A 138,853-nucleotide genomic window follows, 5' to 3' on the forward strand; every position below is an offset into this window, starting at 1 on the left:
TTATTGTTATTAAATTGTATATACCATTTGTTATAAAATATTTTTAAATTTTGAAAGTTATAATTTTTGAAACTACTAATGTATATTATGGATTCAAAGAATTTTCACTCCCAATTCTGACTTAAATAGTCCAGATTTCTAAATCCATATCTTCTTTTGGGAGAAGAGGATACTGGAGATTGAACACAGGGGCCCTCCATCACTGAGCCATATTCCCAGCCCTGTTTTGTATTTTATTTAGAGACAGGATCTCACTGAATTTCTTAGCACTTCACCTGTTACTGACACTGGCTTTCTACTTGCAATTCCCCTTCCTCAGCCTCCCAAGCCACTGGGTTTACAGGCATATGCCACTGCTCCTGGCTCTAAATCCATATCTTTAAGATTTTTCTGTCCCTTCCTTTCTTCAGTCATTAGAGATAAATGAGCAAATACTTTCAATGTTGAGAGAGACCTGCTGCAGTTACAATAAAGGCAGGTGGCATGTGGCAACCAACATTTCCCTAGAAAGTTGCCCAGTTTTTGGCTGGAGGACTCAGGTGAAGGATACTGGGGCAACCAGGGCTGCAGAAGACAAAGGGGGAGTCACCACTATGAGGCTGCAGCTTCACAGATAAATTGCTACATCTTGCATTCAGTTAACTGTTTCTAAGGGCATTTCACCCTGGATTCAGAATTACCACCTTATAGTTCTTTCCTTTAGTGGTTTAAAAATGTTAGCCCACTTATTTCTGGCTTTCATATTTTTCATGAGAAATGCTGTTATTTAAATTGTTTTTCAACACAGATTATGTGTCATTTTTCTCTGGATACTCAATTTTTTTTTGTTTTGTTTTTTGCTTTGTCTTTAGGTTTCAGAAGTTTGATGATGATGTGTTTTGGTGTGAATTTCTTTGGATTTATCTGTCTTGGGTTTGCTTGGTTTCTTGAATATATAACTTATGTCTTTTCTAAATATGAGAAATTTCCATCCATTATCTTTGATTATTTTTTCAACTCTGTCCCTTTTTACTTCTTGTAGTATTCTGATTATCAACCTGATTCTTTGGCTGGAGAAAGCAGGCTTTGTTGATGTTTTGTTTTGTATGTGCCCTTGGTGTTTCTGGTTTGCTGGCTTCATCAGCTCCATGTTTGGGATAAATGAGGCAAAAAGAAAACCAGAAATTCATCACTATGTGATTCCTCATGCCCCGAAGTTCCTAAGTGGTCTGCTTTCTTCTCTCTACTTTTCAGAATCTCCTTATATATACATATATACTAAGTGGAAGAAATAAAGAATAGTATGGCCATCTTGCCAGAAATGGACATCTCTAAAAATGGAAATTTTACAAATGAAAACTATAAGCCCCAGAGACAGAAGATGGTGGAATATAAGAAACTGCATTCCAAGCTGTACTGTGGCATGGGACCAAAGCAGAGGGTGTACAGATTCTCAGTGAGGTGTGTGAAAGAGGGATTTCACTAAAATTTAATATTGGACACTCAAAGCAGCTTAGGGGACTCAGAAATTTAGGTACAATAAACAAAGAAGAAAGAATATATTGGAGCTGGCCCACTGACCCCACTGCAGATTCATCACAGAGGAGGGGGAACATAGTCTTGGTATGGAGAAACCTGAAGTAAAAAAAAAAAAAAAAAAAAAAAAAGAAAATTGCTGCCTAATCTTAGCTGATCCAGAGGCTGCACCACATGGAGATGCTTGAAATGCATGCTTTTGACCCAGGAGATCAGAAAAGCAAAGCAAAAAAGACACACAGCCACAGTATCCCAACAGGTACCTATTGACACAGTGTGTACTGTACTATGCAGGGAGATTCCAGTCAGAAGGGCAAGGGGGAGCTGACTGGCTTCTCCCTTGTGTCTGGTGGATCAAATGACCAGCTAAAATGTACCAGGAGTCTGAGCAGTTGGGGGTGAATATACTCCAGGACTGAGCCGGGGAAGACTCTTGGGCAGCAGTGACTGAAGGATCAATCCCCCTTCCCCATTATTGCATTTCTTGGGAGGTTCCTGAGAATCAAACCTGCATCAGAGATCTGCTACTATCTAGCCATATGGGCAGGTCAATCTAGTTCTCTCCAAAGAAGGCACCATCAAACAAAGCCCCTGGGGTCCAATTCCATGTGAGCTCTATCTGCTGAAACTCCCCTCACAGAATGCTGCAGAAGTGGTGTCCTGGGCAATTGTCATCAGAAAAACAATAATCATTCCTCTGGATGCACCAGACTGTTCTGAATAAACAAATCACCAACTGACAATACATTTTAACCCATCCTATCTCATACTGTTGAGAAGGAAAACCAAGCCTTATATTAAATTGCAGCTCAGAGAGCAACAAGAAAATAGGAAGAGGTTAACAACCTCCACTGTTTACTCTATCAGTATACTCAAGAAGAAATGGAAAGAAAGATTGTTGGATATAGAGACCACCCAGCTGGTCGACTATTTTGACCACCTTAGTGGAAGGTTTCTTCATTCTTTATCCTTTTTTTATTATTTTATTATTTCTCTCTCTGTGTGTGTGTGTGTGTGTGTGTGTGTGTGTGTGAATGCTGATTAGGGACATATATACATTCATACACTTATGTTTTTTCTCTCATTTTTCGCATTCTTTAAATGTAATTATCTTTTCATAGCATTGGTTTTTGAAGATTTGGGTTTTTTAGATTGTATATTTTGGTTTGGTTTATATTATTTTCATTTGACTATGTCTCTTGTTTCTCTTTCTCTTCTATTTTCTGCTAGTGGTCAAATTTTATTGTTCTAACACTCTCTTTCCCAATACCTTGCTTCTTCTCATTTTCCCCCCTCCTTTCATATAAATGTCACCTGTTACATCTCTTCTGCATCATCTCTGTTCATTTTTTGAAATGGTAAAGTCTTTTCCAACGTCCTAATACATTTCCTCTTTCCCCTAAATAACTGTATTTTTAACATATTTCTGAACTAATCAGTTTACATAGCTATTGTCCCCACCATTAATGATAATATGATTATTACTGTTGTGGATAATATTGTTGACACTTGCTGTCTGCTTTAAAGCCAGATCTAGTTCATGATTATTGTTTTTCTGTTGACAATTGCTGAACCCACCGTTCCTCTTTATTGGTGACAATTAATATTGATGTCAACATAGTAGGAACTAGGTATTTACTTTAACATTCTGAATTGTTCATTGTTTGCAACTGTTGTTACTATTGTTTTGCCTTATTCTGTGAGGTGCTGACAACCTACAGGGACACAACAGTTCACAAATTTGAGACTCTGCTTCTGAACTTAACATTCCCTAACATTATTTCAACTCAAAAAGTGGGGAGACAAAAGCCTCAAACCAACAACAAAGACCAAAGGAGGAACAATCAGAGAGGGAACTTGGGTCCCACCATTGGCATCTACATATACATCAAAAACAGAGAAGTCCCACAACTTAGTAAGATAATCACACACAAAACGACACACTTAAAAAAGATGGAGGGGGATCCACCTCTACTGATACACAAGTCCAAGACCTCTGAAAACATGAGAAAACAGGCAATCTACCCCCTGCCAAAAAAAAATCCAGAATTTCCAACAAAGGATCCCAATGATAGGCAAGGTGGATGAAAATCCAGAGAAAGTTTATTAAAAACTGATTATTACAATGTTAAATGAACTAAAAGAAGATCTAAGGAAGGAATTAAGAGAGCAATTATAGGAGATGAAAGACCACTTTAATAAAGAAATACAAATAGTAAAAAGAAACCAAGCAGAACTCCTATAAATGAAAGACATAGTCACTCAAATTTAAAATTCACTTGAAGGCATCACTAACATATTAGATTGCATAGAAAATAAAGCCTTAGCCCTTGAAGACAGAACTTCAAGCACTGAAGACAGGATATGTGATCTTAAGAACACAGAAGACAACAAAGGAGAAAAAAATTATAGAGCATGACCGGAATATACAAGAATTCTGGGACCGCTTTAAAAGACCAAACCCAAGAATCATTGGGATAGAAGAGAATGTGGAGACACAAACTAAAGGCATAAAGAAAATTTTCAATGATATATTTATAGAAAACTTTTCCCATATTAGAAACAAGATAAACATCCACATATAGGAGGTTTATAGGACCCCAAAAAGACCTAGGCAAATAAGAAACTCGCCTAGACATATAATGAAAATGCCCAACATAGAAAATAAGAAAAGAATATTAAAAGCTTCAAGAGAGAAACATCACGTCACATTTAGAGGCAAACCAATAAGGCTCAATTCTGATTTCTCAGTTCAGATCTTAAAATCAAGAAGAGCCTGGAATGAGATACACCAAGCCATAAAAAATACAACTGCCAACCAAAGTTATACCCAGCAAAGTTCAGTATCAAATTTGAGGGGGAAATAAAATTTTCCATAACAAGAATAAACTAAAAAAATTCATGAGCACCAAGCCAGCACTACAAAGAATATTCAAAAATAAACTGCACACAGAGAAACTGAAAAACAATTCCCCAAACTCCCAAACAAAGGAAGTTCAATAGAATAATTCATTAAATGAGAATCAAGATAGGTTACATATAGCAAAAAACCAAATTGGCAGGAAATCACAAACATATATCTATACTAACATTCAATGTTAATGTTCTCAAATCCCCAATTAAAAGACACAGGTTACTAAATGTATCAAAAAAAAAAAATCCATACGGGGTAAAAATGGGAGTTCATATCCCACTTGAATCAAAGTGTGAAATATGATATAGCAAGAACTATGTAATGTTTTGAACAACCAAAAATAAAAATTAAAAAAAAATCCACCAATATTCTGTTTATAAGAGACTTATCGTATAGGCAAAGGCACCGATAGGCTGAAGGTAAAAGGATGCAAAAAATATTCAATAAATATAGTCCAAGAAAACAAGTTAGAGTAGCTATTCTTATATCCAACAAAGCAGATTCTAAGCCTAAATTAATCAGAAGAGATGAAGAAAGTCACTACATCCTAGTAAAAGGGAATAATCCAATATGACTATAAAGATATAATAATAGTAAACATTTATGCACCAAATGTCAACACACCCAATTTTGTGGAAAAAATACTCCATGACATTAAATTCCACATAGACACCAACACAATAATATTGGGTGATTTCAATACAACCTTATCACTAATAGTCAAGTCATGAAAACATAAAATCAATAAAGATATCTCTGACCTAAACAACAGTATAAATCAAATGGGCCTAATGGACATCTTCAGAATATTCCACCCCGAAACAGATGAATTTATCTTCTTCTCAACTGTGCACAGAACTTTTTTTCCAAAAGAGACAATGTTCTAGGCCATAAAACAAATCTTAGCAAATACTAAAAAAAAAAAACCAAACAACAAAAAAACAGTGTAATCCTAGGTATCCTATCAGATCAATAGAATGAAGCTAGAAATCAACAGCAAGAAAAAGAATGAAACCATATAAACACAAGGAAATTGAACAATACTATTTTAAATGAAGAACAGATCAAAGAATAAATGAGAATAGAAATCAAGAGATTCTTATAAACAAACGAGGATGGTAAACAACATAGCAAAATCTCTGGGACAGTATGAGAGCAGTTCTAAGAGGTAAATTTATAGCAGTGTGTGCCCCTACATTAAATAACTCTCTAGTTCCCAAGCAAATACACTTATGCTGCATCTCAAGGCCTATGAAAAAGAAAAACAAACTAACTCCCAAACTAGTAGAAAACAGGAAATAATTAACATCAAAGTAAAAATCAATAAAGTTGAGGCTAAGAAAATAATACACAGGATTAATGTAATGAAGAGTTGGTTCTTTGAAAAGATAAATAAGATTGATAAACCCTTAGCCAAACTAACCAAAAGAAAGAGCTAGAAGAAGGAAATACACAAGATCAGAGATGAAAAAGGAGATATCACCACGGATACTTCTGAAATCCAGAGGATTATCAGAACCTATTTTTAAAATCTACACTCCAATAAGCTGAAAAATCTGGAAGACATTGACAAATTAAGAGTCACATATGTCCTACCCAAATTGAATCAGGAAGATATAGAAAACCTAAAAAGACCAATATTAAGTAATGAAATTGAAACAGCGATTAAAAGTCTTCCAAAAAAGAAAAGCCCAGGACCTGATGGAGTCTCAGTTGAGTTCTATCAGACGTTTACAGAAGAATTAACACCAGTCTTTCTCAAATTATTCTATGAAATTGAAATAGAGGAAGCATCCTCAAATAAATTTTATGAATCCAATATAACTCTGATACCAAAACCAGACAAAGATGCTGTTTTAGTCAGCTTTTTTGCTGCTGTGACTGAAAGATCCAACCAGAACAGGATGCTGCTGCCCGGCTGCAGCAAAATAACCGGGGGTGACAAGGAACTTATGTAGATTGATACAGCAGGAGCTCGAGCCATTTATTGTAGGACCGCAGGGGTATATATACATTCCACACAGCTTATCTTAATTAACATAAACTAGATACAGCAGTCAATCAATAAGGAATCTCCACATTTAATGGCTCGCTGGCGTTACTTCACAAACCACTCCCTCTGCAAAATGCCAGGCGCCATCTTGACTTGTTTACAGACTCTAACAAAAGGAAGTTTCAGAGATCTCAGTCTACAAACCGCCATCTCCATTCCTCATGGCTTCAGGTGAGGCAGAACAACATGGCAAAAGAGTATGGCGGAGGGAAATGGCTCACATAAAGATCAGAAAGCAGAGAGAGAGACTCTATTTGCTAGATACAAATATATACCCCAAAGCCCCACTCCCAATGCCACACCTTCTCCAGCCACACCCTACCTACCTTCTGTTTCCACTCAATTCATCCCATCACGTGATTAATTTGCTGATTGGGCTAGGCGCTAGTAACCCAATCAGTTCTTCTCTTTACCTTAATAATTTCTTCTCTTAACCTTCTTGCATTGTCTTACACAATTGTCACATTGTCTTACACAATTCTGGGGGACACCTTATATCCAAACCATAACAGATGCATCAAGGAAAGAACACTGAAAACCAATTTCCCTGATGAACATAGATGAAAACACCTTAATTAAATATTAGCAAACTGTATTAAAAAACATATCAAAAAGATAATTCATCATGATGAAGTGGATTTATTCCAGGGATGCAAGATTGGTTCAACATATGCAAATCAATGAATGCAATTCTTCACTTAAATAGAATTAAGGACAAAAACCACATGATCATCTCAATAGATGTAGAAGAGGGCTTTGATAAAATCCAATACCAATTGATGTTAAAAACACTGGATTGAAGGAATTTACCTCAACATTGTAAAGGCCATTATGACAAACCCAAAGCCAACATCATACTAAATGGAGAAAAATTAAAAACATTTTCTCTGAAATTAGAACAAAACAAGACTGTCTACTCTCACCACTTCTATTCAATATAGTCATCAAAACATTATCCAAAGCAATCAGGGAAGAAAAGGAAATTAAAGGGATACAAGTACATAAAGAAGTCAAACTATGTTTGCAGACGATATGATCCTATATCTAGAATACCCAAAAAACTCCACCAAAAGACCTCTAGAGCTTATAAATGAGTTTAGCAAAGTAGCAGGATATAATATCAACACTCATAAATCAATAGCTTTTCTATATTCCAACAGTAATCCAGCCAGGGAAGAAGTTAGGAAAACCATCCCATTCACAGTAACCTAAAACAACAACTCAACCACAACAACAACATCAAATACTTGGGAATCAATCTAGCAAAAGAGATAAAGGACCTCTACAATTAAAACTATAGAAAACTTAAGAAAGAGATTAAAAAGACCTTAGAAGATGGAAAGATATCCTATATTCTTGGATAGGCAGAATCAATATTATCAAAATGGCGATACTACAACCAAAAATCAATATGCAGATTCAATGCAATCCCCATCAAAATACCAATGATATTCTTCACAGAATTAGAAAATGCAATTCTTAAATTAATTTGGAAGAATAAGAGACTGCAAAAAGACAAAACAACACTAAGCAAGAAAAGCAAAGCAAGAGGTACCATAATACCTGTTCTAAAATTATAGTATAGAGCTTCAGTAACAAAACAACATGGTATTGGCATCAAAATAGACACAGAAACCAAAGGTCAGAATAGAAGACACAGAAACAATCCACATCGCTATAGCAATCTAATATTTGACAATGGTGCCAATAAAATATTTTGGAGAGAAGACAGTCTTTTAAACAGTGGTGCTGGTAAAACTGGATAGATGAATGTATAAAAATGAAATCAGACCCCTCTCTCTCACCCTGAATAAAACTTAAATTTTAAATGAATCAAAGACTTAGGAATTAGACTAGAGACCTTACAACTGCTAGAAGAAAACATAAGTTCAACACTCTGTCTAGCTCTGACTTCCTTAACAAGACTCTCAAAGCACAAGAAATAAAACCAAGAATCAATTAATAAGTGGGATACCTTCAAAATAAAAAGCTTCTACACAGCAAAGGAAATGATTAAGACCGTGGAGAGGAAGCCTACAGAATGGGAGAAGATCTTGGCCATTTACTCCTCTGAGAGGGGGTTAATATTCATAATATACAAAGAACACAAAAAACTTAACATCAAAACACACACACACACACACACACACACATACACACACATGAATAACCCAATTTAAAAAAATGGGGAAAAATGACTAAACAGAAACTTCTCCAAAGAAGAAACACAAATGGCTAACAAATATAGGAAAAAATGTTCAACATTTCTAGCAATCATGGAAATGGAAATCAAACAACACTAAAATTTCATCTCATTCCAGCCAGAATGGCAATAATCAAGAATACGAACATCAATAAATGTTGGCAAGGTTGTGGGGGGAAAAGGTATACCTGTACATTGCTGGTGAAACTATAGACTAGTACAATCACTCTGCAAATCAGTATGAAAATTACTCAAAAACTAGACATGAAACCATACGAGCCAGCTCTATTTCATTCCTTGGTTTCCCCCCAAAAGATATAATATCAGCATACTATAGTGAAATGCCATATCAACTTTTATAGCAGCAAAATTCAAAATAGCTAAATCATGGAATCAACCCAGATGTCCATCAATAGAAGAATGGATTAAGAATTGTGAAATAACACACACACACACACACACACACACACACACACACACAGAGTTATACTAGTCCAGCCATAGAAAAGAATGAAATTAAGGCATTTGCTGGTAAATGGATGGAAAAAGACAACATCATGTTAAGTGAAATTAACCAAACTCAGAAACTCAGAAACTCGAATGTTTTCTCTCACATGTGGAAGCTGGAGTAAAATAAAGGAAAAGGGTAGGAGAGGATAGGATAATATAAAGAGCCAATAAAAGATAAATTAATAGATGAGCAAAATAAAGCCCAGTAGTATAGAGGAAGAAGAATGGAAGAGGGGAGTGAGGGTGGGAGGGAAAAGGGAGGGTTATGAAATGAAATCATTTCCCATGCTTGTATGAGTTTGTTGGAATGAATCCAGTTACTACTGTAACTATAAAGCTCTAATAAAAAAATAAAATTATAATCCATGAAATATAATTTCTATGAATATATCAAAGTGGAGATGACAAATTAGTCAGTAAACTAGAAGATAGCTTAATAGAAATGATTAACACTAAAGAAGCAATGTGGGAAAAAAGATTGAAAAAATAATTAACTGAATCTCAGAAACTTGTGGGACAAAAACAAAATGTCTAACATGAATTTATTAGAGCTGAGACAGAAAAGAAAAAAAGGGGCAGCAAAATATATTTGAAGAAATGACACAAAACTCCCCAAATTTGAAGTAAGACATAAATTTTTAGAATCAAGAAGTTTGATGGACTCCAAATGATAAATCTGGAGAAACAGAGCCTAAGCACATCACAGTCAAACTACTGAAAACCAAAGAGGAAAACTTTACACCAGAGTATAATGACAGAAGTAACATAGTTCAGATGATTACAGACTTTGGTAGAATCAGAAACCATGGTGACCATAATACAGTGGAGTAATATGCTAAAAGAAAAAAAAATTCAACCCCAAATTCTTGATCCAGTGAAAAAAAATTTTTTTTGAGAAATCAAGCCAGATTAAAGACATTCCACATTAAAAAGAAAGAAAGAAAAGAAAAGAAAAGAAAAAAGAAAGCCTAAGAGGATTTATCCCCATGGCCCTATGGTACAAGAAATGCTAAAAGAATTTCTTCAAATTGAAAGGAAATTATACCAGATGGAAGCCTGGTTCTTCAGAAGAAGAAAGAGGATGAAAAAGGCTAAGTATGTGGGTTAAGGTAGAAAACTATTTTTTCTCATAATTTCTTTAAAGTATATACAAATTTAAGAATCAAAAACGAGAACATTTTCTTAATGGGTTTAAAACATGTGTAACACAGGGTACACACATGCCTGTAATACCAGCAACTAGGAAGGCTGAGGCAGGAGAATAACAAATTCAAAGCCTGCCTAGGCACTTTAGTGATAGTCTGTCTCACACACAATAAACAATTAAAAGGACTGGGGATATAGCTCAGTGGCAGAGTACCCCTAAGTTCCATCCCCAGTACTACAAAACAAAGCAAAAGTATGTAGAAGTCATACTTAGAACAGCCATAACATAAAGAATGGAGAGAATGGGGATAAATAGACTTAAATCGCTGGAAGATGCTATGTTAACATTTGTGAAAAATTTAAGCATGTATATATGTGATACCTAAAGCAATTATTAAAATTTAGGAAGAGGTATGGTTGAAAAGCTAACATAAATTAAAATGAAAATCTAAAAACTATTTAAATTATTTGAAAAAACCTAGGAAAGGAAGAACAGAGAAAGAGAAAAACTGAGATGACAAATGGAAAAATTAATAAAGTGGTAGCCATGAATCCAACCATATCAATAACTATAGTAACTGTAAATAGACCAAAGATTCCAATGGAAAAAATGATAATCAGTACAAGCTAAATAGCAGAACTAACCATCAACTAATTATAAGAAATGTTCTTTAAATATGAAGCTGTACTTTAAATATAAAGTTAAGGTTACATACACACAAACACATAACACTAATGGAATCAGGTGTCAAAAAATTGAATCTCAAATATATGTCAATTTATTTTCAATGAAATTGCAATAGCAGTTCAATGGGGAAGGAAAATCCACAAACACTGATGGACAAACTGGATATCCACATGGAAACAACAACAGCAAAAGAACATCTACTTTTGCTTCATAAAATACATAAAATTAAATAAAATGCACGAGGGACCTAAAAATAAGCCTAAAGCTCTAAAACTACTAGAAAATAAAATAGAAAAAAAAAACTTTGCCAATTTGAGGTAGGCAGAAATTTGTCAGAACACAAACGTATTAGAAAAAAATAAGAGAAAAAATTTTGTGAATTGGACTTCATCAAAATAAAATATTTGCTTTTTGGAAGACACTGTTGAAGAAAGTGAAAGGCAAGCCACGGAGTAGGAGAAAATATTCTCTACCATATATCTGATATATGACTGACTGGTATTCAGAATAAATACTCAACAATGAGAAGACAACTCAATAACATCTCACAAAAGTTATCTTAAGTAAATGATAAGATGCTTAATTATCATCAGAGAAATGCAAATAAAACCATGACAAGATACCACAACAAATATTATAAATGGTGCAATGAAAAAGACTGGCAATAGCAAGTATTGTCATGGTGGAAAATTAACTGGGACTTTTAAACATTGGAGACAGGAATGGAGAATGGTACAGCCATTTTGGAAAATACAGAATTTTCTTTAAAATGCAGTCATTTGCTATCATATAGTCTATTCATCCTATTCCAAGGTACAAACACAAGAAAAATGAAAACATATGTCCACATAAAATCTTTTACAAAAACATTTATAGCAGTTTTATTCATAATAACCCCAAGTTGAGGAAAACCCTAATGTCCATCAATCAGTGAATAAATAAACAAAACATAATATAACCATACAAAGACTTTACTACTCACAATACCACTGAACTATAGTGAACAATATTCAGCAGAAGAAATAAATTACTGATGCACAAAACAATAGGAATGGATTTGAAAATAATTAGGCTGAGTGAAAGAAACCAGACACAAAAGAGTATTGATGTATAATTCCATTTATATAAAATGCAAACTATACCATAGTAATAAAAAGCATATCCGTGGTTGGCTGGGGCTATGGACAGATAGAAAAATTGACTATAAAAGAAAGGAGGAATCTTGGGGGTCCTGAAAACATTCTATTGTATTTTTTATTCAAGTGGTGATTTTTCATATATATACAATTGTCATAACTCTTTGAATTGTATATTTTAAATATATGTAGTTTGTTATACATAAATTACTTATCAATGAAATTTATGAGAAAAAAAATAGAAAGGCCTTTTTCATACACATCTTCTTAGCTGAAATTCATTTTTCACTGAGTAGTAGCTTTAATCCAGAGGTTCTGGTTCTGCCTTCTGAAATCATGCCTACAAAAGCACAAAGAAAAATATTTATTCCATTACAAGAGTCCCTCAAATATCAGAAAAGAGCCAGTTATTTACTGAGTCTTTTCTTGTCCAAATTATATACTGTTCCTCTCTAATCTCCTAGCCTGTTTCATTAGATAGTCTTAAGTCCTAAGTTCCTTAACCTTCCTATTTTCTCATCTTTGAACATGCTTTAGTTTGTCATCATTCCTTGTAAAATGAATTATCCAAAACTGAATGCAATACTCTAATGTTATTTGCTAAGTCTTATTCAACGGAAATAGTGTGGTTTGTAGAAAGAGCAGGGGACCAGCCAGGTGCAGTGACATGTGCATATAATTTCAGCAGATACGCTGAGGTAGGAGGATCACAGTTCAAGGCAATTAAGGGAGACCCTGCCTCAAAAATGAAAAAGGAAAAAATTGTGTAGTAGCTCAGTAATAAAATGCCCTGGGTTCATTCCCCAGTTCCCATCAGACAGACCGACCAGGTATAGCAATTTGAGTTCTCTGTCTCTGCCTTTGACTAGTTTTTTTTTTTTTTTTTTTTTTTTTTTTTTTAACAAAGCAATCATTGTAGATTTCTCAGAATTATGAAATAGTTGAAATTATTTGTTTTAACTAAGATTATTTTATTCATTTTTCTCATACAGAAATGGAAGTATAAATAAGAAACATCTGAGAAACTTTCTCAATTAGGAAACAAAATCAACTGAGATATGTTGTTTATAAGTGACTGAGGCTTAAAAATTCTTTTTGTGACTTGAAAAGAATTATTTAGCTTTGTATTAAATTTGCTTGGAGTGATATACATTTTTCCATTTGCATGTGGATCAATACCACTAACTTTTGCTGTTAGAGATTTTTCCAGTTATGAGAGTGCTTAAGACTATAAGAACAGACACTACATGCTTGGTCTTGGCCAAAAGGCTGAGAAATGTTCCAATCATGTGCTTTAGACCATGCAGATTTGTGACTTGCTATGCAGCATCTGTGAGTTAGAAAAATTCAAAACATATGGGAGCTCAGATGTTAGACTGGGAGAAATAAAATATTTAAAAATTTCAGAGCTATTTAGAGTATGCTATGCTATATATATTTTTATGTGATTTGTGTATATGAATGTATTGGGAAGGATGCCACTTGGAAGTTAAATCAAAAGGAAAAAATATATTTTATACTTTAGTTCTACTCCAGATAACAATAGATGTTACAAATAAAGTGTGAATTTGTTCAGAGCCAGAGATTTTAAAAATATACTTTTTCTAATTGCAACATTTAAACAACAACAAAAATCAATGTCCACATCTGTTCAAGGGAAATGTCATAATTTGTAGAAGGAGCTGGGGATCAGGTCTAGGGAAGTTTATATACAGAGTCACTATATTAGATATCAAATATTTATGTCTAGGATATTTCCCAATTTGGGGAATATTTCAGTTAAATCTTAAAAATGGTATTTTAACATTGGGAAAAATGTTTAAACTCACTAAGTGAGTTATCCTATAGGCTATAAGCCAAAACTTCCCCCAAATAGCTTGTGATACAAAGCATTCTGCTGGAAAAAGAGGTTTCCTATTAGTTACCTGCTCATTCCTATATGTGTTGAGTCAACAGAAAGTGTCGACACAGGTTGTGGAATTTTTCAGGACTTCTTTTTAGAGATACTGCTGTAATTTTTTTTTCCAGGACAGCATGTTTTAAATGTACTGTTAAGTAAGAAACATAAAAAATACCTAAATAAAGTTCCTACTATTCAATGACACCTTATAATTTGATACTTACTCATGAGTATCTGAAATTTTTCTAATAATACATATTAAATTATTTCATTAATGTATTAATAACTCTCTTTCTTGTTTTCTGGACTTACAGGGATTTTATTTCAGATCAAGTCTCCTTGTATTTTTTAAAATTCTAAACCTTCACTTTTGGGGATGTGTTCCTAGCTCGAACACTTTCACCTGGACTTACTTTAGCCCACACTGTTCTAGGTACTAATGGAAGGACAATATTCCTTCTGCTTGAATATATAATACATTCTCTACCAGTTGTCTACTGCATTCTTCCCTCATAACACACACATATACAATATATATAATCTCTCATTCATTCACTCAGGCATGCACACACATACAGCATTCATGTGAATTCTCAGGCATGTGAATTTTCCCACATCAGTAAATGAGCAAATGCTTATAAACAGTTGAATGATATCTCATTTTTTTTGTGACAGTGGTGTTTCCTAGGCTGCTAATCTGATATACACAACATAAGATAACAATATAGAGAACTCTTTCCCCACCAAAGACAAATTATTACTCTGAGACCATTTTGTTGGAATCCTAGTTTCTCTGACACATCCCATTGACAAGAGGACAGACCCTCTTGTCTCCTAGCTAACAACTGGGGGAATGGACTTGATGAACTGTCACCTTTAATAATATGCCCTATTAACCATTGAAAATAACATATGCCTTTCATAAGCTAGGTTCACCTTCCAAAGATGATTTCATATCCTAGTTGTTGTCTACAATTCTAGAGCTGTATGTTAGCTTTTCATAGTTGTGACCTACATACCTAACAAGAAAAACTCAGAAGAGGACAGATTTATTGTGGTTCATGGTCTCAGAGGATTCAGTCCATGGTTGGCCACCTTCATTTCTCTGGGCCTGAATTACAGAATACTATGGTGGAAGGGCATGACAAAGGATATCTGCTTAGCTCATCTCATGGCAATTAGGAAATAAGGAGAGGGGCTAGGGACAAGATTAATCCTTCCAGGGCACACCCCTAGTGACTTACTTCCTTCAAGTAGGCTCTACATCCTAGTATCCAGTTGTCAATGGATTGATTAATCAACAGATGAGGTCATGATTCAGTCATTGCCCCGAAACCCACCTCTGAATCTATTTGCATTGGGAAGATGCTTTCATACATGAGCTTTTGGGAGACATTCCAGATCCATACTATAAGAAGCTATCCTTTAACCTTGGTGATACTTCATCTGCCTGTTTGAGCTATGTGCTTTCTAAGGGTAGTGGATCTCTCCTAAGCAAGATGCTTGACTTTGGAAGCCTTAAGGGTAGGCCCAGGTAATGTCTGTAAGCATGGCTTAAATGCTTCTGCTCCACTGCTTCACATTCAGCTCTTTGCTTCCTGGATGTCAGTGCCTCTTCCTTAGGTTGCCTACAACTTTTAGGTGCCTAACTTAAGCACTGAGATGTTTTTATTCCTTCTAAAATTTCCCTCAAGAAAGATATCTCATGTTCTTAGGACTGGCAGGAGCCATGAACAGCCATAATTTTTAAAGTAAATATTCAAATTTAGCCCCTTTCCTTCTCTGGTGATAATCAATAGTGGAGGCTGTTGTGAGAAAACCGATGTGTCTATTTTCTTTGGCTTTAGACTCAGGGCAGATATGGACACAACACTCTCAACATTGTTTCAAGGATCATCCAAAAATGTTAAAATAAATGCTATTATATGTACTGTGCTTTCTCAATGCTTTGACAAAATTAAACAGAAGATAACCCATGGTTAAAAGCATTATAAGTCAACATAGATCACAAATGAATAATGATCTGCCAGTTGCAATAGTATCTCTCACTATCCTCTGCCCCTTCCTGGAAAGGATTCTAGGCAAATGTATTATTCCTGCTTCTTCGTGACATTTCTCATTTTTTATTCTATTCACATCTTAATCTGTCCAATATCATAACTGGTTATTTATAACACAAAAGATCTCTTAATATAATCTCTAGAAATTATCTTATTTCTAAACAATATGTGGACAATATTAAATAACCCTTGATCATATTATTTCAAGATCTTGCTAATTATTTTTTTGCCTTAAGATAAAGACAGAACAAAAATGCTGGTGTAAAAAATCTGATTCCTGACATTTAAATATCTTTAAAATGTTTTTTAGTGGCTTTTGAAAGTTTTTTCAAGTAATCTTTTTACAGGTATAATGTGTTCCATGTTTCATTTTGACAATCTTATATAAGATCAGAAGATTCTGAATGTCAGAATCTTGTAAGAGTCAGCTGAGGTCTATTCCATTCAGGTTCTAACCACCTGAAGGAATGTGTTAATTCTTATTTATCTAAGGACTTTAAAATGGTAATGAAAGAATTTATTAAGAATGGCTAAACCTAGTGTATTCTGCAATGAGAAGTGTGTACATACTATACAGACTTCAATACAACTAGCCATAGAAGACATTCACTGGTTACCACTCTCCACTTACCCCTCCTGAAGGAACTGGTATTATTTTTAACTAGAAAATGATTTTATTTCCCAAGTTTGACCTTTATCTCCTGGGATATATGTTTCTTACTTCAGGATTTTGTGTTACCACATTTTGGACTCTATTTATATAATCAAGTACAAAGAACAATGATTTAATACTAACTGAATCTTTATCAACTGACTTATAATACATTTTTTGCTGTCTGGGAACCCTGTCTGGAAGTCCTATTAGAACAAACATGCTTGGCTTTGAAGAAGAGAGATATTTTAAATTCATTTTGCAGGAGTAATAAATTTGTTTTATCTGAAAAACATTTCTCTAAAGTAATTGTTTCACCTTTTGGTGATGCTCATAACTCAAAAGTTAAGAAATGTCAAATTTTCTTTTTTAATACTTTTATTAGTGCATTATAGTTATACATAATAGTTGGGTTCATTGTGACATATTCATGCATGTACAAAGTTTAATTTGGTCCATTTTAGTCCTCATGACTCTTTTTTCCATTCCTCCCCTTATACCCTTCCCTCTTTTCTAGTAGTCTTCCTTATATTTATTTATTTTTAATTGGTGCTTTATAGATATACATAAAGGTGAAATTAATTGCAGTATATTTATACATGCATATAGTGTAATTTTGTCAAATTAATTCCACATATCTTCTCCCTTCCCTATCTTTATAGCTCCCCCGCAGTCTCCTTTTTCTATTCCACTGGTCTTCCCTCTATTCTATGAGATCCGATTACTCTACCATCTTCATTTCCCTCTTACTTTGCTATAGATTCCACATATTAGACAAATTATTTGACCCTTGATTTTCAGAGTATGGTTTATTTCACTTAGCATGATTCTCTCCATTTCCATCCATTTACCAGCAAATGCCATAATTTCATTTTTCTTTATGGCTGAGTAAAACTCCTTTGTGTACATAACCCCATTTTCTTAATCCATTCACCAATTGAAGGGAATCTGGGATGGTTCTATAACTTGGCCGTTTTAAATTGTGTTGCTGTAAAAATTGATGTGTCTGTATCACTATAGTATGCTGATTTTAGTTCTGTTGGATAGATATTGAGGAGTTGAATATCTGGGTCATATGGTGGTGCCATTCCTAGTTTTTTTTTTTTTTAACAATCTTCTTAATTTTTTGATAATTTTGTTTTATTTATTTTTATGACTTTTATGTGGTACTGAGGATCAAGCCCTGTGCCTCATCCTTGCTAAGCAAGTGCTCTACCACTGAGTTACAACCCCAGCCCCCATTCCTAGTTGGTTTTTTTTTTTTTTTTTTTTTTTTTTTTTTTTTTTTTAGGAATCTCCATATTGTTTTCCAGAGTGGTTGTACTAATTTGCAGTCCCACCTGCAGTGTATGCATGTACCATTTTCCCCAAATCTTTGTGTTCTTGATAATTGCCTTTCTGACTGGAGTAGATGAAATTTCAATGTAGTTTTTATTTGTATTTCTGTGATTGCTAGAGATGTTGAACGTTTTTTCATGTTTACTGGCCATCTATATTTCTTCTTTAGAGAAATGTGTATTTAGTTCTTTAGCTCTTTTATTGATTGGGTTATTTGGTTTATGGTATTAAGCTTTTTGAGTTCTTTCTATATTCTGGATATTGATCCCCTGTGAGAGCAATAGCTGGCAAAGATTTTCTCCTGTTCTATAGGCTGTCTCTTCACACTCTCTTTTCCTTTGTTGTGCTGAAGCTTTTCAATTTGATGCTTTCCCACTTGTTGATTCTTGGTTTTACTTCTTGAGCTTTAGGAGTCTTTTTAAGGAAGTCACATCTGTGCCATGTATTGACCCTATGTTTTCATCTAAATATTCAAAGTTTCTAGTCTAATTCCTAAGTCTTTGATTGACTTTGATTTGACTTTTGTGCAGGGTGAGAAATAGGGAACTAGTTTCATTCTTCTACATATTGGATATCCAGTTTTCTTTCCTTGATGTGTCTTTGTTAAAAAAGGCTGTCTTTTCTCCAACATATATTTTTATCACCTTTGTCAAGTATCAGATAATTGAAATTATATGTATTTGTCTCTCTGTCTTCTGTTCCACTGGTCTTCATGTCTTTTTGATGCCAATACCATGCTATTTTTGTTACTATGGCTCTAATATAATTTGAGATCAGGTATTTTTAAAAAATATTTATTTTTTAGTCTTAGGTGGACACAATATCCTCATTCTGTCCTTACGTGGTGCCAAGAATCAAACCCAGTGCCTCACGCATGCTAGGCGAGTACACCACCACTTGAGCCACATCTCCAGCCCCAGGAGATCAGGTATTTTAATGTCTACATCATTGCCTTTCTTGCTCAAGCTTACTTTGACTATTGAGGGTCTTTCATTCTTCTGAATGAATTTTATAATTTTTTTCTGGTTCTGTAAAGAATATTATTGGTATTTTGATGGGGATTGCACTGAATCTGTATAATGCTTCTTTTAGTATGGCCATTATCATAATATTAATTCTGCCATCCAAGAACATGAGAGGTCTTTCCATCTTCTAAGATCTTCAGTTTCTCTCTTCAGTGTTCTATGGTTTTCATTGTAAAGGTATTTCACTTCCTTGGTTAGATTAATTCACACATATTTTAAATTTCTGATGTTATTGTGAATGGGATAGTTTTCCTGATCCTTTTTCAGCAGAATCACTATTGGAGTGAAGGAAAGTTATTGCTTAATGAATGTTGATCTTGTATCTGCTACTTTGCTGAATTTATAAGCTCTAGAAAGTGTTCTTGTGAAGTCTTTTGGGTCTCCTAGATGTAGAATCATGTCATCAACAAAAATAGATTAATTTGACTTCTTCTTTTCCTATTTGCATGACTTTAACTTTCTTCTCTTGCCGGATTGCTCTGGCTAGAGTTTCAAGAAGTATATTGAATAGGAGTGGTGAGAATGGACAGCCTTGTCTTGTTCCTGATTTTAGAGGAAATGCTTTCAGTTTTTCTCCATCCAATAAGATGTTGGCTTTGGGTTTGTCATATATATATAACCTTTATAATATTGAGGAAAGTTTCTTCTAGCCTTAGTTTCTCCAGTGTTTTTAAATACGAATGGGTACTGGATTTTGTCAAAGATCTTTTCTGTAACTATTGAGATGATCATATGATTTTTTCCTTAATTCCATTTATGTGGGATGAATTATTTTATTGATTTGCATATGTTTAATTAACCTTTCATCCCTGGGATGATACTCACTTGATCATGATGTATCATCTTCTTAATGTGTTTGTAAATGCTAGTATTTTATTAAGGATTTTTGCATTTATGCTCATCAGGGATATTGGTCTATAATATTCTTTCCTCGATGTGTCTGTCTGTTTTGGTATCACAGTTACACTGGCTTCATAGAATGTATTTGAAAGTGTTCCCTCCCTTTCAGTTTCATGGAATAATATGAGGAAGACTGGTATTAGTTCTTCTTTAAAGGTCTGGTAGAACTCAGCTGAGAATCCATCCAGTCATTTTTTTTTCGGGGGGGGGGGGTTAATTGATGTTTCAATTTCATTGCTTGATATTAGTCAGTTTAGGTTTTCTCTATCTTCCTGGTTTCATCTGGCCAGATCATAGGTGTATAGAAATTTGTCAATAGCTTCTAGATTTATAAATTTTCAAAATAGTTTCTAATGATCCTCTGGATTTCAGAAGTGTCTATGGGGTTATCTCCTTTTTCATCTCTAATATTGTAAATTTGGGTCTTCTTTCTCTTTCAAATTATTTGGCTAATGGTTTATCAATCTTGTTTATCTTTTCAAAGAACCAGCTCTTTGTTGCATCAATCCTGTATATTGTTTTTCTTTTTTATCCTCAGAACCAATTTTTTTTAAAAATTTTGGTTCTCATCTTAATTATTTCCTGTCTTCTGCTGATTTGGGCATTAGTTTGTCCTTTATTTTCTAAAGCCTTGTTGTGTAGTATTAGATTATTTACTTGGGATATCTTTATTTTTTTAATGTAGAGATTCAAAATGCTATAAACTCTCCTCTTATAATATCTCATTACAGGCCCTCCTTAATTTTAAGATTTGATTTGAGAAGTCAGAAGTAAGCCTTATTGGTTTGCCTCTAAATGCAATCTGACATTTTTTCTCACAGCTTTTAATATTCTTTTCTTATATTCTGTATTAGGCATTTTGATTATAATGTGTCTTGAAGAAAATACTTTTTGATTTTGTCTTTTTGGGGTTCTTTTTACACAGGAGGAGTAAATATTTTTCCTGAAGAAAAAAATTAAAATGAGATTTCCTGAAATATAGGTATGAGGTCTTGTGCAACACCATTAAACATTCTCTTTAATAGCTGAAAGTTAGGAAGTTATTTTCTAATCAATACAGTCTGTTATTTATTTATTTATTTATTTTTTTGGTTACATAGCTGCTTATTGAATTTTTCCCTAAAGACCAATTATCCCTGGATTTGTGCTTCATTCCGTCATCCTTTTGCTTTTTGAGCATCTACTAAATGCATAGGTAGCATTGGACTCTTCCACATAGAATTGTGTATAACTCCCTAAACTTCTTTTTCCTTCCAAGAATTCCATCCTCAAAAGAACTACCATTATTTCCCTTATTCTTTAATTTTCTCAGGTATTAGTGGTACAGTTTTCAGTTTCTTCTCAAATGATTGCTTAACCTTTTCTTATCCAAGTCTGATAATATATAAAGCAACACATTTTGGCTCTCACCCACAAAAATAGTTCTATGTCTTCAACATTTCATAGTTCCTGCTTCTCTAGAGTCACCAATTTTAATGTTTCCATATCAACTCCTTCTAAATAGTTGGAATTTAAAAGAAGATTACAGAGAAACATTTGATGATGTTGGATATATGTTCTAGAAATCATGGCATCAATTGCATTAGCCAAAAACTGTCTTTCTCAGTGTCATTAACACCTATTATTTGTCTTTTAAACTCCTCTAGTCTAGCAATTAAAGAAATGCAAATTAAATTTACACTGAGATTTTATCTCACTCCAGTCAGAATGGCAATTATCAAGAATACAAGTAAGAATCTTTTCTCCAACGTATGTTTTTGGTGCCTTTGTCTAGTATGAAATAACTGTATTTATGTGGGTTGGTCTCTGTGTCTTCTATTCTGTATCATTGATCTATATGCCCATTTAGGGGCCAATACTATACCATTTTTGTTACTATAGCTTTGTAGTATAGTTTAAGGTCTGGTATTTTGATGCCTTCTGCTTCACTCTTTGCTAAGGATTGCTTTGGTTATTCTGGTAAATGGACTAAAGAACTGAACAGACACTTCTCAGCAGAAGATATGTAATTGATCAACAAATATATAAAAAAAGTGTTCCACATCTCTAGAAATTAGAAAAATGCAAATTAAAACTAAGATTTCATCTCACACCAGTCAGAATGGCTGTTATCAAGAATACAATCAACAATAAGTGTTGGCTAGAATGTGGGGGAAAAGGCACACTCATACATTGCTGGTGTGACTGCAAATTTTTGGTGCAACCAATCTGGAAAGCAGTATGAAGATTCCTTGGAACACTTGGAATGGAACCACCATTTGACCCAGCTATCCCACTCCTCAGTCTATACCCAAAGGACTTAAAAACAGCATATTATAGTAATGCAGCCACATCAATGTTTATAGCAGCTCAATTCACAATAGCTAAACTGTGGAAGCAAACTAGATGCCCTTCAGCAGATGAATGGATATCCAGAAACTGTGGTATATATATACACAATGAAATATTACTCAGCATTAAAAGAGAATAAAATTATGGCATTTGCAGGTAAATAGATGGAGCTGGAGAATATAATGCTAAGTGAAATTATCCAATCCCCAAAAAACAGAGACTGAATGTTCTTTCTGATAAGTGGCTGCTGATTCATAAGCGGGGGAGCGGGGGGTATGGGAGAAATGGAGGAACTGTGATTGGGCAAAGGGGACAGAGGCGAATGGAGGGGGCATGGGGGCAGGAAAGATGATGAAATGAGATGGACCTCATTATGCTAGGTAAATGTGTTACTGCACACATGGTGTGATGCTGCATCATGTACAACCAGAGAAATAAAAAGTTGTGCTGCAATTATGCATAATTAATCAAAATGCATTCTGCTGTTATATATACCTAATTAGAATAAATAAATAAATAAATTAAAAAAGAATACAGTGACAATAAATGTTGGCAAGCAAGTGGGGAAAAAGATATAATCATAAATTGCTGGTGGGAATGACAATTGGTATAACCACTGTGGAAGCAGTATGGAGAATTCTTAGAAAACTTGTAATGGAACTACCATTTTACCCAGTTATCCCACTCCTCAGCATACACCCAAAGGACTTAAAATCAGCACACTACAGTGATACAGCCACATCAATGTTTATAGCAGCTCAATTCACAATAGCTAAGCTGTGGAACCAAACTAGGTGCCCTTCAGCAGATGAATGGATAAACAAAATGTGGTACACATACACAATGGAATATTACTCAGCCATAAAGAATGAAATAGTGTCACTTTCTGGTAAATGGATGGAACTGGAGACTGTCATATTAAATGAGATAAGCCAATTCCAAAAAAACAAAGGCCTAATGTTCTCTCTGATATGAGGATGCAGACTCACAATGTGGGGAGGAAGGAGGATTGGAGTGGAGGTTCACCAGATTGGACGGTGGGGAGGTGAGAGTAAGGGAGTGTGGATGAGAATGGCAAAGACAGAATGAATCAGATATAACTTTCCTATGTTCATATATGAATACACGACCAGTGTAACTCCACATCATGTACAACCCAAAAATGGGAAGTTATACTCTATGTATGTATGTCAAAAATACATCGTACTGTCATATATAACTAAAAAGAACAAATACAAAATTTAAAAAATAAACTAGTCTTTCTGGAAATTATATATTGCCCTCCATTTTTATTTAAAATGGGGTCCTCCCTTAACCCTAGTCCACATGGATCTACTTTGTTGATCCATGATGATCCCACCTCCCCTTGCATTGATCTAAACATAAGAGCTTAACCTATAAAACTCTTGAGAATAAAACCCTGGATAAATCTTTTTAATTTTGGATTTCACAACAACTTCATGAATATAACACTAAAATCAGGGCAACAATAGAAAAACAGATAAATTTGACTTTATCAGAATTAAGAACTTTAATGCACCAAAGTATACTATCATAAAAGTATCATAAAAGACAATCTATTGAATAGGAGAAAAGATTGCAAATACATACACACACACACACACACACACACACACACACACACATTTACAGGTTCGCTGAGGGCAGACTTTACAGTGCACTGCAGTGATGGACCCCACCCCACTGTCTGGCAGAGGTCCCTCCCAACTGGCAACACATCTCTATCCCACCAGGAGCCCCCACAACCCTCACACCCAGCAGTCCACTCCCCACCTAGTGGAACTCATGGCCTGATGATTCCTCTTGTATGAGGAACTTAGAATATCCAAGCTCAAAGACATGCAAAGTAGAGTAGAGGTTGCTAGGAGTTGGAGGGGAGGAAAGGAAAAAGGAGTTCTTGTTTAATGAGTACTAAGTTCTTGTGGAGGATGATAAAAAACTTTAGGTATAGATAATGGTGATGGTTATACATCAGTATGAATGTATTCAAAGTCACTGAATTATACACTAATGAATAGTAGAAATTATAAATACTATGCATATTTTACCACAATTTAAAAAGAAGGAAAGGAGGGAGGGAGGGAGGGAGAGAAGATGGGAGGAAGGAAGGAAGGAAAGAAGGGAAAAGAAAGCTCTTTAGGTGGAAGCTGAAGCAGAAGGAGCCCTGTGTTCTTGACCATAAGAGTCTAGAATAGTCGGACTCTCTGTCTTGCTAAGCTGCAAGGCAGAAGGAGGAATCAGTCTTGGTTAAAATACCAGACTCTTGCCTTTCCTGCTGAACTTTCATAGATTTTTTTTTTTTCCTTGAACAGACCGATTTTTTTTTTCTGTTTGCTCCTATGACCATTTTCAGAGGACATGGCTAGTTGTTTCTATAATTTTCACCAGTTTCACTGGGGAATGAATTAGCAGAGCTCCTCACTCAGAAGTTGATATGGATGACTTTTTATTTCAAATGTTAAGTTATGCTATTTAATTTGGAGAATAGTTATAGCATTGACTGTAAAATTAAATCTTTAGGATTAAAATGTTCTCTTGAGAAATGTGGCAGCATGGCTAAAAAACAAGACAATATCCCCAAAATGGGATTTTTAGTAATCAATGTCCTGATGTTTCCTTTTAAAAACTAAACCTTTCATACTTGTATGAAGTTATTTTAGGGGAAAGGCAAGGCTCTGTAGCATTCCTAGTACATTCTTGAATAAATGATTGGATTTGTTTATGAACATGGTACCATTTGCTACTGTGTGCTTTCTTACTGTGTGTTTCTCTGTACTGGCCTGTTGCTGAATCCCTTAATTTATCACAGATGCTGTTTTAGTTTGGGTTGCTACAACAAAATACCATAGACTAGGTGGCTTAAATAATTTATTTCTCACAGTTCTGAAGACTGAAAAGTGCAAGATGACTGTACAGGCAGATCTGGTGTCTGCTGAGGGTTTCCTTTCTGACTCTCTTTACATTCTCATAAGGGGGGAAAAGAACAAGTTGGGTCTCTGGCCTCTTGTTTTATAAAGGCAATAATGTTATTCATGAATGCTCTACCTCTTGAACTAATTGTCTCCGAAAGGTTCAAATACCATCACATTGGGGATTAAATTTCAACATATGAATTTTAACAGATTGGAGGATTCACAAGCATTCAGTTCCTAACATATGTATCTTATTTTGCTAAGGCAGTTTCTTATATATAGGTCCAGTACCTTTGAGAGAAATGGTAATTCAGCTTTTCTAGTATGAATAGTTTATGAGGTCATTAGATTATTAGTTATTTTGCCCAAAATACTTAGTTTATTAGTTTATCATTATTAAAATATTTGGTTTACCAAAGTCCTGGAATGATTTTATGTTCCAGGGAAGATGAAAAAATATTATTGAGCATTTATCATATGCTAGGACTGTTATCACTATTATTTTATTTATCCCTTGCAAGAATATTTTTGAATTAGGAATCATTAGTGTCATTGGGGATAATGAACTAAGACTTAAAGTCTGTGTTTTTCCAAGGCTACATAGCTAATAAACAGAGATGCAGAGAGAGGAACCAACAGGAATCAAGCAGATAGTAGCATATGAACTCTATATGTGAGATGTGGGGGGTGTCAAAGAAAGGATAAATATCCCTGAAAGAAAGACATCATTGATTAGTTGCTATTTTTCCATCTACAAAAGTTTTCAGCAAAAGCAACCCCTGTCAATCTTCAGACAACAATTTTGTTAAGGAAATTTAAAAGGTTAACTTATAGTTTGTTCACATTTATGAGTACACACACTGTTTCTGTACACCCTTGATGGTTAAACATTTTTCAGTGTCATTGCACTTTCAAAAATATTTATTTTTGAAATTTAATTTTATCTCTAAAATAAGTTCATCAAGGTCTTATTGCCCTCATGGGTGTCATTATGGTGTTTTGATAAATAATATATATATAAATATATAATAATAATAAATATAATAAATAAATAAAGCACTTTTTAGGTAATAATAAAATGGAGGTCCCAGAGCTGAGGCCTAACTTCCATGAGAAAGGCAGCTTGGAGTGTGTTTGGGAGTGGGGTGCTGTTGGGGCAGTGGGAGAAGCAGGCTGTTCGGGAACAGCTATCACTTGGGAGACTCTTAACACCTAAAATCAAGATATTTATTTAATAAGAGTTGACACAGTACACTGTGAATAATGTATTCAAAGTCAATCATAAATACTGAACAAACCAGTCGCAGAGGAAAAGGAGAAGTCGAGTCCCAGCGATCCATTGCTTGGAGCTCGGCTAAGACCCCTTGAGGGGGGTCCTGCGAGGGGCTAGAGAATCGGCGCTCCGCCTCGAGCTGCGGGCGGGGAGGTGAGGACTGGGAGCGCAGGCAGGAAAGGTGGGGACCGGCTTGGAGGCCCGCAGGGAGGTAGGGACCCAGCCCTGGCGGGGCGCGGTGTTGGCCAGCGGTCCCCAAGCTTCAGGCCCGCGTCTGGGCCGGCGTTAGGCTCCTCAGCGCGTTCCTGTCAGAAGAAGACGGGGCCACCTGACTCGCGCACGTTAAGGGACCCGCCCGCCACGGGGCTGGTCGTGTGGTGGTGTTTTGTCCCGTTAGCTGTGGCCCCCCCTTGGGTGTGTGTCGGGGGTTTCTCTCCTGAGGTAGAGTTGGGCGGGCCTCCGCATCTGTTTAGGCGCCTCGTCTTACGGCGGCGGGAAGGAGACCGCGGTGGAGTGCGTGGCCCCAGAGCTCCGAGCGTGGGCCGCGCGGGCGCCGTGAGGCTCCTGCGCGGCCGGGGGAGTTCTAGTGGGCGATCTGGGATCTAGCGCCCCGCGGGCCACCACGTGGGAGGGGAGCCTGGGGCTGCGACTGTGGTGCTTTTCGCTGTCTGAGACCTGGAGACTGCGGGAATGTGTCCCCTTACTGTGTCAAATTCCCTGCAGTTGCTGAATGTTGGTCTCGGTTTCTTCACTAACGATTTCTAGCAAATCATTAATTTATTTGTATATGAGTTTCTGCACTTTTGAAATTGTATTTTTAACATTAAAAATGATAAAGTCATAGGTACGAAAATTTTATCAATAAGGATTATAAAAGATAAAAAGTGCTATAATATTATCATTGTAATTAGAGAAGGCAGCCTCAGCCTCCAAAGCCGCTGGGATTACAGGTGCCAGAGTGCCCGGCTATAATAGTTTAAATTTGTAGTTTTATTGTCTTATTTGTAGTTTTATTGTCTTTTTTTGCAGCTTATTTTACTCAAGCTGGGCGTGGTGGCGCACACTAGCAATCCCAGCAGCTAGGGAGGCTTAGGAGAATCTAGTTCAAAGCCAGCTTCAGCAACTTAGTGAGGCCCTAAGCAACTCTTCAGTGAGACCCTGTCTCTAAATATAAAGTATAAAAAAGGGCTGGAGAGGCTGGGGTTGTGGCTCAGTGGTAGAGCGCTTGCCTTGCATGTGTGAGGCAATGGGTTCCATTCTCAGCACCACATAAAAATAAATAAAATAAAGGTATTATGCCCACTCACAACTAAAAAAATAAATAAAATAATAAGGGAGCTGGGGATGTGACTCAGTGATCAAGCACCCCTGAGTTCAATCCCTGATACCAAAAAAAAAAAAAAAAAGAAGAAGAAGAAGAAGAAAAGAAACACAAGCATATAAATGATGTTAGCCTTCAGATTTTCTTAAATTCTGAGGTATTATTTTAAAGTCAATAAACATTTGTTATTTTTTTGGACAGTATAAAAATGACAAGCATTTTTATTTATTCTTTTTCATATAATTGTTTTCAAGTTTTAACATTGGTTATCTAATAACGATGTTAACAGATTGTCCGAGATATATAAAACCATATTAATTTATTTTTTTTACTATATCTTTTTGTTGATGACTGAGTGATTAGTAAATTGAGAAAAATAAAGAGGCCAGTTAAACATATTAGAGGACAGAAAACCCAGCAACTAAAACAGTGAAAAACTCCACAACGTTCTAGATCAGTAAGAACAGTCTTAAGGCCATTTGCAGGTTTAGCCCTCTTATCAGTGGTATTTCTCCAGAGATGGACTTGGAAATATTCCTTTCTTCCCCACATCAGTCCTACTTGTATCTTTTTTCCATATCAGGGAATTCTCAAAATTGGTAATGAGGATTTCTCCTCAAGATGGTACTCATATAATTTCTTTGATTTTAATTTCTATCCTGAGGATGAATTTGTAATGTATTAACTATCACAGAGTAAGTGAAAAATAATTCACGTTTATGATTTGTGCATCTTATTTCATGTTTTGACCTATAGAATGTTCTGTCTTGTTTCAGAATTTAGAGAAAAAATTGGAAGGTAGATTTAGTGTGCACAGGGAAGTAATTGGAATAAGAAAGAAGCAATGTGAACCTGTAGAAATGGTGCTTTGGTTTCCTTTCACATTTGAGTCTTTTTTCAGCCCTACATTATTCCTGGTGGCCAGAGGTGAACATTTTTAACCTTTACATCTCTGAATATCTTAAAGCAAAAAAAAAGGATTTTACACCATGAGTGTAAAAATATGTATGTGTTAAATTTGTTTTGTAAAAGTTCAAACACATGAAAAATCAACCATTATTATGAACCCACACATACACGTTACATAGTTTTAGCAGTTACCAACTTGTCATAGTTTTAGCAGTTACCAACAGTTACCAACTTGTCACTCAGTACATTTCTACCATTCCCCCTTTATTTTGAAGCAAATTCCTGCATAGGTACATAGTTGTATTAGAGGTACACACATTCACAATAAATTGTAATATCTTAACTCAAAAATAATACTATAAACAAAGTATTAACCCAAAAGGAGCAGTTAATTTTGTGTCATTGAAGAGGACAAATTTAGAGAAGTCTTTGAAGAAGAAATGACATTTAACCTATACTTTGAAGAATGGACAAGAATTTGCCAGGAAGAAAATATTTTAAATATTGGTGCAGTATGAAGAAAGGGGTACAAAATGTGAAAATATATGAATGAGTAGAGAACACAGTATGTTGATATTGAAATGCTTTGAAAGTCACAGAAGCTGCAACTATAAGACTCATCTGTGGTTATATTTTAAAGGACGTTCTGAGAAATTAATGATTATAGTTTACTTATCCATAAATATTTTCTCCATCTTTGTAAATAAAATATAAACTACCTTTTCTATATCTTGTAGATTTATGACAAAGTCCAGTTTTCAAAGATGTCAAAACTAAATGACTGCTTGTTTTCTGTGGATAGTTTGTTTTTTGAAAATCCAGATGAAATTGAAAAGTAAGTCTATCTCAAGGGTTAATAATATAGTATATTATTTTAGAGTTTAAAAAAATTAGGGAGTTTATTTTTTTTCTGATAAATACACAAATAAAAATGGCAGATCAACAGAATGATTGTATATTTAGAAACATGGAATTCAGATTCACTGGTAAGTAAGGTTCAGCATCTTAAATGTTATAGTTTTAAAAATTTAATTAATTCCTGCCAGTTTTATGTTCATTTGCTTTACATTTCTAATTTGTCAAGTTGTTCTTGACTAAGGTAAAGACTGGAAATAATGGTCAAAGAGTAGCTGAGAACAAAAAGTGATGACACGTTTTGAAAACAGAATGAGCATGTACCAAAGACTAACTGTCATAAGCGTATTTAGCACAGACAGTGTGTAGGGATGGAAATAAAGATGTGAGACCATGTAGATTGCTCTCAATTCTGAATTTTATATGTATTTGTTATAATAACCTATTTTAATGAACCCCCTTATTGCTTTCACTCCTTCATTCTAATAGTAATTCAAATATTGATTGAATGCTGAAAGGATATAAAAAGAAAGAAATTAACTTCTAAAAGTTAAAATCTAATTGAGTTTAGACACACATATGGGAAGTCATTAATAAATAATCTGACTATGTAAATCATGATCCAGACTTGAATACTTTTTTTAACCACATATTTCAATATTCTGTATTTAAACTCATTACATAGTATGATATAACATATCCATGACTCATATTCGGGCTTTTTTTTTTGGACACAGAATCAGTATTTGAAATATTCTATGGTTAGTTATAAAGGAAATACTTTTAAATATTAAAAACTTATGATGGTGGTGGTGGCAATGATGATGAAGGACAATAGTTTGTTCTTGTTTGAGAATTGTGGTTAGCTCCTTTTAAGAGTATGAGAAAGTAGAAATATGTCACTTGGGGATTATTTTTAATTAATTTTTTATTTATATATGACAGCAGAATGCATTATAATTCTTATTACACATATACAGCACAATTTTTCATATCTCTGGTTGTATACAAAGTGTATTCACACCAATTTGTGTCTTTATACATGTACTTTGGATAATAATGTCTATCACATTCCACTATCATTTCTAACCCCATGCCCTGTCCCTTCCCTTCCCACCCCTCTGCCCTATCTAGAGTTGTCTATTCTTCCCATGCTCCCTCTCCCTACCCCACTACCAGCCTCTTTATATCAGAGAAAACATTCGGCATTTGGTTTTTTGGGATTGGCTAACTTCACTTAGCATTGTCTTCTCTAACTCCATCCATTTACCTGCAAATGCCATTATTTTATTCTCTTTTATTGCTGAGTAATATTCCATTGTGTATATATGTACAGACTGGAAAACTTTTGAGAGTAAAAAAGTACATCCTGCTGGAGCAGCAGGAGTAAATCAGGACTGTAAGTCAGTGTATTAGGATTACGGTTAGGCAAATTTTGGAACATATGATTGTTCTAACAATAAAACATTAAAAATGTATGAAAAATGATTAATATTCATGCAATAAAATTTCAGATTTGGAAGAAAGTAACCTTTAGCCAGATGATCAGGTCAGGCTTTATGGTAGTGGGGATAGGCTTCAGGAGTCTTTGAAATATCTGATAATTCTTTGGACATAGAGGAAGTAGGCATTGAAGGCCCACTGTTAAAGGGAAAAAAAAAAGGAATGAAGATGGGACAAGTTACAGTACTTGAGCGGATAGTATATAGAAGTTTTTTAGAGTAGATGGTTCATAAAGGAGACAAATGGTGCATAGAGTTCTAAAGTTGAGCATAGATTGTTGTGGGTGTTAAATGCTGTATAATTCTCTATGTGTTAAAATCTGTGAAATTAAATCAACAAACATTTCCTGAACAGCACACCTAATTATATAAAGCACTGTGCTAAGTACTGCTTATATAAATGGAAATAAAAGCAAAGCCCTTAGATATTTACAATCTAGAGACAGTATCAGACTAATTAGCTATTTCTATCTATTATCTGTATACATACATATACACACACACAATACAATAAGTATGAGAAATATTGTGGATTCAGTGGATAAAAAGAGGGGGAGAAAATCTTTGAGAACCTATGGAAATTTCTTGGAAAAGGTAGAATTTGAAGTGGGTTTTAAATGAACTTAAACTCTAGTGCCTAGAAAAGCACCTGGCATGTGCTAAATAGTTGTTGAATGGATTAATGAATGAATAATAGTAGAATTTCTATAGGTGGATATGGGTATGAGGCTGAGTACAAGGTCAGGAAGAGTATAGAGTTTATCTTTTTAAATTATTTTTTTAGGGGGGAAGGTGGCACTGGTGATTGAACTATTTAGTTACATCCCCAGTCCTTTTTAATTTTATTTTGTAAGACAGAGTCTTGCTAAGTTGCTATGGCTGGCCTCAAACTTGGAATCTTCCTGCCTCAGTCTCCTGAGTCACTGGGATTACAGGTGTGTACCCAGGCCCAGCAATAAAGGATGTATCTTTGAATAAAGATGAGGAGGCACAGAATGTGTTATCTGTTTGGTATTGTACTAGCTTTCCATCACTGTGACAAAATACTTAAACAAAGCAAAAGTTTATTTTATCTCGTAGTTTTGAGGAATTTGGTCCATGATCATTTGGTTTGTTGCTTTTGGGCCTGTTGTGAGGCAATACATCATGGTGGGAGCACCTGGTGGAAAAAGCCCTCACCTCATGGCAGCTGGGAATCAAAGAGAGGTGAAAGGGTCAGAGTCACACTCTCTCTCAAGGGCATCCCTCTGGTGAGATAAATTCCTCCCCCCTGGGCTCCATCTCTTAAGTGTTTCACTACCTACCAATAGTGTCACAAGCTGGTAAGCTAGCCTTTTAACATATGGGCCTTTGGAGGACACTCATCCAAACCTTAACAGGTATATAACAAGTAGTTCAGTTTACCCTAAACCTAAAGATATGTGTAGGAGAATTAAAACTGTAAGGTACTCTAAGTCCCTTGGGAAGTTTGTCATTATCTGAAAGCCACTGAAGAATTTTGAATAGAGTACTATGATGAAAATGATTCTAAATTAATGTAAGAATGTGTAAGGTGTATTAGAGAGAAAGCCTGGAGGCAGTGAATTCAGTTAAGACACTATTGTTCTTAATCAGATGTAAGTTGATTAGGATCTTAATTATAATAGTGACAATGGAAATACAAAGAAAATGATGAATTTCAGAAGCATTAAAAGGAGTATGTATTTATATACTGTGAATAAAAAAAAAGATTATGCTATGGTTTGGATTGGTGACTGGGAGAATGATGGCACCTCTAGAAAAAAAGAGAGAAATAATAAAGAAGATTTAATTTTATGAGGAGACTGAATAGTAGAGCTAGATGTATACTTCTTATATCCCATTATTCTCTTTCTTGGATTTTCTGGAATGGTCTCTATATAGAAAAAAGTTAACATAACAGGCCTAATGGCTATCCTTGCAAAACCTGTTTGCAAGGTTGACCTTTGGTTGGAATCTGAGAACAGATTTCAGGAAGGTTCCCACCATTAACTGGTAACAGTGGTTCACTGCATAAACTGTTTATACAAATAATGTGGTTTATGCGAACACCTGCTTTTTCTTCTGGGATTCTGAATTTATATGTCAGACAGGGAATGCTTGGGGGTGATTAGTCCCCAGTAAACCCTGACCATTGAGTTCCAAATGAACTTTCCTCATTGGTAACATTTCATGCATGTTGTCACAATTGGTTATTTAATGTGACCCTTGTGTGGAGAGGACTCTTGGAAACTTGTGCCTGGTTTCCCTAGGATTTTGCCCAATTGCTAGGAGTAGGACTCAGCTAGGAAATCGTTGAACTGGATGTGATCTTAGGAACCCTCTGTCATAGTCCTAAATTTCAAATGCTCTGGCATTTGCTCAGTCTCTCAGACATTGTCAAATAATGTTGTGGATTTTTTATTTGAAAAATATAGTCATAGTAGCTATGTGCTAGGTACTAAGAGGGACAGAAAATTCAAAGATTAAATCTTTTACTTGGGAGAACTTAGTACAATAAATGAAAATAAATTAATCTTAAAATGCTTGGGATTCAGTGTAGGCAGTATATATGTTTTTTTCCCTCAAGTTTTTCCTGTCACCTAGCACTTACTTTTTGTCTTAATGAAAGCAAGTCAACTTTGATTGGTAAAGGTATGTTAAAGCAGTATCAGTTAATAAGGTCACAGCTGAAATGTATGGACAGGTAAAGATGCCAACAGGGTGGCAAAAATCTCATCAATTACCATTGGCTTATAAAGAAATTTCCAGTTTCAACCAATTTCTTAGAGATTTTGTGGTTGCATATGGTTCTGAACCAAGTATTTGGGTTAGGACATTAATTTTCACTCAAGTTGTAGGAATACTCAAGAATACTAATAATGGAGTGATTTACCCAGTAAAGACCCAGGATTATAGGAAAGATATATCATAAGTAATTTGTTACATGTAATAGTTAAAGTGCAGAGTTTGAGAATGATTTAGTACTTTTTAAAAAGTTGGAATAGATTTAAAATTCCTATCACTGGCATTTCAATTAGAGAAAATGAAGTGGAACTATTGCCATTCCTATTTAGGTAGCATATCTTACATGCAGTATTATTAAGTTTTTAAAATATTTTTATAGTGTATGGACACAATACCTTTATTTTATTTTTATATGGTGCTGAGGATTGAATCCAGTGCCTCACACGTGCTAGGCAAGTGCTCTACCAACTGAGTTCCAATCCCAACTCCAGTCCCCCGTATTATTAATTCTGTGACACACAAGGGAAAAAAGGTTGAGAACATTGCTGTATAGGGATAAATCATAGTGGTAACAAAAATTGAGTAAAGTTTAATAATAAATACATGTTTCTGATTGTAGATCTTTTTAAGCATATATTCATATTTTTTTATATTTTATATAGCTATCCAGACAATGAAAAATCATTGGATTGGTTTCTCCCTCCTCCTCCATTGATTTCAGAAATTCCAGAAACTCAGGAATTAGAGGAGGAAATAGAAAGTCATAAATTGCAAGGTAAGTTATCATATATTTGTTGTGAAACCAAATGCATGCAGTTAATGTCAATGTAAAAAACCTAGTAACACATGAAAATATTAATTCCTTTATTTTAATGGAAAAAAATGAGTCAAAGACTTCTCTTATTCAAAATAATGCTCACCAAACCTTATGATCTAACACATTTACCTTCTCCATATATACATACACATATGTGTGCATAGTACATAATATCCTATCACATACTTGTTCTGACTATTGTTCAGTGAATATTTGTTTCTCTTTAACCATTAAAATTCCTGTCACTGCTCTTCAGTTTTGCTCTTTTCTAATTGGTAAGATCTTCTGGGAGACAGATCTTTATGTGAAAGAACAAGATAACAGAAGATTATACATGTTGAGACCATTTTTTTAAATCTTGAGGAATGCTTAAACAATATATGTTATCTAATATGATGTTACTGGTAAAATTTTAATCTTAAATTGGTAATTTCATGCATAAATATTTTAATATTAAGCTTATAAGTTACATGATTTATATATAAATAGATATATGTATACTCTTGAATGTATCAAATACTATACTTCATGTATGGTATACATCTGGTATAATATTTATAAATAGATGGTAAAGCAAATTTAAGCTCTAATAAGACTTCTGAACTTCCTCTAAACATCCCATAGATTTTGGAAAAAAAAAAAAAAAACTCTAAAGAAATGTTTAAAATTCTATCACTCTGATGAAGATATTTCTTTATCTTGATTTTAGAAGTAGGATTACAAAGTTAAAAAAAGCATTGTGTCCTATATTTTAATACTGGATCATATTCATTAAGATTTTATATGATTGACCATTATATTTCTGTGTGTAAATTATTTATATAAAATTTTACATCCTCATAATTACTTGTATAAGTATGCCATTTGTAGTAGCCAAAATAGTTAAATATTAAAATTATTACTACTTTTGTCATCAGGATTTAAACCTATTTTATAACATAGATGCTGTATAAATTTTGAATTTAATCTTAATAATTCTGAAGTAATTTCAAAGTTGCTTTCAGAAACAACCTGGTATTTCAAAGCCATATTTGGTATTAGAGATTATCTTGTTATTATACTAATACTTTTCTTGACTTTCATATTTAACAAAAAAAAATTTAACTAGTAAACTTTTAAAAATTAATTAAATTTTTCATTATTATATTGAAAATGTGTTTTAATGAATAATATATAATAACCAATATATTCCTCTTTTGTAGGTCAGGAAAATAATCCAAAAATGTTAATGTCAAATTTAAAGATTACTAATGAAGACCTAAATTATATTTCACCAACACAAAAATTCCAGTTTCCCTCTTATAAATATGAATATGATTATCTAAATTTAAGAGTAGCAGGTATTAATGACTCATCACTTGTTGCTGGCAAGCTGACATATGGTTCTTCTCAGAAATATACGAACCACATGGGCACCAAGATAGCACCTGAGGATACTGTTCCTGATGATGCAAAATTAGGTAACGTTATAGAGGAAAAGGGAGAGAGCACACCAGCATTTCGAAAAAGGTAATTAATTAAATGTAATAAATAACATTCAGTGAATAAAGTGGAATATTAATGTGTTCATCCAAAAATATTAAACATGATAGATTCTGAATGAGAAAAACAGTAATAACAAAGTATTATACATTAAACATTCTGTTATATTTGGGATTCTAGATTTTTACCTTTAAGGACCTTACAATTTAGTGGGAAGCATAGATACATAACTAAAAATAATTGACTAAATACTTCATGGTATGACAGTTATTTTCATGAAGTAAGTATATTGTTAGAGCAGTGATTGTTAAACTTTTTATCATAAGTACCCCATTGCATTTAAAAAGTATTGAAGATTCCCAAAGAGTTTTTATTAAGGTAGGTTATATATATCAGTATTTAATCATATTAGAAATTAAAATCAACAAATTAAAAAGTACTTATTTACTAATTCATCTTAAACTCATACTAAACCTACTACCGATTAATCTAATTAATGAATTTTCAGTTAAAAAGACTTTTCCTACATGAAATGTAGGAAATAATGTGTTAAAAATACATTAGAGGAACATATTAAAAATAATGTATTGTATACTAATGGTCCCTGACATAGTGATGGTTTGACATAGGAATTTTTGACCTTATGGTGGTTTGAAAGCAATGTGCATTCAGTTGAAACTGTACTTCAAATTTTGGATTCTGATCTTTTTCCATGTTAGCAATATATAGTACCATACTTTCTCACTGAAACTATGCGGGCAACAGCAGAGAGCCATAGCTCTCTGTCAGCCACTCAGTAACCAGGGTAAACAACAGATAATCTACAGTGTACTGTGTTACTAAGCTGCAATGTTCAGTAAGTTAGATATAGTAAGTGCATTTTTGATTTATGATTTTCAGCTTATGATAAGTTTATTGGTACATAATCCCACTTTAAGTCCAGGAGCATCTATGTATATAATAGAATACTATTGAGCCATAAAAAAAATCTAGGAGGGGCTGGGATTGTGGCTTAGTGGTAGAGTGTTTGCCTCGTATGTGTGAGGCCCTGAGTTCAATTCTCAGCACCACATATAAATAAAATAAAGGTACATTTATAACTAAAATAAATATATATATTTTAAAAACCTAGGAAATTTTGTCATTTGTGGCAACACGAATGAATGTAGAAGACATTATGTTAAGTAAACTAAGCCAGGCACAGAGAATCAAATAACACGATCTCCCTTGTATGTGGAATCTAAAGAAGTCAAACATAGGGCTGGGTATGTAGGTCAGGAGGAGAGCACTTGCCTAGCATATGTGAAGTTCTGGGTTTGATCCCCAGTACTGCAAAAAAGAAAAGAGGTTGGTTGAACTCTGAAATGGGGAGTAGAATTGCAGTTATCAGAGTCTGGGGGAGATGTGAAGGAGGAATGCGGAGGTATTGATGAACAAAGTTGCATTTATATAGAAGTTCTGGTGTTCTGTTGTGTAGTAGCTGCAGTTAATAGTAATGTATTGTATAATCCAAAATAGCTAGAAGAGAATGGTCTCATTCCAAAGAAATGATAAATGTTTGAGGTGACAGATTTAATGATTACCTTGATTTGGTTACTACAAACTGTATATTTGTATCAAAATATCACTTTGTACCCCATAATTATATATAATTACCAGTTATCTATTATATTAAAAAATTAAGTTCTATTTTCTAAAACAAAAAAATAGTTTAGTGAGAAAAGTGGCATTGTTTTATATTTTTGCAGTATAGTTGGATTCTCATTTATGTCTTTTAAGTCTGTTGTGATGTCTTGTGACTTGGCTTAGTAATATTGTGAAAATAATTTTGATTTAATGGACTCCCTGAAAGAGTCCCAGACTGTTCTTTGAAAACAGGTGTCCTGGAACATTTAACATGAGGACATGATCTACCCCAATCAGGGAAAGCTTTCTTGAGTAAGTGGTGTTTACACTTAACCTTAAAGAAAAATAGAAGTAAACTAGGTGAAAATAAAGAGGGAGAGTGTTAATAGGTAGAAATAATAGAATGTACAGAAGTCCTGAGGTAGCACAGAGTTAAGCAATTCTTTGCAAAAAGTTCCTTTAGTTTGAAGTAAGAGAATGCTGAGAGGTAAGGTATAAAGGAACTAAGCCATTCAGAATCTTTTAGACCATGATCAACATCTTGTACTTTAAGGCCATGTTTCTTAAATTATGGCCCCTAGACACACTGTATTGAGGCACCTAGAATGGTTTTTAAAATTTTAGATTTCTGGATCCTACCTTAGACCTATTAAATCATAGTTTTAGTAAAGATGAGAATGGGATCTAGAAACTAATTTTAAACAAATTTTCCAGATGATCATATTGTATACTAAAGTTTGAGAATCATTTTCCTAAAAGTCCATGCAAAGGAGTGAAATTAGATTTTCTTTTCCTTTAAAATTGATTTTGGCCCCAGTATGGTGGACAAACAAGAAGGGAGTTAGAATATATTGTAAAGAGTCAATTAAAAGGTTATTATATTGGTGTAGGTGGGAGAGAAGTCTTGACCTAGGACTTTGATAGCAGAAATGAAGAGAGTCCAAAGTTATTTAGGAGGTAGAATCCCATGGGACTTAAATGATTACTATATGTGAGCACTTAAACCTACATTTCTAATTTGAACCAGAATAATGAAGAATGGTGGGCCCTTAAGTAATATAAAAAAAAACTTTAAAAAAGATTAGATTTAGGGGAATGTGAAAATAGATTTGGACATGTTGATTTTAGGTACTTATAAATTATGCAGACAGACAATTGAATATATAGGTTCAAGATTCAGAAGAGATCTAGTTTATAGTTTTTGTTCTCTCTATGACATAGATGAGGTTATCTGTCATTTTGAGAGAATAAGTAGGGCATTATGAAAGATTGGGAAGAATAGGAAAAATTTTGGAGATTAGGAAAGCAATCTAATTAGACTAATGCTGAGCACTATAAATGATGCTGGATATTATAAAAAGAACAGTTGGGGTAACTATGATTTCTTATATCAGATTTAATAAGTTATAATTCAGATAACATGAAATTCACCCTTTTGAATGCACAAACTCATTGGTGTTTAGAATACTTATATAGTTGTACAGCCATCACTATTATTTAATTTTAAGACATATTCATTACCCCCCACCCAAAGAAACTTAATATTAATAAAGTCCTACAAAATTATTCCTGTTAAAGAATGCCAACCAGGAAAGCAGGGTGCCCAGACTCCTTACCTCTCTAAGTGCCTGAAAAACTCAGGTGTTTCTACAACCCAGTCTCTATAGGTTCATTTGCCAGAATGACTTAAATCTCAGGAAAACACATTTCTTGCATTTACTGGTTTATTATAAAGGATACAACTCCAAATATAGAAATTTATAGGGCTGACTATTGGGGATGAGGTGGAGTAAGCCTCTGTGAGTGTGCCACCCTGTCAGCACCTTGATGTGTTCACCAACTCAAAAGCTCTCTGAGCACCATTGTTCGTTTTAACAGAGGTCCCATTATATGAGCTTGATTGATGAAATGATTTGTCAGTGGCAATGAACTTAATCTCCAGCCCATCCTGAAGGTCAAAGGGGAAAGAGTAGGGAGACCAAAAGTTTCAACCAGCTAAGCACATGGTTGAATGGGAGAGAGAGAAGAGAAAAAAGGGAGAGAGAGAAAGGAGATCAGAGTCCTTCTGGGGCACACCTCCAATGACTAGAACACCTCCCACTGAGCTAAAAGTCTCCATTATGTCCCAGTAGCTGGGGATTTGACCTTTAACACTTGGGCTTTTGACCCAAACTACAGCATTTCTGACCCAAACTACAGCATTTCTGAACTCTTTATTTTACTCCATGGACTAATATATGCTATTTTTATGCTAATCCTACAATGGAGCTTTGTAGTTTAAATTAAGAAGTGTGAGTCTTCCAATTTTGATCTTTTTTTTTTCAAGATTGTTTTGGCTATTCTGTGTTCTTTGCATTTTCATATGAATTTTAGTATAAGAAGCCAGCAGTTATTTTGATAGAGATTGTGTTGAATCTGTAGATCAACTTGAAGAATCTTACCATCTAACAATTTAAAATCTTCCAATCTAGGAACATGAGTTGTCCTTCCATTTTTAAAAGTTTTCTTTAATTCTCTCAATTATGTTTTAGTTTTTCAGTGGATAGTTTTATACTTATGTTGTTAAATTCTTAAGTATTTTATTTTTTTGCTGTTATTTTACATGGACTCTTTTTTTTTCCTTAATTTTTTTCTTCAGATTTTCCATTGCTAGTTTATGAAAATATAATTGTTTTTTGTATATTGACATTATATCCTGCAAGCTTGTTACTGATGACTCTGAATTTTAATACTAATCATCTGCTCCAAAGTTGTACTTTTTACCCATTCATATTCCACTGCCTTGCTGTAATTATTTTAAAAAATCATTCAGGAGTGAGGTTTTGTGATGTAAGTATGATAAAAATAATAAAGTGGATAAAAGTTGTCAGAATCAAAATGGAGTCACTTTTGTCAAACCCTAACAAAAAGGGAATAGAGAGGTCATAAAGAAGGGGATCTCTCACACAATGGCCTATGATAAAAACTGTTATGAGTACTCTGAAAACCACAACCTTGCATAAAGGCATTAAGGTACCACATCCTTACACAAAGAATACTTTTGCAATGACATTTGCCCAACAATTTGTCAGCCTTGAACTGACACTGCTCTTCTTATTAATCCTTGCTGAGGAAAGTTGTTTCAGTGCAACTTATTAACCTTATTTTACCTTTCAAAAGCCTTGCCATTCTTTGCCTCTCTGGTATGCATATGGTTTGCCATTACTCCAAGTAAATTCATTTCTTTGTAGAGCCTCTTGCTCTGTTTTTTTTTTTTACTATTTTAAAGTTTTATTTTATTTTTGACTGACACAATTGTTGTAGATATTTATGGGATACCATGTGATATTCTGATACATATATACAACTGTGTAATGATCAAATTAGGGTAATTAGCATATCCATCACTTTAAACATTTAATCATTTCTTTGTGATGAGAGAAATTAAAAATTAAAATCCTCTCTTCTAGCTATTTTGAAATAGGTGATATATTATCATTAACTATAATCACCCTATTATGCAATAACACATCAGAACTTGTTCCTCCTACCTGTATGTAACATTGTATCCATTGACCAATCTCTTCCCATCCTACTCCTATACCCTCCCCAGCCTTTAATAACCAATATTCTATTCTCAATTTCTATGAGATGAATGTTTTTATTTCACATGAGCTCATGCTGCATTTGTCTTTCTGTTCCTGGCTTATTTCTTTTAACACATTGTCTTCCAGGTTCATCCATGTTGAAATTGACAGCATATCATTATTTTTTATAGATGAATGAGTCCATTTTCTCATCCTCTGGAAATGCAGTCTGTCTTCTTTATCCATTGCTCCATTGAATAAATGTGAAATGCTTCATGAATTTGTGTGTCACCTATTCTTCTCTGTACCATTCCAATTTTAGTATGCATGTGTTCCTCTGCGAATATTAACATCCCAGACCAAGGGGTTGCAGTCTTTCCCTCTGCAGATGTCTGGCATTCTCCCTTGAATGTGTATTCTTTGTTTCACCTCCAAAGACATCTAACCCTGGGCCTTTCTCTTCAGTATTTCTCCAGTGTTTAAGCTCCATATTGCAGAAAGCTCAGTCCTTATCCCTGGTGCCAGTACAATAACGAGGACATGGTTTTGAGAAAAAGGAAAAAGGTTTATCGCTTTGCTAGCAAAGGAGAAACACAGGGGACTCCTGTCCCAAAAGCTGTGATTCTTGCTCTGTTTTTTTAAATTAGTATTTTTGGGTTTATTTTTGTTTGTTTGTTTTTGTATCAGGGATTGAACCCAGGGGTGCTTAACCACTGAGCCACATTCCCGGCCCTTTTTATTTTTTTTATATAGGTACAGAATATTGCTAAGTTGCTTAGGGCCTTGCTAAGTTGCTAAGGCTGGCTTTGAACTTGTGATCCTCCTTCCTCAAGCTCCCAAGTGGCTGGGATTACAGACATGTGCCACTGTGCCCAGCTTCTGTTGTTATTTTTATATTAACAGGAGAAGCAGAGTTTAGAATATTGGTAAGAAAGTGGCCATGGAATTTAAGTCCACAAAATGTAGACAAGAAAAGAAAAAGGGAAGATAGCTTAGGAAAAAATAGGTTAATTACAGTTAACTTGTTCTTTGAACTCACTGGTTCTTTGAGCAAATAAACTAACAGAATAAAAGTTTGAAGTTAGAAAATAATATATCGGAATCATTATTCATCAGATTATTGAGAGGAAGGGCAGTTTGGGATAATGACAGACTCTGGTGAGACAGTAGATGACTGAGGTTATGTGAAGGAGAATGCCTTTGGAAATGAATTTTCTGAGGAATTGAGAGATAAGGATTTTGAATGGGTTGTCTCCATGAATGTTGCAGTAGCACAGAATATTGGCAAAATTCTGAAAGCAAGAGGAAAGTATTCTAAAGTGACCAGAAGGTTGATAAGTGATATATGCTATTAGGAAGTGGCATAGATGAATAGAGTAGATTACTATTGTGAGAGTGGGAAAATGGTCTAGATTTGGAATAGAGAGGAAAACACTCTCAATCTTCAAGTACATTGAATGAAGAGAATTAGGAGTTTCCACTTAGGGGTTTTCTTAAGAAGCAACAGTTTTCTAGGGCAGAGCCACATTGTTTGTTTGTTTGTTTGTTTGTTTTTAAGGCCAGGGATAATAAATAATCAATGAGGAAGTCAGGGACCTAAGGGAGTTTATTAAGTGGGAGTTCCAGAGGATTTAGGAAGATTCTGAGGTCCAGAGAATTTTGGTAACTAGAATGTAGATAATGTCTTTACAGTTTGTAAAACTTATTTCAAACTCTTACTAACTTTAAAGTCACACAGCTACAAAGCAGAGGAGCTTTAAACTTAAACCTAGGTCTGTCTGATTCTAACCAATATCACAGCATATTGCAGGGAATCATACTATAGCTTGAATATCCTTGTTCCCAGTACAATATGTTTTATCTAAGATTATCTGCTTTTGAATTTTCCATCTTCAAAGATAAAACATTAGAGGATGCTAAAATACATTTTTCAAGTTTTTTCAAAGACTTGTTCTGATACAAAAGCATATCATTGTGACAAAGTAATTTACAAATTATTTCATGTTTGCATAGTGTTTAAGTATTATTTCTTATAGAATTCTGTAAGTCTGATACCTTATATCATCCCCCATTACTTATTCTATAAGATGTAAGTGTTATATTGGAAACCTTAATGATTACTACATCTCTTGAGGCTATTTTGAACAAATTATTGTGGTAGATTTTCTTTTGATCAAATATAATACAGTCATAAAGATGATGTCTCCTTGTTTTTCAGAACTTTGCCAAGAAGTATTTTTTACATTAGGGTTATTATTAGATAGTGTTTGGGATGATTTGATCTGCTAATACACTTAGTTTACTTCTTTTCCTATTTGGGGGGATGATGTAGGCTAGGGTATACAACCTTGAATTGACTGGCAAGTAAAACTGAATGAACTGATACTTTCTGTGAAACTAAATGTTATTGATAACAACTTTTAATTCATGACAAGAATGTTGATTTATTCCTATAAATTTAATACATGTGTTAATATATTGTTATATTGAATCACTTTAGTAAAATATAACTACTATTAGGTGAATTACTTTTTTGTGACTATATTGTGTGGCCTTTTTCCCTCCCTTTAGCACTTTTCTGACTTATTCGGTAGTCATTAATTATCTTGTTGTATACAGCTTATCCCCAAACTTAGTGGCTTAAAAACAACAATAAATGCTTTTCTCATTGTTTCTGTAAGTTAGGAACTTAGGAACAATTTAATTGGATGTTTTGGCCTGGGGTCTCTCATGAGAATGCAAAAGAGATTGGGAACCTCTGACAGGGCTATAATCAGAATTTTGGCACAGTCTGTGGTCATCTGACACTTGACAGGGGATCTGCTTTCATGGTGGATCATTCACCTTGACTGACACGTTGGTGCAGGCTCTTGACAGGAAGCTTCAGTACCTATCCACATGGGCCTTCTTCATAAGGTTGTTTGAGAGTTCTTAGGATATGGTGTTATTGATAGAGTTCCTTCACAGAGTTGAGTCATCTAAGAGACTATGTGAAAGGGACAATGTCTGATGTCTTTGTCTTTTTGACCTAGCTTTGGAAGTCACACACTTGGACGTGCAGTACTCTACTAGTTACAAAGGCCAGTTCTGATTAAATGATTCAATTTGTTGCAGACTGCAAGAGTGTGAAAAAAAAAGGAGGCAAGGATCATTGAGGCCATCTTAGACATTGGCTACCACAAATGGATTTATCTGAGTTTTAGGAAAATGAAAAGATGTATATCCATAGTAAATTTTAAAAGTCACATTTTAGGAGATTGATTGAATTTTTTATTTTTATGGGCATGTTTAAAGAGACAATTTAATGCTATCTTTAATATTCTAAGCAACTGTTACAGGTAAAAAACATGTGGTTCTTTTTCAGATTATTTAAAATATGTGACAATATGCATGGAGGTACTTATTCTAATAACAGTGCAAACTTGGACTCCGTAGTTAACTCAGTGAAAATTATTGAAACAGAAATGAACAAGGAGAAATCATGGAACTGTAGCAATAATAAGCAAAAACCTCAATCAAACATGTTTATAGCAAATGAAGCTTTTTCATCTTCTGAAATTGGAGATGACATACTTAAAGTACCATCATATTCACTTGCATCCCAACCTCATAATATTCAAGGTGATTTCTTGCTTTTTCATTTGGTTTTATAAAAATACAAATTAATCTGCATTTTGTAGCATAGAGAAAATACAAAATTATAAGTGGGTTATCTATGTGCAATTTCTACCTTTCTTTATTATGTTGCATTATTTTTTAGCTGTGTTCTAATATTTTTGCCTATGTTCTCAAGAAAAAAGTTGTGTAAGTTTTATTGAAGCAATTTTTTTGTAGAAAAAGTTTAAAAATATTCATCTATGATTTTTTTAGGGGTAACCAGAAGTGGTATAGGTTCCTTGAAGGCTGTCACAGAAATTCGTATCCTTTAAATTATTTTACAACATATTTGATATTGTGAAATCACATTATTAAAATATTGTTTCATTATGTTCCTGTGCATTTGTTTTGGTTACAAAGAAAAAACGAAAAGTGTATCTTTTGAATCATGTAAGAGATACATGTGTATGATAGTGCTATTCCAAGTGTTGTCTGTGTTCTGGTGCCAGCTTGAATTGTATGTACCAATAGAAGACAAGATAAATACAGAAATCAGATTTGTATTTGGCAGAACTCTGGTCAGCTTTACTTACACATAGATACAGATAATATCTTATGTTTTGGATAAGATCAACCATAGTGGATTAAACTAAGTAGGGGAAATGGAAAGAAATGGACTTTTTGTTAATTGGGTACATTTTTACAAATCTAACATTTTTGAAAGAACCTAGTTTATACATATAATCCAACTTACATGTTTGGCCATTTCTAGTGCAAATATTTTGGGTGTATTCTGATGATAATATCTTCTTTGCCTCTTAATACCCTGTGCATGTCAATTTTATTACAACTTACCAGCTGTTTATATGACTATTTCCTCAAGACCTAAGAACTCCTTGAAAGCAAGGGTTGTGCTTTATCTACTTTCCCATCTCCAGATACATTTAAAGGCAGGTAAAGTAAAGCACATAAGTAAGAAACCTTGTAGGCAGAAAAGTAGCCATGAGCAAGGGGGAGGGTAAAAAATTGTTTGGAAATAACAAGCATTCCAGTTTGATTAAAGATATAAAAGAAATAGGAAATAATCCTGGATAGGTATTTTAGGATTAGATCATTTAATGCCATAAATACCAACATAAAGAATATTTTATGTTTTTGTTTTTAAACTCCTCCTTAACTCTATTGTCATATAATTAACGGGTAAAAACTGTATATATTTGAAGTATGCAATGATGTTTTATTATTATTTTACAGTCTGAAAATGATTACCATAATCAATATTTCTATCACCTTATGTATTTGCCTTTTGGTATATGTGGTGAGAATACTTAGAATCTGTTCTCTTAGCATTTTGTTTTTATTTTTTTAATTAAAAAAAATTTTTTTGAGATAAAGTCTTGCTATGTTACCCATGCTGGTCTTGAACCTCTAGGCTGAAGCAGTCCTCCTGCCTCAGCCTTTCAAGTATCTGGGACTATAGCTACATGCCATCATGATCTTGTTTTGTTTTTTAATATTTATTTTTTAGTTGAAGTTGAACACAATACCTTTACTTTATTTATTTATTTTTATGTGGTGCTGAGGATTGAACCCAGGGCCTCACACGTGCTAGGTGAGCACTCTACTGCTGAGCCACAATCCTAGCCCCATGCCCTTGTTTTTATTTTTAATAAATTTATTAAACAATGAGGAGAAACCATGTAAGATTTTTGAGCAGTCAAGCGAACTCATCTAAACTATGCTTTATGGAATTAGTGACTCACAGCTGAGGAGTGTTGTAGAATTCACAAAAGTTATGGTTTGGTTAGCAAAACAAAAAGTGAATTCCAGATATTGGGAAATCTAGGCAATAGTGACTCTAGTCCCAAGTACTCAGAGGATCATTTGAGGCAATTCTGAAGTATGGTTAGAAAATATTTTCCTGAACACTTATGAAAAGTTGTATCCAATGCAGATAACTAAATTGGGTTAAAATGGGGGAAGGCCTACATGATATTAAACTTCAGTCTTTAGCACTGCTCTTCAGCACCATGTCTCAATCCTGCTGCACTTCTCTCTTGTGATCTAAATAAAATGGAACATAGGAAATAGATTAGTAAAAAGCATGTTTAAAGATAGTTAAACAATCAACTATTTGTATAACTGGGCTTTTCATAGTATGGCAGTACCTTCTTAAGACTTTTAGAGATTTTGATGCTATATATTAGCTTAAGTGGTTCTGTAGTTTAGGTATCTTTGTTGGTTAAGACTACTATGTATACTTCTGTTCATTGATTTATTGTCAAAAAATTTCATTTGCTATAAAACTGAAGTACTATGGGTTATTGTTTCTGAATGTATACAGTAGAAGACTGAAGGCTATTCCTGATAATTTGAGTTTGTGGATTACTTGGACACAATATATTTGCTGATTCTTTTCCAATATTTTCCAATATTTGAATACTCAGGACAGTAAATTTTGTCAGATTGATCCTGTCACAGTACTCTTGTCATTTTCAGTTCTAGAGACAGTTTTCCCCTTTATAACATATAATCATAATGCCACTACTTAGTTTGTTAAAAATTTTTTTGAGTGTTGATAATGATGATAAATGATGTTAGTGATTGAGTTTTTTCATGAGCTGGGAAACTGATTCTGCACTACTCTGAATCAAAGATTAATTTTTGTTAATATAAATTGATGTGTAACTATCTAATGAGAGAAAAACAGCATGATACCTACTTCTGGGCTTGTTATGAATAAATATTTTAGAAGAAAAGACATATCTTGAAGGAAAAATGAGATTCCTTCAAAATCTGATGGATTGACAAACTCAAAATTTCATTTTTATTTTGGAATAAATATTCTGACATGCATAACAGAAAGTAAAATGAAAATTTCTAAATTAATGGCTTGACTTAATGCAATCATATATTAACTGAGTTACTGTGTGTCAGGCATTGTTCTAGGTATTTGGGATATATCAGTTAAGAAAATAGATAGTAAATCCTTGTCTTTGGAGAGTTAACCTTGGGATAAGGGTGGGGAAGAAGATAGATCTGAACAATTATAATAGTATATAAATAAGTTATATAGTATTTTAAAAGGCAATGAGTACTATGGAAAAAGAAAAATGTAGAGCAGGGTAAAGGAGGGTTTAATTGGGACTGCTGGATTTGAGGATTCAGGATGTAGAATTAAATAGAATAGTTAGGATAGGGCTTCATGAGAAGGTACAATTTAAGCAATTAAAGGATGTGAAATAGCCAAAGAAATTTGGAAGGAAGAATAATCTAGGCAGGGGGAAGGCTTCATGGAAGGTATATGACTGATGTTTTCAAAGAATGGCAGTATAGGTGGAGGAGAGGAATGGGAGTGGGGACCAGTAGTAGAACATGGAATCTGAGAAATAAAGGCTAAATCAGGTGCAGGAAGAAGCAGTAGTAGGGTGACAAGACTACATAGCTGTCTACATCAAGAGAAAGAGGGGTTTTTAGCTATAGTCCCAGATACTTGAAAGGCTGAGGCAGGAGGACTGCTTCAGCCTAGAGGTTCAAGACCAGCATGGGTAACATAGCAAGACTTTATCTCAAAAAAATTTTTTTTAATTAAAAAAATAAAAACAAAATGCTAAGAGAACAGATTCTAAGTATTCTCACCACATATACCAAAAGGCAAATACATAAGGTGATAGAAATATTGATTATGGTAATCATTTTCAGACTGTAAAATAATAATAAAACATCATTGCATACTTCAAATATATACAGTTTTTACCCGTTAATTATATGACAATAGAGTTAAGGAGGAGTTTAAATGTAGTTAACTAATAGTGATTCAGAATAAGAAGAGTGCTGTAAAATCTCTTTCAAGCTTGCAATAGATTCTTACCTTGGAGAGATGTTTATTCTTTAATCTATTAATTTTAAAAATGTTTTCATGGGCTGGGCGCAGTGGCACATGCCTGTAATCCCAGCAATTTAGGAGGCTGAGGCAGGAGGATCATGAGTTCAAAGCCAGCCTCAGCAAAAGTGAGGAGCTAAGTAACTCAGTGAGACCCTGTCTCTAAATAAAATACAAAAATAGGGATGGGGATGTGGTTCAGTGGTCAAGTGACCCTGAGTTCAATCCCTAGTACCAAAAAGAAAAAAACTTTTTCAGGGGATGATTTAAAGAATTATTTAAATTCTTCCTGAGGAGCCAGTATGCTGATAATTCAGTTATAATTATCAGAAACAAAAGGTTTCATTTCAGGGTTAGGTGACCAGAAATAAGACATTATCTAATGAAGCACAATCAACAATCAATAATTAGTGAAATTTGAAATATCAAAGAAGTAAAAATAAAGTAGCCTCATCAAAGTGTATTGTGGAAAAGATAAACTAGAAGCAAAGTTCTGATAGACTTAATCTCTGTATATTTGCATCTCTTCCATCATATTTAACTTTCAAGTTATAAGCCTTATGTAATCTCTTATTTCCTTATGGGGACTTCATAAGTTCTTTGTAAAACAGAGTGGGAGTGGAGACTCTAATAAAAACTGTTAATTTCTTTCTTAAGAAAATAGAAATGTGAAAGCCTCATTATTAAATGCTGTCGGAGTCAATATCAGTTTAACTAAAGTTTAAAATCAAATCAGATGTAACCTGTTTTTAAATTTCTGAAATATTTGACTCCTTAATGTTATTCAAAGCAGCAAAATTTAGAAGTATTTTCAAAGAATTCCCGTATTTCAACTATATACAGTCCAAAGCCTTTGATGATGTAAGTATCTTATGATTATTTACCTATCTTCCTTTTCTCACCAGGTTATATGCTCTCTAAGGAGAGAGACTAGATCACATTTTGGTTCCCAGTGCCACATTCAGTGACTAGTACATTATAGAAGCTCAGAAAATGTTTGTTAGATACGTATATACAATTCTCACAGGTAGATTAATTTGTATTTGTTAGATTTATGAAAATTTCTCTAGAAGATAAAGGAATGATTTTCTTCTATGTCTAGCACATCACTTTGACAAATAAAAGAGATTAAATATTAATAGTATTATTTTTTGATGGTGGAGGTTCTGGAGCAAGGTTACAGTTTTAATAATTGAATGTTTGTATTATTATTTTGTATTATTATTCCTTAGAGTCTTCCTAAGACATATTTTCTAACAAGTTGAGAATGTGTGTGAAAAATTTGATGTTACATAATTGATTAAATTTTATTTTTTAGCTTCTTTATACAGATAGAAATTTTGTAATTTGTGCTCCAACTGGTTCTGGAAAAACTGTAATGTTCGAACTAGCTATAACAAGATTATTAATGGAAGTACCATTGCCATGGTTAAACATTAAAATTGTTTACAGTAAGTATATATTGTAAGAATAGTGATTAATTATAATAAAAGCTCAGTAAAGCAAAAATGAAGTAAATTCAGCTCAGTCATAGGCATTATTATTTGGTTTCCCATACATTTTTAAAGAAACTGATTTTATTTATTTATTTGTGTTGCTGGCGGTCAAACTCAGGGCTGTATATATGCCAGGCAAGCATTCTATCACTGAGCTATGCTCCCAGCTCTAATAAATTCTCCTTCTGGGTTTTTTTTTTTTTTTTTTTTTTTTGGTGGTGCTGGGTATTGAACCCGAAGTCTTGTACTGCTAAACAAACACTACCATTGACCTGTACATCCAGCCCTCATATGTTTTTAATAGATATATTACAATTGGTTTTGTCTGTTCCATTAAATTCAAAACACATTTTTTCAGAGTTAAAAATAAAAAGTAATATTTGAATTGAGGATTTTAACTTCACATGCTTGTTTTTTAAAGTTCAGTTAAAATGAACAAAATAAACATTTATAATTCTAGAAATTTACATAGACACCTCTGCTCTCCTGTTCTGGGTGTGTATTTTTTAAAATTTCCTCAAAGTAGTATATATACATGGTTTAAAAACCCAAATATTACAAAAAGCCTTATAATGAAAAGCACTAATGTTCTGTACTCAGCCCCACCCCCACCCACCCCCCCCCCCCCACCGCCACCTCTCTCTCCGCTCTTGGCTATAAGTTCCTGAGTAATTATTTCTATTTATCTTTAGTTCTTTTTGGTGATTACCTTTTTATCTCTAAATGATATACCTAAATTACTAACTTTTAATTTGTCAATATTAGTACCTAGATATATACTTTTGTCCTAATTTTCTTAACTAAAATTTGCGAAAATAATTTTAAAATTGCATTTATATTAAAAAATGTATCATTATAGTGGCACCAATAAAAGCCCTATGTAGTCAGCGTTTTGATGACTGGAAAGAAAAATTTGGACCAATTGGATTGAATTGTAAAGAACTCACTGGAGATACAGTTATAGATGACCTATTTGAGATTCAACATGCCCATATTATTATGACAACTCCAGTAGGTATTATTTATCCTTTATTATTTATTTGGTTTATTAGAAAAAATCTGTTTCTTTTCATAAGAAGTTCAAAGAAAATACAAAGTAGAAGCATGTATTTGCAAAGTAAAAAAGTAATAGTATTCAAGGTACAAAAAAAATTACCTACAAAAACATAAGTAAAAGACAAATGGCCAATAGGAAAAATGGACAAAGAATATCCAATTTGTTATTGTTGATAATTTATAATCATATTTATTCCTCTTATTTTTTTGCCCAAGTATTATGTATTATAGAGGGAGTACCTTGGTAGAGTTTAAAAGTATGTAATCAGACAGTGAATTTAAATGTTGTGTGGTTAAATTTAATAAAAGAATTGAAGGCTTAGTTTTAAAACACTGACCAAACTATCAAAATTCAAATTTTTAATCTTTAAATCTTTTTCAGAATACTTTTAATGTATCAATCAAACCTTTACCTGTCATTTGTATTATGTCATGGTAAAATTTTTGTTAATGTCCTAAACAGTACTTATTATAATTCCTTATCACATTAAACTACTTGCACTTTTTCTGTAGGAGAAATGGGATAGCTTGACTAGGAAATGGAGAGACAACTCTTTGGTTCAACTGGTGCGACTATTTCTCATTGATGAGGTAGTGAACACATTATTCACTTTCAGAGATAACATAAGATGTTTAGAAAGAAGACAACTTCAATGTTTGTTTAATTACTTCTAGGGGAAATTGCTGGAAAGTTCCCATTTTCTCAAGGAAAAATGTTAATTTCATTGTACATTTTAGTTTTTTAAGTAGATTGTAGTCTTACAGCTAATGATTCTTTCTTGATTTCTTGTATAGGTACATGTTGTAAAAGATGAATATCGTGGTCCAACTCTTGAAGTTGTAGTCAGCAGAATGAAAACTGTACAGTCTTTATCTCAGCCTTTAGAAAATACTAGCACTTTTATCCCAATGAGATTTGTAGCTGTATCTGCAACAATTCCAAATGCTGAGGATGTAAGTTAGAATTTCAATATACAATCAGGGTTTTTGTTTTATGACTGGTGAAATTTTTAGTTATTTTGATCTTAGAGAATAGTGAGGGTTGTTTTTTTTTTTTACCAGTCACTTGATAAAGTATGTTGTAGAAATTTATGGTTAGATTTCTCAGATATAAAAATTTGGTCTTCAAGTTTAATATTTTTAATAGAAGGCTGTTTTTAGCTAGTATCTAAAAGTCTTAATTTTATGGATTTCATCCACCTGTCATAACTTGACTAATAACATGGTCATTATAGCCAGCTGTCTCTAATTGTATAGAAAAGTATAGTAGACATAAAAATAATTGCTGAGATGATTATCACTCTCCCCCCAATTCTATATGCCTAGCATTGCAGTAAGCCAAAATGATTGATGCAAAAGTGAGAACATATGGAAATTGTCCTTGAGGAGGATCTCATGGTTAATGGTAGAAGGACATGGGAAGAAATAGTTACATTGAATATTATACTTCCTATAATGAATATACAACCTAATTTGTGTGTGGAGGGGTACTAGAGCTTGAACTCCCGGGGTTCTACCACTGAACTACATTTTAACATGCTGAAATTTGTGTATCCTTTTAAAATTTATTATTTGAGACAGGATCTCCATAGGTTGCTGAGGCTGTCCTTGAATTTGTAGTTCTATTACTTCAGCCCCCTGAATGGCTGGGATTACAGGTGTGTACCACTGTGTCCGGCCTTTTTCTTTAATTTTTAGGCAAACTTCTTGAGAAATGATACAGTTTCACTCTACTTTCTTACTCTTGTTTACTTGTCAGCCTACTATAATGTAGCTTTTTTTCTCCAACACTTCTTAGAAAAAATACCTCCTGTATTTGCTCTTCCAATGGAAAATTTTGTCTTTATCCTTAAATTGACACAGTTAATAATTTTCTTATTCATGAAAAGAAAACTTGTTTTGTTCATACTCAAGATTATGCTAAGTGAAGCTAGCCAATTCCTAAAAAACAAATGCCAAATGTCTTCTTTGATATAATGAGAGCAACCAAGAACAGAGCAGGGAGGAAGAACAGGAGGAAAAGATTAACATTAAGCAGAGTCATGAAGTGGGAGGGAAAGGGAGAGAAAAGGGAAATTGCTTGGAAATGGAAGGAGACCCTCATTGTTATACAAAATTACATATAAGAGTTTGTGAGGGGAATGGGAAAAAAATAAGGAGAGAAATGAATTACAGTAGATGGGGTAGAGAGAGAAGATGGGAGGGGAGGGGAGGGGGGATAGTAGAGGATAGGAAAGGTAGCAGAATACAACAGTTACTATTATGGTATTATGTAAAAATGTGGATGTGTAACCGATGTGATTCTGAAATCTTTGTAATGTTTTGAATAACCAATAAAAAAATAAAATTAAATTAAAAAAAAAAGAAATTAGGTATGAAGAGATAAAGTTACTTTCCTTAAATAAAACAAGATGTGAAAATAAAAAAAAAATTTAAAGTTTATAAAAACAATAAAACTAATACCCAGACTTTTGTCCTTTCAAATGTTTACATGTGCATCAGTCTGTTTTCCATTGTTATAACAAAATACCTGAGGCTTGGTAATATGTTTTTTTAAGGAGGTTTATTTAGTTTATAGTTTTGGAGTCTGAAAGTCCAAGATTGGGTGACCTCATCTGTTCATCCTGGTGAGGACCCTACTGGCTACCTCATAACATGGTGGACAGAATCATGGCAGGAGTATGCCTGACAGGGAAAGATCCCATGTAATCCAGAGAGATTCTAGAGTCAGACTCACTTTTTTTTTAATGACCCACTCTCATGAGAACTTGCTTACTTTGGGAGATCAGCATTAATTCCTTCCAAGAACATTGTCCGCAGTAACCTAACCACCTTTTACTAGGTCCCACCTCTTAAAAGATTCCATCACCTCAGTACTATTACTACACTGGGGAACAGGCATTCCAACAAAGGAAATTTTGAGACACACTCTCTAACCATATTCAGACTACAGTAACATGAAATTATAATATTATAGTTTTTTGATCTACATTTTCATTTTACCTACAAATATTTCCATGTTATTAGTCTTTACTACTGTTTTGTATTGGGGGTATAATTTATTTATCTAACATCATAATAATGGAAGATTAAATTATTTCCATTTTTCTATTATAAATAATCCTGCAATTTGAAAACATCCATAATTATTTTTAGGATGATTTTGGAGTTAAATAATTGAGTCAAAGAATACAGAACTTTTAAGGATACACTGCCTTCCGTGTTACATTCATTTATTTTAGCTGCCATTTCTCTGAATCCTGCCGGCTGTCATTTTCCTATATCCTAACAGTGTGTAATATAATAATAAAATTGTTATTTTTATTTAATTTTGAATATTAACTATTTCTCAAATTTATTATTTAATATATCTTATTTTAAGTTTTTTTCTTCTTCGATTTTTACTGTAGTAAATATTTAAAATATATTTATCAACAACTTTTAAACTTTTGTTTTTTGTTACTTGCCAGGTCATGCCCTTTATTCTTTTTTCACACCGGGAAACATTTACTTATTGATTTGTAAGCAATAATTATATAAATATAAATACCCTCCAATTCTTGAAACTTTCTTCTATTTTGTGGTATTTACCAATTCTGATTGCTATTTCTCTGTCCGTTTCTTCTGGTCCTCTTCCTCAATTTCCCCATATGTTAAAGTCTTTACCCTTGATCCTCTGCTCCTCTCAGAATGTAAATTCTTGTGTGATCTTATTCCTACTCATGATAGCCTTGAGAATATTTCAGTATTCCTTCCTGTGTAACAAGAAACTTTCTCCTGTCAAAGCAGTGGTCAATTTCATAGCAGGGCATGGAGCCTGATTACTAACCAGATTACGCAAAGATAAGGATAGCTTAACACAGCTCTGTAAACTAACTACTGATTCTTGCATTGAGCCTGAAATATGCTTTTGGCTCTGCTTTCTCTCAAGTGTTTATGTTTTGATTAAAAATTGTCAACTCTTGCCAAAGCAATTTTAATTTTACTTTAGACTCTCATGAAGGAAAATAAAATAACTAATTAGAAAATTACCTGCCAGCGCAGTAGCGCATGCCTATAATCCCAGTGGCTCCGGAGGCTGAGGCAGGAGTATCCAGAGTTCAATGCCAGCCTCAGCAAAATCAAGGAGTTAAGCAACTCTGTAAGACCCTGTCTCTAAATAAAATACAAAATAGGGCTTGGGACATGACTCAGTAGTTGAGTGACTCTGAGTTCAATCCCTGGTTACCTCCCACCAAAAAAAAAAAAAAAGAAAGAAAGAAAGAAAGAAAGAAATACTGCTATTAGCAATATTTATCAATAGCATTTACCAGTTTATCAACAGAGTAATATCAATGGAATATGTAATACTGAAAAAGACTATCTAATTCAGTACTTTTATACCTTGACTTTAAAGTAATCTAAAATTGGGGGTTTTAGGCCATAAAACTTGACTAGAAAAAATGCTTAATGTACGTTTTTTTGTTTTTTTCAAGATTGCAGAATGGATTTCAGATGGTGAAAGACCTGCTGTATGTCTGAAAATGGATGAAAGCCATAGACCTGTGAAACTTAGGAAAGTGGTCCTGGGATTTCCCTGTAGTAGTAACCAAACTGAATTTAAGTTTGATTTAACCCTCAACTACAAAATTGCCAGTGTTATACAAACATACTCTGATCAGAAGCCCACACTTGTGGTATGGATTGTTGGTCGATTATCTTTTAGTGTGATGTTCACTTTTAACATGATTAATATAGAAATTATTAATGTATTTTCAGTTTTGTGCAACTAGGAAAGGTGTGCAACAGGCTGCTTCTGTTCTTGTGAAAGATGCTAAATTTATTATGACTGTGGAACAGAAACAAAGGTAAATTTTTTTGGTTTTTTTCCTTGGAAGTAGAAGGACTTTTAGGATCACTTAGATGAAATGAGAAAAGTGGGTTTATCCCTTACCTTGATCAAGTTACTTGACAAAGCCTCAGGTTTCTCATCTGTATCATAAGAATAATAGTAATTTTGAGGATTGAGATAACAACTCTTTAGTGTAGATGTGATTGTATCTTTCTTTCATAACTGAATTTCTTGAAAGATAAAGCTATCCATATTGCTGTCTTTATTTTTTCATCCACTTTGAATCCAGTATCTTTTGTTATCTTTCACTAAAAACCTTGCCAAGTAATTTCTCATGAATCTCTAACATATTTGATCACATCTACCTTATTTTACCACACTGGATTCTGCTCTTCCATGATCATCTTCTACCAGTTTTCTTCCTGCTTTACAGGACACTGATTCTCAATCAATTCAATTCTCAGTCAATTCAATCACTTTACCTCTTAACATTCCTGCGTTAACATAGGATCTTTGGGGGGACATCTTATATCTAAACCATAATACTACCCAATTCTTAAATTTTGACATTGTAGAGGGGTCTGCTTGAGGCTCATTCTTTCCCCCCAATCTTTATCATTTATTATTTTTATTTCGACAGCATATATACATAAGTACAAAATATCTACTGATAGAATCCTCTTTGATAATTTCATTTGATTTACAAAAATGGGATAGCAAAATAACTTAGGTCATTAATACTGTATAAAAATAAAACTGGTTAAACAATTGTAGAAATCAACATTTTACAGTGTTACATACATTCATCTGTTTGGAAAGAACATCTCTTTCTACCCAAAGTGATGAGTACTATGCCAAATCTGTCTGCAAACCAGCAAAGCTAATTTGTTTCTGTAGTTATAACTACCATATATGATTCTCAAAAGATGCATGATATGGAGCTTAAAACTCCATATCATGTCAGTTTCCCATCAAAAATCTTTATAATAGCTCTGTCTTGTTATTAATATAAAATCCTAAATCCTTAATATGGTTTGCAGTACTCTATATAATGTGATGCCTAACTATTTTCAGACTCATCTTGACCATGTTTTTTTCTATACTCATATCTAGCCATATAAGACTCTCTATTCTGTGAATATATTAAACTGCTATAGCCAGGGCTGTCAGGCATCATGTTTTCTTTTCTTGGTATTGTTTTACCTAACTCCTATTTATTCTTTAGGTCATATCATTAATATCAGTTTTCTATAATCTTCAATTTCCCTTTATTCACTTTTATAAGTACCCTGTACTTTTTTCATAGCACTTATTATAATTGTAATAAATATCCTTTTATTCAATTGTTATTAAAACATTTGTTTAACTTAGATTATAACCTTCTTGAGGAAAGGGGGACTTTATGTTCATCTTATTTACCCCTGAATCTTGGCAGGTCTTAGTGAGTACTAGCACTTGATTACTACTTAATGAATATTGGCTTCTTCTTATTTTTTTTTTAGAGAAAGAGAGAGAAGTTTTTAATATTTATTTTTTAGTTTTTGGCGGATACAACATCTTTGTTTGTATGTGGTGCTGAGGATCGAACCCGGGCCGCACGCATGCCAGGCGAGCATGCTACCGCTTGAGCCACATCCCCAGCCCCAAGCTTCTTATTATTAATTTTGGCTTTTGGGTCAGATCAGCTTCCAAATTACCAGTCTGTCCCTTTGCCACTACATTGCATCCTTTCTATTTTTCCCTAATTCCTGCACAGATTATTAATTTTGTTTCAGGTAATCGTTTTCTTAAACAGGCGCATATGCAGTATCTAAATTCCTTTATCATTCCCCACTTTTGCCTAGTTACTCAAGGAAAATTTCTCTTTCAACTCTTGTTTTTCTTCATTCTTTGTCCCTCATTTTTTTTTCTTTCTTTATCTCTTTTTAAATTCTTGTGGTTTTTTTGTCAATAAAATACTGGTATTAGAACTAGCATGAAGGTAGAAACGCAGATTTGAATAACAGTACCACTTTTTCTAGTTGTTAGAAATTAGGCATATTCTCTACTATCCCCCCTCAGGATAAGAAAGGTAGCAGAATACAACAGTTACTAATATGGCATTATGTAAAAATGTGCATGTGTAACTGATGTGATTCTGCAGTCTGTATTGGGGTAAAAATGGGAGTTCATAACCCACTTGAATCTAATGTATGAAATATGATATGTCAAGAGCTTTGTAATGTTTTGAACAACCAATAAAAAAATAAAAATAAAAATAAAAGAAAAAGAAGAAAAAAAATTTTAAAAATGAAAAAATAAATGCCACAGACTCAAATTAAAACTTTAAGGAAGCAAATAGATCCACAAACAGACCACTGAAAACAGTCTACCTGAGTTAGTAATAAGGAAGTCCTCTCTGATTTAACCCCTATTAAAAAAAAAAAAAACTAACCTGAAGCAACTTGATGTTAACCCATCAGTGCTCTTTCCCCCATATTATTCCATTTCCTTGTTCCCATTTCACAAACGCACTGCTCTGCTCTTGCCCAGTTGGAGCTTCTGTTTTATTTTGTAGACTGAAGCCTGCCTTGATGTATGAATTACAAATAAAAGTCAATAAGATCTATAAAAAAAAGAAATTAGGCATATTACTTCCTAGATTCAATTTATTCCTTCCTTCCTTCTTTTTCTTTCTTCTTCTTGTTTTTTTTTTTTTTCCTATTGGTGCTGTGAATCAAACCCAGGGCCTCATTTTATGCTAGGCAAATGCACTACCACCAATCTAAATCCTCAGCCTATCAGCTTCAATTTCTTAATTTAAGTTTCAACGTATGGGAATCAATTTTCTTATCATTTTACTCTGATAATTAAATTAAGCAACATTTCTGTAATACCTGTGTATTATAGAAAAAATAGTTTAGGTTTAATAGTATATTGCCCTTTCCACTTGACTTCTCTTCATTCCATTGTGAATTCTTTTGAAAAAATCACAAGTATTATAAAATAATGTTTCTTACTTTCATGTCTGCAACAAGGAAATGGAAAAACACCAGTTTGGGAGATTTTAGACATGTTCAAGAATCAAACCTACCAAACTCCAGAATCTTTGAAAGCACAAGAATTGCTTTTTAAATTATTAAGAAACTTTATTAACTTCTGTTTTAATGTTTTCCTGGTTTTCTTTACATGACATATCTCAGAGCACAATAAAAAACATTTTTTTTATTTCAGTCTTTTTGGTTTACTTATTGGTAATATAGCAGAATTTTAAAACTTGTTATTTCTTACAAATATATTTTAGGCAAATTATGAATATAGACTTTCATATTCTGATCCATGAACATAATAAATATTTATAATGTTTTCCCCCCCTGTGGGTTTGAAAGGGAACTGTAGTGTTTTAGCTAATAAATTAGGGACTTCTAAATATGAATGTTATGTAGTCTATTCTGTTTAAAGATAGTTTTCAGATAATATTATGAAAACTCTTTTATATTTGTAAGTTTCAAAATAATTAAGAAACTTTTAGAATTTTCTGATGTTAATAGGAATAACTCAATAATTTTATGATATTTTAAAATAGGTTACAGAAGTATGCATATTCCATAAGAGATTCAAAACTGAGAGGTAGGTTTAGAGATAATTTTTGAATAACATTTTCAAATATAGACAAAATGAGTCAATTGATGAAATATTAACAGTAACTGACAGGTGTCATATTTTTATTATAGATATCCTAATACATGGTGTTGCTTATCATCATGCTGGCATGGAGCTGTCAGATAGAAAAGTAGTTGAAAGAGCTTTTACTACTGGAGATCTACCAGTTCTTTGTAAGTAGAATGTATTTCTTACCCATATTATAAATTATTTTGAAAAATTATTTTTAAGAGAAAAAGGTAAAATCTTAAATTTGCTTCTGCTTTTCTTTTAAGAAGCTAAAATTAAGTAACTACCTATGTTTGTGCATGCTGTGGTAAATTCTTAGCAATGTTTTTAGTTTTTTATCATGTTATTGAATGAAGTACAATTTGAGAAGTAAAAGTTTAATAATTTTTTGGTTTTAGCATGTGTTATTAGTTTAGATTAAAATTTTATTATTTTATTCCTCTTTGAAATTTTTTTGTGAATGAGTCTTATTGCATTTATAGCGATGTCTTTTATAAGAAAATGTCTTCCTGGAGTGAAAAAAATTGTAAGGCTTGAGATTAATAATCCTTAATCTGATGCAGTTACTACCAGTACTTTAGCTATGGGAGTAAACTTGCCTGCTCACCTAGTAGTTATAAAATCTACAATGCATTATGCTGGAGGGATGTTTGAAGAATACAGTGAAACAGATATTCTACAAATGATCGGTAGAGCTGGTCGTCCTCAAGTAAGTAACAGTAATTTTACTTTTCATAACTTGTATTAGAGACATGGCAAAATAAAAACTGTTTTGTGTAATTTTTAGTAGCTTTTCATAATTAAAGTTGAAAGTTATGTAACTCAGAAAATCTACTTTAATGAAGGAATAGAATTAAAACAACCCTCACTAACTGGGATATATCAGACCTCTCCTCAAACTCCCATGGTCTCTCAATTTCCATTGGTTAATGAAGGGATAGAATTATGAATGAATATACTGTTGAAGGATTTTTGGTTTTGAGTTTTGGGAGTTCTGTTTTGTTTTATTCTTAATCTAGGGATGTTTTTAGCATTTGGGATGAGTAAGTTTTTCATTGTATAGGGTTGTCATGTGCATTATAGAACATTCCTGGGTTCTAACACTAAATTCCAGTAGTGTCCCCAGGCATTGTAACAATTAAAAGTCAGCTTATATACATTTCAGAACTTACCCTATTCTGACAAATACTTGATTGAAGAAGTCATTCATATAGGTTACTAAGGCAACATTCAGGAAGAATATCTTATCAAAGAATGTCAAAATATTAAGTTATACATATTTATAATTATGTAGGATAAATTAGATTATGTGTAAACTACATCAAATCTTAAAACTTTTACCTAGCTGGGCACGGTGGCGCACACCTGTAAACCCAGCAGCTCGGGAGGCTGAGGCAGGAGGATCCAGCCTCAACAAAAGCAAGGTGCTAAGCAACTCAGTGAGACTCTGTCTCTAAATAAAGTACAAAATAGGACTGGGAATATGGCTCAGTGGTTAAGTGCCCCTGAGTTTAATCCTTGGTACCCCGCCACAAAAAACAAAAAAAAACAAACTTTTACCTAGTTACTGAAGTTTACTTTGATTTTAACATTGATTTAAAATTTTGTTACACTGAAACTAAAGTGGCATTTACATTCATACTCTTGGAAGGTTTTAAAATTAAATTTAACATTTAAATTCAGAAGCATTTTTTAGGCCTTTTAACTTGTTATTTAAGACAAAAGGGTAAGAAACTCTTTAATATAAAATTTAAAGTCTTGAAGTATTAAAAGGACTGGTGCAGGTCTGAGGCTTTGGCTCAGTGGTAGAGTGCTTGCCTAACATGGGTGCAGCACTGGGTTCGATCCTCAGCACTGCATAAAGAAATAAAAGCATTCTTGTCCATCTACAACTACAAAAAAGAGAGAGAGAGACAGAGAGAGAAAATAAAAGGACTGTTGCCACAATATGTCCTTCTTTACTGAATTTACCTATGTGATGTTTGTTTATTTCTAGTTTGACTCTACAGCTACAGCAGTTATTATGACTCGGTTAAATACAAGAGAGAAGTACATTCAAATGTTAGCTTGTAGTGACACTGTAGAAAGCAGGTAATACAGAAAAATTCCAAAAAAGATAATAATACTAATACAAGTATTTTCTTTTAATATATTAAAAGGAAATTTTTAGTTTTAAGGCTATTTTTCAGAAAATTTTTAATAATTTAATTAGAATGTTTGTGTTATTTTAAGAAATTTAATAGTTTTTTTAAAAAAGATAATAGAATAATTTTACTAAGTGATGTTTATTAGCATATGGTAACATGTATCCTTGTTATAAAAGGCCTACCTTATAGTAAGTTCTTACTAATTATCATTATAATTTACATACTAAATTATATACATTTATAATTACTAATTTGTAGTAAGTGGAAATATTTTTATATCTTTAAAATTTTAATTAATAATAATAATAAGAGAGATAATCTGGGACTTTTTAGTAGAGTATTTGATATATTTTTTCTTGGGGAAAATAGAATATTTTCTCCCCCCACCACCACACGTATACACTTTCTTAAGTAATAGTTTGCCTTCTAGACCAATGAAGTAAAGAGAAATGTAAAAATGTTTAAGAGTTGAACTGACTTAAGGTTTTCTTACAGTTTTTGAAATTAAATTGTCTTTCATGAATTATTAATGTAGCAATGAGTATATTATATATTATAAAAGTTTAAAAAGTAAGAGTTATAGTACTGAAATAAATATTAGTAATGCAGAGGTGTTTTTTTCCCCCATTAGTTTGCACAGACATCTTATTGAACATTTAAATGCAGAGATAGTATTGCATACCATCACAGATGTGAATATTGCTTTGGAATGGATACGATCAACTTTGCTTTATATCAGAGCCTTGAAAAACCCATCTCATTATGGTTTGTTACTTTGACCTAGAAAAGTAGTACTTTTTAAAATCCTGCTGTGACTCTGTTTAGATTAATAAGTTACTGAATAGATTCCAGAAACTAAAAGGTAATAAAAGGTAACAGCATCATAAATATGTTTAGAAGCAAAAGTAGAAAAAAGTGAGAAAACTTTTATCTGTTTTACTTCTAGTCTTTTAATAACCTTTGAAATCAATGCCTTTAAAAACAGATATAGTAGAAAAAATTCAATTCTAGTAGAAATAGCAAAAATGCCTAAAGTAATTTAAAATAAGTTACAGTTTTTTTTTCTGTACTTAGTGTTTAGCTATTTTCTTATTCTGAATTTGTGACTGGTTTTCAATTTTCATAGCTACAGCAGTGTTTGAGAATGCCATATTCCTTCTATTTCTTCAGCCTTACCTTAAGGGTGTATAGTTGTATATTTTTTAAAATATTATGTGTGAATAACGATGTGCTTTAATTTGCATTTTTCCTTCTCATGATCACTTTATTTTTGTAGTTATTTTTTAATTTACATACATATATATTGCAGTTCCTTTTTATATTGAGTTATTACTAATATACGATAAAATGTACAAATCTTTAATATCAATGTCAGTGAAATTTTACATGTGTACACACACACACACACAAAACCACTGCCCAGATCAAGATACAAAGAATTTCCCAGAGGTTCCCTCATGCTGATTTGGTTAGTATCTATACACCCAGAAGTAAATACTGTTCTTTCACCATAGGTTAGTTAGTTTTGTCTATTCTTGAACTTCATATCAATGTAGGCATATGTGTGTATACATATGTATGGTATTTACTCTTTTTAGCTCTAGTTTCTTTTGTTCAACATATTGTTTATGAAATTTATTCATATTATTGAATTTTTAGTAGTAATTTGCACTTTGTTGTTATTAAATATCCAGTTGTATGAATATACCACAATTTAAGCATCCATTTTCTTTTTGAAGGACATGTGGGTCATTTTCAATTTTTTACTATAATGAATAAAACTACTATGAATATTCTTCTACAAGTCTTTTGATGGATAAGACATTCATTTTTCTCAAGTATATACTTGGGAGTAAATCAGGTAGACTTATTAACCATGTTTAGCTTTAGTAGATACCCTCAAATACAGTAATTTTCCAAAGCAGTTGAGTTAATTTACACTTTCAGCAACAATGTGTAAGAATTCTAAGTCTAGCAAGGTAAAGCGATCTGTAGTTCCAGCTACATGAGAGGCTAATGTATGAGTATCACTTGAGCCTTGCACAAGTTCAGGGCCAGCTGGGGCAACATAGTGATATCCCATTCACCTGAAAAGAACCTGGATGGGTACTTCAGTGGTAGAGCAGTTGTCTAGCATGCAGAAGGCCCTGGAGGCCCTGGGTTGAATCCCTAGCACTACCAAAAAAAAAATCTAGTTGCCGAATTCTAGTTGCTTTACATCCTGGTTTACGTTCTTGTCAGTGATTGGTTTTATTTCAGTCATTCTTGTGTGTGTGTGTGTGTGTGTAGTGGTTTCTTTGTGATTTTATTTTGTATTTCTAAGACAAATATTAGCATGAGGATCTTTTCATATGCTTATTGGGCATTTAGATATGCTATTTTTGTGAAATGTCCTTTCAAGTCTTTCATCCATTTTTACTTCAATTGTTTGTATATTTATGATTAATACAGAGGAGTTCTTGACATACTCTGGATGAGTTATTTGCCAAATATATGTATTAAATGTCTTCTCACAATCAGGCTTGACTTTTCACTTTCTTAAGGAATTTTTTGATAAAAGAAAATTCTTAGTTAAATAATGCCATTATAAGGCTGCAGATGTGGCTCAAGCGGTAGCGCGCTTGCCTGGCATGCGCGGGGTACTGGGTTCGATCCTCAACACAACATTAAAATAAAAAGTGAAGATGTTGTGTCCACCTAAAACTAAAAAATAAATATAAAAATTTTTAAATAATGCCTCTATCAACTTTGTTATATGTCCTTTGATACCCTTATATACAAACATGCCTAAGAGTGAAATTACTATTATAGAGTATGTGTAGTTTCAACTTCAGTATATAGCAGTTTTCTAAAGTGATAGTATTATCAAACATTTTTTCATAGGCACATCTATTTTATAATGAAAGTCCACTAGAAAATATTCATCACTTGACAGAAATTTATTATTCATAAACATTAGAAGTCTGTTCTCATCATTCCTTTTAAAATATAATATTTCTGATCACTTTTACATAATATAATAAGCAAAAGAGAGCCAATTGATATGAAAGGATTTCAAATAGTGGTTGTGTTCTATAGATATTTAAGCCTTGTTTGAACTTAACAAGCTGTTTTCTTTTTTCCTATATAAGATTTAATTAGATGCTCTTTTCTAGTTAAGTGGAGTATAAATTGAGACTATAAAGATGAATTAAACTCATTTTATTTTTTATATATTTTCATGACTTATACAGGTTTTACATCTGGATTGAACAAAGATGGAATTGAAGCAAAATTACAAGGTTAGATGTACTTCCTTCTATAAAATATATATTCTAAATATTTTAATGAAAAACATCAGTTATTATTACAGTTAAGGATTTTTTAAATAATTTTTTAAAAATAAACTTGTCTAGAAAAATAATACTTTTTTCACACAAATAAAGCTTGGCAAAGATACTTTTTCCTTCTTATTTATTATAAAAATTAACTCATTAATTGTACAGATTAATGGATTTTACTGTGACATTTCCACATATGCATAGATCGTGTTTTAATCATATCCATCCTTCCTACTGCCCTCTTTTACCCTCCCCCGTCTCCTCCTCTTTCCCCTAATAGTTCTTCTTCTCCTTTCAGGATTTTTTTTTTTAAGGTTTTCACGTGTAAGAGAAAACATGTGATACTTATGTTTCTGTGTCTGCTTTATTTCACTTAACATAGTGGTATAATTTCATATTTTATGGCTGAATACTATTCTGGTTTTTCTGCAGAACCTTGCCAGCATTTGTTATATTTTGTTTGTTTTTGTTTTGATGACAGTCATTCTGACTGAGGTAAGATGTTATTGAAGGGAATTTTTATTTGCATTTCCCTGATGATTAAAGTTGTTGAACATTTTTCATGTATTTATTGTATTCCTTTTTGTACTACTTTTGAGAAATGTCTATTTAGATAGTTTGCTCATTTTAATTGGATTACTTGTTCTTTTGTCTTTTAAGTCCTTTATATATTCTGAATAACTGTTCTCTGCCATTAGTAGCTGGCAAAATTTTTCTCTCATTAGGTAGATTGTCTCTTTACTATATTGTTTCTTTTGCTGTGCCAAAAGCCTTTTAATTTGATGTAATCTCATTTGTCAGTTCTTGCTTTTATTTCCTGAGTTACGTGAGTTCTATTCAGGAAGTTATTGCCTGTGTCAATATCCTGAAGTATTTCTCCTAATAGATTAAAAAGTCAAAGGTTTCAGGTCTTTTATTAAGGTCTTTGATCCACTTTGAGTTGATTTTTTTATATATATAAGGTGAGAGAAAATAATCTATTTCAGTCTTCTACAGATGGATAACCTGTTTTCCCAACACCATTTGTTTGAGAGGCTATCTTTTCCCCAACATGTTTTTGGCACCTTTGTCAAGAGTCAGAAGACTATATACACATGAATTTATTTCTGGGTTCTCTATTCTATTCCATTGGTCTATGTGTCTGTTTTTATATCTGTATTATGCTGTTTTTGTTACTGTGACTCTGTAGTATATTTTGAAATCAGGTTTTGTGGTACCCCTTTTGTCTCTAATTTTATTTATTTGGGTCTTTTTTTTTTCTTTCTTTTAGTTAGTTTGGCTAAGAGTTGTCAATCTTATTTATCCTTTCAAAGAACCAGTGCCTCCAGCATTGCTCTTTTTGCGCAGTTCTGCTTTGGTTATTTGGGTTTTTTTGTGTTCTCTTATGATTTTTAGGACTTTTTTTTTTTAGTTCTCTGAAAAATATCATGGTATTTTGATGGGGATATCAATAAATCAGTAAGTTGCTTTTGGTGGTAGAGTCATTTTAACACTGAGAATTCTCAATCCATGAACATAAGAGGTTTTTCCCCCATCTTTTAGTGTCTTCTTTGATTTCTTTCATTAGTTTTACATAATTTTTTATTGTAGAGGTCTTTCACTTTCTTGGTTAGGTTTATTCCTAATTTTGTTTTTTTTAATTTTTTTCTTGATTTCTTTCTTAGTGAGTTTGTTATTGGTGTATGGAAAAGCTAAAAATATTTTAATGTTAATTTTGTATGCTGTTTCTTTGCTGAATTCATTTATCAGTTCTAACAGTCTTTTGGTTGATTGACTCTTTAGGTCTTCTAAGGATAGACTCATATCATCTGCAAAGGACTTCTTCCTTTCCTACCTGTATGCTTCTCATTTTTTTTCTCTTGCCTTATTGCTCTGGCTAAAATTTCAATAGGAGTGATGACAGTAGGTGGATTCTTGTCTTATTCCTGTTTTAGAGGAAATGCTTTCAGTTTTTCCCCATTCAGTATGATATTTGCTATACATTTGTTATATATAGTCTTTAAAATGTTGAGATGTGATCCTTCTATAACTAGTTTCTTTATATGTCTTTTTTCTCATGAAGGTATGTTGAATTTTATTAAGGGCTTTTTCAGCCTCTATTGAGATGATCATTTGATTTTGTTCATGATTTTGTCTGGTGTTATATTCATTAATTGTATATGTTAAACTGTCCTTGCACCCTGGGAGTCAAATCAACTTGATCGTGGTATATGATCTTTTTAATGTGTTCTTGACTTTGATTTGCAAGTATTTTATTCAGAATCTTTGCATCTATGATCATCAAGAATATTGGTCTACAATTTTCTTTTTTGTTGTTGTACCCTTTTTTAGTTTTTGGTAGCAGGGTAATATTACTTTATAGTAGGAGTTTGGAAGAGTTCTTTCCCTTTCTGACTCATGGAATAGTTTCAGGAACACTGGTGTCAGTTCTTCATTAAAAGTTTGGTGAATTTTAGCAGTGAATCTATCCATTCCTGGGCTTTTCTTTGTTGGGAAGTTCAATCTCATTGTTTGTAATTGATCTGTTTAGGTTTTTAACATTCAATTTTTCTAGACATTTGTCCATTCTATAGTTTCCATTTTATCAGAATGTGATTTTTTTAAATAGTCTTTAACGAGAGTATGGATTTCAGTAGTATCTGATGTAATATCCCTCTTTTGTTTCTAATTTTATTTATTTGGGTCTTCTTTCTTTCTTTTGGTTAGTTTGGCTAAGAGTTGTCAATCTTGTTTATCAAAGAACCAATTTTTTTCTTTCAATGATCTGTTGTATTGTTCTTTCTGTGTCTATTTCATTAATTTCTGCTCTGATTTTTATTTTCTCTTTTCTTCCACTGATTTAAGATTTTCTAGGATCTTAAGATGCATCATTAGGTTATTTATCTGTGATCTTTCAGTTTTTTTTTTCTTTTTTTAATGTATGCACTCATAATGTGTTGTGTGCAAGGATAGGAGTGCCTAGGGTGCGATCCCTCATAGTTACAGTGTCTACGACAGTTATGTTATTTCTCTCTGCCCCTACTTTGGGGCCAGGGGATCTAGTATCCAGGAAAGAACTTAGAGCCCCCATAGCACTATATGTTTACTTGGGACTGGGTCATCAGCTGGGGGTATTTATCTCCCCTGTTCTCAAAGTTGAAGTATCTGCCAAAGTTTAGGTGGGACTAGGTTGTGACTAGAATAAAGTGCTTTTCTTCTCAACTGTGCTAAGGTTATATAGAGCACTCACCCAACCTGCTTGAAGCAGTAGGCTTGATATCCTGCTCCACTCAGAAGGAAGAAAACTAGTAACAGTAATACACATAACATAAAACAAAACAGATGTATAAAAACAGTAGGCATCAACAATAACACCAATAACTACACAAAAAATCTGGCAAACAATTACACAATAAACTAAAAAGGGAAAATGAGACAATGGAAGAGTAAAGAGGGAAATCCTATTAAGTTATAATTAAAATTTAAAATAATAAAAGTAAAGAAATAAAAAGTAATAAAATAAAAATAATAGAAGGTAGAATAGTGAAAAAAAGAAAAAATATATACCAGTTAAAATTCCCCTAAAGCTTCATGTTAAAGCTGAATTTAGAAAGTCAAAAGGTCATATATTTTTATTCATATGCAGAAGCTAGAGAGCAAAAAGGAAAGGAAAAAAAGAGAACTCATGAAAACAGAAGGGAAACTGGTATGGTAGAGAAAGGAGTTTCAGGGGAAGGAGGAGGGAAAGGCAAGGGAAGGTACTGGGGAAACTGACCAAATTATGTTAAGTGCATGTATGAATATGTCACAATGAATCCCACTATTATGTGTAATTATTATGCACTTGCTTTTTTTTTTTAAGAAAAAAAAGAGAATTAAATTAAGATTCCTCCTAGCTGAGATGTTTGGATTGAAGACACTTCTTTCTGAGTATGTGCACACTCATGCCAGAGACCCTTAGTCTGAATGCCTGGTGAGATGGTCACTGTGGCCTAGCAAATGTCAAAGCTGAACCAATCAATCAGGATACCTCATGTGAGTCAAGCCAGCAAGTTCCTCACCAGAGGGCGAGTCATGAGAACCAAGCATTTTGCCACCCACAGTCCCAGCACTCTCAGACCTACATTCTTGCCATGATACCCACATCTTTTCTCTTTCCTCACAGAGGGAGAGACCATTAACCTCTGTGTCTTCCATTCTCTGTCCCAACCCATAATCTCTGTGGCTTAAACTACTTGTCAGACTCATTCTATATTTCTCACCATCTACAGCTGTCTTGAATGGCCATCTCACACATAGCCAATTTGGCGCATGTCCACTGAGACCCCTAATTGTGATTACTCTTTGAGTTTTCTGCTCCCCAGAGCGGTTTGGTCTCTATCAGTAGGACCCTCTCAAGATGGTTTCTTGTTGTAGCTCTGTGAGGGTTTGCTGAATAATGTATTGACTTTCTTATGATTGAACAGGTTGTCATATTCACTCTGTTCTGAACTACCTCACTTCTGGGCTGTAGCACGGGGTAGAGTAAGAAATGTAAGCACCAGACTGCAATTAGTATTGGTCTAGTAATCTCTATCAATTAATATGAAATAGTATTGCTTCCTGTTCAAAGGTTCCTTCCAGGTAGCAATGATGGAATATACAGAGAAATGGAAGTAAATACTAAAAGCATCAGGTGAGGCAGATTTAAGAGGTTGCCTCAAGAAAGTGGCAAATGGGGATGTGGGGAAAGTAACAAACTTTTAGAAGTATTTAACTATCTTTAATTTATGCATATATATATCTTTGATTAAAGAAGAGACAAAAGAAATAGAAAACTACTGCTATAATGGAAGACAGCTAACAAAGCAGTTACTTAACATCTGGAGCAAGTTACTTAGATTCTATTCTTAAGTCTCCTAACCTGTATATGGAAATAATATTGATGAATACCTTACTGTGTTATCATGAGAATTAAATAAGGTAGCACATGTATATCGTTGTAAATGCTCCAAATGGCAAATGTTATTTTACCACTTATTGAATGTTATTTTTATTATTAGTATTACTGTTACTATTAGAAAATCTTTTAAACATGTTATTTGGCTTCTTAATTTTAATTGTTTTTTCTCACTCCTTAAATAGGGAATACAGTTGTTCCCAGAACAATTACACTAAAACATGACTTTAGCATTTTTAATAATAACTTCGATTTTGTCTTTCTTCCTTATTTTACTAAAATTAAAATGTATTTTCTATAATTGAACAGAATTATGTTTGAAGAATCTGAATGATTTGTCATCTCTTGACTTGATAAAGATGGATGAAGATGTTAATTTCAAACCAACAGGTAATTTTCCTTTGAAAGTTGTTAGTGTATTTAATAATTGCTTACTTAAGACTAAATTTAAAAATTTTTGTACTAAAATTTAGATGATGGTAAATTGAATTGTGATAGCCATTCCCAATAGAGTATCATTATTATTAGCTGAAGGGCATAATAAATTTACATGAGTACTCTTTATAAAAGTCTAGGGCATCTTTTTGATAGAGAGAATTTATCTTCACTGATTCTGGTGACTTTTCGCAGAAGATTTGAAATTTTTGAATCTTTGGTTGCTTCATACCTTATATAACTATTGTAGATATTTTGCCATTTCTTCTTTATGCAAGCATTAATTATCTGGATCGTTAGGCTCTTGAAGGGCAGAAAAGTATCTTTTCCTTCTACTCATCATAAGTTCATTGGCTAGGGCCCATGTAATGAAAGAGATTAACAAAAGAGAAACATACAGGTTTATCTAATGTAAGTTTCACATGACATAGAAGCCATCATAAGAAAACAAAGACCCAAAGAACCCAAAGAAGAGGTTAAAGCTGAATGTTTTTATGCTAAGTTTGATGAAGAATGGAAAGTCATAGAAAAATATAATAGGACAAAGGAATATGAACTAAGTATAATAAACTGGGGGAAACTTAACAAGGCGTGTGCATTCAGATTCCTTTCTCTGTCCTTTGTCTTCAGAGATGGGGTCCTGTTTTCCTCCAAATATAGGGAGGGAAAATCTCAAATGAGAGGTTCATGCTTTGTGGGAAGATTAGAAAATCCTCCTTGCATATAATGCTTCTCAAATTCCTTTAGTTTAAAATACTTAATATGTCATGATGTCATATTTTGGGGGAGAGTGTCCTAAGCCCTGCCAATTCTGTTCCCTCCTTTTTTCATTTAGTTTTGTTTATAGTGTAATAGAAGAAGGAAAAAAAATGTTTCATGGTTTTTAGCCCTCATGATTAGAAGCATTTGAGGGAAAATATCAACTTCATTATTCTAATTAATCCTTTTAAGAAAAGATATTTAACTATATAAAAGTTGGTAAGTATAGAAAAGTTTTTGTTTTAAAATCTTTTAACATTTGGCACATATCCTTCCATTTTTTACATTTTTATAACCATATTATAGAAGTTAATGATTTTATGTTATGTTTTATTTGTATTTAATATAAAGTTGAGTTTTAAAAATAATTTACTGCCCTACTCAGGCCTAAATTAATAACATTTCCCCCTTGTTTTCTGGTCCTTATTTTGACAAGTCTAATTTTGTTTGTGAGCATTGGTTTCAGTGTATTCTAGGGTATCTCATTAGAGGGAGCATGAGAATTACTAATTAACTTCTTCATTTATTCTCAGATATTTTACCCTCATAAAGAATATTATTCCCACTATCAATTTTTCCTATGATACTTCTTGAATCTGATACAATACCTTCTGTCTTTTAATATATATAATAAGCATGTCTTCTTTCTCAGTCATTAGTAAATACTACCTGATTAATTTTTTTCTTCTTAAAATTCTATTTTGGTTCTCCTTTTCCTTTTTCAGTCTCTCTTTGTTTACCTTTCTGCTTACTTTGGGCTTAAAGTTTCAGGCCGTGGATCTTTATTCCCAGTTTATGTTCCTTTCTTTGAAAATATAATTTACCTTCATAGCTGTAGCTATAATCATTATGTAAATTAATTTAAAGTTATATTTTTGATCCTAGTTTCTCAACTGCGCTGCAAAAACTGATCCTCAATTTCAAGTAAAATAAAGTAAATCTTCACTTACATATATGACTTGAAAATTGATTTTGGCATTTAATGATATTGGCCAAATTGTACTATTAAATCATGAAAATTGATAAAAAAAAGAATTCATTTGACCTAGAATATTGTGAAGTGGGGTGAACATAGATTTTGGGTTTTAAATACCTGGATTTCAGTCCCAGTTCTACTGCTTGCTAGCTGTGACTTTATGCTAAATAAGCCTTAGTTATTTATCTGAAAAACAGAAATCTATTACATGTCCTATTTACCTTATTGGGTTGTTGTGATGATCAAATGGAATAATGAATATAAAAACATTTTACTGTAACAGGAATTGTTCATAGCTGGGAAAATATTACTTGCCTATTATTAGCATTTTTGCTAAACCTAAGATTAAATATTGGATACCTTTGGTTTCTCTTTCATTCCTCAGTTACTCCATATTCAGTTAATTATTAAACACTGAAAGCACAATCTAGACTTAGAACTGAAAATATTCTTGTCACACACTAGGGTAATGTTTCTTTAAGTGTGATTAGGTTTACTACTTACAGTCAAAATCGACTAAGTGCTATTATGTTAAAAATGAAATTAATTAACTCCACCCAAGACATACAGTCTTCAATTTTTAGGACTGAAACCTAGGAATTTTTATTTTACCTGTTTGATTTAAGCCCCCTCCCCCCACCCCCGCACTGTGTGTGTGTGTGTGTGTGTGTGCATTGTTAGTTCCTTGATGCTTTCTAGAAGATACTCGTATTTCATTTAACTATTGTAGTTACCTTTACCAGGAGGGTTGTTACATAATTATTTAGCCTGACATTAACATAGGTGGAAATTTCTTATGTAGTATTTCTTTCTTCTTTCTTTCTTTTTTTTTTTTTTTTGGTACCAAGAACTGAACTTGGGGGTGCTTAACCAGTGAGCCGCATCCCTAGCCCCAGTAGTATTTCTAATTAGTTCTTTTTTTATGAGTTCTTGTTCCTTCGTATTACTAATATTTTTTGTCCTTTTGGGCTTCTTTTTTGTATATCAATTATAAATTTATATGTTTCATTAATTCTGTTTCTTAAAGTTTTTGCTTTTGAGTTTGTGATTATAATATTCAAGTATCTAGGTATTTTTATTTGTTAACTTGTGCTCAGACCCAGGGTTTTGCCTATTTTAAGAAGGATTAACCCTTTAAAATAGTAACTTAAGAGGCTTGAGAGTCATTAAATTAGTATATTAATCTTTATTTTATATTTAAACATGGTCCTTTCATTCTTGATGTTTTAAAATTAATGTAAGTATCTCCCTGCTAGAGAAAATGAAAAGTTTTAAGAAAAAGCTTGATACTTGCTGGCTTATTAGCAGGGATGAAGCTCTTAGGTAAGACAGAAAAAATAACCTTGAATGAAAACCATGAAGAAAAGGAGTCAAAGTTGAAGGAATGGAAAGAAATGAGGAAGATCTGAAAGTAAACAGGAAATATAGGCAATTTGCTATCAGGATAGCTAATTCCCTTGGTAATCCTACTCATGATTCCTAACATACTTCTCTTAGAAGCACCTTTCCTTGACTCACTGCATCACCCACATTTTGGCTGACATATTCACCAAGCTCCTAATTGAGAAAATGGCTCTTAAATTGGGTTGGCTACTTCCCTATCTCTGATTGTTAATTCTCTCTGCTATACCATGTCTTCCATGCCTGTAACTGTTGAAATGCCAAAAATATTCTCTTCCTCAGCAAAACCAGTAGTGCCTACATAAATGTTGACCCTTTCCTTGAGAAGCAGCATGTTACTTTCATCTTCCCAGCTGTTTTCTGTGTATGTTTACAATGCTTGAAATTCTTTGAAATGCTTTTAGACAACTTAAAATTGAATCTAGTATCTTCTTATGTGTATTTCATTCCATCAGTTACCTACCCCTACGGCGTTCACCCCCTATCCCCAACTGACCTGCTTTTCTATTTTTTGTACAGTTTATTTTGAAACTCCAATTCAATTAAACTACTTCTTGATACTTTTAAGGGGCCCTCTGTTATTTTCCAAATCAAATCCAAAATGTAAACTCCTTTAAATAGCATTTCAAGGCTCTTTATGAGCCTCTCTAGTCTATCATCATTTCTTAATAACAAAAGTAGGGAACATTTATTAAGGTTAATCACTGTGCCAGGTGCTGTATATGTATTTTTTTAAATTGCATTTAATTTTCTTCACAAATTTCCAAGAGGCATACATTTATTATTCTACAGTACATTAAGAAACTGGTAAGAAAGTTGCATATGATTATCTATCTACCTCATAAGTGGAGAAAACAAGGATTCTAACTCAGTTGACCTGAACTTATAATCACTATTAAGCCATGCCTTTCATTACAGTATTCTAAAGCTAGTCTTTTTAATTTTACTCTTTCAATAAACAATCCTTGCTTTTCCCAAACTCATTGGTTTTATTTCTCTGGATTTTGTCCTCTAGCTACTTAACATGTAATCATCTCCCTAGGCAACCTACAAGTTCCAGAGATGTGTGTTGTAGAGTTTTTGGTATATCTTTTGTGCCAGGTATCACTGTAGACACAGAGTAGATATTAAGGAAATATTTATTAAACTGGTGAAAAGGTAAGGTGTTTCAGCTAATGTGGGATATGTTTATTTTTCCATCTTTTCTCACAGAGGCAGGAAGACTGATGGCTTGGTATTATATTACATTTGAAACAGTGAAGAAATTTTGTACAATCAGTGGAAAAGAATCTTTATCAGATCTGGTAAATTAATTTTCACTAGAAAATAAATAGATAATGATAGAGTACAGAATGATATTGAAGAAACTACTGGTTTATATCTCGTATAATTTAAGAATGAATGATCATTTCTAATGATGCTTATGCCTCAGTGTGTCTATGATCATATGATATGGACTATTCCTCCTTAGAATATATTATATTTCTTATTGGAATTTAGAAAGTATATATACATAAAGTAGGTGTGGTGACTGTCAATGATGATTACCTTGGTAGTGCCTACCAAATGTAATATGCAAGAATTACCCAATATGCCTGTCAATGATGATTACCTTGGTAGTGCCTACCAAATGTAATATGCAAGAATTACCCAATATGCCTGTCAATGATGATTACCTTGGTAGTGCCTACCAAATGTAATATGCAGGAATCCAAGATAATATAGCATCACATATTAGGTGAGTCTGCCATGTATGATGATGAGTTGCAACATGGTGCAGTGGTGCCTTGTACTTGCAGTCCCTTACTAAGTCTTTTGTATCAGAATAGCAATAACAGTGAAAATAGAGGAAAACTGGTGATACCCCAGAAAAGGTGATTGTTGAGAGAAATACTAAAATATCAACTAGTGGGGGGAAATTTGCAGTTGCAGGAATTAACAGAACATGGATATATTGTTGGAGTATGGTAATTACATTGGTCCTTTCTTCCTTTACTGAAGATATGAACAGGAAATAAGAGATTTGCAAAAGAAAATATTTATTCTCAAATTTAAGCCATTCATTTCTATTTTAAATATCTGACTGATAAGATTATACTAAAATTTGAACAATAAAAGTCTATTATTAAGGAGCCACATGAACAAAAATGTTAAAAGGTGAAAGGTTTATATTTTCTTTTTTAAAAATTTTTTTATTAGTTGCTCAAAACATTACAATGATCTTGACATATCATACATTTGATTCAAATGGGGTATGTAATCTTATTTTTCCACGTGTACAGATTTCAACATCACCTTGGAAGATTTATATTTTCATGTATATATTATTCTTACTAAGAAGAAATCAGGAATAGAAAGTGCCCAGTATTAATATTAACTCATTTTATCTTGAGTTCAGCAAGTATGTAGGAAAATTAGAGTTAGTTTTATTTTGCAGATGTGGGAAAACAAAGTACAGAGAGTTCCTGCCCAGTTATCTGGCAGAACTGGGCTATATTATCCAAATTCTTAATATATAAAGCATTCTTTCCAATACTGAATACTTGGGATAATGAGTTGCAAACTATAGAAAAACAGATAATAGTAGTAATTGTAGTAGTAACAAAAACAACATTTTTTGAGTGCCTGCTACTCTGTGGTGGGCATTGAATTGTAAATTTTATCTTGTTAATCTTTACAATTTTATTGGTATAGTTCTAATGTCTAACAACATTATAGGCCTCATCATCATGACATATAACAGATGTATGTAAGTACATAAGATGTAGTAAATAAGTAAATTCTTAAAAAAGCAAAATGTGTAAGGCAGGTTTTTAACTGTTATGTTAACTAATAAAACTATGATGGCCCAAGACAACATAAACAAATAAATAAATTTAGAGAAAGAAGATGAAAGAAAGGAAATAAAAAAGTGTACTTAATTAAATTGACAAATGCTTAAATTTTATAGGTTGCAATGATAGCTAGCTGCAATGAATTTCTAGATGTGCAGTTAAGGATAAATGAAAAGAAAACACTGAATACTTTGAACAAAGATCCAAATCGGGTAACCATCAGGTACAGAAATTACATATATTTTAAATAATTTTAAGAGGTTTTATTTAGTGGAAACAAATAATAAAATTTTTGCCTTGTGTTTTTATTTATAGATTTCCAATGGAAGGAAGAATTAAAACAAGGGAAATGAAAGTAAATTGGTAATAATATTATTTTAAAATGTCTTAACATTCATATTTATGAAATTTTTTAAAGTTTTAAAACATTTTAAATTTGCTTTTTCTTAATAAGAACATGTAAATAAAAGTAAGTAGTCAAAATATAGATATGGAATTAATTTCCAAGAATTCTGAGGTGTTTATTAAAATGAACTGTGGATATTTTTAATCAACAAATATTTGTTGAGAATGTGTTCTGTTGAGGCAAGATAGACAACAGAGTATGCTTCTCATAATCAGAAGCTTTCGATTTAGCTTGAATGAAAACTATGCATATAAAAATAATGGGCAGAGCTGGGTTGTGGCTCAGTGTTAGAGTACTTGCCTAGATATGTGAGGTACTCGGTTCGATCCTGAGCACCACATAAGAATAAATAAAATAGAATAAATGTATTGTGTCCATATACAACTGAATTTTTTTAAAATAATGGGCACATTAAAATACATATAATCAATGTCTTTTGAATGGTAGTGGCATTTGGGGAGAAAAAATACTAAAAGCAAAAACCTGAGTAAAAGCATGCATATTTGCCTGTAGATAACTTTTGCTAAAAATGAGGATTTTGTATGGAGGAGTAGTAACTGGAAGAGTAAACTATGATTATACTGCTATGTCTGCTACGCTGGTTAGGGGGCAGAGGGACCATCACACCTGAGAGTGTGAGGACAATCATAGGAAGTTAAGATCTCAGTACATCATGGCTTGCTTTATCTGGTAGAAAAGCAATAGTTAGCCCTGTGTCTTGGTTCTATACCTAGTGGAATCCCTGTTCTCTCTCCCATTTCTGTTTTATTACTACTTGTAATAACAGGGAGGTTTGATATTGAAAAGTGTTCTATTTATTAATAGAAATACTTATATTAAATAAAGTATTTTTACTTCAGATGTAATGAATATATCCCACATTTGTGTATCCCAAGACATTTTAAAGAGTTTTACTTACTTATCTGTATTTAAAAGCACCTCATCCACATTTTCCATCAGTTCCTTCTTTGTTAAATAAAAGGTTTTTGAGAGAAAGGGATATTGAGTGAGTATAGAAGAGTTAAAAAATAAAAAATAATAATAAGGACTGAACATTTAAGGGTTGGGAAAAGTAAGTCAATAATGACCTGCAACAATAATAATGCAAGATACAGAATCATGCAGTACGTGGAAATCAAGCATAGATAATTCTAAGAAGAAATACTTGAGTCAATAATGTCAAATACTGCCAGGCGCGGTAGCACATGACTGTAATCCCAGCAGCTTGGAAGACTTAGGCAGGAGGATTCCAAATTCAAAGCCAGCCTCAGCAACTGTGAGGTGCTAAGCAACTCAGTGAAACCCTGTCTCTAAATAAAATACAAAATAGGGCTGGGGATGTGGCTCAGTGGTTGAGTGCCCCTGAGATCAATCCCCGGAACCCCAAAATAAATAAATAAAAATAAAAATAATGTCAAATACTGTGAGATTCTAGCTTTTAAAATAAAATAATGAAATTTCTTCTTTCTTCCAGTCTTATACAGGCTCAATTAGGATGTATTCCAATACAAGATTTTGCTTTGACACAAGACACCTCAAAGATTTTCAGAAATGGCTCACGAATTACAAGATGTATGTTACAGGATTAGTAGGTTTTGAGTATTTTTCCAATAAATTAGTACTGGGTTTAATATTGAAAAAATATGTTTTTCAGGGTTGTCAGATTTTGTGGCTGCTCAGGAAAAGAAGTTTGCCTTACTGTTGAATAGTTTGATTTTAGCTAAATGTTTTAGATGCAAACTATGGGAAAACTCTCTGCATGTATCCAAACAGCTAGAAAAAATTGGTAGGTACTGCGTACAGGAAGCCAGTTTGGTAATGTCAGCAATTTATTTCATATTTCACCATTAAGCAAATTATTCTGTTTATAAACCATTTAGGAAAATATGTGTTTATAGACATAAATATGGTACTGTACTGTACTTTGAAAATCTGGTTTTCATTTGCTCCTGCTTAAATGATTCCTTTTGAAAGCAGCTGAATTGTACATAAGAAATCTAATAAAAATACTCTTATTTTAAAATTTGTTTTCATACCAAGACTAAACTTTTCTTTTAGTAATTAGGTAACTAACTATATGATGCTGTTTCTTTCACTTCTGTGATTAATATTTTGCTGTGATCTCAATGCCAAAGTACAAAGGTAACAATCTTGGATATTCTCAATTACCAGAAAATTATATCAGTCATTTGTATTTGAACTTTTTACCTGTTTTCAATAATAGTAAATAAAGTAATAAAAATAAAATAATAGTAAACAAAGTTTCTACCACTCAGTGCTGCCACACTTAGGATCAAGCATGGAGCACACAAACGTTAAGGGAACACGCAAACCATATCCAAACCATAGCAGTTAGATATTTGACTGAATCTTTTTTTAAAGTTCTATCTTTAAAAATGTTCTTACTAATATGTTATTAAATAATTAAAGTATAGATTTCATTTTAAGTGGATTATTTAAAAATTGTCCTTTGATTACTTTTCCATAGGTATAACATTGTCAAATACCATGGTAAATGCAGGTTTGACCTCCTTTAAAAAAATAGAAGATACAGATGCAAGGGAACTTGAACTGGTATTTAGTATTTACTTATTCCTAATGTTACCTTAATTCTATTTAAATTTTAGAACCTAATTTTGATATCTTCTTTTCTTTTGAATTATTTTCTTTTTATATTTATAAGTATTATAACTTCATTATCATTACTAAAGCCTTATCCTAAAAACATTTTACTAAAAAAGTTTCAAGTGTTGTGGTAAGAATATAATGATGTAAATATGTTTAGATTTTAAATAGACACCCCCCTTTTGGAACCCAAATAAAAGAAGCTGTGTTATATCTGCCAAAATATGAACTTGAAGTGGAACAGGTAAATATTTTGTTTATTAAATATTTCAGTTCTTTTCAGGAATAAAGCTCCCATTACTAGACTTAGAACTGAGTGTGAGTAATGTTATATTTTAACATTTCTTATGCCTATCCTTTTTTGAAGATTACAAGATATAGTGATACTGTGGCTGAAATATTAGTGACCATTATATTAAGGAACTTTGAACAGCTACAAAATAAAAGAACAGCACCAGATTCTCACTATATTACCTTAATCATAGGTGATGCAGATAATCAAGTGGTTTTTAAGCACAGAGTTATGTAAGTAATTATGACATTTATTTGATTTTATTTCTAAGCATATACTGTAGATAAAAAATTTTCACTGAAAAATAGAGTAATAATATCACTATGGAATCAACTTAATTACATTTTCCTAAGACAGTAATGGGGTAGCTTTTTAATTTGTCTATTAAGGACAGTATTAACATTAGGTCTATTTAGATTTTTATATTTAGTATTCAAATGAACAAAGCATAAAATCTGAAACAAGTAAATAGATGAACTTTGGGAGATCTTTCTTATTTTGCTGCTTTTCTCCAGTCATTTATGGCCTTCCTACTTTTTTGATAGTTTTCCTCCTACTCATCTCAAAATTTATCTTCTGTTTCCAGATTAAAATCTAACAAACTACTATGCTTAGTTGTAGGATCCAGGCCACCAGATCACATGTATAAATGGAGGTACCCTTCCTATGCTTAGTTCTCTAGCATGCCACGGTATAATTTTTCCAGAAACTATTATTTTCTTCCAGGATATCATAGCAAACTGTAAAGGATTTTCATTCCAGCTATATAGCTACTACTTGGATGGTTCCAAATATTGAATTGTTTAATATTTATATGAGACAGGAGCTATCATCATCTACATTTTGTAGAGGAGTAAATTGAGAAAAAGAATAGTAATTTCTGCCAAGGTCATATATAGTTCATAGCAAAGTCTAGATTTGAACCTAAGCATTCCTATTCCAGAACCTATGCTCCTAATTATGTTACTGTATTTGTAAGCACAGGAATGACAGTGAATCTAAGATGGGAATCTCCTAATGGTTGACAGCATAAAGGATACCTTCCCAAAAGGTCATATACAAGGTTACTAAAGAGACTGCAGAAATAATAAGATAATTCTTTCATTGGAAACTGCTCTCTGCAATTAACCATGAATATGCGGTTGTACAAATCTTTGTTTTCTGTGAATCTTAAATCTAATGATAGCCCTGACTGTCTGAGACTAAACTAAATTTAATTATAAAATTGGTGGCTGGTTTGTTTGTGATATTATTAGATACAAACTATTTCAGAACAATTTTAAAGATATTATTGGAGGTCTGGGGCTGAGGTTCATGATAGAGCATTTGTCTTGCATGTGTGAGGCACTGGATTCAATTCTCAGCACTGCATATAAATAAATGAATAAAATAAAGGTCCATCAACAACCCCAAAAAAAGGGGCATTTCTTTTTAAAAAAGAGATATTATTTAAGTTTTTCTTACAAATAAATGTAACTATGTATAGCCACTTTAATATGGTAGTGACTTAGGGACAAGCTCGTGTATTATTGGTAGCAGCTATATATTCCAGATGGGCCTCAAATGAATCATTGAAAATTGGAGATAGTTATAGTTATGAAAATTATGGTCACCATAACTCCTCTGATACTTTATTCTCCCTCCTCAGAATTTGGGTAAAGTAGTTTTTAGTAATCAATTTCACTCTACTACTACAGAGTACCTATCTTAGAGACAGTCAGCCATTAGGATTTAATGCTATTTCATTTAGTATTTGGATCACTATTTAAATTATGCATTACTATTTTCAGGGATTCTGCTTTGCTCAAAACTGGAAATTGGACTAAAAAAATTGATGTGAAGAGAGCTCTTATATCTGAAGATCTTAGCATAAATCTAATTAGTTCTGATTTTGGTATGTTAATTAAAGTAATGAAGATATAAATGTAAAAAAAATACAATAGTATTTAAGCATTATTTCCTTTATGTTGATACAGAAAAATATAAAACTATTATTTAAAAATAATATATTTAAATAATATGAATAAACTTTAAGGGAAGTTTCATGTATTAGATATGGAATAGGTAACATGGACAAGATAATATAATTCATATTTTGTTCATTTATAAACATTTTCTTTCTAGATAGTTGAATTTCAATTATTATGGGAATATTGACTTATTTTTATTAAGATGAATGTTTGAATTTTCATTGGTTATATTTTTTAACCTTTTTGAAATATTTTCATTTCCTGGAGTTCTCGACTCTAGAGTTACAATAATACAAGAGATATAAAAAGAAATAAATGGTCTCATTTTTGGACTTATATAACTTAAATGAGCACTTATTTACTTTTTTCTCTTTTCAGTTGGACTTGATATTCAGCAGAAATTTACAGTCTTTTACTTAGGACCCAAGAGGTTTGGAAATCAAATAATTATACAAAGAAAATCAGAAATGGAGATTTCCCATTCCAAATATTCAGCTGGATCTACTGTAACAGGCCCCAATAAAGGTAAATAGCTCTAGTCAGATTATGGATACTCTAGAACTAGATATTTAGACCTTATAATATTTACATTAGTAATATATAGTAGAAATGTTTTCTTGTAGTTAATATTTGTCATTGTTTGATGTTTAGAACACATGCTATTTTATTAGTCTTTTTATATACATTTCCCCTTTCTCATACCAACTTTATTCTTATGGCCATTATCAGAGGGAGAGCAAGTGATGTACAAGAATCTACAGATTTGCTGAGGCAAGCTAGAATGAAAATAAATTAAATTTTTTGTGATGGGAATTTCCAACATACATAAAAGTAGACAGAAATGTATAATGAACTCTCAGGTATTCATTAGCTACCTTAAATAGTGACCAACTTGGGGCTGGGGATATGGCTCAAGCGGTAGCAAGCTCACCTGGCATGCGTGCGGCCCGGGTTCGATCCTTAGCACCACATACAAACAAAGATGTTGTGTCCACCGAAAACTAAAAAATAAATAAATAAATATTGAAAAATTCTCTCTCTCTCTCTCTCTCTCTCTCTTTAAGAAAAAAAAATAGTGATCAACTCATGGCTAATATTGTTTTAGCTATACCTCATTTCAGTTTTTCCTTTCATATGTTAAAGCAAATCACAGATATATTATTCACTATGTGAATATTTCATTGTATATTTGTAAATGGTAAGGATGTTTTCACAAAAACATAACTGCTTTACTTTATTATATAAAAATTAATGCCATTCAATATTGAATCAATGTTCAAGTTACTAAATGTCTCATAAATGTGGTAGATATTGACCCCTGAGTCCCTGGTAGTTTTGACAGCTTCCTTCTGTCCCGGCTGATATGCTATTCCAGGTTCAGCTTGTATATTTCTAGCTTCATCCCTTTAATAACCTTTTTCTCCAAGGAGCCTTGGTTTTTTTTAATAATAGTAGTTTTCTGACATCACAGTCTGTGTCCTAGAGGAATTCCTTGCCATTGAATGATCACTTGTATTTTTCCATGCAGAGTTAGGAAATATGTAATTTTGTTTTGTTTTGTTTTAAAAGATAAAATTCATCATAATCATATGTATAACTCATTCTTACAAGTCCAAATCAAATTCAGGAATATAGGCTTTATCCTTAACTCAAATATCTATATCTCTTTTATATCATGCTGAGAAATATGGTTTTAGTGACTCAAAAAATGATAAAATGTTGCTAATTTTCAATCATTTTTGTGAGTATATATGCAATATACTCACAATGAACAATATAAAGGATAGCAATACCAAGCTATTCCACTTAACGTGATTATTAAAATTTAAGAATATTTTACAGATATTTTTGTTCTCAGAATATATCTATTTATATACAGTCAAATTAATGGGTTTTAAAATCACTTGGAATAGTTCTTCTACATGGTAGACTATCTATGCCTCCAAGTACTAACAGTAGTTAGTGTTTGTTTTGTAGATTGGACTATGGAACATGTAGCTGTTCCTCACTCACTTGCTTCTATTGTCACTGTTTTCACTCTGTAAAGGGAGCTGTTAACAGATACTAGAGAATATGAGAGCTGTAGCTTATACCAAAGTGCCTGAATAGTCGTTTACTCTGAATGGTATTGGTAGTTATAATAGGTAGAAACTGCATTGAGTAGTGGCAGAAAGAGTATATTTACAAATAATCTGTGAACCACTGAGTACTCAACTCATTCCTCTTTAGAGAACACAAAAGAACTTTCATTTCGGAACAGGATATAGTAGTTTGTAGCAGGCTGGTGCTCCCACAGCAGCAACTATGAAAAGCTACCTAGTTAAACCTACATGCTAAAGTTTGGGTCTTGAATGTCCCCTAAAGGCCCATGTCTTAAAGGCCTTGTTTCCAGGGTGGTGGTATGGGGAGGTGGTAAAACCACTTCCAATAACATCAAAAATATATACTTAATAATGCTATAATAAAAGATGTTCAAGACCAATACATGAAAACTAAAAATTACTATTAAGAGGAAATTAAGGAAAACGTAAATTAATCAAGTGATATGCTATTTCAGGACTGAAAGATTTCATGTTGTAAAAGATGTCAGTTCTCAAATTAATCTTTAGGTTCAATATAATCCCGATCCCAAACCCCAGTGGGTTTTTTGTTGTTATTGTTGTTTGCTTTTTTCTGAAACAACAGGTAACTATAAGATTCATGTGAAAATTCAAAATAACAAGAATATTCAGGACAGTCTTGAAGAAAGATATATCTGGGAGACTATACTAGATATCAGGACCTCTTAATCAATAGATACTAAGAGATTTTGATGTATGCATAAGGATAGACACATTAACTAATAGAATAGATTAAGATTCAGAAACAGACCTATAGTTATATAAGCAATGATTTATGTCAAAGCACAGTAGAGAAAAAATAGTCTTTCAATAAATGAGACTAGATTAATTGAATGTTCATATTGGAAAACAAAATTGTGCTGGATATGGTTTGAATGTGTTCCCCAGAGATTCATATCCTGAAAGATTGATCTACAGTCTTGTGGTTTTGAGATAGAACTTTTAAAAGGTGGGGCATAATGGAAGGTGATTGGGTCATGCCTACCCTTGGAAAGATTCATGCTGGTCTCCTAGAGTAAGTGAGTTCTTCCAAGAGCAGCAGGTTTTTATAAAGTGAGTCCATTCCACATGCTTGCCCCCTTCTTTATGCAGGTAGTTTTCACTTCTCCTCTACATTGTGATATAGTGAAATGGTCCCTAACCAGAGGCTAAATCACTGTATTCCTCTGAGCTTCAAAATACTCCAAAACTGAACTAAATAAATTTCTTTTTAATGTACCCAGCCTCCAGTATTTTGTTAAAGCAACAGAAAGTAGACTAATATAGATCATATCTTGGTCCCAAACTCATACTCTGAACAATACTTACTTCTAAATAGATTGCTGATTTAAATGTAAAAGAGAAACAATAAAACTTTTAGAGGAAAAACAGATTTTTCAGGCCTTGGAATATATAGACTTAATAGCACACAAAAAGTTCTAATTATAAAGCATTTGGTAAATTTGACTGTGTTAAAATTAAGAACTGTTCATCAACATACACCAATAAGAAAGTAAAGGCAACTCATGGAGTATGAGAAAAAAATTTCAATACATATTCCTGGGTATTGTAGGCTGAATTCATATGTTGAAGTCCTCATAATGTGACTGTATTTGTAGAGAGGGCCTATAAAAAGGTAATTAAATTAAAATCATTAGGGACTCTAATCCAAAATGACTGGTCTCCTTATGGAAAGAGGAAATTAGGACACTGACACACATGGAGGGAAGACTACATGAAGACACAGGGAAAGGCAGCCATTCACAAGCTCTCTCCTGTGTTTGCATATTTTTTTCTACTCACCAACAGTTATTTCTTTAAAATGGCTTGAATTGTTTCTTTGATTGTTTCTCTAACTTGCACCTGTAGTGAAAGCTGGAATGTCTGCTATACTTTCTACTATCACGAGCCTTTTTTATAGGCAGAAGTTCCCCTTATACTCAGGAAAATCCTGTGGAAAGCAGACAGATCATGCACCCTACCAGACAAGTAATGTTTTATTACATTCACACACACAAATATACACCTTTTGCATATATATCTATATACCCATCCCAAATCTTGTAAATTTACATACATCCTGATTATACAATTCAGTTTTTACATGAAAATTCATAAATTCCCAAATAAAAAAATATTTTTATACCTTTAAACATAACATATATTCACTGTCTACATTCTCTTTCTTAGTAACAAACACAAAGAAGAGACCATAGTTTTACCCTACTACAGTTGTAACACAATCCAAATTTGAGCTGTTCTGATCTCTTGTCAGATCATGTTATTAAATTATACAAACTAATGTTGATGCTTTTTGACTTATGATGATGAGGTTATATCCTGATAAGCCCATATCATGAATCAAAAATGCACCTTAATACTAAATTACTGAACATCATAGCTTAGCAAAATAGTACACTGTATGCAATCTATTGTTTACCCTCATAATTATGTGGCTGATAAAGCTATAGTTCACTGCCACTGCCTAGCATCGCAAGAGAGAATATTGTGTACATATTGTGTACATAGTGCTACCCCTGGAATAATTCAAAAATTGAAGTATGGTTTCTATTGAAACATATCATTTTCCAACCATCATAAAATTGAAAAAACATTAAGTTGAACCACTATATTATTGGAAAGTGTCTTATATTTAGTTCAGAGCATATAATTCAATACATTTCTAGTTAGTATCATTAATAAATTTGCTTGACTTAGAACTGGGGGCTGTAAAAACATGTTAATTAAAATTTCATGTGTTATAACTATGAAACTTTATGCATCTCAGATTGTGATAATATAGGATCTGCTATCTTGAAAGTATACTGAAAAATATAGTTTAGATTAATATTCTCTGAGAGCCTTATTTTTTTAAATTATCAATCTCCATATTTGTTAATAAGACAAATTCAGATAATTCTCAGAATGTAGGGTGGGTGAAGAAGCACTTATATACTACGTGGCATTGAACCCAGAGCTGTTCTATCACTGAGCTACTTCCTTAGTTTCCCAGGCTGGCCTTGAACATGTGATCCTTCTGTCTCAGCCTCATAAGTAGTGGGAATTATAGGCATGCCCTACTGCCTAGGTCTAAGTACCATTTCTAACAAAAATACAGGGAAAATTTTTTTTGACATTTAGATAACATCCATGTGCTAGCATTCTTAATGGACTTGTATACAATTCTTATTCCTGACAAGATGTGCCAACTTTGCTTTGAAATATTGGGGAGCTCTTAGAAACTGATAGACATCCATATCCTGGGTCAGTTTTTGCTGCAGGCAGCAAATGTTTGTGCATAGTCATTGTACACCATCTTGTGGCAATATTTAAAAATGCAGTTGTGTGTGAAGTCCTTGGATTAAGAGACAAAGCAACTCTATCCCTTATTGGAAAAAAAACTTGCAAGGCATTTCTTCTTAATTTTCCCATTCCCAAAATAATAAATTCCTTCTCTAAATACATTAAATGAATCCTTTGAGTAGCTCTAAAACAATTAGTATTACCAGAGAGGCAAAATTGTTGAGAGATTAGACTCCAGGAATTAGAATGCCAAATTTGCTCATTATTAAGAGTATGGTCTTGACCATGTTATTTAACCTCTGCATTAATTACTTTTCTCTTATTGAAGTGAAAATGTAACAGAAATACCTTATAGGCAAACAACCAAGGATGACCAGATATGTGAGGAAAATTATAGAACAATATAAATAAATAGAAAGTGGATGAAACATCAACAGAATAATTCAGAAATGTAATAAAACAATATAAAACTTCAAATATTAACTTCAGAGAAATTAAAGATTAAATTGCAACCATAAAACTAAATAGGATTCCTAAGGGGAAAAAAGGACAAGAGCAAGTACAGGGAAGTAAACTATAATTATAAAAACAAAAACACTAAATGAAAGAAAAAGAAAGGAAGAGAGTGAATTTAAGAGACAAAGGAGGCAATCTAGGAGCCTACTATCTGACTAACAAATATTCCAGAAAAATAAGAATTAGAAGAAAAATATTGAGAAAATTTTCTAGATCTAAAATAAGCTACAAATCTGCACCTCAAAAAGGGTCACTTAATACTAATTAGGGTGAATGAAAGATAAGGCATAATTACAACATTTCAGAACATCATGACAAACAGAAAATCATAAATGTTTCCAAGAAAAAAACTAAGGTCTTTTATGAGCAAATTGGATATTAGAAGATAATGGACATAAATTCCAAAGAATAAATGATTTTCAATCCTGTGTTCTTTATATCCAATCACACTCTTAATTAAGTGCAAAAGTAAAATTAAGACTCAGTACATTAAAAGGTTCTTAAGTTTCACTCTTATACATTCATTCTTAGGTAGTTGCTTCAGGATGAGCATCAATAAAACAAGAGAGTTACCAGGAAAGAAAAAGTCAAAAGAATTCAGGTATAGTGAATTCAGCTTATTTAGCTTAATGAAAGGAAGTTCCAGGATGACAGCTATAAGGCAGGCTTCCATTGTATTAAGAAGAGGATGTAGGGCTCAAGAAAAGAGGTATCTGTGAAGGGGAAATAAATGGGCAAGGTGTTTCCTTATATTTTTCTATATAACCCTGAAATATTGAGTATACTTTAAAAAATTTAAGGTAGATATTGCTAAACTAAAAAAAAGCAATAAAACTTCAGAGGAGGCAGTGTGCTGCTTAAGAAAGAAAAACACTTCACTTGATTCTTCATTAAAAATATTTTTACTTTCTATGTCTCTCAAATCAGCCTATTTTTCTGGTTTTACTACTACCGTTACTATAGACTGAGTTAACATCATTGTTTTTTTTTTTTTGGCCTAGACTCCTATAGTAGCTTCTTAACTAGTTTTGTTGCATCCATTTTGTTCTATCTCAAATCTCTTCTCCATATTACTTTTCATAGAGTAATGTTTTTCACAATACAAATCTGAGATGTCTCCTGTTTGTTTTAAAACACTTTAGTGACTTCCTGTAGCTCTTAAAATTTAAATCATTAGCAGGGTTCCACACAGTCATATGGTCAACCTGTGCCTAAGCAACAATGTGATGGCAGCTTATACATGATCTTGCCTCATTTCTGAAGAGTTGGCTGGAAATGACATAAGAGACTCAGTTTAATACTTACACAAACAGCAAAGCACAATCAGCATGGTATCAGCTACTCAACATCCTTCATCCCACAGGATGACATTGGACCTTAGGGGTCAAACGTGAATGGTGGGTTGCTTTTTTTGAGGTATGAACTCTATCCTGCAGCTATATCTGAAATGGGAAAAATGGAAAGTCTCATGCCTTATTGGAATCAGGAAAGCAGATGAGAAACTGCTTCATGGCAGCCTCGTGCAAGATAGGGAGCCTCCTACAAGCTAAGGAGTCAAATGAGAAACAGCTCCTCATAAGACTGCCTATCTTCCAAGGAGGATGGTAGGCCATTCTGCCAGTAGTTGAGCCTTATCAACATGGTCTATGTGAAAACATGCAATTGCCAGGGTGCCTATGGTAGAGCTGTTCCCCTACACACATAAACTATCTTTTCTACCAGTAGTCTCATGTATTCTGTCTTATTTGCTTGCATCAGCCAAACTAATATTTTTATTTCTCCAGTGGGCTATGCTTTTCCTTTCATAGAGCTTTAGTATGTGCTGTGCCCTCTGCCTAAAACTCTTTCTCCTGTTTCTTTGCCTTTTTAACTCCCACTCTTTCTTCAATCCTCTGCCCAACATTCCTGACTAGGACAACACCTCATTATCACATAGCATGGTGATATGTATAGTGTGTTCCTCTTCTTCATGATATTCAGAGGGTTATTTTTTTAATATTTTTTTATTTGTAGATGAACATAATACCTTTATTTTATTTATTTTTATGTAGTGCTGAGACTCAAACCCACTGACTCACACAAGCTGGGCAAGCTTTCTTTCTGTGAGTCACAACCCCAGATATCAGAGGTTTTAATTTTATGGTTATTTGTATAATCTTGAATTAATATAAGATTATAGATGATACACACATTAATACATTATTTTTTCACTTAATTTAAAAATACTTTTATATACTTAAGTTTATTTTCTCTTTTTACCTTTCTGACGTTAGAGAGACCAGGTATTTTTTTAAGACTTTTATTAGTCCATTGTAATTATACATAAGAGTGGGATTTGTTGCTACACATTCATACCTGCACACAATATAAGAAGATAATTTAATTAATTTTTTTCCTCAGTACCTCCCTTTTATCTCATAACCTGCCTCCTGTGGTCCCCTTCCTCTATTCTGTTGGTCTTCCTTCTATTTTCACTGCCTTTTCCCCTTTTTTTTCTATCTACTTTCCACATATGAAAGAAAATATGACTCTTGACTTTTTGAGTTTGGCTTTTTTTACTTAACATAATGCTCTCAAGATACATCCATTTTTCTGCAAATGACGTAATTTCATTCTTCTTTATGGTGAATAAAATTATCTCATATATATACATATATAATTTTCTTTATTTATTCATCCATTGATGGTCACCTAGGCTGCTTCCATAATTTGGCTACTGTGTAGCTATAAACATGGATTTGCACGTATTGCTATAGTATGCTGACTTTAAATACCAATGAGGGGTATAGCTGGGTCATATGGTGGTTGCATTCCTAGTTTTGAGGAATCTTCATAATGATTTTCACAGTGGTTAATTTACAGTCCCACCAACAGCATAAAAGTATTCCTTTTCCCCAGCATCCATTTGAGCTTTATTATTTGTATTATTGATTGCTGCCATTCTAGCTGTAATGAGATGAACTATCAGTATAGTTTTGATTTGTATTTCCCTAATTGCTAAAAAGGGTGGACATTTTCATGTTTGTTGGCCATTTGTAATTTTTCTTTTGAGAAATGTCTGTTTAATTCATTTGCCCATTTAATAATTGGATTATTTATTCATTTATTTTGGGTGTTATTTTTTTGAGTTATTTATATATTCTGTATATTAATTTTATTTATTTATTTTTATGTGATGCTGAGGATTGAACCCAGTGCCTCATACGTGCTAGGCTAGTGCTCAACCACTGAGCTACAACGCCAACCCCCCGTATATTAATTCTGACATAAAAATAGCTAACAAAGATTTTCTCCCATTCTGTAGGTACTCTCTTCACATTTGTTTCCTTTGCTATGCAGGGGCTTTTAAATTTAATACCATTTCATTAGTTAATTTCTTGAGCATTAGGAGTCCTAGTGAAGAAGTTATTGCTTACACTTATATGTTGAGTGTTGACCCTTGGTTTTCTTCTAGTATTTACAAAGTTTCTGGTCCAATTCCTAGGTCTTTGATCCATTTTGAATCGACTTTTGTGCAGTGTGAGCTATAGGATAGAGTTTTATTCTTCTCCATATGGATATTTAGTTTTCCCAGCACAATTTGTTACAACTTATATTTTGGGCACCTTTGTCAAAGATAAGATAATATCTGTGTGGGTTTGTCTGTGTCTTCTATTCTGTACCATTAATTTTGTGTCTGTTTTTATGCTAGTGACAGGTATTATTTTGTTTAATTTTTTTTAAGATATTGGTGGACTTTTATTTTATTTATTTATTTATATGGGGTGCTGAGAATTGAACCCAGTGCCTCACACCTGCTAGGCAAGTGCTCTACCACTGAGCCACAACTCCAGCCCCAACAGGTATTATTTTTAATTCTTGTTTTATATTGTATTTCAGATAAAAGTTCACATTAGAACTCATGTTTTTTTACTCTAATGTACCCTGTACTTTACCTATATAAATATAAGGTAGCATAAAGTAAGCGAAATGTACAAGGAATAAGTCATAGAAATTACTTCAGATGAAGTGATCACAATAGATTTGTGGTAGAGGTGCTATTTGAGTTGTTTTAAAAGTTGATAAGCTTCTGATAGACAAGAAAGTGAGGGTCATCTAAGATGAGGTAATATCAAAGATACAGTCAGAAAAAGGCATGGGATTATTTGAAGAATGGCAGTTGAATGTGTTTTGATGGTTGTAGGATTAATATTGATGCTATAAAGGGAATTCCAGATTATGCAGGACCTTGGATGTGGAATTAATTTTGTCAGTGCGAAGTAACTAATGTTGATAAGTGGGCAAATTATCTAATCAGAGTTGAACTTTATGAGGATTAATTAAGCAACAGTATATGGAATATATGAAGCATGAAGGATTGACTTCAAAGAAACCAGATACCATCTAAGTTATAGGTAATGAGACCATGACTCTGGGCACAACTTCCAAACAAGTAAGTCTTGGCACTCCTTACAGAGTATAATGCCAGCAAGCCTTTCAACCAAAGACCCCTAGGTCTTTCTGCCTTTGAAGAAAGGTCTTTCTGCCTTTGAAGAAAGTTAGCTTTACCTAACATTCTTCAGCAAACAAGAATATAATACCAGCTGAACTGTCCATCATCTCAGGAAGTTGGTAGAAACTGACAGGATTTCATCTTATGTTGGGTGATTCTTAGAAGGGTTTAGGGAAAGCAGAGATTAGTTCTAAATCGGATACTTTTGGGAAGTGAAAAATGGGTTATTTTGGTCTTTTTATCTTGGAGGTGGATTTTAAAAATAGTAGTCATCTGTGTTAGCCAGAAGAGGGGGATATTTCATTATTTTTGTGGTTCTTGAGTGTTCTTGTCTATAGTTTCAGAAATAATTGCATAGTAATCTTTGTCTTCCACTATGATAACATTGTATATTGTTTATATTCTCCAAGTTGTTTATGTTTAGTTGAGAACACTGTGGTTTACCTGTCAGTTTTCAGCTACCAGGGATTTTTTAAAAATTACTTTATCAGTACTTAATTCCTTGATAAGGTACTGATTAAGGCCACAAAAGAAACCAGCCTCTGGCTGGATTTATACCTCAATGGTAGAATGTTTGCCTGGCACTAGTGAGATACTGGGTTTAAACCTCAGCACCACAAACATACATACATACATACATACATACATACATACATAAAGGTGTTGTATCCATATACAACTAAAAATAGATATTTTAAAAAAAAAAACAGAGAAACCAGCCTCATCTGGGGAGCAGCCTCATTCATTTATCCCACACTGCTAGACATATATTATCATTGTCTAGGTGTATCATGACTTGACTGAAAGTTGATTGAAGAGTGACTCTGAAAATGAAGAATAAAAAATCTAAGAAAGATTGTAGAAGTCTTTAAAAACTCTCTACTATCTCCAACATTTCTACTTCACTTAAAATTTGTGTTCTAGCAAAACTAAGCTGATGTTGGTTCCTATAATATAAATAATATGTCATCTATCTGGAATATCTTCTCTTTTTCTCCTTTTCATATCCTAATCCTATCTATCCTTCAAGGACCAATTTAAATATTTCTCTTCTTATCCATGTTACTAGTCAGAATTAAGATCAAGAAAAAGCCTATTCAAAGTACAATAAATGAGGAATAAATTATATATATGGGTATGTTAATTCTAGCTTAGAGAAGTCAAGCTGGAAGCAATCTTTCCTTTCTTTGAATTCAAATATCAAATTTTTTTATATCCCTAATGCATTTATTTTTAACACTTATGAAATATGAATGGTGTCCTATCTACTAATGAGTCAGTAGTGCCATCAAAATGCCATGAGGTTTGCTTCTTTCCAGATTCTCAAGCATAAGGATAAAGCAAAGCAATGTTTAAATCTCTATCCTCATTCTCACTTCATTAAAGACAAAGTTTGTTACTTATATTTCACTGTATTTGATTCTGTTTATACCAGAGAGGTTGTGATAAATTTATAGATGGCTAGATATTCTTTGTGAAAATGGGTTAGGGCTATTAATGGGACAGGAACTGTTATTAAAAATACTTTTTTAATTGTATGGGTTAACACTTGAGGAAATGTGAAGTCAAAATCCTTTTGTCTGAGAGAAAAGAAACTAGATAAAAATTAATTATATTAAGTTAATTATAATAGCTATCCTAACAAATAGGTCTTTTTTTTATATTGATTTAGGAGTAACTCTCTGCAAAAAACCTGGGAACCGAGAATGTAATCATCATTGTAAAAATAAACATACATGTGGACATGACTGCTGTGAGTTCCATAAAACAAGTTCATTTTAGGCATTAAAAATTGAAAATCTTTGATAAATAGTAATGACATCCTAATTATCTGTCTATGATATTTGTATCATGCAACTTATAACTCTCATATAATATTCAGTCTTCTGTGGGCAACATGAAATAAATATTAGATTTGAAATTTTGAAGAAATTTAGCTTTATATGAACAATGCGTAAAGTTTAACCTAAAGTATCTGAAATTTATTTTTATAGGTAAAACTGGAGTTGCACAGAAGTCAGAAATTAAAGAACCAACAATTTCTTCATATTTATCTGATTTAAGAAACAGGAATGCTGTTTCATCTCTTCCTCCAGTTAAACGTCTCAAGGTTAGTACTAATAACATTTATCCTTTGTTCTGCAATTAAATGAATAAATATCACTTATTTTGTATCTCAATTAGATAGGTATTCACATTGTACTTTAGAGTTACTTGTGGACTTGAATAGAAATATGACCATTATAGTCAATCTGTAAACCTACTTTCAGAATGTATTTATACAGCTACTTTTCCTTTAGCCTTTTTTTTAAACCTTTTTTTTTTTTTTAGTGTAGAGAGAAATGAAGATGAAGAAAGAAAATGAGAAGAATATGAGTTTAGCTTAATTCAGCAACAACTGAACTAGACATTCTTGCCCTTTTCTTGCTCTTCCTCTATATTGGGGGATTGAATTCAGGGGCGCTCTACTTCTGAGCTACACCCCCAGTCCTTTTTATTTTTTATTTTGAGACAAGGTCTCCCTAATTTGCCAAGCCTGGCCTCAAACTTGCAATCATCCTGTCTCAGCCTTTCAAGTCACTGTGATTATAGGCCTGCGCCACTAAACCCTACCCCAAGAAAACATCTAGGTGTGCTCCACAGGAGCCCATTTGCAGCATGTCCCTGGGTGGGCAGGAATCCTTGCTCCTTCTGTGCTGGATTGGATTGGAAATTCTGAAGTCGATTTGGATTCTTGAATCTAGAAGAACAAGAGCCTTCCTTCCAAGAGATAAAAAAATGAGAGTCTAATGGTTTATAGGCTAGTCACTAAGTGACTATTCTTAAACCTAAGTTATATCCTAGAAAAGTCCTATTCTGGGCTCTTATAAGAATAAATATTTTAAGGCATGAGTCTAAACAAGAAGAATGTCTGAAAACAGGGAGAGGAATGACGCAGGAAATAGTCACCATCTTCTCTGAGAAGATAATTTTTATTGACATGGTTTCCCTCCCTTTCTCCCTTCTTCCCCTTTTCTTCTCCCTTTCCCTTCCTTTCTTTCTCTTTTCCTTCTGTAATCATTGAATATTAAGAATATTCCCAGGGCTAAAATACAGTGATAAATAAGACAGTTTTATTTCCAGTCCTCATAGAATTTATAGTTGAACGAAGGATACAAATAAGTAAAACAGGCCTTTTCAATATAGTGTGATGAGTGCTTCTATGACAGAAGTATAAAATGCTTCAGTTTAAAAGGGGAATGAAGGAAATGGATGGGAGATGGAAATAGGAAATACAGTAGAATGAATTGGACATAACTTTCCTATGTTCATATATGAATACACTACTAGTGAAACTCCATATCATGTACAACCGCAAAAATGGGATCCAAGTTGGAATAAGTTATACTCCATGTAGGCATAATGTGTCAAAATACACTTTACTGTCATGTATATCTAAAAAGAACAAATAAAAAAAAGTTTTTTAAATGCTCACTTTTGATTTAAACAAAAGTATACAGAAGCCTCATTCGATGGGCCAGGAAAGGATTCCTAGTAGATGTGATTGAGACCCAAAAGATAAGCCAAGTATGGAGGTATCTGAGAACAGAATGGCCAATGGGAGAGATAGAAAAATATATCGAGGTATTAAAAAATACTCAAATATCCCAAGGGAGAGGTAGGGAGAAGAAAGATCTTTAAAGGAACTGAAATAATACAGTATGTCTAGAGTTCAGTTGTAAGTAGTATAGAGGGAGATGAGGCTAAAGAGCTAAGTACAAACTAAATCATACTGACCTTTTCACTATTTAGGGATTTATATTTTATTTTGAAAGTATTGGTAAGGCACTGAGGGCTTTACTCAGTGAAATGATCTGAATTACATTTCATAAAGATCACGCTGGCTGCAATGTAGAGAAGGAATTAAAGGATGAAAAATGGGACTCATTAGTTTGTTTTTGCAATATTTCAAGGAAAATGATGGCCTAAGTTATGGTAGTGCCAGTAGCAATGGGGAGAATTGATAGAGCTTAAAATATTTTCAGAGAAGGGATCAACTACCTTGGTACTTCACTGATCCTAAAGGGGAAGGTTGAAGGAAGTAGTCAAAACTGATGTCCAGCTCTCTGACAACTGGGAGAAAAGTTAGGTAGGAGCAGTAAAGGAAAAATAAGTTTGGGGAAACAGAGAAGGATAAATTCAATTTTGGAAATAACCAAATTTAGAGGTCTACAAAAATGTCTAGTATAATTGCCCTACACAGTGTTGGATATAACTGAAAAATCAGGAGGGAGAGGTAAGCTAGAAACAGATTTGAGAGTCATTCACATGAAAAATGATAGTTGACATGGGACTAAATCAATTTTTAAGAACAGATAGAGTGAAAAGAGAAGACCTAGTAAAGAACCATAAAGATTGCAACATTTAAGAAAGACTGACAGGCTGAGGTGGTAGTTCGGTGGTAGAGTACTTGTCTAGCATGTGTGAGGCCCTGGGTTCGATCTTCAGCACCACGTAAAGATAAATAAATAAAATAAAGGTATTGTGTCCATCTACAACTACAAAAAAATTATATATATATATGAATTATCTGAGAAGAACTAGCCTGTGTTGTTTCTAGTTCATTGATTTCTGTTTATATGCTAGATATGACTGTGATGTGCCATTTGACTCATTTATTAAAAGGTCTTCATGTAAAACTGATAGTTGAACTCATAATTTTTTTCATTAGGTACAGATGAATAAATCTCAAAGTGTGGACCTTAAAGGATTTGGTTTTACTCCCAAACCTTCCCTTCCTAGTTTATCAAGGTACAAATATAATGTTAATATCTAAGATAAAATATTCATCTTAAATTCTCTTTTCCTTCAGATAACTACTTGTTCAGAAAAAGGTGATCACTAGTTACTATTCACAGTAATCATTTAGTTCTATAATGAAGCAATAATATCATAAGGGTTTCATTATCTTTCATACCCTAAATTTAATTAGAACTCTACAGTTACAGAATACTTTAACATTCATTGAATTGTCTCTTTCCTAGGAAACTACTTCAGGTTCTTTGCCTTCTTAACTTAAGTGACAGGAATATACTGTGCTTTAAAAAGATAAACCATATTGGTATACAAAGTCTTATCTTTCTATTCAGGTGCTCATTCTATATTAATATACCTCAAATTTATAAAATATTTTGTAATTTTAAAATTTCACTTTTGTGCATTATCTCTCTTGACCTTAACAACAACCTGGCTTATAAAATAAGGTATTTTTATCTCTTCTTATTGATGAAAAAATCCAAACTTTGTATTCCCAATTAGTAAGCCAAGGACCTCAGGTGATAATTCAGTGTTCTTCTATCATGATGCCTAGAAACCAATAGCACATGTAATTTTCCATTCAGACAAGAGCATTCTAGATATAGGGATGACATTCAGTTTATTCAACAATCAGTACAGAACAAGAACTAACCATTAGAATACTAAATTCAGAACTGCTTCTAAAGATTTCAGCTTTTGTTATCTAACTGTAAATAGCATTAGCAATAGATTTATTTAAAGATTGTAAAATGATAGCAATATCTATTGGGAGCATGTAAAGAGGACTAAATGTTGGTCTCTTCCATTGAACATCTGTTTTTACCCTTTGCTACCTAGTCTGAATATATTTTATCATTGAAGTACTGAGTTGATAAACCATGGGTTTTTCCTTTGTTATAAGTAACTAATTTTTAAGTCTAGGTTCTTTTTAATATTTACTTTTACATTTTTACTGCTTTTTCTACCTTTTTAAAGGTCAGACTATTTAAACATACCTGAATTGCCTGTAATGGAGCAATGTGATCAGCATGAAATCCATGGAAAAGTTCAACAAGAGCCATCTGAATATCAAGACAAAAGTAAATTATTGGTGATACTGATCTGAGAGGGAATATGATTTGTCATTACTTTAGATTGACAAGTAATATTATTGAAAAACCAACACCTACAATTATTTTGACTTTTAACTAAGCAGCATTTTTTTTCCTTGGGTCTTTGAACCAATTTTAAGTTCTTGAGTTTGTTAATTCAGATAGTCATGGATTTAGAAAAGTATATAGATAGATAGATAGATAGATAGATAGGTATATATAGATATATATAGATATATATATACACATACACACATATGTGTGTGTTCATTGATTTCTGGACTTTTTGTACTAGATGACTGTGATATATATCTTTCCTACATGGTGTTGCCTAATTTAATGATAATCTGAGAGAAAATAGGGGATTCTTGGATAAATATAGGATTGAAATGTTAAATTATTACTTTCATGTATTTTAGAATTATTTAAAATAACTTTATGTTTAAAAAATTAGTTCAGTTTTACAAAATAGCTGTGACCTTGGGGAAACTACTTAACCTCTTTGGACCTTATTGGTACCTTTAAAATGACAGGATTGAAATGGGCAGACCATTAATACCTCTTCAGTTCTTAACCTATGATTCTTATGGTTTCTATGATAATATGAGATAATGCATATAAATTCTTCAGCACTATTCCTGGCTTATTATTAGTCTGCTTCCTACTATGAAGAGCATTATTTCCTTTGATCATGCCATTAACTATAAAACTATTAAAATGCATGAGAAATAATCCTATCCATTGAGTTGTTTGTTCAAGTGGCTGTATGTTAATGTAAATGAAATGGTAAGCTTGATGTTTTCTGAAAATAATTTCATGTTTAACATTGACTTCTATTCCCACTCTTTTCTTTGTTGCTGTCACTTTATACTTTCTTTAGTCATTTTAGGAGGCCTAAAAATGTAGCTCAGTGATAGAGTGCTTATGTAGCATGTGTGAGGCCCTGGGTTGGACAGAAAGAAGGAAGGAAGGCAGGGAGGGAGGGAGGAAGGAAGACACCTTAGGGAGGCAAAGACTGGAACCTCTTATGACATGGAGGTAATTAGACCCAATATGGAAGATGAGAGGAAGGGAAGGAAGAAAGAAGTAAAGGAGGGAAGGAGAGAGAGAGCCAGATATTATTAGAAAATGGATAGGAGGTTTAAAATTTTCAGCCCTTTTATTTTTATCTTACTTCAATCTATAGCTCTATGACTTATTTCTTCCTGTACTACCACTCTATTCCCTGCCTTTTTCTCTGCAGTTTATCTTATCTTTTCCTCTTTTTACTTCCTTTCTTTTTTTTTTTTTTTTTCTTTTTTGGTACTGGGATTGAACCAGGGGTACTTTACCACTGAGCCACATCCCCAGCCCTTTTTTTATTTTTATTTTTTTAACTTTGAGACAAGGTCTTAACCAAGTTCCTCAAGGCCTCGCTAAGTTCTGAGGCTGGCCTCAAAATTGTGATCCTCCTGCCCCAGCCTCCCAAGCTGCTGGGATTACAAGTATATGCTACAATACCCAGGCCCTCTACTTTATTTTATGTTGCATTTACATAGGTTTATTATTTCTTTCCTACCACCATCCCAAATCAAATTTATATCATGATATGAAAGTTCCATCTAAGATACTTTAACCCCCAATAATAACCATTTTCCAGTTTTACTGAGTGGGCCACTTTTCATATTTTCTTTTACTTTTTTTATTTTTCTGTTTGTTTTTTAAGTAAGGAGTCATATAGTATAGAAGTTAAGCTCACAGGATCTGAAACAGTCTGTTTAGGTTCAAGTTCTAATTATGTCATTTACTGTGGCCTCTTATAGTATATTTAACCACTTTGTCTCAATTCCCTCATCTGAGTATGTTTTAGAAATTTTAGAATTAAATGAAATAACTTATATAAAGCTCTTAGAATAATATTTTGAACTATTTAGAATAGTAATTGAGCATGTTTATTATACTTTTGATACATTAGTCTTTGTTAGCAAAACATATTTCAAATATATTTAAATACTACTTTTGAGAATGTTTTAAGAAAAATATGGCAATTTTTATTATCTGTATTCCAATTTCAGAAGAGAAAAAAATGTTAGAAATTATATGAGAAACCTGTGTTGAATCATAAAATTTAAATTGGAAAGGACCTTTGTGCAATTTCTCATTTTACAGTGAAAGAAGCCAAGACTCTGAGAGATTAAATGGCTTGCCCAAAATCACATAGCTAATTAATGGCAGGGCCAGAAATACATTCCATATCTCTTGATTCCCAGTCCAGTGCCATTTCTAGAAAACGAAATTGGCTTTTAGATATCAGTGGAGAATTGAAAATTGAACCTATAGTGTATGAACTCTTTCAGCTTTCCGCCATCCTATTCAACTTTCACTCTAACTATGTTATTTCTCTGTCTCTGAACCTATCCTTAATCCTCTGTTTGTCTGGAAAGATGAATTATCTTTTCTTCTATTCAAGGTTTATTTCTCCTCTTGCAAACTTCTTTTATTGTAATTCTCAACACGTTAATTGTACAAATTGATGGGTTTCACTGAGGCATTTCCATACATGTGTATATTAAGATTTGATCACATCCACTCTCCCTTCTCCTATGTAATCCTGTCCCATCATTCACCTCTTTTACTTTCAAGTCATCTCTTTTTTTAGTCTCCTTATATGAGAAAAATATGTATTACTTGTCTTTATGTGGTCTGGCTTATTTTGCTTAACGTTTTGTCTTAGTTCTATCCATATTTCTGCAAATGGCAACATTTTATTCTTTTTTTAGCTGAATAATATTCCATTATCTATCTATCCATATATGTATATGTATATGTATATGTATGTGTGTGTGTGTGTGTGTGTGTGTGTGTGTGTGTGTGGTGTTTTCTTTGTCCATTCATCTGTTGATACATATCCAGGCTGATTTTATATCTGGGCTATTGTGAAAAATGGCAAAATAAACATGGGTGTGCAAGAATCTCTTTTGCATGTTGACTTCATTTCCTTCAGATGTATATACCCAGAATGGTGTAGCTGAATCATATGGTAGCTCTATTTTTAGTTTTTTGAGGAACTGTCACACTATTTTCTATAGAGACTGAACTAATTTGTTTCCCATCAATAGTTAGGGTTCCTTTTTCTCCACAGCCTCACCAACATTTGTTATTTTTTTTTGTTTATTGTTTTTTGTTTGTTTGTTTTTGATAGTAGCTATTCTGAGTTAAGGTAGAATATCAATGTAGTTGTGATTTGCTTTCCCTGGTGACTAAAGATATTGAACATTTTTTCATATATTTATTGGCTATTTGTACTTTCTCTTTTGTGAAGTGTCTAATCAGTTCAATTGCCCATTTATTAATTAGATTATTTGGCTTTTGTTAAGTTTTTTGAGTTCTTTTTGTATTCTGGAAATCAATCCTCTGTCTGATGAATGGCTGGCAAAGATTCTCTCCCATTAAGTAGATTGTCTCTTCACTGTTTTGTTTCCTTTGCTGTGCAGAAACTTGAATTTTATGTAATCCCAATTGGTAATTCTTGCTTTTGTTTCCTGGGCTAAGGGAGGAAATCATTGCTTGTGCCAATACCTTGAAGTGTTTCTCCTGTATTTTCTTCTAGTAGTTTTAAAGATTTTGGTCTTTTATTAAAATCTTGAGTTGTTGTTTCTTCAGGGTGCGAGATAGGCATCAAATTTCAACCTTCTACATTTGACTATTCAGTTTTCCCAACTTGTTGAAGAGACTCTCCTTCCAACGCTTGCTTTTGACACCTTTATATAAAGAGTCAGTTGGTGAAGGTACATGAATTTATTTCTGGGCTTTCTTTTTTTAATTTTTTTTTATTTATATATGACAGTGGAATGCATTATAATTCTTATTACACATATAGAGCATAATTTTTTATATCTCTGATTGTATACAAAGTATATTCACACCAATTCGTGTCTTTATACCTGTACTTTGGATAATAATGACCATCACATTCTACCATCATTAATAATACCATTCCCCTTCCCTCCCCCTCCAACCCCTCTGCCCTATCTAGAGTTCGTCTATTCCTCCCATGCTCCTTCTCCCTATCCCACTATGAATCAGTCACCTTTTATCAGAGAAAACATTCAGCATTTGTTTTTTGGGAATTGGTTAACTTCGCTTAGCATTATCTTCTCTAACTCCGTCGATTTACCTGCAAATGCCATGATTTTATTCTCTTTTATTACTGATTAATATTCCATTGTGTATATATGCTACATTTTTTGTATCCATTCACCTATTGAAGGGCATCTAGGTTGATTCCACAGTTTAGCTATTGTTAATTGTGCTGCTATAAACATTGATGGGACTGTGTCCCTGTAATATGCTGTTTTTAAGTCCTTTGGGTATAGACCAAGAAGAGGGATAGAAAGAGACCCAGAATAGCTAAAGTAATTCTTAGCAGGAAGAGTGAAGCAGGAGGCATCACTATACCAGACCTTAAACTATACTACAGAGCAATAGTAACAAAAACAGTATGGTGTTGGCACCAAAATACTATAGAGCAATAGTAACAAAAACAGCATGGTATTGGCACCAAAGTAGACTGGTAGACCAATGGTACAGAATAGAGGACACAGAGACTAACCCACAAAACTACAACTATCTTATATTAGACAAAAGTGCCAAGAACATGCATTGGAGAAAAGATAGCCTCTTCAACAAATGGTGCTGGGAAAACTGGAAATCCATATGCAACAAAATGAAATTAAACCCCTGTCTCTCACCATGCATAAAACTCAACTCTAAATGGATCGAAGACTAAGGAATAAAACCTGAGACCTTGCATCTAATAGAAGAAAAAGTAGGCCCTAATTTCCATCATGTGGGATTAGGCCCCAACTTTTTTAATAAGACTCCTGTGGTACAAGAACTAAAATCAAGAATCAAAAGTGGGTTGGATTCAAACTTAAAAGTTTCTTCTCAGCAAAAGAAACAAACTGTGAGGTGAATAGAGAGCCTACATGTTAGGAGCAAATCTTTATCCCTCACACATCAGATAGAGCACTAATCTCTAGGGTATATAAAGAACTCAAAAAGATAAACACCAAAAAAAAAAAAAAAAAAAAAAAGACAAATAACCCAATCAATAAATGGGCCAAAGACCTAAAGATGATATATAATCAATCAACAAATGCATGAAAAAATCTTCATCATCACTAGCAATTAGAGAAATGCAAATCAAAACCACTCTAAGATTTCATCTTACTCCAGTCAGAATGACAGCTATTATGAAGAGAAACAACAACAAGTGTTGGTGAGGATGTGGGAAAAAAGGTACACTCATACATTGCTGGTGGGACTGCAAATTGGTGCAACCAATATGGAAAGCAGTATGGAGATTTCTTGGAAAATTGGAATGGAACCACCATTTGACCCAGCAATTTCTGAGCTTCCTATCTATCCATTGTCTATAGGTCTGTTTTATGCCAACACCATGCTATTTTTGTTACTGTTGTTATGTAGTATGTTTTGTGATGCCTCTAGTATTATTGCTGTTTGCTCAGGATTGCTTTGGCTATTCAGGGTCTTTTGCATTTCCTTATGAATTCCAGGGTTGTTTTTTTTTTTCCTAGTTCTGTGAAAAATGTCACTGGTATTTCAATGGGGATTTCATTGAATCTACAGATCACTTTGGGTAGTATGGCCATTTTAATAAATATTAATTCTCCAATCCATGAATATGGGAGGTCTTTCTACCTCCTAGTGCTGTCTTCAGTTTCTTTCTTCAGTGTTTTGCAGTTTTCATCCTTACTTAGTTGGGTTTATTACTGGTATTTTATGTGTAGTGGGTATTGTGAATGTGATTGCTTTCCTCATTTCTTTCTCATAGAGTTCATTATTGATATATAGAAAAGCAACTGATTTTGTTTATTTTATATCCTGCTATCTTACTGAATTTATCAGTTCTAAAAGTCATTTGATGGAGTTCTAAGTAATTTCTATATGTAGAATCATATCTTTTACAAAGAGGGATAATTTGAATCCTTCTTTTCCTGTTTACATGCCTTCTATTTTTCTCTTGCCTCATTGCTCTGGGTAGAATTTCTAGTACTATATTGACTAAGAGTGGTGAGAGCAGATGCCCTTGAAACGTTCCTGATCTTAGAGGCTTTCAGGTTTTTTTCCGATTAAGTATGGTATTGACTATGGGTTTGTCATATGTAACCTTTATTATGTTGAGGTATGATTCTTCTATACCTAAGTTATTCAGAGATTTTATCATAAAGGAATATTGAATTTTATCAAGACTTTTTCTGCACCTATTGCTGTGATCATGTGTTTTTAATCTTTGACTCTTATGTGTTGTGTTACATTTATTAATTTGTATATCTTGAACCATCCTTCCATACCAGCTTGATCATGGTTTATAATGTTTTTTAATGTACTGTTGAATCTTATTTGAAAGAATTTTGTTGAGGATTTTTGCATCTCTGCTCATTCAGGGATTTGGTCTATAATTTTCTTTTGCTATTGTTGTATACTCATCAGATTTTGGTAGCAGGGTAATACTGACTTCCAAGAAAAAGTTTGGAAGGGTTCCTTCCCTTTCTATTTTGTATATCAGTTTGAAAGACATTGATGTTAGTTCCTCTTTAAAAGTCTGATTAAATCAGCTGTGAACCCATCCATTCGTGGACTTTTCTTTGTTGGGAAACTTTTTATTTTTCAATTTCATTACTTGTTATTAATCTATTTATGTTTTTGTATTATATCCTCTTGGTTCAATTTTGGTAGGTTATATGTGTCCAGAAATTTGTCTATCTCTTCCAAATTTTCTTAATCTTATCAAATGCTATCCTCTCTGGCACTTTAGAAAACCAATTAATCCTCTCCTCTTTCCTATATTTTCATTCTTCCTTCTCTATTGTCTTTTTTCTCTAACATATGCATAAGCTTAAATTTCTTTCTTCTTCATCTCTAGATCTTCACCTAGCTGGTCATGACCTTTTTGATTATAAGTGATAAAAATTCTATAAAAGTGAGTTAAACACACAAAAAGGTAATTGATTATCTCAAGTAAACTGAGAAGTCCAAGCATTAATCCAAGCTTTAATCTCCAGTGGTCTCATCATTGCCTCTGGCTTTCTCTCAGTCTTTTAGTTATGCTTGGTTACTGATTGGCTCTATTTGTTGAATGAGCTTTTTCACATGGCAGGTTGTCCCTAATTTAAATCTTCCCAGGTTAGCATACTCAGTAGAAAAAGTTACTCTTCCATGTTAGTTTTGAACTCAGACCTGAGTTAATCTTGACTACCCTCCTTTGAGTCCCACGTTTATTCTTCATTAATTCCTATGGCCTGGGGTGGGGAGTCATTTTATCTCTGTGGCCCCAGCGAAAGCAGGCCACCTTGAATGATGACCTTCCCAGGATCACATGGAATGGTGAAGGCTTGTTTATCCAAAGGAAAATAGAGGTACTTTTATGAAAACAAGCATGCCAGACAAAAGCAGAATCCTAGAGTCTCTGTAACCTCTATCTCTTGCTTTTTCATCCAGACAAAAATTCTTGAAATAGCATTTTACCTTTAGCATGCTTATTTTCTTACAGCCTTATCATGTTTCATTCATTAAAATTTGGGTTCTATCATTACTTTGAAATGGCTTTTACTCCGGTCATTTAATGACCTCCTAAGTACTGAATTCAGTGAACTTTTTTTCAACTTATTCTCTTTTGGACCTCAGTCAGGTTTTTTGTTTTTGTTTTTGTTTAGAAACAAAATCTTTCTGTGTTCCCAGGCTTATCTCAAACTCCTGAAGTCAAATGATCATCCCACTTCCAACTCCCAAGTGCTGGGACTACAGATGTGTGCCACTATGCCAGGCCTTTTGTAGTATTTGACACTTTTGATTTTCTAGTCTTTCCTTCCTTTCACAAGTTTCTCCTTTGGTTTCAATTAAATCATTCTATTCATTTTTCTCCTACTTCTCAGATCGTTTGAGCTTTTCTTCCTATTGATGTTGCAAAGATTTTTTTTTCTTTTTCATTCCTCTCACTTCTCACTTCAAAACTTCTAGACATTATCACCTAAGCCTATGTCTTAAATCACTTAACTATATTCTGATGATTTTTTTAATCTGTATCTCCCATCGAGATATAACTCCAATTCCTTCTATATAATCACCTTCCTGGAGATGTCTGCCTAAAAGTTAACATAGCAGCACCCCAAGTCCTTCCTTCTATCTTCTTTTTTGCCTCACTCTCTGTTTTCCTTAACCTTGTGATTTAACCCTCTGCTTATTTAAACTGCTAAAGGCAGAAAATAATTGTCATACATATCTCATCCCACATGTAACTAATCACCAAATCCTAATTATTTTGCCTTCTACACATTTCTCATATCAATTCTTCCCTCTTCTTTTTACTAATACTCTAGCTCAAGCATTCATTATTTTTCATTTATTTCAATTAACTTTCTCTCTTTTTCTAGTCTATCCTCTAATACATAACCAAATAAGCATCTCAATTAAGTAAACCTGTTGCTAAAACATCTTCACATCTCCTTAACATGACAAATAAACTTCAACATGACCTGGCATTTACCTCCCTGTACAGTCTCAATTGGGTCTGCCTTCTCCTTGTGCTGTGTGCTCCAAAAATCCTGAAAACTTATAGTTCCCATCTTCTTTGGTCTCTCATCCTATGTCTTTCACATGCTATTGTCCCTTCATATGTATCTTCCCTTTCTTCATAATCACAGCTCTATCAAGCTTAGAATCCTACTACTTTTCTTTCATCTATTTTCACCTTGAGGAGTCTTTTTGACTTGCATTGCTCTTTCTTCTACCTTCCCATTATACTTTGTGTCTACTTCCATTTTTAGTACATTGTGTGTGTGGATCAACTTATAAAAGTAGAGTAATGTGAACTATAATTGTAGGTACAGTTGAAGAGTAAAGTAGGATTTGAATAAATGAATAAGAGGGCAGAGATTATTTATTTATTAACTTATTTATTTACAGTACTGGGGATTGAACCCAGTGGTGCACCACCCACGATCATTGAGCTATATTCCCATCTTTTTTTTTTTTTTCTTTTCTCTTTTGACATGGAGTCTTGTTAAGTTGCCCAGGCTGACCTCAAATTTGTGATCCTCCTGCCTCAACCTTTCAAGTCTCTGGGTTACAGATATGCAAAGTGTTCCCAACTAAGGATGGGGGGATATTTAAAGTAAAATGACCCAGGGGTGTACTGGCACAAGCTTATGAAATATGATTGGAATTTTCATTTATTATTATAATTTTAATTATATGAAAGTTCAATTAAATTAAATAAATTATGTTAAAAACAAAAGCAAAAATGCTCAAAATTCATCACTTCCTCATTATTCTACTACATTTTACTATTATCTGTATTCTTGAGGCTGTTATCTATATGGTGTAAATAATGTATAATGGGGTGCTACTGTACATTTCTTCCCAACTTCTCATCAGTAATATCACAAGTAGCTTAAAATCAGTTATGGTGAGAAAAGTTTTACTATTGGAATAAAAAAATACTGCCTATCGGGATTTGACTTATTGGTTTGTTGTTTAGATTTAAGAGACAATAGTGAAGATTAAACTAACAGTATGTTGTAGAATCATTACATTGAAAATAACACAAAAAAATTAAGGGAATGTTCTTTTAGTATTTGAAAACTACTGTTTAATTCAGAAAAAAAGTTACTTAATCAATGATGGATGAGTGAAGTCCCAACATATGTCTTTATTTTACTTTTATCTGGCTAAAGTCAACAAAAATATTAAGCAACATTTATGAGAGAACTTTACTGATTTGTCAGTTGCACCCATAGGTTAGCTATAGACAGAAGAGTGGCAAAATTGAATGAAAACATTTAGTGAGAATCAAATAATTATATGGGGGCTGGGGATGTGGCTCAAGCGGTAGCGCGCTTGCCTGGCATGTGTACAGTTCGGTCCTCAGCACCACATACAAACAAAGATGTTGTGTCCGCCGAAAACTAAAAAAAAAAAAAATATTAAAAAAAATTTTTCTCTCTCTCTTTTTCTTTAAAAAAAAAAAAGAGGGAGCCTACTTTGAACTCAGGTTTAAAATAATAATAATAATAATTATTATTATTATATGGAATTTACAATTAAGCATATTGTATATAATATTTTTTGTAAATTATGTAATGTACATCTATAAAGTTTAGGGTAAAGTCATGTATATATACATGTGCATACTCTTCAGAGAGGCAGTTATTAAATATATATTAGTATACATCTATGCAAAAGTGTTTAAGTAAAGGGATTTAGTCTTCACAACAATTTTTTGAAATAGGTGCTATTATTTTTTTCCTTTTTCAGGGGAGAAAACTAGGCTCAGGGAATTTGAATTACTTCTCTAAAGTCATACAAATAAAAAAAGTAGAATTTTCACACAGGTAGTCTGTTTCTAAACCCAGGCTATAAACAATGAAAATACTGAGGATTTTTTAGCAGCAGAAAAATATGTATTTTGGACAAATGTATGTCATAACAATATTCAAAATTAATTTGTAAAGAGCTGGAAGCCAATTAGAGTAGAATCATTTTTACCTAGGAATTAAGATGAAAAATTAATTCTGTCTTTTAAAATCTAATGAAAAATATAGTGCAACTATCAGTACTTGTAATACGGTAAATAGAATTGACTGAATATAATATTCAACAATGTTTGACACAATGCTTTTGGAAACTGCTGCTCGAAAACTCTACTTAGTAATTGAAAGATGTGTTTGATATATCAGTATAAAATGATGTTTAAGACTTTAAAAGTAATTATACTCTTTTATATATACACATAACAGATTTTTTTAGATGGAACTATTCTACAACTTCAAAGGAGAAAGACCCTCAAACAATGGCGTTCAACAGAAATCTTAATATATCTGGAAACCAAAATTTGATAGATATGGATAAAAGTAATTCCCCATTTTCAGAGGTTTTGAATGTGAACTTTGAATTGGGAAATGAAGTTTGGGATGATTTTGATGATGAAAACTTAATAGAAGTTACTAACTTTTCGGTTGATACTAAGAATATAAAGACACCAGGTAAATTTGTATTTTAGCATGAAGTAATTTCATTAGTAATTCTTTTGAATGTTTTTCATTTTAGCTCCAAGGAGTAATTTTCTTCACCTTTTTATGTGTGCTTATTTAATTAGTTTTGATTCAGTAATATAATTTTTATCAAAACTGAAAAAGTGACTCTTCCATAAAAAGCATTTTACCATCAACCTACTAAGAACAGAGGTCAAGGTTACTTCACAATGGTGATATAGCAAATGAACTTTTTCTATTTTGTTGCTCCCCTCTCTCTGGTTAAAGACACTATTCAAATTCAGACTGTTGATTGAATTTTTACTTATAATACAGAGTGTCCTGCTCTCCATTCTAAGATCACACATGGTTTGCTACTTTTTGTGAAGGACAGAAGTATTCTATTTTTGAAAGTATTCATCAGCTTGCAAAAAAAAAAAAAAAAAACTTTTATTTCTAATCAAAATATTGACTTCAGATATAAATAAGTACAAAAGAAAGGATTTGTTTCTCCTGTGTGGGCAATTATATTTAAATAATATACAAACCCAAAATAATGAGATGTAGTTCTTTGAGTTACAGGCAGTTACTCCATTTCACTGAAACAGAAATTGAAAGTCATGTCAAGTGTTTGACAAGATAACAAATGGAGATACTCTTACCCATAAGGGCTGACAGAAGGAAATCAACCCTTCAGCCTTCTGAATACAGACTCTTATTCCTAAAATTATAGTTTTGTTGATTGTTAATATATACCACTGTATGCTCTTTTTAAAAATATACATATATATTTCTAAGAGAAGCAATTCGCCGTGGAAATGTTGTTTTAGGATCCTAAGAATTACCCTAAAAAGTAAATGCTTTTCTCAGAAAGATAAGGATTTGCTCACCTTCACAAAATAGGCCTGAAAATTTTTTATTAGATCAGTATGTATCATTTTCTATGTCAAGTAACAGTCTCTTTCTCACAATTAAATGTTATTGTGTTCTGCAAGTTAATAGGCAACGTGCTAATTCTTTGATATAGCCTAATTCTATGAAGGCATAGATTTATCACTGGGAAAATCAATAAATGCTACTTACCCCCATTTGTGGAGCACTTCTAAATGATCACATGAAGACCATTGAAAATATTGAATGAATCGCAACTTGATCATTTTCCTGAATTTAAAAAAATAAATAAATAAATAGTGGTGGTTTGAAGACCTTTTAACATAATAACTAATAAGCTAACCTTTGTGTTTTATAATCTTACTCCTTTATCTTTATGCCCTCACTTTATGCAAATTAAATTTGATATTGAAAAGAATTAGTCATTCCTTTATTAACCAGATCATATCTGTTCTATCATATCTAATAGAACTTGTGAAAAACTTCATTCAGCCCTTATTCATTCAGCATTTTATTTGAAACTATTATCTCTTTATATAGGGTCTGAAAACACTTTGATTTCAAGTATCAGGGGAAGTAAGCTACCTTTCCAACAGTCAAAGAGCAAATTCCAAAGAGAAATGTCAAACAGGCAAGTGTTAAAAAAACTTTGGTTTGTTATTCTTACAACTTTATATTTTCTTGAGACATAATTGGAGATGAGGATCAAGTCATTAGATGTCAGAGAAAATATATGGTATTGGTGAATTTAACCCTCTTAATGTTAGAGGTGTGTTTCTCAAAGTGCTGTTGTCAAAACAGAATTTCAGATGATGGTCAGTTAAGCATAAGACTAAAGTTTTAAAACATTGTTGAACGATTATTTCTATAGCCCCTTAAAAATAGTACTATTATCAAATTTGGAATATATAAATTATGATATGGTCTAAATGAAAGGAAATACACCATGTTCTCCTTGAGTATAAGAAACAGCATCAATTTTTTTGTGATAAATATGATAAATAGTACTCCCCAAAGAATCACTATTAATGCAAATTAAAATGGTTTGTTTTTCCCATTTGCCATATTTTACAAATAATTAATTTTAATTTTTAGTTTTGTTTCGTCACACGAGAAGCCAGCCATTTGTTTGTCAAATTCTGCTATGTCCAAGTTTGATATATCCTCCATGACACAATTATCTCAACAAGCTGGAAATGCAAATATTGTAAGCAAAAGCACTTCTTTGTTTTTCCTATAAATTTTGCCTAAATACTTAAACTTTCATTGATTGCAATTTTTTTACATCAAAATATAGGACCATTTACAGGAAAGAAAAAAGCAACGTTTGTCACCAGAGATTGAGAAACTGTCCTTTACTCACTTCAAAAATATATCAAATTTTTCAAATTTCAAGAAAGTAGATTTTTTTTTTAGAAACAGTGAATCCATAAAGGAAGTTGATTCCAGGTAAGAACTCTTAATATATTCATGATTATGTCAGTAAAGACATCTTACAAAGAAATTCGGCTTTCCTTTTTCCTTGAATCATTTTAAAGACCAGAACCTAAACATATTAAAGACATTGAAATTTTAGACCTGTAGTGAGCTAAGCTCTTTTAAGATATTTCACAGCATCAAATATTCTAATTTTTGAAACTATATTGAGTTCATAAACTTATTTTTACTGATTCAAATATAGCTTTTTTGTATAAAGTATAGCATCATTTGAGAAATACAAATGAAATCAGCTAATTTTTAAGAAGTTCAGTTGTATTTGAGCTATACAGTTATTTCACAATTCAAGAGGTTCAATGAAAAAAGTCACAGCCAGGGGTGGTGGCATATGCCTATAATCTCAGTAACTCAGAAGTCTTTAAGACAGAAGGATCCCAAGCTGAAGGTCAGCCTCAGCAACTTAGTGAGACACTAAGAACTTAGTGAAACCCAGTCTCAAAATAAAAAATAAGCACCCCTGGGGTCAATCCCCAGTACAAAAAAAGAAAGAGGGAGGGAGAGAGGAAGGAGGGGGTAGGGAAGAAAGAAGAAAGGGCGGGAAGAAGGAGGGAGGGTAGAAAGAAGGAGGAAGGTTTGGTCCTTTTATAGTTTACAAAGTCTAATTTTTTTACCCACAAATTTCTTGCAAGGTTATACATACTGAAGTTTATTTGACATATTAACCTCACAGCAATCAAGTTTATATGTTCTGTTAGTATTGTATTATTTATTGTGTATTTTTTTAAATTGTCTTACAAAAATAGTTATTTTTGCATTTGCTTTTTTTATCCAGTAGGTATCATCCTGATGATGAAGCTGAGGAAATGAAGTCTTTTCTGGGAATATTTGATGGCATTTTCTAAAACAAACAAAAAAATAATGCTTCTTATTAATACAAAATAAAGTATAAAGATAGCTAGTCACAAAGCAGGTTTTTTATTTGTATTTTTTGTGCTTTATATTTTTGAAAAGTAGTTCATAATTGTTCAGATTTTTGTATCTTAAATGAGATCAATTTTGTTGATTTTTTTGTGCAATGAAAGATAAAGATTTGATCATTATATTGTAACATCTTGAAAAATGCTTTTTACAGTAGCTTTGTTTTAATAAGCTGATTGAAATTCAAAAATTTATACTTAGAAATAACTGTGTTGTTACCAATTGGATTTTGATTGAATTTTGACAGGACTTATATAAGTTTTCATTTTTAAATTTTTCTTAAGAAGGTGGTTATTCTGTGAAAGGAAAATAATGTCAAGTCAGTGAATCTATTGTATGGTTTATTCACTCGTATGGTTTTCATGTGTTTTATTTTATTATTTACTATTTTAGATTTTTAGAAATCCCATGGCTGTTTGAACTGTTATCTAATTTTGAGCAATGATAAATGAAACATTAATCAATATAGATTGTTGGTTTTGTTTAGTTTGTTTTTTCAGTGTCATGAATTCAAAAACCTTGTTTTATTGACCTTTAGCAAAAGGTATTTATATTATTTTCCAATAAATTATGTCTCAACTTCAACTTTGATTAACTTTATTAATAAGTAGCATATAGGGTACCATAAGCAATGTTTATTTCTAATGTATTTAATACATAGATACCAAGTGAAGTTGATACCCACTTAAAAAATTTTAGAAAATACTTATTTTCTTTAAGCATAAAAACTTTAGAGATGAGAAACTTCCAGATAAGATTGTTATTTTTATTAGTAGTAAATATTTATAAGGAATGATATGTATTAAGCTTATATAAAAAGATTAGAACAAAAGAAATTTTTGTCTCATGTTGAAAAGTAAGGGCAACTAGTTCCTTTATTTTTGTCCTCTTTACAATGGGTATGCATCTGTATCTGAATCAATCATACTACTACTTTTAAAGATTTTTAAACACCATTAAAATGAAAAAAAATGATGCACTAAAATCTATTTATCTTATGTACACAGACTTTGACACTAAAGAAATAGCAATTTAATTCAACCTAACTTATTGTGATCTGCTAAGTGAAAAGCACTGTAGTTGATACTGTGCAAAATGAAAACAGGGTTTCTGTTCTTATGGAGCTTACTTTACATTCTAGTAGAGAAGTTAAGATATACAGTATAGGCATACCTCAGAGAGATTGCAGGTTAGGTTTTGGTCTACAACAATAAAGCAAATATTGCAATAAAGTAAGTCACACAAACTTTTTTTGGTTTCTCTGTGAATATTAAAGCTATGTTTACACTATACTGTAGTCTATTATGTATGCAATAGCATTATATCTTTAAAAATGTATATACCCTAATTTTAAAATACTTTATTGCTAAAAATGCTAACAGTCATCTGAGCTGTTGGAAAAATGGCACCAATAGCCCTGCTGCATGCAGAGTTGCCCCCTATCCTTTAAATAATAAATAATGTGATGTCTGTAAGGTGCAATAAAGTGAAGCACAATAAAACAAAGTATGTCTATAATATAAAATCTAGAATACATTGGAGCAGTGGTTCTTAAACTTAGAGGTGCATGGAATCATCTAGAGGGCTTGTTTGAAACAGATTATCCTGAGTTTATGACTGAATGTGTCTGGAAAGTTCCTGAGAATTTAAATTTCTAACAGATTCCCCAATGGTGCTGATCCTACTGGTCCATGGACCACACTTTGAGAGAATCACTGCAAAAGAGATTAAAATAGCTGTGGGTGTATATAAGAAAGAATATAATCCTGGCCGGAGGGTCAGGGAATTATTTATAGAAAGTTTAAAATTTGAGTTGAACCTTGAAAGATGAATAAGATTTTGTGGGGGAAAAAATAGAAAACTGCCTGAACAAAGGTGCAAAGGAGGAAAGTATCTATTTGGGGGGAAATGGATAGATTTTTTTTTAAAACATTTATGGATGTTTGAAATATAAGGCCCGACTAGGAGGGGCTTTAAATGAAACTCAGGTTTATTCAGTGGACTAGTGTCTCCCAAACTTGTTTCATCATTTTAAAAAAATGAATAAGATATTAAATATACAGAGTACCTTAACCTCACCTCAGATCTACTGATTTAAAATCTCCACTGTAGGGGACTAGGGATTCTGTAGTTTTAACAAAGATTCCAAATGGTACTTATTGTTGGCATAATAGTATGTACCTTGTAAGAATGTAGTGAGAATTAAGTCACTGCATAGAAAACTTAATTTAGGGATGGATTCATAGTTTTGTTCAGTAAGTGATAGCTGTTTGTACCGCTTTAAATGACCAACTGAGAAGGGGGGAATAATACAATATCCAAGTTGCATTGATTTGCATATGAATTTGAGTTTCCATAGATATAGCATCCATAGGAAAAAAAAAATGTTATCCAAGATCTTTCTTCTACATAAACTTTTTCTTTCAGGAAGATATCCCTACCCGTATCTCCTCACCAACTCTATTGGTTGATATGTGATCAGAGCATACAAATCTGTATTATCATTACCTTAAGTAAAACATAATTAGAAAATAAGTCTTCTACAATTTTTATTATTATACATTATAAAGCCAAATAGAAATGATTGTTCAATTACTCATTATTCTAAGTTTTAGCACAATTTACTCATTTACCCAGTCTCTTTACTGACCCTATTTCTAGAAAATATTTTCATCAGGCACTGTAGGGAACCACTCTTTGAGAACCCCAGTCTATGACTCACATGGATAATATTTGCCTGTGACATCCTAGATAATAACAATTGACTGTATTTAAGAACTTTTACTTTTGTGGGAATAGAGAAGGCACCAATGAGGAGGAAGTTGGGGCAAAGAAAAGAAAGCTAAGCTTAGAATTAAACTAAGTAAATTTCAGTCTGAGTATTGGTTAGTTTGTGGAACAAAACAAAAAGGGAAATTCTGCCATTTCTTTTGTCATTTCTTTTTTTTTTTATTGTTGGTTGTTCAAAACATTACATAGTTCTTGACATATCATATTTCACACTTTGATTCAAGTGGGTTATGAACTCCCATTTTTACCCCATATACAGATTGCAGAATCACATCGGTTACACATCCACTGATTTACATATTGCCATACTAGTGTCTGTTGTATTCTGCTGCCTTTCCTATCCTCTACTATCCCCCCTCCCCTCCCCTCCCCTCCCACCTTCTCTCTCTACCCCATCTACTGTAATTCATTTCTCCCCCTTGTTTTTTTTTTCCCCTTTCCCCTCACTTCCTCTTGGTTGCCCATAGTTTTAAACCTTGCTACTCAAAGTCTGATCCAAAGACTAGAAATACGGGAACTGCCTGGAAGCTGGCTAAAAACTCAGTGTCTTAGGTTTCACCCTAGGTGGTCTGAGTTAGAATATGCATTTTAACAAAATCCCCAGGTGATTATGTGCACATTAAAGTGTAAGGAGCACTTGTATAATGTGGAAAGGAAGGAAGACAATATCAGAATTTTAAGAGGATCTATTCCAGAAGACAAGTATAATAGTAATGATGATTACTTTGTTTTCTGTACATATATTTCCTATTTAAAATGTAATAGGATGATATAGCTCTTGTTTAATTGCCTTTTAGAATAGGTTTTTTTCTTCACCAACTGTGTAAATTATCTTTATAATTCTCATGCATCAACTGGGTATTTTTTATGCAGCTTGAGAGGTACTTAGACACTCTATAGAGTTTTCAACTAACATAATAAAAGCAGACAATTCAAAAGAGCAATTTTTGTTTCAATTTGGAAACTTTTCCCTAAACTAACACGTCTTAAACATTACTGGATGTTTTGGCAAGACAAAACAGAAACACCCTCATAATATTCTGATACCCTAGGTACATGTATAATTGCACATATGGTGCGACGCCACATAGTGTACAGAGAAGTGAAAAGTTGTGCTGCAGTTGTGTACAATGAATCAAAGTGCATTCTTCTGTCATATATACCTAATTAAAATAAATAAATTTATTTTAAAATTTTTAAATTATATCTGAAAGAATAATACAATATAAAACTGTGCATAAACCTACACTTGCATACATATATTACAGCTGTAAAATTTTTATTTTAAAAAGGAATTCTGACTAAGCTAACTAGCATTTTTCTGAGGACCCCTTTATGACAGCAGATAGTTTCAACCCTTTAGACACTTAACTATAAAGTCATTGTTATTTTAGTTTCTATGTTGATCAGATTGAAAACTTAAACTCTTTACCAGTTAAAAATTATAACCCTTGAGTGGGGACTGTAGCTCAGTGATAGAGCGCCTGCCTCACATGTATGAGGCACTGAGTTTGATCCCTAGCACCACATAAATAAATAAAGATATTATGTCCATCTACAACTAAAAAAAAATATTTAAAAAAAATTATAACCCTCCTCTCCCACACTGAGGTTCAAACCCAGGGCCTTGTGCATGCTAGGCAAGTGCTCTACCACTGAGTTACATCCCTAGTCTGGAAACATTTTTTTTAAGCTAAAATAATTTTATATTTTTAAAATAACTGGTTTATAATGAGTTTTGTTTTTTAAATTATTTTTATTCTTTCTATTGTTATCTGATATATTTTTTAAATAAGGAAAATAATTGATACAATGAAAAAACCTAGAGATTCTACTTCAAAATTTCAGTTTATTTTAAGGAAAATTGAACCCCTCAAAATATTAATTTCCCAAGCTCAAGAAGTAAAATCAAGAATCAATAAATGGGATGGTGTCAAACTAAAAAGCTTCTTCACAGCAAAGGAACAATCAAGAGCATGAAGAGAGCACCTACAGAATGGAAGAAAATCCTTGCCACGTGTAACTCAGAGCATTTATCTCCAGGATGTACAAAGAACTTAAAAACTTAACACCAAAAAAGCAATTAACCCAATCAATAAAAGGGCAAAGGACTGGACAGGCACTTCACAGAAGAAATACGAATAGTCAACAAATATATGAAAATATATTCAACACCTCTAGCAATTAGAGATATGCAAATTAAAACCACTGAAATTTCATCTCACTCCAGTAAGAATGGCAATTATCAAGAATACAAGCAACAATTGGCAAGGATGTGGAGGGAAAGGTACACTTATGCATTTCTGGTGAAACTGTAGATTGTAACCACTATGGAAAGCAATATGGAGAGTCTTCAGAAAACTTGGAATGGAACCACCATTTGACCCAGTTATCCCACTCCTTGGTTTATACCCAAAGGACTTAAAATCAGCATACTGCAGTGATGCAGCCACATCAATGTTTATAGCAGCTCAATTCACAATAGCAAAATTATGGAACCAACCTAAGTGCACTTCAACAGATGAATGGATAAAGAAATTATGGTATATATACACAATGAAATATTACTCAGATATAAAGAAGAATGAAATCATGGCACTTGCCTGTAAATGGATGGAACTTGAGACTATCATGCTAAGTGAAATAAACCAATCTCAAAATCCAAACGCTGAATATTCTCTCTGATGTGGATGCTGACACACATTGGTGGTGGGAAGGGTGTGGAAAATAGAAGTCCATTGGATTAGACAAAGGAGGATGAAGGGAAGGGAGGAGAGATAGGAATAGGAAAGACAGTAGAATGAATTGGACATAATATTCCTATGTTCATATGTGAATACATGACTGTGAAACTCCACATCATGTACAACACAAGAATGGGATCCTAATTAGTTATGCTCCATATATGTTAATATGTTAAAATACACTCTACTGTCATGTATATCTAAAAGGAACAAATAGAAAATATTAATTGCCCTTAGTTTCTCAGCATATAATTGGTAGAAACAGAACTGGAATCCAAATTGTATCATGCTTTTTCTACTTCAATATTAAGGGTTGTATCTCCATGCTCACTTTTTTAAACTTTTTGTCTTTTGATCAGAAATGTAAATGTAATTCATTCCACTTTTCTTCCTTAATTGTGTTAATAAATTCTTTTTCTAGCTATGAACTATAATAGTTCTTTTCTTTTTGTACCAGGGATTGAACCTAAGGGCACTTTACCTCTGAGCCACAACCCAGCCTGCCACGACCAGCACAGCCAATTTTGTAGCTTTCAGTGAGGGTTAAAGGGGAATAAGAAAAATAAAGACTCAAAGATGGTGAAATGTGATGGACATTATTACCCTAGGTACATATGTGACTACACATATGGTACGGTGATACATTGTGTACAAGTTGTGTTGTAATTGTGTACAATAAATCAAAATTCATTCTACTGTTATATACACCTAATTAAAATAAATATTTTTTTTTTAAAGAAAGACTCATGGATGCAGATTGTGAAGGTAACAGCTAAGATCAGGTGGAGCACTGCTCTTTGATGGAGAAGCAGGTCTAAAGAATTACACCAGCAATCTTTTTTTTTCCCCCCGCCACTCATACTGTACTTTCTTTTAGCCAGGGTAGCTAGTTTTTATTTATTTTTATGTGGTGCTAAGGTTTGAACCCAGTGCCTCACACATGCTGGGCAAGAACTGTGCCCTGAGCTACTGCCCCAGGCCCAGCAATCTTTATTGATACATGTCTCATTGTCAGATTAAAGACTGTGCAAGCATTATTCCTTGTATTCATGAAAGATACAGAGTTAGCAACATATGCAGCTTATTCTGCAGTTACATTCTACAGTTGCAATATAGGCATTGTTAGGAGCTTTGTGTAGCTCTCAAGAAAGTCCATTGTTTAAAGTTACTGTTAAGCAGGCAGCTTCAGAAGTAGTGAAGCTGGTGAACATTGTGGTTGTCTAGCAGAGCAGAGAACTATGGGCCTGAGATCAAGGTCAAGGCTGATAGGACTCTTCTGCAGATGCTTCTCATGTAGGGCATTGCCACAGCAGCTAGCATCCTGCACCTTTGCACAGAAACATTCCCATGCCACAGCCATGAGGTAATCAGAGTCCCCAATCTCAGACACTGCCCTCCTATTCTCTGTCCCCACCACTCTCCACACCAGCCCCCTCGCTTTTTTTTTCTTTAGACTGGGTCTTACTAAGTTGCTTAGGAACTCACTAAATTACTAAGGCTGGCTTTGAACTTGTAATCCTACTGCCTCAGCCTCTGAGCCTCTGGAATTATAGGCATAGGCCATCATGCCCAGCAATAGCTCATTTCTAAACACAACTTTACACATAATTGTAGCTGCACTTACCATTTTGAAACATTACAGGCATATACTATATGTTATATGTAGATTATGATGGTCTTGCTACAACATGTTGTTTGGAAACAAATATCTCACTGTTTTTTCATTCTATAGTGTTTGGACACCTAATATATGCTACCTATTGTATCTTGCAGAAGTCTGGGAAAAACCTTGTGTATGAGAACCAGCTGCCAAACATGGAAACTGCTGAGAGCCCCAATAAAAAGCAGACAAATCCAGGATTGCACAGAGTATAATTTATTAAGGACTTAACAGACAGAAACATGTCTTGGGCAGCAGCAAGATAGGAGGATCCTCACATCCCAAAGCAGGAGTAAGGAGTTTATATGCTAAGCTAGACAAAGGTGGGCATCAGCCAACTGGAACATACCTGGACTTTCTCTAAAACTATTAACATGTCAAACATCAGCTAAGAAACAGTTTGGCTATCTTAATGACTTTGTTTATTTTGTAGGGTTTGAAGTGGGTACCAGGGTCACCTAACAGATAAAATGGCATTTATAACCAAGATGGCTATAGTCATGTCAAGCTATATCCCTGCACATCCTGGAAAGATGAATATGACTAAGTATTATTTCAAGGGGCCAAAAAATAGATGATTCATTCAGGTTACAGTGATCAAAATGCAATAAAATTATGGGCCTTGAAAGTTTTATTAATAGCTTTAAAAATTAATATTATCTCCATGAAGTTATATTTCCAGATATCTCTTGATTTTTAAAGTTTTTCTAGAGTCTACCTAAATCTATGATGTCTGAACTTCTTAAGGAGGTAACACACAGACAAGTACACATTTTGCAAAAAGCAAAGCTACATATTCTTTTGGATAATAGATTATTCAAATAGGAAAGTTAGAAGATGGAGTAAAGTTAAGAAGGGACAAAAAGTCACTGAGGAACAGATTGATTTAAGGAAAGAGAAGAAGAGGCAATAAAAAGTACTGAAGACAATGAGTCTTCCTCATTTGGAAGACTGATGTAAAGATCATATATATGCATTTAATTATGTGATTAATATTTATAATTTGAGTTGAGAGGAAATTAAAAAGTCAAGCACTTTTCAATAGAATATAAAGCAATTTATGCTTTTAACTAAAAGAAACTATTTTATTTGGAAGACTACTTACATGTATTTAAAATGTGGTTTTAGATGGAAAAGGAAAAACAGACATTCCTATGTACTTTGATGTATTTTGCTGTATTAACCAATATTGTTGGTAGTTTATTTTTACTTTTTTTCCCCTTTTGCTTCCCTTGTTGAGGCAGCTAGATTATGAAGTAGATATTCTTCAAGGAAGAGTTGTGAAATTTTTGATTTTTTTTTTAAATTTCAAAAGCCAAGATCCAGACTAACACAAAAGAATTGGAAAGTGCCTAATGGGTCAAAAAGTTTTTTTCTGTGCCCCAAAGTGGAGATTCTGTAGACTTGTGGAAAAGGAGAGAAGTCAGAGGAAAAGAAAATCACTTAGATGCTGGGTACCTCAAAGAAGACCCACTTCCAGCTTCCTCCTGGATTTCTTCTAAAGTAGGGTGGGCAGTAGGTTTTAAAGTATAATAGAACACTCCCCTCCCCTTAATTTTGGAGACTCAAGAGAAGAAGGAATATCACTTTTTCAATTTAATGTGGGAAGGTGACAAATCCCAGAATTCACCCTGTTAATGGCACAGGAGCAAATAAAGAGATAACAGTGGTATGTCAGACTTAGAAGTGGGTCTGAAATAGCCTCATAGAGTACCTTTATGGTTTAGCATGGCATGAAGGAGAAGCAGGATCTTTTTCCATGAGCAAGGGGCTAGTAGAGGGCTGAGATCCTTTTAGTGTCCCACTACTCATTTTTTCTCTGTCCCAAAAGTCACAGAAAATAGTATCCAATACAAGGGGGACACAGCTTTAAATTTAGGGGACTCACCAACCAGGACTAGACTGTATTCCTCAGCACATAGTAGCATAGCCAGATGATGACAAGTAACAGAATGTTATTACCTCCTGAAACATATATAATCTAGTGTTATGGGGTATGTTATTGTGTATGCCAGAATACACAATCAAACTCTCTAAAATCTAAAATCCAGAAAGATCAAAATTCCAAAAAAATACAACTCTGGAAAAAAATAATTTAAAACTTCTTTAAGACATTTATTTATATTTTTATGTATTAACATTATAAAGGGGGATTTATATGAGAAACAAAAACACGATAGAACACTTTCTAGGAATCTTTACAAAACAAAATAGGTAATTATAAAACACTTATTTTTGCAAGCATAAACACTCAAGTTGTATAGGAATAAGAATTATGAGCAGATGAACTATACTCATAAAGAAATTGGACAGACAGTGAAGTCTGTAAATACATATCACTACAATTGGTAATCTGTGGAACCAGCTTTAAAACCATGCTCATCTGAAATACCATAATGGACAACCTAAGTCTTTTTACAAGATCAATCCAAAATCATGATGGCTTACACCACATATTAAGTCATTCTAAGAATCAAGATCCAGAGAAATTTTATCTTTTACAAATGCAGATGTACAAATCTCTTCATTTATTGAAGAAGTTTCAATATTTTTACATACACACACAATGATTACACACAAACTCAAAATTGTTGTGCTAAGGCACTTTTGTGGAGTCAAATTTGCAAAAAATTCATAAAATGAATTAGAACTCTCTGAAAGTCTGTACACAATTTGTACCTCCAGTATTGGAAATGATGCAAAGATGAAATGCAGAGTATAGCACATTGTAAAAAAATAATGTTAAAAATTTAAAATAGTTGGAGAAAAAACTTTAAAAAGGAAAAACAAAAACTAAAATAGTTCAACATATGAGTATCGCCAACTATCCCAGCTGGCGACCTATGCTGGGTTCACAAAATTGGACTACATCAATAACTGAGAAAACGATTTGGGGTAAAAATGGGAGTTCATAACCCACTTGAATCTAATGTATGAAATATGATATGTCAAGAGCTTTGTAATGTTTTGAACAACCAATTAAAAAAAAAGGAAAAAAAAACTTGAGAAAACGGTGAAGAAAGCATGCAAGCACACCGAAATACCTTTTCAAAATCTGGGATGGCTATCTACCTTAGGGGTTCATTAGAAAGAGAGCTTGCATCTGGATTCTTTATTTTTATGGGGGAGAGGCACACATAGGGAAGTTCAATGGAATGTTCTTTCCAAATAAGGCAAGGGGTCAGGTTTCAAGGGGTTGAGTCTAGCTTTGTGATGTCTTATGGTCAGTAGATTGATGGACATCTTGGCAAGTCACACCCATCTCAGTTGCTATGTGGGGACACAGAGCAAGAGGAAAGTGCACACATGTGTTGCAAGGCCCAAAGAACATGCAACACCAGGCCAGTCCTCCCATATACTCAGATGCGCATAGCTCACACACACAATCCTTGGATGGCCTGCGACACATGAGAGTGTGTTTCAAAGATAGGTTATAGGCAATTGTGGAGAGGGAGTTCTTATAAACTGGCCAACTTTACAATCAACTATATTTTGAAGTCTTGCATCATGATGAATAGTGATTTTTTTTTTTTTTTTCATTTAGGGCATGGCTCTGCTTGGAGAATGCATTCACATTCACTTTTTACATGACACACTCTTTAATGATTCAGTATACACCAACATGAGTGTTCCCTAATACATTTTCCCATCTTCTGTGCCATGCTTCTATATTGTATTGAATATGCAGAAATCCTTTCTTTAGGCACTCATGTACAGACCAAAGATTTGGCAGAAACTATACTAGTTTCCTTCACTGGCTTCAGGTAAATGCAACTTTACTTCCTTAAAAGTTCCTGTAATTTCATTAGCTGAAAGAAATACCAATACTGACAAATGGTGTATTATTAAACTGAAGTTTTTGTCATTGCTGTATAACGTGGCCAGTCCTTTCCCCAGAATTCGGCTTTCTACACCTTATATAGCCTCCCCCAACCCCTGGAGAATTGCAATTTTCTGGATTTCAGCTTTCGGGATTTCATCACTTGGGATTTTAATTTTTCAGGATTGTGTCCTTCAGGATTATTATGAGCATGGATGGGGGAGCCTTGAGTTGACTGAGATTATTTTCTAACATCTTAGAGGAATGGGGACTTAAAATAGAAATTAAAGCAATGTTTCCTGTATACTTGAAATTATGGAGTGAGATTTGTGCCCGCTGTATTATTAGTGATAGATCTGAAAGAAGTTTCATTTCCTAATGTGTGTAGCAAATAATGTCTTCTTCACATTGAATAAGATCTATCAAAAACATTTCAACATACTAATCTCCCATCGATGTCTGAGGCAGATGGATGCACAAATGGTAAACATTCACTACTCTCGCTTTTTCTACAAACTACTACAATACCTGCTAAAATATATTGAATATGTACTAGGTGCCAGAACTTGTCCTAAGCCCTTTAGAAGATTTATTTAGACTAATCATTTCAATAATCCTATGGTATGAATTCTCGTGTGTGTATGTGTGTGTGTGTGTGTGTGTGTGTGTGTGTAGATATATACGTATCTATATCTAGATATGTATATGTAGATATCTGTATCTATCTATCTATATATATACATATATATAGATATATACACACACACATATATGTATTTTCTTCTTACTCTACAGATGAGGAAACGAAATTTGCGAAAGTTTTCCAAAGCTTGAACTTTAGGAATTCAAAAATTCCTAGCAGAACCAATAAGCTATTCTGCCTAGAAATGAATGAGATGATGGCTACATCTTTAAAGTTACATCAAATTGTCTATCAAAACCCATGCTTTTCCTAATCTTTATAGTTTTTTGGTTGAAGAATCAAAGGCAAATTCAAGCAACCTTTTAGTTAAGACATATTCTATGGTCTTGGTTTCTAATTTAACTCCAGTTCCTAGAGAAGGAAGATAGCTATGACTTCTCCCTAGATCATTTGGTCATTGTGCCGGTCACTTTCCGCATTTAGGTCATCTGTCAACAATAGTATACATCCCTTCTTCCCATTTATCCCTGAACCCTCAGACGCCTATTTTGGGGTTTTTTCACACTTAAACTTCTGTACTTGAATGAGCTTTTTTGACCTGCCTTTGGGTCTCTGAAGACCATTTATTTATCTTTCCTGGGTAAGTGACTTCATTTTGAAACCAAATATCTGGACAAGGGGTTGCAGGGGGTAGGGGAGCTCTGTTTTCAACAAAACACTCTTAGTAAGAGCTGCTTGGTATTGGCTGCCAGATTGTGTTATAAAGCTCCTCTGCTGTTACCAGTGAAAATTATTCTAATAGGGGAGAGAAGCACAATTCTTTCTTACCTTTTCTGGGATCATAGCACTCCACTGACATCTACTTTAAAATCTGATTACCATTTTTCCATTTTCCTCTCATAATATATAGTCTATGTGATTTCTTTTTTTTTATACCTCTCATATAGGAACATGAGGTTGTTTTGAAGAAAAGTTTGAAAGTTAAACACAAATCTTTACAAAGAGCATTAGATGTCTATCTTATGAAAAATATGACTGAATAAAGTTACTCTTGAAGTTCTATTTTTATCCTTAAATTAAAGTTTAAAGAAAGGAAAGGGATTAGCAGTTATTATTAGATTTTTGTGTTAAAAATTATGAACTTTCAATATATAAATTTCAAGTTTTTCCCAATAGACTTTATTGCTTCCTCTGTCTTTTCATTTTCTTGTGCTGTCCATCAACCGTTTCCTATTCTTTTGGGATTTTCCTTAATTTCTGTTTGCATTACAATGTCATACTTCTTTTATTTTAAGTGATATTAATTTCATTTTTAATATATAGTGAGAACACACTGTAATAAGTTCATATCACTACTTTTCACTTTCAAAATAACTTTGTCTTTTGAAATTTTTGCCTACTAAAATAAGTGAAATATTTTAGAGTCTACATAGGAAGAAACATTTGCTTTTCTCTCTGAATTATTTGTATTTATAAAAAAAAAAAAAAAGAGTTTCCTGCATCCAAGTGTTTTATTTTTTTTATATACTTTGTGATTTTATTTAGGTCAAATTCTTAGTACACAGCAATAATTAATTCCAAATACAATTAAAAAATTAAAAAGTGAATGTAGCCCCAGTCACCTGGAGGTGGTTTAATGGCATACACACCTAACAATTACTGACAAAAGACTGCTCCCTCAAATTTCCTGAATGGTTTTTACTTAACACTACCGACTCTCTGGGAGCTAAAAAGTACAACTGGCCAGATCACAAATTGTTTACATTCTTTTTGTAAATCATTTTGTTAAGAAAAAAGGCACATTGACACAAAATATGATAAAAACTGCTTTTCCATAGAATTCTGAAGTTGCAAAAGAGGTTTCATTTTAATGTGAAAATAAGCTTTTTGTTGTATTTTTATTACAAAAAACCTTAAGATATTTAGCAAGGATCATTTATACACAGCTAGGCCCTGTCATTTCACTTGTAATTTTTAAATAGAGATTCTCAATGAAACAAAGATCAGCATAAAGTAAACTTAAAGGTATGAGCTCAATGCTTCCATTTAATAATAACTTTTATAAGGCTCTCTTAAATAAGGCTGTTTTGCTGTGCTGTGCTCCTGCCAGTGTTGAACTAATAATGTGTTTTTGCTACATACACCTTATGGAAAAGAGTGTTTATACTGAGTGTAGTTTTAGAAGGGGTAATTTTTTTTCACTAAGGTTGCACTTAATATACTCCTTTAAACAGTCTGAATACTCTGATGGTTATTTACCAAAACATGGCATATATTTTCAAATATATTCCTGAAAACATCAAGTAGAACTCTTAATTGTTAAAGAAAAATACAGCACATTTAATTAAGACAATTGTGGTGCAGTGGAAAGAGTACTGGGCCTTAAGTCAGGAACTCAAATCTGAAACAAAGAATCTAATAACCTCATTAGTCAAATGAGACTGAACCAAAAATTTTAAAAGCTCATCTAGCTCTAAAATTCTGTGATTCTAAAGTAAATTATGTGAGGGAATTACCACCTTAACACCAATCAGGAGTTTCCGGCGGAAGTTCAGAAGTAAACAGATCCCCATTCTTTCCAAATGCCTGGCAGTCACCTGCCAACTCTTCCAACCCTTTTCAGAGGTAAAGGTGGCCTTCAGGACATGCCATGCTCTCTCCAAGAGGAGAAAAGTTAATAAAAGGTAAAAGAACGGACCTGCTAAAAGAAAATAAGACTATTAATAACATGCAATCTATATAATAGTGTTTTATTAATGTAAAGGTTCTTAGTAAAACAGAATCTCCAGTATAATAGATATTTTTCCATTTGGATAATTCCATTGACAAAATCATTTACAGTTATTTTGTAACCTATGTCTGCTCTTATGTTAAAAGAAAGGTTGTTTCCCATCTCTTTTTGTCTTCACAATAAAAATAACTTCCTTGAACTTTTTTCTGATTATGAAAGTAGCACATGCCTATTCTTAGAGTTTACAATACCTATATTTAAAAAAGTCAACAGTTGTATTCATTAGACTAGATTTACACATAGCTATATAGATCTAAAGGTGTAGTCTAGGTAAAAAATGTAAGAAATAGGATGTGAGTGTAAGTAAATTTGAAATACCTGTACAAGAAGCAAAAATATATTTTGTATATATATTAGTCAAGGTTCTCTAGAGGGTCAAACCCTATTAAAATTACACCTAAAATTACCATCACAGTAGAAGTATACATAAAACTAAAAAATTTACATAAAACACATTAAAATAGTTGTCAATGTGTATGCGTGTGGGCAGCCAGTAGAAGGGATTGGGTGATCTAACTACAAAATGGGAATAAAAGAGAACAGAAAAATTTGCAGATAACACAGAAATGCACAAGAATGTAAAATTACCCTCAATCCCACTACTTTGTTATAATCACATTTAACATGTTTTGGCATATATCCATCCAGATACACACACACACACACACACACACACATACACAGTTTAAAATGAGATTATGACCTGTTTTTAATTTTTTTTTACTTAGCAATATAATATAAATGTATTTATATATCTAATCATTTTATGTAGTATCTTTGTGGATGTGCAGTTTATTTAATGGCTACCTATTGATATATATTTATAGTAGGCTCAGTTTTCTGTTACAACCAGTATTGTAATGAGCATTCTTACAAATGTAACTATTGTCTTTGGGACGGGGGGAATGTTGGGTACTGGAGATTGAACTCAGGGGCACTTAGCCACTGAGCCACACCCCAGCCCTATTTTGTATTTTATTTAGAGACATGGTTTCAGGGAGTTGCTTAGCACCTTGTTTTTCTGAGGCTGGCTTTGAACTCAAAATCCTCCTGCCTCAGCCTCCCCAGCCACTGGGATTACAGGTGTGTGCCACCACACCCAGCCACTATTTGCCTTTTACTGGAAATGCATATTATAAATTTTGAAACAAATTGTCAAATTGTCCTCCAGAAATATATCATTTTACATTCCCAGTATGAAATTTTCTGATTCCTACAAAATTCTGAAACCAAAAATGCATGACAAAAAAACTGAAGAAGCAAAAACAAAGCTATCTCCGTATCTCAGGCCATCCAAATGTCGACTTCTCAGCAATTGAGTAAACTTACTCACGAGTCCTATTTAGTGTTGTGTGAGATAAGAGAGTGTGAGACACGCTAAGGTCAGTGCACTACTGACACTATTTTATTCTCCACACCAGGGACTGAGAGAAAGCAAAAGGGGTACACCTGAAACTACCTCCCATTTCATTTGTATGTATTCACTTCAGAAATATGTCAACTTTTCACACTGTTTCTGTGCATCAGAATCCTGAAATTAATCCCCCCAAATAAATAAATAAATATACCTTTAATTACTAACAATAGTACATGTATTCCGAGTGATTTTGAGTTTTCTATTTTTCAGCTTTATTTCTAAAGTGCCTTTTAATTTTTCTAACATCATGCCCTAAACATTTGAAAAGATATTCAAACATCCTCACCAGATCAGAGAGCAGTTTCAACTCCTCAGCTGGTTGGGGATGAGGGACACGTGGTGTGAGCTGAGCTGTTGAAGCAGTGAGACTCTGGGCTTCGCCCACAAGGATGCTCTGCAAGGCCTTGGACTTGTCACTTGAGTCTTTTAAGTCCCTTTTCCCTCAACTATTACATGGGGAGAAGGATATCCACTTGGCTCTATCTCCAGTATCTAGAATAAATATTTCAACAAATATTTCTCAGTGAGTTAACTCAAGATAACAATTAGGAATAGTGAATATGAAATGCCTAGAACTCATCAGGTGATACCCATTGTCATTATTAAGATAAACTATAGGGATATTGATGAACAGAAGCAGATAGCTAAAAAATTTCAAATAGTCCTGTTGGCTTTTGGGAGTCTGAGGTTAGGCACTGGGGCCAGTATGAGTCGAAAATGTAGGAATTAGTGTTGACAGGTTAGAGAAAGAGAAGGAGTTTCCCTGAGTTAGGCTTAGCATTCAGGGTTACCAATAGCCTCTGTGATGGAAACTACCCATGTGGCTTTTAACAATGTGTGAATGTGAATAATCAACTCATCAAGGCAAAGTCCTTAAGCTTTATCTACCCGATAGCATTGCTATACTCAAAGCCACACTGCAGAAAGAATTGCTAAATGCAAGTTTTTCTTAATGCTACTATGTAGCAGGAATTTAAACTAATAATCTCTTCAAAGCATATCTTTATTAAAAGGATATTATTCAGAGCCATCTGAGTGATAATTACTATATAAAGTTTAATTGACCTAATTAATCTAATGTGGGTCGATGGTTCAATAGTGCCCAAAGAATGATATTTTCAAATGGGGGTGGGGAAGAAAATGAAAAAGAAAGAAACTCCAAAAGGAATTTATTTAAGTGAACATCCTTAAATTTAGTGGATCTGGTTTATTCTTGCACACAGATATTATATTGCTGGATATTATATTGCTGGAGTGGCTGAGCCAGGATAAAAAGAGATAGAAAGACTAATTCTCTGAGGATACTAAGGAATATTCTGTTCATCACTCAGGGGAAGGCACTATATAAATTACATTATAACAATACTCTCTCTTTCTGATAACATAGCACTGAAAGAAGAATTCATCATGACAAGAAGTCAAATTTACTATCATACTGTTTTGATTCTCTTGGTGATGTGATAAAGTGCATGCTGATACCTGCTTTTTATTTGACTAGCTTCTTTGAATGTCAGCTTGTCCCATTAGAAGTCTTGACTGCAAAATATAAACTGGGACTGATAATATCTTGGCCCTATGACAAAGGAAAGAATATACGATCCACACGTAGACAAAATAATAACACATTATTTAATTTGCACATGTAAAGATCTTGAGATGGGGAGATTTTCCTGGATTATCTGGATGGGCCAAGGATCACAAGGAGACTTATAAGTGAAGGGGGGTGCAAGGAGAGTCAGAGTCAGAGAAGGAGATGTGACGACAGAAGAGAGAGAGAGCCAGAGATTGAGATTTGAGGGAGGAAAGGCCCCATCTTGAGGAACGAATGTATCCCCAAATTCTGAAACCAAGCAATATGATTTAGTTCAGTAACGTTGATTTTTGGACTTCTGACCTCCAAAACTTACAACACAGACTTATCATCTGTGTTGTAAGATAGTAAGTTTGTGTTGTTTTAAGCTTCTAAATTTATGGTAATTATGGTTCAGCTGCTCTGAAAACTAAGACAGCATCTTTGGTCACATGGCACAGAACTATATTCTTATCATTTTAGTTAGATTGAACTGACTTTCCCAAACTGTGTCTATAATCCAAAGAAGTCTGATCACAAACCAGAGAGGTCCTACGGCAGAAGATCCTGCTTTGCCTTCTATTCATCACAGGCTCACTTCTTTGCTAATAGTTTTTAGGTTTTTAGAGAAGTGGTGTATTAGTGAAAGCTCCTAACTATGGGAAGAAATCAGTTATTTTGTGATTAATTTCCATCTCCCAGACTTTTAAAACCCAAACAACATTGTCTAAAAGGATATTTACAATTACAAACTATGACTTTTCACTAACTTGGCTAATGTTCTCTACTCAAAGTTAAAAATGAACCACCTGGAGGCTGAGGAGAATGTTCACAAGACTTTTAGAATGTGGTTAAGTATCTTCAGTGGGAGTCATGAGCTGTGGATATGCCCTTGAGATAATAGGATATGCTTGAAGGGGGCTTTGGGCCATTGACCAAAATATCACATGGGGCCAAGAAATTGAATAATGATAACATTAATAGCTACTGTGCTAAAGAGCATTTATATTATATCAAATTAAAGAACATATGTGGCATGCTCTTATCTTAGACTTATCCTCATTTTCAATTAAAACTTAAAACACGTGTATTAGTTATCTGACACTAAAACAAAATACCTAAAATATTGCACTTAAAAAGAAGGAAGGTTTGTTTTCGGTCATGGTCTCAGAGGTTTCAGTCCATGACCAGTAGGCTCTGTTGCTTTTGGACCTGTGGCAAGGCAGAACATCATGGTGAGGCATGTGGTGAGTAAATTGTTGATCTCATGGAAGCCAGGAAGCAAAGAGAGGAAGATACCAGCATCCCACAATCCCCTTTGAGATCATACTCTCAGTGACCTAAGACCTCCCACTAAGGTGCATCTCTTAAAGATTCCACAACCCCAGCAGCTCAGGAGACTGAGACAGGAGCATTGCAAATTCAAAGCCAGCCTCAGCAAAGCAAGGTGCTAAGCAATTCAGTGAGACCCTATTGCTAAATAAAAATACAAAATAGGGCTGAGGATGTGGCTCAGTCGTTGAATACCTCTGAGTTCAATCCCTGTTCAAAAAAAAAAAAAAAAAAAAGATTCCACAACCTTCTAACACTAAGCTAAAGACCAAGCCTTTATTTAACACATGGGCATTTGGAAGATATTCCAGATCCAAATTATAGCAATATGTAACTACTTCACCTTGACCTATAGCAGGCTGATGTAGGTTTGAGTTACTGCAGGTCTGGACTGTTTACCACAACTCTGTGTCTCTTGTGCATTCCTTTCTTCATAGCAGAAGCTAACTTGGAATATTATTGCTATAATAGTCATGACAATGTTTTCTTGATGTTCTATGTGTGCTGCCCCAGAAAATCCCTGAGAATGCAGGAAGACTTTGCTAGAATACAGTTATACAGTCTAAATGTTACATATAGCACCAAGCAAATTTCTTCTGCCAAAAGCACTCAGCAGAAAATGGGCTGACTCTGCACTACAAGCTTGACTTTCTCTGAAGTACCCTAATTTTTATGATCCCAATGGAAAAGAACTGATGTCCCAGTGGTGAATCCATTATAGGTGAGGCAAACAATGGAAAGGAAAGGACTCATTTTCACATTTGGTTCTGACCATATGTAATGGCTCCACTGAAAAGGAAAGCTGGAAGAATCCAAAGTGACCACTTAGGTTGGATAGCAAACTTTCTGATGAGCATGAATTCAATGTGGACAAGATGATATAGACCCAAAGTCTTAGACTGACTCAGTAAAGAACATTGGGGAAGAATATAATGCTCAGAATAAGATGAAAATGCTAAAGAAAAGAAGAAATCCAATGCAGAAAGACTTGAAAGATCCCATTGATGTGCTTTCAAAGGGGGTTATGGGATGCTAGTATCTTCCTCTCGGCTTTTTGGCTTCCATAAGGAAGGGAAAGATCCCAACTTGAAAATCATGATGCTAGGTCAGCACAACAGTCCTGAGGAAGCAGAACTTTTCCACTTCTACTTTACTACTACCCTCTTATTTTATTTATTTTTGTTGGTGGTAGGGAGTACTGGGGATTGAATCCAGGGCACTCAACCACCGAGTCACATCCCCAGCACTATTTTGTATTTTATTTAGAGACAGGATCTCACTGAGTTGCTTAGCACCTCACTTTTGCTGAGGCTGGCATGAACTCGAAATCCTCCTGCCTCTGCCTCCTGAGCCTCTGGGATTACAGGCATGCACCACTGGACCCAGTTTATTCCTTTGCTATTTCTAGGCAAGGAGATAACCCACCAGAGATAACTGAAAAGGTGGAACCAATGCTCTTTAGAAGGAATTGAAGAGCTGACTTGTTCAAGATTCCACATCTGAACCATTGTATCCCAGGGGAAGGTAGTGTATATACAGGCTGAGAAAATGGACTCTGGAGTCAATAGACCTTAGGGTCTCCTGTGTTCTCTACCTCTAAATTTTAGCATCTTCACTTTTAAAATTCAGATAACAATGTATACCTCACAGAGTTAGGGTCAGAATTCAATATAAAGCATTGTATCATAGCATCTGGCACATAATAAATTGATTTTATCATTTTCTTCATAGACTAAATAGTTGAAATGACAGTAGTCAGTGATCTTTAATATATTTAATAAATTATGGAGAAAGAATAAATATTACGAATAAATATAATAAAACTAGAACAAATGATTTTAAAGATATTTTTACCAGTTTCTAAAATAAATAGTAATCTCTAGGAATGAGTTGAACAGTCATAGCAACCCAAGTATATTTTCCTTTTTCTAAAAGGCTATCAAAAGAATTTCATAGACAAAGGGTATTGGAATTTTGGCATAACTAAGAGTCTCACAAATGCTCTTATGAAAGATTCGCAGGCTGTCTGTCACACTTAGGAGCATTTTAAACTTGTTGAATAACCCAAACAACATTAGTTAAGAAATAGTGTAAATCTAGAAGAAGGTTTCTAGGAGGAATAATTTGAAGTGTGGTTCTTAAATTATGCAATATTTTCTTTAATGACTATTATGGCATCTTCTGAAGCATGCTGATCACCTGAAAGGATTTAAGTTACAAAATTAGATTTCAAAAAATTCTCAAAGGGCTGAAAAAAAAATACAGATCAAATATAACTATGATATTTGCCCGCAAAAGGGTCTAATCTTTCAGTCTAATATCAAACTCTACAAGCAGAGAATAAGGTACTATCTGAGCAGCTTTGTATTTAAAAAAAAAAAAAAAAAAAAAAGATTTTATTCAAGAGAAAATAAAGCCAGTATAGGTCAACCTTGTGACTTTGCTTCTATCCCTGGAGATACTCAAACGCACAGATGACAACCACTTGATAGGCCTTTGTTGAGGGTACTGTGCCAAGGATGAGACTCTGGATTAGATGAGCATTAAGATTCCAGCATCAATCATTCATTAGAGCTTGGGGTACTCTTTGTCCTGCAACTAAAACATGGTCCACATATCTAGGAAGTGATTCAGCAAAGTCCCCTTATGATGAAGATGTGGAAAAACATACATCCTAGATAAAGGAGAAAAGGTCGGAAGGAGGACCTTCCATATTGCTGAGGAGTTGCTAGACAAGGCTGAATGTTATACAGCCACAGCTCACACTGTCACTGTGCTGCTTCATGGGCTGAGATCAGGCAGCAGACCAGCTATGCCCAATTTGGAGGCAGATCTATGGTGTAGATTGAACAAGTGCTCATAGCAGTGATGACCACAGGGAAGGTGCAGTCATGGCTACCAGAAGTCAGCTGGGGTCCTCTGTGCAACAGAATTGAGTTGACTTGAGCTGCCTTCCATTTGCCATAGGATTGAGATTAATGTACATTTTCCTTGACTGGTTCACATTAGAGTGCAGGAATTTGAGAAGGAACACTGTGGTTGTGGTTGAGGGTGAAAAACATTTCTCTCTCTCTGTGGATAAGCCCTTCTCAAACTTTAATGCGCATGTCATGACCTGGGGATCTCCTTAAAATGAACATTCTGATTCAGTGAGTCAGGGATAGAGACTGGGATTTGAATTTCTAAACTCTCAGGTGATGATGATGATGACAATGGTGACCTCAAAACCATCATTTTGAAAAGCACTGGACTAATATTTAAAGTTGCAATAAAATGGATGTAGATTAGCAGGGGTTTGCCACATTAGGGTTATGAGAATCACTTGGGGAACTTTAAAAATACTGACACCTGGACTCGACCAAAACCAACTGAATTAAAATCTCTGAGGTTCTGCATGTTTTAAAGTTTTTTAATATTCTTACTCTCTAAAGGAAGACTAATTTATTTATGTAAAAAGTTTTATGAACATATGAATATATATATAGATATATATAAAAGAAGCTTTGCAATTGTATATGTATATAAATTGTAAATCTTCTTAGATATTGCTATAACTGTACATGTGAATTATGGCATATATATATATAATTATGTATATAATTAGACATATAAACAACTTGGGAGGCAAAGTTATATATATATATGTAATATATATATATATATATATATATATATATATATATATATGTATGTATTCATCCATTATATATATTTAGAGACTGGGAATGTAGCTTAGTGTGGAGTTCTTGTCTAGCATGCGCCCCCTACATTAAATCCCCAGCACCGGGGGAGGGGCATATGTGTATATATAGAGAGAGATATGGATATAGATAAAGATAGATATAGATATATATGTATATATAGATAGATATATACATCTATATAGATATATATATATGCATATATGTATGTATGTATGTGTGTGTGTATATATATGTATATATAATCTGACCTATGGTTAAAAATACAAAATTCATTCTAAATGTAAAAACTTCAATTATATCAGACAAAGCCTCTTCTACATCATTGTATTTGAAAGTAAACCAATATATATTATCTCACACCCATTTGGATGACAACTATTTAAAAAGAACAGAAAATAAGTGTCATCAAAAGTGTGGAGAATATGGAAATTCTGTGTGCTATTGGTGGCAATATGAAATGATACATTGTAGAAAGCATTATGGTGGTTTCTTGGAAAATTAAATAAAGAATTACTATACAACCCAGTAATTCCGCTTCTGGATACCTACCTGAAAAAATGCAATGCAGAGTCTCTGAACTATTCATACTACTGTTTTCATATTAGTATTATTCACAGTAGCAAGAAGGTAGAAGCAACTCAAGTATCTACCAATGGTAGAATGTATAAACAAAATGTATTTTGAAATATTATTCAACTTTTTAAAGGTGGGGGGATTCTAACACATTATAACATGGATGAACCTGTGTGCACACCTGTAATTAGAGACTAGAGAGGCTGAGAAAAGAGGATCTCAAGTTCAAGACCAGCCTCAGCAACCTAGTGAGACCCTGTCTCAAATAAAATATTTTTTTTAAAAAAAGGGCTGGAGATGTAGCTCAGTGGTAAAGCACCATTGGGTTCAATCCCCAGTACAAAAAAATAAATAAAAATAAAAATAACATGGATAAGCTTAGCACAGTAGTGCATGCCTATAATCCCAGAAACTTGGGAGGCTAAGGCAGGAGGATCGCAAAAACCAGCCTCAACAACTTAGTGAGGCCCTAAGTAACTATGAAAGACCTGTCTCAAAATAAAAAAGGCTGGAAACTTGCTCAATGGTAAAGCACCCCTAGGCTCAATTCCCGGTACCAAATATAAATAAATAAATAGATGAACATTGAAGACATTATGCTAAGTGGTTAAAGTCAGTCACAAATAGAAAATACAGTGTGATTCTACTCTTTCAAGGTACTTAGAGTATTCACATTCATAAAAACAGAAAATAGAATGGTAATTGGAAAGTGTGAGAAGAGAGAGCTACTGCTTAATAAATACAAAGTTTTTATTTTGCAAGGTGAAAAGAGTTCTGAGATGGATGGTGATAATGGTTCCATGACAATATGAATAATTAATGCCACAGACCTGCACACTTACAAGTGGTTCTGTGTTTTTCACCAAATTAAAAAAAAAAAAAAACTAATGTAAAATTGAAAATATAGCAAGAGTAACTTTATACAAGAGGATAAAATCTATTATTGTTAAGTACTTTGTATTTTGTATTTTTAAAATTGTTGATAATAATATTTAAGAGATAATACACATGATATATTTTCAAAATTAAAGAAACTGAGGATCCAAGAGATGGGACTAGAGCCCAGTATTCGTGGTCTAAAGGGCTGATATCATTCCCTTCTAAATCTTCCCTAGGAGAACTTTGCTTCAAGTTTGTCTATATTTTGAGGTGTGTGTGTGTGTGTGTGTGTGTGTGTGTGTTTTCAGTTTTCTAGATTAATATTCTGCCTGCATGTTTTTGCAATTATAAATATCTCTGATATGTTGACTTGGTAGGACTGCTTGTCTCTTTGCTAAACTGATGACAATTTAATGATGGTATTGTTAGCTCGTGCCTTCAATGATTATACACATTTATTAGACAGTATAATCTGCTATGCCAGTTGCTCACACTCTAGAAATGAAACTCCAGAAACAGTCCATTACCTTGACAAGGATAATAGGTCATTATTACCAAATCAGCAGCCAGTGCTTTAAAAGTAAACGACCCTATTCCCCATCATTATTCATTTTTCATAAGTGCTTCACATTTGTCTTGCATCTAACAGCAGGAGACAATTAGGCTAATAATATTTTCCTACTTTTTTAAAAACATGCTTTAAATGGTAAATGCAATGTTTCTGATGGCCCCAAAGTAGAAACATGGGTGGTTCAATAGGAGCTTTAACAGAAAATGGGTAGAATTCATGTTATATGCATACCAAGTGCATATAATCATTTCCTTTTCCATCCTGGTCTGTAGGGAAAAAAACCCACAAAGATACACACACACACATACACATATATATACACACATATATGTTTATGTGTGTGTATACACACTATATATATATATATATATATATATATATATATATATATATATATATATATGTATATCAGTTAGGAAAGGGGGAAGAGAAGTATTGTGTGATTATCACATGAATTTTTTTGATGTCTCTTACCGTTGTTTGATTGGGCAGAAAGTCCCCACACTGTCCCTTACCTACACAGAGCGTTTTAAAACAAACTCATAACTCATAAAAGGAAAATTTCTTCTCCACCTGCCTAGGAGTTTCCCCTTCCCCTTCTGCTCTTCAGACAGGACAGCCTGAGGGGAGCTGGAGGGGCCTTTCCCAGTTGGACACCTGCCCTTAGCACCTGGTAAGAGACTGTGCTCAAAAAGCAACTCTCCTCACAATGAAGTCTGGATTAAGTTACCCCCCAGCCTGGAGGTTGTAACATGCCTACAGCTCTGATGGGGAAGTCACCATCAAAGGGAAGCACATTTTTTCCCCCTAAGGAGAGAAGGGGGAGAGAGGCTGGATAAGGAATATGTTTCTCGGCAACTGAAAACCATCCTGTTAGAGGTGGCCGCTCTCACTTTCAAAACAAAAAGAAGCTTGTAACTGTAAAAGGCTATGATGGGTTTCTTGCTCCCCCACCCATTTAGAGGCAAAACCTATTTATGAGGCTTTATTAAGTGCAAATAAGTCCCTGGGCTTCAACGGAGAAGCAGCAGCTGCTGAAGATGTGGTCATTTGCATATAAATGACATGATTTCAGCTCAGAGAAGAATATTGAAAAATATACATGTCGACAATGGAATCCTGATAGATTCACACATATTAAGGTCAGATACTGTAATTTTTAAGGCTGCTGCATTCTGATGACTGCATCATATCACACATTCAATTCTGTTTGGGTTATATTAGTTTTATCTTCTATGAAATGGAAGTTTTATTGTGAATTAATTAAACTACGTTTTTTTTTTCCCCTGAAGATGAGAACATTTAGGTCAATAAGCTAAATGTTCTACAAATGCATAGTCTCTGTGACAGCCAAAGTTACCAATACAAACTTGGTTTTCTTCACAGCTAACAAAGAGGGCTGTGTGCTCAGGTGTCTCCTGGGGAAGAGACTCCAGAGCACTCTGATTTCAGTCTCTCCGCTGCAAAAAAAAAAAAAAAAAAAAAAAGATCAACCTTTTTTCTTTCTTTCAAGGGCCAACAAAACATCAGTTTCCATATTCTAAAAAGTTTTCCAACAGCATGGCTCAAAGATTAAGAGGGAAATATTGTATTCCAGATATTCCCACAAACTTCCTATGTGCCCACCATTGTTTCCTTGCCCTGTGCCCTGTGGCTTGAAGTTCACAGTTGAAAGAAAAAAAGAAAACAAAACAACTCCTGGAATCTCCATAGTGCTTGTAAATA

General features: G+C 33.3%; 1 protein-coding gene across 2 annotated transcripts; it reads left to right on the forward strand.

Moving 5' to 3' along the window:
* Positions 1–29,571: 29,571 nt before the first annotated feature.
* Hfm1 (helicase for meiosis 1) lies at positions 29,572–112,558 on the forward strand. Of its 2 annotated transcripts, none has more exons than XM_076861969.1 (38): positions 29,572–29,642; positions 34,572–34,684; positions 35,929–36,235; positions 44,765–45,021; positions 45,271–45,318; positions 49,671–49,741; positions 50,199–50,331; positions 51,236–51,387; positions 51,946–52,023; positions 52,228–52,386; positions 55,908–56,108; positions 56,191–56,279; positions 59,829–59,872; positions 59,977–60,078; positions 60,478–60,623; positions 61,911–62,005; positions 62,693–62,826; positions 65,295–65,342; positions 70,609–70,689; positions 75,083–75,174; positions 76,821–76,927; positions 77,020–77,067; positions 78,585–78,682; positions 78,765–78,896; positions 79,599–79,684; positions 79,896–79,979; positions 80,103–80,260; positions 81,818–81,921; positions 82,376–82,522; positions 94,080–94,160; positions 94,402–94,517; positions 97,119–97,198; positions 98,180–98,283; positions 109,095–109,340; positions 110,760–110,850; positions 111,315–111,426; positions 111,517–111,668; positions 112,489–112,558. In XM_076861969.1, the coding sequence occupies exons 1-38, from the start codon at positions 29,572–29,574 to the stop codon at positions 112,556–112,558; spliced, it is 4,437 nt and encodes a 1,478-aa protein (XP_076718084.1). The 2 variants fall into 2 exon arrangements, with proteins under 2 accessions (XP_076718084.1, XP_076718086.1); XM_076861971.1 differs by having other exon boundaries at positions 109,227–109,340.
* The last annotated feature ends 26,295 nt before the right edge of the window (positions 112,559–138,853 follow it).

The sequence above is a fragment of the Callospermophilus lateralis genome, chromosome 7 (genome assembly GCF_048772815.1).
Source record: "Callospermophilus lateralis isolate mCalLat2 chromosome 7, mCalLat2.hap1, whole genome shotgun sequence".
NCBI classification, from domain to species: Eukaryota; Metazoa; Chordata; class Mammalia; order Rodentia; family Sciuridae; genus Callospermophilus; species Callospermophilus lateralis.

What these genes read in the sequence shown, in the direction of transcription:
- Hfm1 (XM_076861969.1), top strand. Translation starts at nt 29,572, where the DNA reads ATGTCAAAACTAAATGACTGCTTGTTTTCTGTGGATAGTTTGTTTTTT. An exon ending in GACTATTTCTCATTGATGAG is followed by an intron (nt 52,024 to 52,227) that starts GTAGTGAACACA and finishes TTTCTTGTATAG; the next exon opens with GTACATGTTGTAAAAGATGA. An exon ending in TCCCTTCCTAGTTTATCAAG is followed by an intron (nt 97,199 to 98,179) that starts GTACAAATATAA and finishes ACCTTTTTAAAG; the next exon opens with GTCAGACTATTTAAACATAC.